Raw genomic sequence first — 143132 nt, forward strand, 5'->3', positions numbered from 1 at the left:
GGGTCAGGGTGGCTCAGGGACATGCCTGGGTGTGGAGAAAGGACGGCAGCAGGCACGTGGGCTCTTCCCAGAGGGGAGACGAGCCACTTCCACGTGTGTCGGGGGAGTAGTGGGCGATGTCGTGGGGGTGGCACAGGGTGGTCACGGGAAAGCCCAGTCCTGTGGGCTGTTCTTCGGGCGCCTGGCGCTGGCCCCGCAGCATCTTTCTAAGGGATGGAGCTGAGTGCACCAGAGCGAACGGGGGCAGTGGGAGGGTGGTCTTAGCCAGAAAGCTGTCCAGTGGGGCTGTGTGTGGCCAAATCCACAATGAAATGTCCTCCCGAGGGCTGGGCTGGAAGGTCCTTCGCCTGCTGCAGCCCAGAGCTTCTCCCTGCTGCCAGCCCAGAGCTCACTGCTCCTCAGCCCAGGGAGCTGCTTGTTGGCTGGGAATCCACACGGGCAGGGCGGCCCGGAAACTCCCACCGAGATCGGGCCGGTTCCCTGAGCTGTCCCGAATTGTCCCCCCGTGCCACCCAGGTCTGCAGACCGACTCCCTCTTGTCCCGCATCTCATGGCGCACCCTCTGCCCCGCCCTTTACCTTTGAGATGAGGGTTTTGCTGAGAGTCCACGTCCCTGCTTCAGGGACAGAAAACAGATGTGGAGGTGGGTGGTGTTCCGTGGAACGTGTGCGAAGGCGGATTCCTTTTTAAAGGGGGAGGGAGCACAGGGGCAGGAAGACCGTGGTCGGTGTCAGTAGTAAACGGCCAAGGCCGCCTGTCCTGAGTAATGAGGGCGCGGTGTGCAGCGTGCTCTCCTGGACGAGGTCTGCTCCAGTTCCTCTGAGCAGGGACGTGTTCAGACAACTGTGTCCCACTGTCACCGCTCACACCTGCTTCCTACTGTGCCTTCACTTCCCACTGTTGGGAGCTGGAGGGGGAAGGGCCTCACCCAGTCTGCAGTCCCAGGACCCATCTAACAGGACAGCAGCTATGGAAGTTTCTGGAAACCCCTACCGCCAGGCCCACTTTGCCCCATTCCGTGGCCCTCCTCTAACGCTCTGCAGCCATTGCTGGCTGTGCAATGACAGAGCTCCTGAGGGTGGCCATCAGTCTGAGCACTGGGGCCGAGTGGCAGGACCTGGCCCGTGTTAAGTGTTCACTGTTGGTTCCGACACACATGTGCATGCCGGGCGGTGTGTTGAAGGGTTAGATCAGGGTTCCTGTGCCTTCTTGTGGAGAGACAGTACTCCAGTGTTTCTGTGTTGTTGTGCAAGCCCGGACAGAAAGGGGGTGATTGGTACTGAGGAAGAGGAAGACTGAGGAGCAGCTGGGCCCTAATATGTTAGACACAGCCTGTTCTCAGAGGCCCTTTGGTGCCTAGAACTTACCTCAGAGATGTAAGTTCCAAGGTCACTCCCGCTAGTGGGTCTGCCTAGGGTCGTTGCCCCCAGAGCAGACTTCTGCCCAGGGCCATGCCTCTGAGGCTGGCAGGGTCGGTGCCGGGGAATCCTTAGGGAGGCTCTCAGGGTCAGCGCTGGCTGGGGCTGTTGCTTCTCGCAGACAGTGGTCAGGGAGCCTTGGTGAACGGGGAGCAAGCTCTCCAGTGGAATAATTCCCAACTGGAGGTCAGAGCGTGACAATGACCTGAGGACATTTGCCACCTCCCCAGTTTGCCCATCCAAATGGCCCTCCCTGGTGAGACTCCCTGCCCTGGTTCTCCAGTAGCTGAAGGGGCCCAGAGTGCCTCAGTGCTGTGTGCTGGTTCCCCTCCTCCATTCCCCCTTTCCTTTGTCTCAACAGCATCTGCAGCGTGGGGAGCGGATGTGAGCCTGAAGCCCGGTGCCTCCATGACTCCTTTCATGGCCCAGCCCTGTCCCCCGCCCTCTTCTGGCCCCGCACACCGGCCCCCTGGGGAGCAGCACCTGCCGCCCCCCAGGACCCCGTCCTTCCCCCCTGGCCGCCCCCTGGTGCTGCCGGCTTGGCCCAGGACACCTCTGGTGGCAGGAGATGCTGGTCAAGGCCCCGTTGGGACTGGGGCTGACAACATCATGGACCAGGTCAGGTCAGAAGGGAGAGGACCACAGCCTTCCCAGACTCAGACCATTGTCCTGACTCAGGCCCCCCTCTACGGGAGTGCTCCAGGTGCCGCCTGTGGGGGTGCTGTGTGTCCTGCACCCCTCTTCTTGGAAGCCACTGCAGTGGAGACAGTTATGCCCGCCTTGGCTTTTGGGGGCTCCCAGGCCGGCAATGGAGGCTGGTGTCCCGGCCTTCCTCCTCAAGCTCCACCGCCAGCTGCCCAGCTGGCCCCCATCGTCCCCCGAGTGGACCCTGGAACACGGCCACACGGGGCTTCCAGGGAGGGTGGCCTGGCCGCCTCCCAGTCCAGGGCCTCTCTGGAGGACGCCTCTAACCCCAAGAGTGTGTCCGAGGACTTCCGTCGTTGGCAGCGCTTCAAGGCCCTGGCCCGGGGGCACCTTCCCCAGAGTCCTGATGCGGCAGCTCTTTGCTGCTTCCTCATGTGAGTGCACTGGGCAGGGCAGGGGGCGCCCGGAGCTCTCCCATCACAGAGGAGGTGGGAGGGCCTGCAGGCTGGCTGATCCTGGGGCGCTGGCGGGAAGGCCTGAGGGTGGGGTCCCAGCTATGGGTGCGAGTGCGGGGTCACCTCCAGTCCTGGTTCCCGGGCTGGTGTGGATGTGAGGCCGTGACAGCAGCAGCTGGAAGGCGTGTCTTTGCACACAGACGCCTCCTCCCTCACCTGTGGGCGCTCAGTCCTGCCGGGTGGGGGTGGGACTGACTCCACTGAGCTGGGGTGGCCAGGCGGGTGGAGGCCAGGCTGGACCGTGACTGACCCTGAGGCATTACAGGCCAGCGCTCCGGCCCCTGTCCCGCCTGAAGCCCACCATGACGCTGGAGGAGGGAATAGGGCGGGCCATGCAGGAATGGCAGCGCAAGAGCACCTGTGACCGGAGGGTCTATTTCGAGATGGCAGAAAAGTGAGTCAGGGTCCTGGGTCCCCACACCTGGGGGGGGGGGGCTGCCTGCGGGGCAGGGTCCAGCTGTGAGGGCTCATCAGAGAGGAGGGGGGTGGGAGGGTGTCAGCACGGGGTCCCCGCAGCCCAGAGGCACTTTGTCCTGGGGGAGTCTCTCCCTCAGCTTCAGAGCGTGGGTGCTCCTGTCCCACCTCCCCGGGAGCTCCCCCTGCTCTGACGCTGACCCGTCCTGGGCGGGACATGAAGGCTCAGGACAGGCTGGGGAGGAGGTGCCCGCCCAGTGGGCCAGACTCCAGCCAGAGGGGCTGTGCAGCAACGTGCTCAGCCAGCCTCCTGCCTCCCCGGTGTCCGGGCCCTGGCAGCCCCAAGGCCCTTGCTCTCCATCCTCCATCCGCTGCTGCCTTTGCGGGGCTCCGGGCGGCCTCCTTCTCAGCACAGCCTGTGCCCTCACCCCCAGGTTCATGGCGTTTGAGGCGGAGGAGCAGATGCAGGTTCAGAAGTTGCAGTTGAAGAAGGGGGCGCAGACCCAGCCTCCTCCTGCCCCACCGAGACCTGATCCTCGGGGGCCCCCAGCCCCAGTGGTGGGCAGGCAGCCAGGTAAACCAGCAAGTTTCCAGGGGAGCCCATGGCCAAAGGCAACAGGGCCTAGCGCCAGCCACTGTCCCCCCCACATCGGCCTTCTCCTCAGGGGGCTTTGGTCTTTCAAGGGAAACAGCCCTGAGAGCCGGGCCTCCGCGGGCCAGTGTCCCCATGGGGTCTGGACCGGATCCACCCTCTCATTCCCTCGCCCCGCTCCCTGTCAAGGCCCCACATGAAGTCTGCTGAGAAGCGGGCTGGCTGCGGGGCCCCTTGGAGAGTCGGTGGCTCCACACGTCCTCACAGCTGACTCTCTTGGGTGCCCCCCTCTGGCCTCCCCTCACACACTCACAAGGCTTCAGTGGCCCCAACCCAGCCGCACCCCTATTAATGCCCCAACACTGCCTTCAGCATCGCATGCCCTGGAGGTGGGAGCTTTATCCCCTCACGCTCCCTCCTCTTCCCTCTCTGCCCAGCACCCACCCCCAGGAAGGCTGTACCCAGCGCCCAGTGCGCCCACACACCCCAGCCGCCCTGGGAGACCGAGTCTCGGGATGGGATCCCCCCTGCGGCCGAGCAAGAGGACATGGACATCACGGATGAGCTGCCCATGGGGGCGCCCGGTGGAGGATGGGAAGATGAAGTGAAGGAGTGGCTGCAGGATGAGGGTCTCCTGAGCTACCTGGACCAGCTGTGCTCCCAGGAAGACTTTGTCACCCAGGTGGGCTGGCTCACAGCTCGGGGCCCACAAGGTCCCAGAGGGTGGCGCTGCTGCACCCAGACCCGGGTTCCCCCAGGCTGATGGGATTGGGCTCTGCTCTTTGCTGCTGAGCTGGGCGCGTGAGAGTGTGTGTCTGTGTGCGCATGTGTGCGCTTTGTGTGTGTGTGTGCGTGTGTGCATGTATGTGTTTCTGTGTGTGTGTGTGTGTGTGTGTGTGTGTGTGTGTGTGTACCTGATGACCGTGATGGAGTGAAACACCCACCTGTGCAGGAGGACGGGGTGGGTCTTGGCTTTCCCACTTGTCCTCCAGGCCCCGCTGACTCCCAGTTCACTCCCTGCCAAGGGGCTCACGGCCGCTCCTTTCTGTCCCAGGTGGAGGAGGTCATTGACCCCCAGTTCCTGAAGCAAATGAATTCCCCAGACGCACAGCAGGACCCCTTGGCCCTGGCTGAGGAGTTGGAGCAGGAAGAAGGGCTCACTGCTGCCCAGGTGAGCCAGGGGAGGGTGGGACCTTAGGGAGATGGGAGATGGCTCCAAGTGAGCCATAGGACCAGGGACCCCAGGGGAGTTAGAGGAGGGACAGGCCCTAGTGAGTCAGGGAGGGAGGGATCCAGGTAGGTCAGGGGGGCTGGGGAGGAGGGGCCTCAGGGAGCCAGGGGAGGGAGCACCCAGGTAAACCAGGGCAGGGAGCAACCTGGAACAGGGCGCACATGCCTGTGTCCACGCCACCCCTGCCTTCAGGCAGCGCATGCCGAGGGGCCAGCTCTGGGTGGGAGCAGCCGGGACAAGAAGGAGAGGACAACAGAGAGGAGGAGGGGTGGGAGCCCAGAAGGGCAGGGCACAAAGCTGGGAATATGGCACAGGGGACGGAGCAGAGCCACATGACTGTCGTGGATTCGAGTCACGGTGTCCCCTCCTCCGCTCCTCCCCCCAGTGCCACTGTCCCATCACCCAGCTCCTCCTCCTCTCACACGTGTGCAGCGCCAGTCACTGTCCCCTTCTTCCTCCAGCTGGCAGAGGAGCGACTCCTGGCCTCCGAGGAGGGGGGCGTGCAGGCACCCCCGAGTCACGGTGCTCCCCGGTGGGACTCCAGTCCTTCTGAGTCTGCGAGCAGCCCAGATGCCCGGAGGCGTGAGCCCGGCCCCCAGCTGGGGGTCAGTGACACAGCCTGCCCGCCAGAGACTGGCTTCCAGGACCGGCAGAGGCGCGGCCCCGCACACGCCCCCCGCTCCAGGCCCCCGGCTGCTGCTGTCTCTTCGGGGCGTGAGGAGCACCCACCGCTCCGGGCTCGGTGCCCCCCCGCTGCTCCCCAGGGCCACGGGCCTGCTGACTGTGCACGGGGACCCAGGGGCGCCTGCGTCCCCGGAGAGGCCTCTCTGGCCAGGGAGCCGCTCGGGCCAGCGGACAGGCCCCGTGGGGACGAGGAGGACCTCGCCAGCCTGGCCTTCCTCTGGGCCTCTCCCGGCCGCCTGCTGCCCTGCGCGCTCTCTCTGAGTCCTGTCCCTGCCTCGGGCCTGGCCCGCACTGGAGGTCGGGGGCCCCGGGGCGCTGCCCGATCCCGGTCCCTGCAGAGACCAGGCCTCAGCCGCGCTCCCCCTGCAGCTGGCCAGTCTGGGAAGCGCTCTCTGGGGGGAGGCCCCGCCCATGCGGAGAAGACCCCCCGCCCATGGGCCGAGCTCGGGGTCTGGGGGAGGCCAGCACTGGCTCCGGGGCTGGTTCCCTCCTCACAGCCTCACAAGAGAAAGTGTGACCCCTCTGACCCAGGGAGCTGGAGGAAGCGGCACTGCAGCCAGTATGGAGCGGAGGGGGGTGCCCCCCACTGCCAGCGCCCCGAGGGGCCCAGACTCCATGGGACCTGGCTGTCCCCCAGAGGAGCCAAGGGCTCCTTGTCATCGCAGGGCTGATCCTGCTGTTCCACTGACACGGGAGGTTGGGAGGCAGGGAGGGAGGGCAGGACCCTTGGGGTGGGGGTGGGCCTGGTGTGGGGTAGGAGGGAGGGCAGGACCCTTAGGGTGGGGGTGGGCCTGGTGTGGGGTAGGAGGGAGGGCACGACCCTTAGGGTGGGGGTGGGCCTGGTGTGGGGAAGGACGGAGGGCAGGACCCTTAGGGAGGGGGTGGGCCTGGGGTGGGGGTAGGAGCGTGAGCAAGACTGTTATGGAGGGTTCGGTTAGGGTGGGGGTAGGACTAGCACCTTTGGGGCATTGTGGGTCAGTTATGAATAAAGATAATTTTGTTTGAAAATGCTCTGGGGCTGCTGTGTCCATACTCGGGTCTGCGCTGCTCCTTGGAGAGGGGACCTCAGAGGAAGGGAGGAGCGGGAGGTCCTGGGCCCTCTGCATCCACAGGGGACCCTCAGTCCCTCCTTCCCGACTGACAGGGACCTCTTCCCACTGCTCCTGGGAGCACACAGCTCTCTAACCCCCAGGGACCCCTCCCATCATTCTGCTCCCAAGGCCAGACTCTGGCCTGACCCGAGAGGGAAAGGCTGGGCCTCAGGGGCAGGCTGTCCCCTCTGGGCCTCCTGCAGGAGGAGCATCCTCTGTCTCAGTGGGTGACTGACAGTGGAGGGGGGTGGGGAAGAGGCTGGGACAAGGGGGTGACAGGGAGTAATGGCGACACGCCTGTTAAAGGTGGGTACACGGGGAATGACTGTGGGTCGGGAGGATAAGTCCCTTGTGGGATTTCTGTGTGGGACAATCTTGTCCAGCTGGGGGAGCAGGACCCAGCTGCTGTGGCTGGGGGACTGGGCTCAGGGACAACAGGGTTTCAAGGACACCCACGACTGCTGTGCCTTCCCTCCTGCCATGGCTGGTCTCTTGTGTGACAGATGCTGACGCAGATTTACATCCGTGTGGAAACAGGTCCTCCTCACACCTGTGGGGCCCTTTCACCTGCACCACCAGCAGGGGCGGCAGGGGCCCAGGTGTGTGTGGCCCCAGGGCTGGTGGGAGCTGAGATCCAGGCTGAGGGAGGGGCCCCAGTCACCTGCTGTGGGGCACTGCTACAGACCCCACAGACAAAGCGGGGACGCGAACCCCGGATGTAAGAGTGAGATGGGGCAGCAGTGAGGGAAGGAGCAGAGCCAGGAGGAGACCCCTGTCTGCAGAACTGCCTGTGTAGTGGTATTTCTCTCTTTTCTGCGTCATCACGGAAAAGGTACTGGTCCGGTTGCTGAGTGGAGGAGCTGGGGATTAAGAAATTAAAGAAAGAAAGAGACCAAGAGGCAGAAATAGATTCATGAAGCTGGGGCTGGGTGGGACGCCATCTTTCCTCTCTGATGGAGAGGCTGCAAGGAGGACCCAAGCCACACAGCGCTGCGTTTATTTTAAAGGCCTAGATTTACATTTCTAGTCCCGCCCCTGCCTAGACCTGGGCTGCTATGAAGTCAGAACTGATTAACATGTCCAGCCTCATTGAGGAAGCATGTTCCCAGGGCATGACTCGGCCTACGCCCTGAGTTCAGCTGACGATAATTAAGGAAAATTGCCCATGTGTCTTCCCAGGCGGCCCTCTACAGCCTGTCCCAGCTCTGCCCCCACGTGGCCATGCCCTGGCCCTCACCCCCTGCCTCCGGCCAATGCCTCTTCCCCATGTTCAAGTTCTGATTCCTTCCCGGCTCAGGTTGGGTGGGAAGGCTGAGGCTCCCGAGCAGGGCCCCAGCCCACCCAGCATGCAGAGCTGTGGCCCGGGCGGTGGCCCCGCAGCAGCGATGGGAGGGCTGAGGCCGGGCAGTTCCAAAGGAGGCCTGGCCCTCTGCTGCCCCCACACAGAGCTCGGGCGGGAATGGACTCATGTCAGGGCCTCCCCCTCCCACAAAATCGCAGGTCAGCCCTCAGGTCCTCCTCCGCTGCCTTCCCTTGTCCCGTGCGGCGGGCAGCACCCACTCTCCCGGCCCCCTGGGCACTTTGTGAAGGAGACTTCTCACCTGGGCCCGTCTTTCCCGGCCGCTGCCCCCTCCCTGCCCAGCTGGGCCTCAACACAGAGAAACGGGCTCGGCGGTTGTGCCAGACTCTGTGTGTGTCGTGGGCTGGTCCAGAAGCTGCCAGCCCTCCCGGGTCAGCATCCTCCCCATGTGCTCCCGATGTGCTGGGGTGGCCGGCCCTGGATGCCAATGTGTGGCTGAGGGACAGAGCCTGGACCCTCGTTCACTGGTGCGAATTAGTCCTGTGACTTCTCTGCTTTCAGGGTCTCGGTGGTGAAACAGGTTAACCACCGCCCCCCCCAACCCCCACCAGGTTGTCAGGAACACTGAGTGTGTTTGAAGGGAACTTACTTATTGCACTTTTCATCTGAATATCTCTCTACTGAGATTCCTGATTTGTTGAATCTTTGTCATATTATTTTCCTGTAATTCTCTAAACACACTTTGCTAATATTCTTTTAAAAACATTTTTTCATTGAGGTATAATTCACATAACACAAAATTAACCATTTTAAAGTGAATAACTCAGTGGTATTTACTACACTCAAAGTCGTGTAACCACCACTTCTATCTAACTCTAAAAGATTTTCATCAGCACAAAAGGAAACCAACCCTGTACCCATTAAGCAATTGCTCCCCACTCCCCTCTGCCCCCAGTACTTGGGAACCACCAAGCTGCTTTCTGTCTACGTGGATTTACCTATTCTGGATCTGTCACATAAGCGGTGCTAATGATCTGAATGTCACCAGGCAGGTGAAAGAGTTGTATCTTGAGAACTACAGCACACTGCTGAAAGAAACTATAGAAGACACAAACAAATGGAAACACAACCCATGCTCACGAATGGGAAGACAATATTGTTAAAATGACCTATTGTTAAAGTCATCTACAGACTTGGTGCCAACTTCCTTTTATTGTTTTGGATTCTTATTATAAACTGAAGGGTTTTCTTAATTTCCTTTTCAGATTATTCATTGCTGGTGTTTCTTTGCATGCTTGATACTTTTTTGTTGAAACTTAGACATTTTATAATGTGGTAACATTGTAAATTACACTATTGTAATGTGGAAACATTGGAAATCTGATTCCTCACCCTCTTTCAGATTTTGTTTTTTGTTGCTTGCTTTAGGTTGTAGCTGCTTGTTTAATGGCTTTTCTAAACTGTTTTGGTGAAGTCTATATTTTCCATCATATGCCATCTCTGAAGTCTTTGTTCCTTTAGCTTCTGTTCAGCTAGTGTTTGAATAGATCTCCTTGAACATGAGGAGATGGAGAAACAGAAATAGATATAGAACAGTGGTCCTCAACCTTTTTAATGCCGCGACCCTCTAATACAGTTCCTCATGTTGTGGTGACCCCCAACCATAAAATAATTTTCATTGCTACTTCATAACTGTAATTTTGCTACTGTTAATGAATCGTAATGTAAATATCTGTGTTTTCCGATGGTCTTAGGCTCTACAGCAGCGGTTCTCAACCTGTGGGTCGCGTCCCACAGGTTGAGAACCTCTAGCAGGGTCGCCTAAGATAAGGTGACCAGATCGTCCCGCTTTTGGCAGGACAGTCCCGATTTTTAACAATTTGCCCCGCGTCCCACGGCGTTTTAAAAAAGTCCCTATTGGGAATAAAATAGAGACTTTTTTAAAACGCCGTGGGACGCGGGACAAATTGTTAAAAATCGGGACTGTCCCGCCAAAAGCGGGACGATCTGGTCACCTTAGCCTAAGACCATCGGAAAACACAGATATTTACATTACGATTCATTAACAGTAGCAAAATTACGGCTATGAAGTAGCAACAAAAATAATTTTATGGTTGGGGGTCACCACAACATGAGGAACTGTATTAAAGGGTCGCGGCATTAAAAAGGTTGAGAACCACTGATATAGATATATAGATGAGAGAAGGAGAGGGAGGGGGAGGGGATGGGGAGAACGGAGAGGGGAGAGAGGGAGAGAGAGGGAGATGGAACCTCCCAGTCTTTGCAGGTTGACTCTGGGGTGTATCTCCCCTTCAACACGTAGCCAGGCTATTTACTACTCTGCTTTAGTATCTACTTCCTGCTTCATTGAGCCAAGAGGTCAGCTAGAGGTGAAAACCTAGGGTCTTCTCAGGCCTTTTCCTGAGCATGCATCGTGCCCAGGCACACACAGCCGCTTTCTACATTCCCTAGAATACACTGGCACTTGTGAATGTCATGTTTTCCCAAAGAAGCTCTCGCCCCAGATTTTCCTCTCGGGCTTTCAGCACTCTCTTTTTGCCTCAACTGTGCCCCAGGCAGCTGCAGGCTGAGTGTTTGCCTCACAGTGTTGTCAAGGATTGCTCATGCCTTGCCCACCTAAGAGAGCTCCAGGTTAGGCAAAACCAAGACAAGTGCCTTGCATCAGCCCCTCAGGTGGCTCCAGGCAGATTAGATTAGACCAGCGATTTCCAACCTTTTCACCTCATGGTACACATAAACCAATTACTAACGTTCTGCAGCACACCCCAAAAATATATTTTTTGCTGATCTGACAAAAAATAAATATAATTTTGATTCATTCACACCAGGAGGCTGTTGTTGTGTTGGCTGTTGTCATTTTTTAATTTGACAGTCGAAGGGAGAAGTGGTCAGTGCCCCTGGCTAAACAGTCAGGTGTTGCAAGTTTTAAAAAGTCTTGCGGCGCACCCCGTGGAAACTGCTGGATTTGACAGACACAATTCCCTGAGAATACGGTCTACTCTGCTCCCTTCACTGGCAAAGGTCAGGCAGGGTCCCTCCCCGGGAACGTGGTCTTCACAGCTGCCACCAGGCCAGGGAGCGGGGAGCAAGGGCAGGTTAGGATGCGCCAAAGCTTTCCTACCATTTTGAAGTTGCCTTTTTCTTGACTTGGCATTTTTGTTTCGTTTTGTTTGACAAAGTTCTGATAAAGTTGATTCTGACAAATTTTTCTTGGTATTTCAGTGTTTTCACAGAGGGACAGGCCCTCGGAGCGACCTACTCCGCCAGTTTTACTAGCATCCCTTTAATTCTTTGAACATGTTGTAATAGCTGTTTTGAAGTCATGGTTTGCTAAATTCAACACCTGGACCCACGTGGTGTCATTTCTCTTGACTTGCATCTGGGTCACAGTTTCTTGTATCTTTTCATGTTCTGTAATGTTTCGGTTGGAAGCTGGGCATTTTAGGTAACATTTTGTAGTGCTTCTGTGTTCACATTGTAGCTCTGCTCTCCAAATTCATTCTTCATTGTGTGATCTGTAAAAACAGATGGGGGCCTTTTAAATAGTTTTCCTTTGCCATTTGGCATGATGTTTAAACTTCGTCAGTAGAGGGCGCCAGGGACACATCGCAGAAGAAAGGGGTTTTCTTTCCAGGTTCCAGAGCTGGCAGGTTACCAGCACGCGGCTCCTGGCTCCTCTGGCGCCCACTCCTGCAGCGGGTGCATCTTAGGGAGCAGACACCGGCAGCCGGCGTGGCTTCTCCAGCCTCCAGCTCCTGCAGGGTACCGTGGCAGCACCCCTAGAGGCCAGCAGCTTCTCCCGTCACCCCTTCAGGCTGATTTATGCTCAGTGCCTCTCCATAAAGAGCTCCCCCCACTCTTTAATCGGCATATTTTCAGAGAGTTCCAGAGGGTAGGTTTTTTTTTTCTCAGCAGGTTCCATTGGTGTGGCACCGTTATGACTTCTGTCATTCGTGGAGTTGTAACTATGCTCTCCAAGTTCTGGATTTCTGCCTGGGGACTCGGGGAGAGAGGTGTTCATTGGACACTCTGTTTCGGTCCCAAGGGTAGTGGCTGCTTCTTATAGTCCTGCTGATTGTTTTTAGCGTCCTCTTTACTTTGTATTAGCTAATACCTTGTTACCAATCACTTCACTGGTCTTTGAGTTTAGAGAGAGTAAGAGAGAGAGAGAGAGAGAGAGAGAGAGAGAGATCAGTTGTCTCATGCACATGCCTGACCTAGGATCAAACCCTCAACCTTTGGTGTGTGGGACAATGCTCCAACTGACTGAGCCACACAGGCCAGGGCTCCAATCACTTCTTATAGTTAATCATTCTTTATAATAATTTTTTTCTGATCAAATTACTGTGTGGTTTTTCTCTCCTGACCAGATCCTGACTGATACATCCATTCTGGAAAAATGATAGTTCTTTCTGACTGCACTGGAAAGTGGTAAGGAGAACAGCCCCAAACCAGAAAACTTCAGATTCCCACTGTTCTCACCTGAATTTCTAGCACTTTCTCATGAATAAAGACTCCCGGCTTGTTGTTTTCCTTTGATCAGTTAAGTTGGACAATTTTGCCCACTGTGTTTGCTGGCAGAACTCACGCACCTCTTCACACTGGCATAGCCTGAAGTCTCTCCCATCTTTAAAATTAATTTTAAGGATGTATTTTATTGTATTAAAGCTGATTTAATGCAGCACCATCAAACTTGTATAGGCTTATATGTTATAACTAGAGGCCTGGTGCATGAAATTCATGCACAGAAGGGGGTTTCCTCAGCCTGGCCTGCACCCTCTCCAATCTGGGACGACTCGGGGATGTCTGACTGACATCCCAGGGATCGGGCCTAAACCGGCAGTCAGACATCCCTCTTGCAATCCAGGACCACTGGTTCCTAGCTGCTCACCTGCCTGCCTGCCTGATTGCTCCTAACCCCTCTGCCTGCCAGCCTGATAGCCCCTACCTTGTCCCCCTGCTGGCCTGGTTGCCCCTACCTTTCTCCCCTGCCAGCCTGATTGCCCCTATTTTGCCCCCCTACTGGCCTGATTGCCCTTACCTTACCCCCCCTGCTGACCTGATCACCCCTACCTTGCCCCCGTGCCAGCCTGATTGCCCTTACCTTGCCCCTCTGCCAGCCTGATCAACCTTAACTTGCCCCCCTGCCAGCCTGATCGCCCCTAACTGCCTCTGCCTCGGCCCCCAGTCTGGCCTCCCTCTGCGGGAGGCTACTTGGCAGTTAAGGGGAAGGCACCGCCCCCATTACCCCGCTGCTGCTGCTGTCACTGCCAGCCTGAGACTTAGCCCTTTGCAGCCACCCACGGCTACCTGTGGCTTTGTCTGGAAGGATGTCTGGAAGATGTCCACTCTAGCACATTACCCTTTTATTAGTATAGATTAATTTAAAAAATGTAGAAGTTATAAATATTACCTTAAAAAACAGGCAAACTTGCCCTGACCGGTTTGACTCATTGGATAGAGTGTCGGCCTGTGGACTGAAGGGTCCCAGGTTCGATCCCGGTCAAGGGCATGTACCTTGGTTGCGGGCACATCCCCAGTAGGGAGTGTGCAGGAGGCAGCCGTATTGATGTTTCTCTTTCATCGATGTTTCTAATTCTCTGTCCCTCTCCTTTCTTCTCTGTAAAAAAATCAATAAAATATATTTAAAAACAAACAAACAAACAGGCAAACTTGTAGAATGGACATTGAAATCCAAGATAATTAACACAAAAATTAGTTGAAACAATAAGACAATTCAGCATGAGAAAATGTTAATGTATTGAAATAAGCAGTTCTCTTACATGCAAATAAGAACTGTTTTAAAATTCTACTGATAACAATAAGAATCAAATTGAATAGAATAAACCTAACAATAAATGTTTTCTACATGTGCATTTATATGTGGAACATGGGTAACATGTATGGAGAGATTTAATGAAGACTTGAATAAGTAGAGACAGCATACACTGAGTGGCCAGATTATTATGATCTCTGAACGCATAATAATCTGGCCACTCAGTGTATATCCTATATAACAAAAGGCTAATATGCAAATTGTCCCCTCAATCAAGAGTTTGACCAGCAGGCAGGCCGGTGAACCTCCCATGTCCCCTCCCCCTGGCCAGGCTGACCGGCCCCCATCCATGCACGAATTCATGCACCGGGCTTCTAATATCCTATCTAATAAAAGAGCAATACGCAAATTGATTGTCACACCAACACACAAGGAAGCCGCCCCATGTGGTCAAAGATGGATGCCCCCTGTGGACACAAGATGGCCGCCACAAGATGGCCAGCAGGGGAGGGCAGTTGGGAGAGACCAGGCCTGCAGGGGAGAGCAGTTAGGGGCAACCAGGCCAGCAGGGGAGGGCAGTTAGGGGCAACCAGGCCTGCAGGGGAGGGCAGTTAGGGGCAATCTGGCTGGCAGGGGAGCATTTAGCCATCGACCAGGCTGGCAGGGAGTGTTTAGGGGGTGATCAGGCTGGCAGGCAGAAGCGGTTAGGGGCAATCAGGCAGGCAGGCAGGCGAGCGGTTGGGAGCTAGCAGTCCTAGATTGTGAGAGGGTTGTCCAACTGCCCGTTTAGGCCCGATCCCACCAGGATCGGGCTTAAACGGGCAGTCAAACATCCCTCGAGGGTCCCAGATTGGAAAGAATACAGGCTGGGCTGAGGGACCCCCGCCACTCCCCTCGTGCACGAATTTCGTGCACCGGGCCTCTAGTATGTGTGTGTGTGTGTGTGTGTGTGTGTGTGTGTGTGTGTGTGTGTGTATAATGAGTAGCCAGATTATTATGCATTCAGAGATCATAATAATCTGGCCACTCAGTGTATAGTCTTAGAAAGATGTCATTACTTTTATGATGTCATTTCTCACCAATTAATTAATATTAATTTCATAGAATGATAATCAGAATCTAAACACAATTACTTTGTACCCTAAAAACTTATTCTAAAGCTTATCTTTATTAATCACATATGAGAATATAACCAGGAAAAATCCCCAAAATAAAGAAATGGTGCAATGATGGACAGATCAAGGGAACAGATTACAGAGTCCACAAATAGATCCAAGTTCATATGGACTTTGATATATAATAAAAATGGTTTCCAATGAATAAAATAATAATTATGGATTATAAAATTATGACACACTCTGTATTAACATTAATTTTGGAGGAAAAAATACCAGCATTACTCTTTCAATTCTTATTCCAAAATGATTTAAGTGCATCCAAAGATTTAAAGAAAACACATAAAATATCAGAAAAAATAGTAGGTGAAAATGTATACATCTTGAGTTTGGATGTCCTTTCAATGCATGGCAATAGTGAAAATGAAAAAAGACTCACTATGTAAAAACTTAACACTTTTACTTGGTCAATAACAACCACAATAAGAAGTTATAAGTAATGTCCCAAGACAGATGCCAAAGATACTGTGCAGAGCAACTGCAATACAATAAGGAAGAGCTCATTTGTAGAGAGAAAAGTGATGCAAACCCAACAAAAATATGAATATACAACATAAACAGTGAATTCATTGAGCTCTTGAAGGCTAGCCAGTGTTGGAAGGGTGTGGGGAAACAACATAAACTAGCACTTTTTTTTTTTTTTTTTAATTCTCACCCGAGGATATTTTTCCATTGATTTTTAGAGAGAGTGGAAGAGAGAGGGAAAAACAGAGAAACATCAATGTGAGTGAAACACATGGATTGGTTGCCTCCTGCAGAAGCCCCGCCTAGTGCTGGGGCTGTGGAGGAGCCTGCAACCGAGTATGTGCCCTTTGGTCCACAGGCTGACACTCTATCCACTGAGCCAAACTGGCTAGGACAGCACATTCTTTTTGAAGATGATTTGTTAACATTTTTCAAATTTTTACATGTACACACATTTCAATGGAAAAAAACTTATGTTTTTGGCATTTGTACCACAGAAATCACATAAATATGCAAAGATATATGGATAGAGATATTCACTGCACATTATTTATGATGATAATTGGAAAGGAATTAAGAATCCATCAAAAAGGGATTAATTAAATAAATATGCTACACCCCTACATGGAATAATATGCAGCAAGGAAAAAAATGTCCTACAAAGCATGACCAGACAACTGGGACACAAAACATTGTAAGTGAGAAAACAATAAGTGCACACAGTGCTTTTTGAAAAATGTGTGTTTATTTGTGTCTGCACTGAATGAAGCCTAGTTAACATTGGTTATGTTTGGGAAGAGGGATGGAGAGTGGGAGGGAGCTCCCATGATCCCATTGTGCACTGAAGAAAGCATCTACCTAATAAAGGAGTAACATGCTAATTGACCGTACCTTCACGACACCCACCAGCCAATCAGGAGTGGGTATGCAAATTAACCCAACAAGATGGCAGGTTAATTTGCATATGCAGGCGCTGAGCGGCTGGGGACGGGGCAGGATGCTTGCGTTGTCGCCATGGAGACGACGCAGGTGTTCCGCACCAACACAGCCGCTCAGGGCCTCCCGGCAGCGTGGGAAGGTGGAAAGGTAGCTCCGGCCAGAGGGAAGGCAGTGCCGGCAGCCAGGGGAACGAAGGCCCATTCTTGCACGAATCTTCATTCGTGCATCGGGCCACTAGTGTTTTATAATTCAGAAGTAAATGTTTAAATGTATTTATATGAAATAAGGAAAATGGGAAACATTTATGAAGTGTTTAAGGAGTAACAAGGCTCACTAACAGACTTGTTCAGCATAGAATTTCAAGGGGGATGAAAAGAGCCAAGTTGCAAAACTTACTCTTGATTTTCTGAGCCTACATAAAAATGAAAAGCATCTTGTTTACATAAAACGAATACACGTGGCAGGGTTGAAGGTTTATTAAGCTGCCACCACTGTCAGTTACATTTACCTTTTGCATTTGGTCCATATTTGCAAAAAATAAAAAATTCAATCCTTATTAAGAGGGCAAATCCATGACCTTCAGGGATCCACAGACACAGAGGACTGTTCCCAGCTAGGGGAGACTGAGACTTCGTTCACTGTGGTCTGGGAAGCGGCCTCGGGGTCACCCCCACCCACTTGGGACACTTTCAGCTGTGCTCGGGACTCACCCAATCCCGATGCAGCCATGCAGCACCACGCAGGCTGTTTCTGTTTTTATTGTTTGTTTATCTATATTTATTTTATGATGCTCTTACATTTATTTGGTCACTGCATGCTTTCTTTTTTTAAAAAAATATTTTTTATTGTCAACAGTATTACAGATGTCTCTCATTCCCCTTTACTCCTCTCTGCCCAGCCCCTACCCACCCTCCCAGGTCTTCATCACCATATTGTCCGTGTCCATGGGCTGAGAATATAAATTCTTTGGTTTATCTCTCCTTGTCCCCTTCTCTCCCCGTCCCCTCACCTCCACATCAAGGCATGCCAGTATATTCCATGTCTCCATGCTTCTAATTTTATTTTGTTGGTCAATTCATTTTGTTCATTAGATTCCACAAATAAGTGAGATCATGTGATATTATGTTTCTCAGATTGGCTTATTTCACTTAGCATAATAGTCTCCAGGCCCATCCATGCTGTCCCAAAGGGTAAGAGATCCCTCTTCTTTACAACTGCATAGTATTCCATTGTGTGTCCCACAGCTTTTTTATCCATTCATCTACTGATGAGCACTTGGGCTGTTTCCAAATCTTAGCTATTGTAACTAACTCTGCTATGAACATAGGGGTGCATATATTATTTCTGATTGGTGTTTCAGGATTTTTAGTATATATTCCCAGAAGTAGGATCACTGGGTCCCACTGGGCAGTTCCATTTTTTTTTTTTTAAGCCTACAGCACCCTGTATTCCCAGGCGGTCTCCCATCCAAGTACTAACCAGGCCCGACCCAGCTTAGCTTCCGATATCAGACGAGATCGGGCGCGTTCAGGGTGGTATGGCCGTAGACTGGGCAGTTCCATTTTTAATTTTTAAAGGAAACTCCATACTGTTTTGCATAGTGGCTGCACCAGTCTGCATTCCCACCAGCGGTGCATTAGGGTTCCCTTTCCCCCACATCTTCTCCAGCACCTATTGTTTGTTGATTTATTGATGATAGCCATTCTGACAGGTGTGAGGTGATATCTCATTGAAGTTTTAATTTGCATTTCTCTGATGATTAGTGACTTTGAGCATTTTGTCATGTCTCTTGGCCATTTGTATGCCCTCTTTGGAGAAATGTCTATTCAGGTCCTCTGTCCATTTTTTAATTGGATTGTCTTCCTTTTGTTGAGTTGTATGAGTACTTTATATATTTAGGAGATTAACCCCTTATCAGTGTATCATTGGCAAATATGTTCTCCCATATAGTGGGTTCCCTTTTCATTTTGATGGTGGTTTCTTTTGCTGTTCAGAACCTTTTTATTTTGATGTAGTCCCATTTGTTTGTTTTTCTCCTTTGTTTCTCTTGCCCTAGGAGATGTATTGGTAAAAATTCTGCTACGTGAGATGTCTGAGATTTTACTGCCTATGTTTTCTTCTAGGATTTTTATGTTTCATAACTTACATTTACGTCTTTTATCTATTTTGAGTTTATACTTGTGTATGTTGTAAGTTTGTGGTCTTATTTTATCTTTTTGCATGTGTCTGTCCAGTTTTCCCAACACCATTTGTGGAAGAGACTGTCTTACTGTATTATATGTTCTTGCCTCCTTTGTTAAATAGTAATTGACTATAATGGTGTGGGTCAATTATTCTGTTCCATTGATCTATATGCCTTTTCTTGTGCTAGTACCAGGCTGTTTTGATTATAATGGCTTTGTAGTATAGTTTGATATCTGGTATTGTGATCCCTCCAACTTTGTTCTTTCTTCTCAGGATTGCTGCGGCTATTTGGGGTCTTTTAGGATTCCATATAAATTTTTGGAATGTTTTTTCTAGTTCTGGGAAGTTTGCCATTGTTATCTTAATAGGGATTACGTTGAAACTATAGATTGCTTTGGGTAATACGAACATTTTAATGTTGTTAAGTCTTCCAATCCATGAACATGGTATACTCTTCCATTTGTTGTATCTTCCTCTACTTCTTTTCTCAATGTCCTATAGTTTTCCAAGTACAAGTCTTTTACCTCCTTAATTAAGTTAATTCCTCAGTATCTTATTTTTTGTTGTTGCAATGATAAATACAAATTTTTTCTAATTGAATTTTTTCTTTATTGATTCAGGTATTACATATGTGTCCTTATAACTCTTTGCTCCCTCACCCCTCCCACTCATGCCCTCACCCCCCTGGTGTCTGTGTCCATTGATTTTGCTTATATGCATGCATACAAGTCCTTTAGTTTCTCTTTCTGATAGTTCATTATTGGTATATAAAAATGCCATCAATTTCTGGATGATGATTGTGTATCCTACTACTTTGCCAAATTCATTTATTATGTCTAGTAGTTTCCTGGTGGAGTCTTTAGGGTTTTCTATGTACAATATCATGTTGAATAATGACAGTTTTACTTCTTCCTTCCCAATTTGGATGCCTTTTATCTCTTCTTCTTGTCTAATTGATATGGCTAGAATTTCCAGTACTATTTTGAATACGAGTGGTAACAGCAGAAATCCTTGTCTTGTTCCTTTTCTTAAAGGAAAGGCTTTTAGTTTTTGCCCTTTGAATAGGTTGTTGGCTGTAGGTTTGTCATATATGGCCTTTATTATGTTGAGATATGATCCCTCTATTCCCACTTTGCTGAGAGTGTTTATCAAAAAAGAGTGCTGGATTTTGTTGATTGCTATTTCTGCATATATTGATATGATCATGTGATTTTTATCTTTTATTGTGTTTATGTGATGTATCACTTCATTGATTTGTGAATAATGTACAAGCCTTGCATCGCCCGAAAAAACCCCACTTGATCATGATGTATATTTACATATATATATATATATTTAAATATATTTTTATTGATTTCAAAGAGGAAGACAGAGAGAGATAGAAACATCAATGATGAGAGAGAATCGTTGATTGGCCTCCTCCTGCATGCTCCTTACTGGGAATCAAGCCCACAACCCGGCATATGCGCTGACCGGGAATTGAACCCATGATCTTTTGGTGCATAAGTCGATGCTCAACCACTGAGCTAAGCTGGCTGGGATGATATTTTAAATATACTGCTGGATCTGACTTGCTAATATTTTGTCGAGGATTTTAGCATCTGTGTTCATCAGGGATGTTGGCCTGTAATTCTCTTTCTTTGTAGTGTCTTTATCTGGTTTTGGAATTAGGATAATGCTGGCTTTATAAAAAGAGCTTGGAAGTGTTCCTTCCTCTTGAATTTTTTTTTAGAATAATTTGAGGAGGATAGGTGTTAGCTCTTCTTGAATTTTTGGTAAAATTACCCTATAAGTTCATCTATTCTGGGACTTTTGTTTGCTGGGAGTTTCTAAATTACTGCTTCAATTTCATTGGTTGTTATTGGCCTATTCAGGTTTTCTGATTCTTTCTGATTTAGTTTTGGAAGATTGTTTCTAGGAATTTGTCAATTTCACCCAGGTTGTCCTGTTTGTTGGCATATAATTATTCATAGTATTTTCTTATAATCCTTTGTATTTCTGTGATGTCCATTGTTATATTGCCTCTTTCATTTCTGACTTTATTTATTTGGGTCCTCTTTCTATGTTTCTTTATTAGTCTGGTTAAAGTTCATCAATCTTGTTTATCTTTTCAAAGAACCAGTTCTTGGACTCATTGATCTTTTGTACTGTTTTTTGTTTGTTTTATTTTGTTGTGTTTTGTTTTGTTTTGTTTTGTCTCTATGTCATTTATTTTCACTCTGATCTTTATTATTTCCTTCCTTCTACTTCCTCTGGGCTTTTCTTGCTATTGTCTTTCCAATTCATTTAGTTGTAGGGTTAAATAGTGGCTTATTTTACTTAGCATAATACTCTCCAGGTCCCTCAGTTCTGCCTCAAAGTGTAAGAGATCCTTCTTTTTTACTGCTGCACAGTATTCCATGTTGTAAATGTACCACAGCTTTTTAATCCACTGGTCTACTGATGGGCACTTAGGCTGTTTGCAAATTTTAGCTATTGTAAATAGTGCCACTATGAACATAGGGGTGCACACATTTCTTCTGATGGTGTTTCGAGATTCTTAGCATCTATACCCAGAATTGAGATTGCTGGGTCAAAAGGCAGTTCCATTTTTTATTTTGTAAGGAAACTCCATACTGTTTTCCACAGCGACTGCACCAGTCTGCATTCCCACCAGCAGTGAATAGGGTTCTCTTTCCCCCACATCTTCTCTGGCACCTGTTGTTTGTTGATTTATTGATGGTAGCCATCTGGCAGGTGTGAGGTGATGCCTCATTGTAGTTTTAATTTGCATCTCTCTGATGATTAGTGACCATGAGCATTTTTTCATATGTCTATTGGCCATCTATATATCATCTTTGTATTACAGGCACTAAACACCTGGAAAGGAGTTACTGGACAGCCTCTTGAAGGGGAGGGAGAGGCCTCACCTCAATTCTTGTCATGCTCATAGCAATGAATTCAAATGAGTGATGGGCAGCATTGTGATAAAGCTAATTTATTCAGAAAGTACTGCATGCGGATTTATTAAAGGAGCAAGGCAAGCAAATCTATCATGCAACATAATGCTTAGATGGGCTCTTTTTCTAATCTGAAGAACGGATCGGGTGGGGGGTTCTGCCTTATGTACTTTTCTGTCTATAGATTTTAAATTCCTCTGCCGGATATCTTGGTACAGGTTAATGTTCAAGGTCCCCCTTTTACTTTGTTTCAGCTTTCCCAGGATTTGTGAGGTGCACCTGGCAATTTCATCTTGCCAAGCCCAGAGTCAGCTGGCTTCTCTGTTTAGGGAGTGAAAAATAAACTGTCCTTTTCCCCTCTCCCTTTCCCCCTCCCTCCCTGCATTCTCTCCTAGGGAGGCTTTTAACCATTTGCTCTCAAGGGTCCTCGCTTTGGGGAAGATAATGGCTTGTTATTTACAAGCCAGCTGCAAGCTGTCCAAACTGCTTGGCCTTGTTGAATTTTCTTGTCTCAGTTTCCCTATCCTCCTGCCTTGGAATTTTTCTAGCTTCTTGCTATCCTGTAACATTTGAAGAAGTGTCTATTCTGGTCCTTTGCCCATTTTTTAAACTGGATTGTTTGTCTTCCTGGTGTTGAGCTGTATAAGTTCTTTATGTATTTTGGAGATTAATCCCGTATCAGGTGACTCTTTGTCGAATATGTTCTCCATAAACTGGGTTCCCTTTTCATTTTGCTGGTGGTTTCTTTGGCTCTGAAGAAGCTTTTTAGTTTCATGTAGTCCCATTTGTTTCTTTTTCCTATGTTTCCCTTGCGCTCAGAAACATATTGGCCCAAATATTGCTCCGAGAAGTATCTGACATTTTACTGCCTATGTTTTCTTCTAGGATTTTCATGGTTTTGCAACTTACATTTAAGTCTTTTATCCATTTTGAGTTAATTCTTGTATGTGGTGTAAGGAGGAATAAAATAATTTTTGCAGAAAAACATTTCTATAGAACTTTACTGGAAAGACGTATCATGGTCGAGATTCTGTCCAGAAAAAAATCTTGAATTTTTACAAATTTCAAAATGGGTTTTCATAACCACCCACAGGCTCCCATCCTGAAGATGTATCCAGTGAGCACCTAGAAAAGATTAATTCTTTGTTGGAGGTAGCTGCATTCAATGACCAACTTGCTGTACTAAGGTGTAGGTACCAGGAGAAGCAGGAGGAAAGTTGGGTCCATTAATCAGTCTGTTGTTTGCAAACTGTAACTAATCTGGAAAACCAAAACCTGTGTAATCATCAATAGCAGTGAGCCAGCCCCCAGGGGGTAGGTCAAGAGTCCATTTAGCCAGGAGTGGGCACAGAGTTCACAATCCCTGTTGTGTGTGTCCTGAATCTGCAGTGACATCGCAGCCTGAGTTCTGTGTGCTTTCTTTCAGCAGTTTGCACTGAGGCTGAAATAGCCTGCAGCAGGTAGAATCAGGTTTCAGTTTGGAGTCAGGTACGGGCAATTCATATCTGTAAATTAGAATTCCAAGAAAAACCGCTGCACAGCCAGGAGCAGTGTTCAAAGTCCAAGTGACCAGCAAGGCTTTCCTAAATTCTCTTAATCTTATTAGGATCAGTTGATCCGTTCAAAAAGAGCAGAGGCCGGCGTGGCTCAGTGGTGCTCCATCCCCAGTGTGGGGCGTGCTGGAGGCAGTCGATCAATGATTCTCTCTCATCATTGATGTTTCTATCTCACTCACACTCTCCCTTCCTGTCTGAAATCAATAAAAATATATTTAAAAAAAAGAGCGTAGGCCAGAAAATTATCAGCCTCTATCAGATGTCTGATTTTACAAGATCTCATTAACAACTAAAAACTGCTTTTTAAAACTCCAAAAGTAGAAATGACCTCTCTTTTCATGCTGTCTCCCTTGTTTTCAGAGGCTCCAATAGGCAGAATTATAGCAAAAATCATCAACTATGAAAATTTTTATTGTTTTTCGTACTCAAGTCAATTGTAAACATTGCAGTGGTGAGAAGGCTAACCCCTATTTTGTAAAACTACTGTTTGAAATCCTCTGCTATTTAGACAGCCCCTTATTCTGAAAAATAACTTTGCTTTCTAGCCTGCTTGAATAATAAGGAAGATAAACTTAGCTGTCTGACCTTGTAGGCCAGGGACTGGATACTCCCATGCTCTCATGCCAGATATATTTTTCAACTGAATAGAACTGTGTTGTTCTCAAGGCCACAAGCTTCCAGCGAGATAACTACTAAGCACACGTAGGGCTGGCTCTTTAATAAAAAGAAAACCTCTGCTTGTTGCTTTGCTCAGAATTTGAAAGACATTTTTTTCTCTGAGCCCACTGGCATAATAATAATAAAGTGTAACTCCATTTCTCTAAGTGTTGCTTGGTTTTTCTTCGGTCTTTTGTAACAATGGACTCACCAGCAACAAAAAGGAAAGAGGTGTGCAACATTTGAGAGGTTTTGGGTTTTTATTTTTTAGCTTTACTGACCAGGAAATTATTTATGAAATGTAATTTCATAAATAATTTCCTGGTCAGTAAAGCTAAAAAGCATAAAATATTTTTAATATATTTTATTGATTTTTTTTTTTTTTTTTTACAGAAAGGAAAGGAGAGGGATAGAGAGTTAGAAACATCGATGAGAGAGAAACATCGATCAGCTGCCTCCTGCACACTCCCCACTGGGGATGTGCCCGCAACCAAGGTACATGCCCTTTACCAGAATCGAACCTGGGACCCTTCAGTCCGCAGGCCGATGCTCTATCCACTGAGCCAAACTGGTTAGGGCAGCATAAAATATTTTATATTAGTTTTTATCATATATCCAGATGCAATAGCCATAAAATACAAAACACAAAGCCATTTTAAAAAATCTCCTTTTATCCTCATTGTAAATTTACTTAAATCTCCAGAGGCAAATTTAGCATTTACAGGGTTAACAATTTCAGCTGCTGGGTAATGCCTAGGAATTGGGGGTGGGGTGGGGAGGTATTTAAGCAGGATCTGAAGTGGGATTTCTCCCTGCCCCCTTTTGGATTTCTCCCTCCCCCGCCCCCTTTTTTTCCCCCCTGGTTTACCTAAGCTTTGTTTCAGCCCTGGAACCTGATTTAATTTTGAACCCTGTCCAGCACCACCAGGGGTATACCTGAGGAAGGATTAAAGAAAACAGACTAAGAGAATACAGTTGGGGCCCGGTGGATCACCGCCTGGATGAGGAAACAGTGACCCTTGTCTATAAGCAGGATCTTTATTTTATAGTCAGATCACACAAAGCAAAACAAGGGGAGTGGTCAACATGTTTACAATGTTCTTGCGAGTTTCAAATCTATTTCGTTACTCAAGCCTTGTTTTGGCAGCACTTGCTGCACCTCCCACAGCCCATTAGCTACCTAGGAACAAGGGAGGACTATAAGGTCAAGCTTAATTTTGCTAGGAGGGCTCTGCCCTCCAAGCTGGGACTTGTATGTGGCTCTGCCACAGGTCAGTCCGAGGCTTGACCCTATAGCCGCTTCCTACAATTTTTTTTTATAGGAGAAAGCAACACAAACTTCTAACAGTTTTGGCCCACTCAGAGCTCAACTTTGGGAATGTTTGGGCCCTTCTCCTCCCACCTGGAGGAGAGAATAAAAAAACAAAGACAACACCAGGGCTATATTTTTTATTTGTTTTGTTTTGTTTTTTAGGCCTGCTGAAAGTTTTACCAATGTATCCTTGTACCAGCAGTACTTGAGAGAAATCAACCTTTTAGGCAAGCATTCCTTAAGAGGTTGTAGACAATACTGTGTGGACAGGAGCTTTTGACTCTACACTGTGTAGTATTTTATATATTTTTAAACTATGGTAAAATATATATAACATAAAATTTGCCATTTAAAACCTTTATAAGTGCATATAATTTAGTGTCACTAATTACATTCACAAGGTTGGGCAGACATCACCACTATTTTCAAAACTTTTTCATCATCCTAAATAGAAACTCTGTATCCAATAGGCAATAAGTCCCTATTCTTTCTCGCCCTCAGTCTATGATAACCTCTGTTCTACTACGTTCTATCTCTGTGATGTATCCATTCTAGATATTTCATAGAAATAGGATTGTTGGCAGTGAGAATGACACCAGGTTTTAGACAGGTGGAGTCAGACCAGACTTTGGTTCAGCAACCTTGGTACTTGAGTTCTGGCTAAGAATAATTCAGAGCCAAGACTCAAACCATAAGAGAAAGTTTATTTAGAAAGTCACAGAGGTAGAAGAAGTGAGCTGTAGAAGAAATGGGCTCAGGAAACAAGTTACAGAGACAAGAGAAGGGCCCTTGGACCTTAATGAAGAGAGAGCAAGGAAAATGCGCCCGGGGGAAGGAGGTTGGGAAAGTCGCAGGCATACTCCCTGAAGAGCCAACTGGGTCCTCTGTGTTGAGGGTATTTATCTGGGGGTCTCAGGGGAGGATCCCAATAGACTATTCATCAGCTTTCCAGATGTGTCTCCACAGCATCCTGATCTCTACTGATTGGTTGGCACCAGGGCAGGACGTCATTTGTTAACGAGGCTGGTCCTGCTGTCAGTCATGGCATCACTTGTTTGGTTTTGCTGCTTTTCTAGGCCTGGAGTTGAAACACAACTGAGACCTAGATGTTATCCCTAGGGGTTAATGCTTAAGGGAGTGGTCCTGCAAGCCACGAGGCCACTCTTTGGCCCCTTGTTCCTCCTCCAAGGGAGTCTATCACAGTACTAGTGACATGCCAGGGGAGGAAAAGTTTGAACCACATCACAAGCAATATGCACCGTCAAGAGGTCTAAGTCGCACGACCAGGGATGCTAGGGGAGTAAAGGTTACCCTGGGGGTGAGGTCCTTGTTTTCCCAGCTTTGGCCATTCCACCCTGGTGACCTTCTGCACCTGACCCATCGTCGTTGCTCTGCTCATGTCTGTCTAACTGCCTACCACAGAAACATAAAGCATGTGACCTTTTGTGTCTGGTTTAGCATAATGTTTTCAGGTTCACCCATGTTATAGGCCTTTTTAAGTGTGAAAAATAGTCCATTGTCTATATATATCACACATTTTGTTCGTCCATTCCTCCGTTGCTGGACACTCAGGTTGTTTCCACATTTTGTCTGTTGTGAATAATGGTACAATGAGCATTTCTATATAAATATTTGAGTTACTGTTTTCCCTTCTTGGGGTATATAACTAAGAGTGTAATTCCTGGGTCTCCAACACTGTTCTCAGGTGCAAATGATTCCCTAGAAAGACTCCCAGGACCCAGAAGTTATTATACCCATGTTTATTCTTTATTAAAGCAAAATAATACAGATGAAAATTAGTAAAGGGGAAAGGCACATGGCAGGGAGGGGGGTGTAGGGGGAGGGTGGGGAGGAAGAATCCAGCCACAAGCTTCCAAAAGTTGTCTAAGTGGAATTGCACAGGACATGCTCAATGCCTCCTGCACTGATGTGTGACAACACTGATACGTTGCCAACCAGGGAAGCTCATTAAGATTCAGTGTGTGCTATGGACTGAAAGTGTGTGTTCCCCCACCCCCAAATCCATATGTAGGAACTCTAATCCCCAGTATGATGGTTTTTGGAGATGGGGCCTTTGTGAGGTAAATAGATCTAGATGGGATTAGTGCCCATATAAGAAAAGACTTGAAAGAACTTGCTTCCACTCTCTGCTCTCTCCCACATTGGGATACAATGGGCAGACGGCCACCTCCACACAAGAGGCAGGAGCACACCAGACCCCACATCAGCTGGCTCCCTGATCTTGGCCTCCCCAGTCTCCAGAACTGTGAGAAATAGTGCTTGCTGTTAAAGCGACCCAATCTTTGTGGCTTTAGTTTGTGATAGCAATCCAAAATCACTAAGACGGTGCCCAAGATTTTTACTGGGGGCTGGTCACATAGGCACCCTCTGCCTAACATGTACCAAAATTCCAGACTCCCAAAAGGAAAGCAGGTAGGTGTTGAACATAGATCATAGATTTCACAAACAGCGTAGGCACACTAAACCACCCTTATTAATTAGGGAAATGGTGGGAACCCTTAACAATCTCTTTGCAGATGGTAGCCATCGGACAATCTTGCAAGCAGACCTTTCTCAATATGGCTAGCTCAGGCTTGCTATGTTAACTCTTTTTTTACACTGTCACCCTCCTAATAACATCCAGTGAATACTTACAGTAGAACTAAATAGCTTTTCATGGAATACATAGGTACAGGAGAACTCTGTCAAGAAAAATACTTGGATGTTATACACACACACACACACACACACACACACACACACACACACAGTGAGGGAAATAAGCATAAAAATATTTTAGAAATTCATTCAGGTAATTTTGAGAGTACATTTGTTAAAGCTGGGGTCAGTGAAACAAGGAAGGGCTTAGAACTAAAGAAACAACAGGAGAGAGCCTGGGTGGGGCAGCTTTGGCTCCCAGGAAAGTCAGAGGAAAGGGGGCCTTGGAGACAGGTTCAGGGGGTTCGCCCAGGTGAGCTGCTTCTGCCCGTTGCTCTTGGGGTTGTAAGTCTCATGGGGGTCCCTTAGACGTCAGGAGATGCACATCTGAGATGGAGGAAGAAGGGAAAGGAAAGGGCATGCTCCCAGGAAGCTCATTCATTTTGAGGGGTTTTAAAGGATGGAAATAAAGGGGAGGTCTTAGAGAAGGATCGCAATAGAAAGTTTATCAGCTTTTTCAGGTGTCTCCTTTCAGGGTAGTGATCCTCACTGATTGGTCGGTGCCAGGGCAGGGGATCATTAGTCACCAAAGTTGGTCCTGGCATTGCCCACCTAGTTTTGCTGCATTTCTGGGCCTGAAGCTGAAATACAATTGAGTCCTAGATGTTCTCTGTAGGGAGGAAAGGTCAGGGGGTCTAAGTCACCTGACCAATGACATGAAAGGTCAGAGATCTAAACTGCATGATATGCTAGGGGAGGAAAGGCCACCCAGGGGTGAGGTCTGGCACCAGTTTTACCCCTTGCTAGGCATCTGGGGCTTTCCACCAGTTTGTTCTGCCGGCTGGAAATACAACTAAATTGGAGAACATTCTTCTGGAATTTCCAACTATGGTCTAGTTGAGGAGGTGACTTATAACCAGGAAGAATAGAAGGCACCTGGAGACGGGTAGGAAGGGCGAGATACTGAGGGAGGATTGCCCAGAGCATACACACCCACCTGGGGTCCGCAGTGACTGACCTGCGGTGCTTCCGGACCTGCGGCAGCCTGACCCACATCCTGCGGCAGCCTGACCCACATATCATCCAAGCAGCTATAAAAGGTCGCAAGACTGTCTAGACCCAGCAGACCAGAGCCAGTGGGGAAGAAAACTGCATTTTTTTATTCTCTTTTTAAAATGTTTTATCTCTAAACCCAGAGCACAGGAGTTTTCATTTGCAACTATACACCCAAGGCATTGGTGCAGGAGGGAGGTGCGGATTTGAGGTGCCTGAGGTCAGGTGGGGGAGAGGAAGCAGTAGCCAGAAGTCCTGCATTGGATCCCTCAAATGCTTCCAAACCAAACGGCCATTTTCCCTGAGAGGAACTACCTCCTCCAAACACCCAGAGGGCAGGTGAAGGGAAAAAACCCTGCCCTAGGGGATACAGCCTGCCACACCCTGAATTTTGAGTTTACTGAGGGAACGAAGGCAGAGGCAAAGCTTACAGTCTGAACAGTCTCAAGGAGCCCTCAGTGACCGGAGTGGAGGCGTGGCCATCTGCTCCACTATTCTTGGAACCTCCAGGGTTCCAGCTGACAAATGATGCTGGGAGAATGGGATATCCACATGCGAAAGAATGACACTGAACTTTTACCTTACACCATACGCAAATATTAACACAAAATGGACCAAAGACCAAACATAACAGCTAAAACTATAAAACTTTAGATGAAAACAAAAGAATAGTCTCATGATATTGACGTTAGTAACAAGTTTTTGGTTACTAACTTCAATAATAACCAAAGAAAAAAAATATAAATCAAACTTCATCAAAATTAAAAACTTTTGTGTATCAAAGGATGCTGTCAATTTAATGAAATACAATTCACAGGATTTGAAAAAATGTTTGCAAATCATATCAGGTTAGAACCCTCCATGTATAATTCTGGAAAATGTAAAATGTTGCAGCTACGGTGGAAAACAGAAAAAAAATAAGCATAGAATTACCATACCCAGTAAATCCACTTTGGCTATATTCCCTAAGAAATGAAACCAGGAACTGAAATACTTATACAACTATGTGGACAGCTGCATTATATAAAATAGGCAAATGAGTGAATAACCCAATTTGTCCATCTAGGGATGACTGAAGAAACAAAAGGTGGTACAATCACACAGTGGAATATTACTCACCTTTCAAAAATGACACATGCTACAACATGGATGAACCTTGAAGATATTGTTATGTGAAACTAGAGGCCCGGTGCATGAAATTCGTGCATGAAGAGGTGTGTCCCTCAGCCCAGCCTGCACCCTCTCCAATCTGGGACCCCTAGAGGAATGTCCACACAACTTCCCATAGGACATCCCTCTCACAATCCAGGACTGCTGGCTCCCAACCGATAGCCTGCCTGCCTTCCTGATTGCCCCTAACCGCTTCTGCCTGCCAGCCTGATCACCCCCTAACCACTCCCCTGCCAGCCTGATTGATGCCTAACTGCTCCCCTGCCAGCCTGATTGCCCCTAAATGCCCTCTCCTGCTGGCCTGGTCACCCCTAACTGCCCTCCCCTGCAGGCCTGGTCCCCCCCCAATTGCTCTCCCCTGCAGGCCTGGGTTCCCCCCCAAATGCCCTTCCCTGCAGGCCCGGTCACCCCCTACTTCCCTCCTCTGCTGGCCTGTTCACCCCTAACTGCCCTCCCCTGCTGGCCTGATTGCCCACAACTGCCCTCCCTTGCAGGCCTGGTCCCTCCCAACTGCCCTCCCCTGGTGGCCATCTTGTGTCCACTGGGGGCAGCCATCTTTGACCACATGGGGGCAGCCATCTTGTGTGTTGTAGTGATGGTCAATTTGCATGTTACTCTTTTATTAGATAGGATAACCAGGCACAAAAGGACAGACATCACGTGATTCCACTTATGTGAGTTGGCTAGATAGTCAAATTCACAGATAGAGAAGATAGAATAGCCATTTCCAGGGACTTGAGGGAGGGAGAAATGCAGTTATTGTGTACTAGGTACCAAGTGTCAGTCTGGGAAGAATGAAAAATTTCTGAACGTGGATGGTGGTGATGGTTGCACAACAATGACAACAATGTGAATGGACTTAATGCCACTAACTGTACACTTAAAAATTGTTAAAAAGACACGTTTTTGTTATATACATATCACCACAGTAAAAATAAAAAGCACACAAAAAATACTATTCATCTGATAGTGCTTCTGGAAGGTTTATTAATTAGTCCTAAATAGGAATTTGTTTACAAGTCCACATAAACCTGGCACCATTTTTATCAAAAGATTTCAAAATATGCGTAGAAAATGGTGAAGTGGGAAGGGAAATGAGGTACTGATAATATTTTTTCTAGAAAATATATTCAGCAATGAATATTTTTTGTAATAAAATGAACAAACATATATTTCTGGTTTGTGTTCCTTAAAGTCTTAATGATATACATTAATATTTAACATGTAAATATATTTTCCCAAACTGTCATTTAAATCCTGACATTAAATGCAAATTAAAAATCATTGTCTGGCAGGGGGACTCAGTGGTTGAGCTTCCACTTATGAACCAGGAGGTCACGTTTCTATTCCAGGTCAGGGCACATGCCAGGGTTGCAGGCTCATCCCCAGTAGGGGTCATACAGGAGGCAGCCAATCAATGATTCTCTCTCATCATTGATGTTTCTATCTCTCTCTTTCTCCAAGATCAATAAAAATATATATATTTTTAAAAAATCATTGAAGTAAATGTCACTAAAGTAAATTTCTTAAATTAAACCTCAAGAAAAGCTCGCTGAGGAAGACATAACAATCCATAATGCAGAGAGAGGGGAGGTAAAAGCAGTTTCTATTTTCCTCCTTTATTAAACCACATTTTTCGGTAAACAACTCCTTTCTGTGGATTTTGAGAGAAGCCTGTGACGGAGAAAATCCCTGCTCGGGGACGACAGGACAGGAGCACTAGGAGACCCTGGAGACCCTCCCAGTCCGTCCCCTTTCCTCCCAAGGACATGGGCCTTGACCACCGTGTCTGCGTTTTGGGCATTGCCATTCCGCTCCAGATTCTCCCCAGACCCAGCTGCGCCCATCGGTAAACAGTGAGCACACATCTGTCTGTGGGCTCCGCCTCCCAGCAGCCCGCCCCACGGTTTGCTGCGGGATAAGCAGGAACCACTGGGCTACATGTTACTGCTCCCAGCGCTCCCGAGAGTTTAACCAAGACTAGGACCAAAGGGCACTGGGGCTACACTGAAGTCCACTCGGGGCATCCCATATCTTTTTTTCGTAAACCACCCTCTGCGCACATAAATTCGGGGTATTTAGTTGATCCAGGTCCCCCGGGAGGCGCGGGACCCTCCTCATAGTTGTCCGGAGGCCTCCAGCTCGCCTCCCCCAGAGTCCACTGAGGCCTACGCTCTCGGTCCTGGGACAAGCTGGGACCTAGCGTCCTCCCGAGTCAAGACCCAGCACCCGAAGTCCCGCCCACAGCCGGTTCAGCCAATCCCGGTGCGATCTGGCGGTGGGGGCGGGGCGGGGAAGGGGCGGGTCCCCGGGACCTTAAATGGGCGGCCCAGAGGCCCCAGCCTAGCCCCGCAGATTCCTGGACCTGCTCGTGCTGACTGCTGTTTGCACAGCTGCTCCCTCCGCAGGTGAGCACCTCCTCTCCCCCTACACCTACCCCCTTCAAGTTTGGACGTGGAGCGGCAGGGCCACCCCGAGAACTAGGGCCGCCTCCAGCCAGCCTTGGGGGTCGAGGGTTTGGGGGTCCCAGGCGTCGAGGTCCCCAGGTCTGACCGAGCGGACCGCTGGGTTGTGGGGCCCGCTGCTCCCTGCACCAAGTCAGCATCCTCTGGCAGCGGTGGTTGTGTGCGGAGGGCTGGGAGCCGGCAGCATGCCTCTTGCAGGGTTGGTCTGCAGCACCTGTGTACCTGACCCTGAGCTGGTTCCCTGACCCCTGGGAGCCTTACCCTCTCTAGGAGTGCGAATGGGGGTCTCCGGGCTGTTTTTCTCCACCCACATCCTTAGCCTTCCTCCACAGTCCTTGTGTGCTTACTCGGGAGGGTCAATTAAATGTTTTACTCCCGGTGGCTGTAAGGTCTCAGGGGAAGGATTGGTCTAATCAGAGACTCATTTCTTTTCCCTTCCTAGGTTTTTGAAACATGAATCCTTCACTCCTCCTGACTGCCCTTTGCTTGGGAATAGCCTCAGCTGCTCCAGAACCTGATCCCAGAGTAGACGCACAGTGGAACCAGTGGAAGGCAACGCACGGGAAACTCTATAATGAGGTTGCTAACATCTGAAACGGTCCAGGGGGACCACCCAGAACATGGTTCTTGCTGTTGGGAGTTTATAGCGGAGAGTAGCTTCTCGAGACTGGCCCTTTACAGGCCATAACTTCATGGCCCCCATTACTGACACCAGGGGGCACGCATCCCTGCTGCCAGGGTGCTGGAGAACAGCTCCCGGGGTGTAAAGCCTCCCCTGACAGTGGTTTGTGTTCTTCTGTCTGCAAATCCACTTGGTGAAGGTGAGTTGGGTTTTCAGTAGAAACGAAGACGACGTGGTCTGTGCTTGCCTCTAGAATGAAGAGGGATGGAGGAGAGCGGTGTGGGAGAAGAATGTGAAAGTGATCGAACTGCACAACCAGGAACACAGCCAAGGGAGACGTAACTTCACCATGGCAATGAATGCCTTTGGCGACATGGTGAGTGCGGCATCAGAGGCTTCGCTTTTTGTGCTTCCTCTCCTCGGCACTTTACCAAAATAATCTCTTCCTTTATAACATTCTGTGTCTTTTTCCTTGAAGACCAGTGAGGAATTCAGGCAGGCGATGAATGGTTTTCAAAACCAGAAGCACAAGAAGGGGGAAATGTTCCAAGAACCTGCCTTAGCTGAGATCCCCCCATCTGTGGATTGGAGAGAGAACGGCTGGGTAACTCCTGTGAAGGACCAGGTATGACCGTGTCCAGCAGATCATCTGCTCTCCAAGAGTACAGCCGTAAAGGCATTGCTCTCCACGACGTGGGAGACCGTGGAACAATGTGCAGTTTGCTATTTTTAAAAACAATTTCCAGATAGGTCGTCTGTTGTCAAAGTCTTGCTATTTGTTTGGTAGCTGAGAGCTTTTGAATTTTGTTTTCAGGGTCAGTGTGGTTCTTGTTGGGCTTTTAGTGCAACTGGTGCCCTCGAAGGACAGATGTTCCGGAAAACTGGCAAACTTGTCTCGCTGAGTGAGCAGAACCTGGTGGACTGCTCTCACGCTCAGGGCAATAACGGCTGCAATGGTGGCCTAATGGATAAAGCCTTCCAGTATGTCAAGGACAACCAAGGCCTGGACACAGAGGAATCCTATCCATATTATGGAACGGTAAAACACGGGCCTTATCGTTCTAGCTCTGCTTTTGAGTGTTGAGCGCTTCAGAGAAAACACTTACGATATTTAGAATTCACATTTTAGGCTGGAGAATCTGTATCTACAAACTGTCAGAGCTGCACAGTTCTCTGTTTAGATGGTCACTGTATAGCTGTTCCTGCTTCTGTGTTATATGAGATTTACATACCATTCTATATATAGGAAAAGTTTCTCATGGCCAGGGAGACCGAGAATATCTCATTGAATATACATACCAGCTAGTTCTTCAATTTCAAAGCAACCAATAGCACTTCACATCCTGGGATGCTTTATAACAAACTTGACTTAGAAATCATTAAACTGCAACTTGTCTTGAACTCATGTTCCATGGGAGGTATGATATAATCACGTCTCTTCCCTTTTACCTTTAAAAGGATGACACTTGCAAATACAAGCCTGAGTTTTCTGCTGCCAATGACACTGGTTTCGTGGACATCCATAAAAACGAGCGGTCCCTTATGAAAGCAGTGGCAAGTGTGGGGCCCATTTCTGTTGCTGTAGATGCAGGCCTTGCGTCCTTCCAGTTCTATGAAAAAGGTGAGGATTTGTCTTTACATAAATTCAGGCAGAAATGTTATAAAACCACCCGGACATACAGCAAGACCGACTCTTTGGCATGTAGAATTCAGTGTAGACTTCCTGGATGTGTGGATTTAACATAGTTGTGCATTCTATACATGAAATATTTGTGCCAGATGTTGTCCATCTGACATGACCTAAACCATATCCCCATGATTTTAAGTGCCTCATAAATAGATCAAATGCCTATATAATTTGGCTGATATAGCTTCATTTACTTTACTTTTAAAAAATTGTTAGACCTTTAAAATATTCCAAGAATTTTACTACTGAAATGAAAACTGGGGAAAAAAAAAACCTTGGCTCAAGTAATTTTATGTTTTGTTTGTTTTCTTAGGTTGACATCCTAAAAGTAGAATATTTTCAACCAGTGGTCTTTTATGCCTCTTGACAAGTTGTTTCTAAAAGTGCTAGTGGCAATTTGTATTTCTCTTAGTATTGCAGGAGGGCCTAACTCCCACCCTAGATTTTTAAAATCTTACTTTTAAATCTTACCTGGATTTGTGTAATCTAACTGAATTTTGAGATGCCTCTCTTACTGTGGTTGGTAGGCAAACTACTGTCAGTTCTTACCTGGAGATCTTCACCCCAGCACTGACTTCTATTTTCCTAGGCATTTATTATGATCCAGACTGCAGCAGCAAGGACCTGGATCATGGTGTTCTGGTGGTTGGCTATGGCTTTGAAGGAGTAGAATCAGATAACAATAAATATTGGATTGTCAAGAACAGGTATAAAATGCCAGAAATACTTATATTTTATTTTGGAAAGGGAATCCTTTTCAAAATCAGTATTTGGATACATGTCCTCAAAACTTGGAGCACAATTCCGAAACCCCAGAAGTCTTTATCCTACTTAGGGTGAACCTAGACATGAATGTTTGATTATAACATTAAGATACTGTCCCAAGCTTGCTAGGGCATTGATACCGTTTTGGTACCAATGCATTTCTAAATTTGAAAATGTTCTTAATTCTGAAACACACCTGGCCCCAAGAGTTCTCTTTTTCAATCTCTGAGTTTGCAGTTCTGTGAAAGGTTTGGGGATAGAATCGTGTGCAGGTTTGGAACCCAGCCATGAGCAAGCGCAGCGGTCTCTCCTGCTTCTTTCTGAATCTGTCTGGGCCTCAGGTGCACTGTTTTAAGCATCTGGTGTTATTGTCGATAAACATAAATGTGTTTGGTCACTTGTATGAAATGGAAACCCTCTCTTCTTTCAGCTGGGGTACAAAGTGGGGCATGGATGGCTACATAAAGATGGCCAAGGACCTGGATAACCACTGTGGGATCGCCTCCATGGCCAGCTATCCTACTGTGTGAGATGGTGGTGATTTGAGATGTGATTAAGAACAGAATAACCAGAGGATGAATATTATCTTAAAACTCATCAGAACCCTGGCCGATGTGGGTCAGTGGTTAGAGTGTCAGCCCAAGCACGCAAGGGTCTCGGGTTCAATTTCCAGTCAAGGGCATATACTTGGATTGCAGGTTTGATCCAGACCCCAGTGAGGGCCTGTGTGGGAGGCAACCCATCGATGTGTCGCTCTCACATCAATGTTTCTTTCTTTCTCTATTCTCTCTCTCTCTCTCTACCTCTCTCCTGTCCATTCTCTCTCTATAAATAAATAAATAAATAAATAAATAAATAAATAAATAAATAAATGGAAAAAATCCTCAGGTGGGAATTATTAACAACAACAACAAAACAAACAAACAAAAAACCAAAACCCTGCTCAGACCTGTGGGATAAAACAGTTGAGTCATTGAATAGCTAAGCTGTGATTTGAATTCTGCAACATTTTACACTGGTAAAATGTTCCACTTCTTTAATTATTGTGTTAACAGTTTGTATGATTGACTTGCCTAATAACTTTTGCATTTTTATGTTTTAAAATGATGTACACATTTTTATCTTTTAAAATAAAACTTAATTTCAAAATAGAGGTGGAGCTTCTATTTGTTTTTAAATCATAAACGTTTTGTATAGTGAAAAATGCGATTGGGCTCTAGAGGCGTAACTGAATGTGCTGGTGGCCCATTAGGAGAAGGGCCGGGGCCTTCTGGCTGTTCTACTTATAACCAGGCAGATCTGATGTTCATTGTCCATTGGCTGTGTCTGACTCAACCCTTAAATGGAGCACAATTTAACAAACAATCCATAAAGGACAAAAGTAAGTTATTTTAATAAATAAAAAATTCACATATTAAATAAGAGATTACACATACATAGGATTTCCAGACTGGAAAGGTGCTTGAGCGGTCATGGCCATTTGCTCAAGATGGTTACAGTCCAGCTGAGTGACAGGACAAATGTCACAGGGCCAGTTTCTGAAGCATCATCTCCAACTGTTCGTAAGCCCATGTGGCTACTCTGCAGTTGAGAAAGGACACAACATAGAGGATTGCCAAGAATGTTTGTCTTTGGGGCCACCAGGGGTGAAGGATGGGCTCCTGGATTTGAGGCTGGGCTTCAGAATGAGTGCTGTGGCCTCAGAGGTGGGCGATAGGTGAGAGGGTCAAAAGTGATAGGCCTCATTTATACCTAGCTACCTTATCTCTGAATTTATTTCAAAACAAAACAAAACCAGCAACCTAATTCTACATTCTGCAGGCTAAAGAAGCACATAGTTCCATTTGTTGTCTGTTTCCACTCAAGGAAATATAAAGAGCAGGCGGAAGTATTTAGTTAATAGACCCCGCAATTACTTATGAAGACATGAAGTGTAGGACAACTGGGGACTCCGCCCCAAGGCCTCCTGCAGCCTCTGTTCAAGTCCATCTGTCCTGGATCATGTGCCCTGCGGGACCCTCAGTGTGGCCTTCCCTTGCAGTCTTTAAGTTTACAACTCTGTGACCTAAAATGACAAATGTGTTTAGAGTGAAACCCTGTGGGTTCTGTGATCAGACTAACAAGTGTGTTCACAGGAAGATTTGGGAGGCTCCCAAACTGGACCCCTTTTGCTGCTTGGTACCTATATTGAAACATCTGGAATCGATGTGCCCCCACTGTGCCCCAGTCATCACCTGTGGGAGTGCCAAGCGGGAGCTGGTGCTTTAGGGAGAGGGAGGCCTGGGAACACCAGGAGGAGGAGGAACCTGACAGGAACCCAGGGGAGCCAGGCAATGAGACAGGATAAAGGTGGTGTCTGAGCAGAGACTGGTGGTCAGCATCCCTGAGAAAAGAGAAACCACGTTTAGGGAAAGTGGGGAGAGAGTGAGCTGAGGTGTGGGAGATGAGGCCGGGTCCACACGTGGGTTTTATAGACACAGGGACCACTGGGAGTGCGGTGAAAAGACTGTTCTGTAAAAATGTACCCCAAACATCGCAGCTTAACAGTAACCATGTTTCCCATTTCCCGTCTGGCTTAGCTGGGGGTTACCACTGGAAGTCTCTCCTGCGCTTCTGAATTGTCTGTAGGTCTGGCGGGGCTCACAGCCAAGCGGACTCACGTGACTGTCCCGGATGCTGCTGACCAGAGCACGTGCACCGGCCGCAGCATGGCGTGGGCTCCCACAGCACAGACTGCCTCTGAGAGGGCTGTCCCTGGAGGCAGGTGCCAGGCGCCCAGCGGGGACCTGCCAGGCTACTCAGGACCTTGTCTAGTCCTCAGTGGTGTCTCTGCTGCTGTATTGTATTGGAGGATGTCACAGAGAGCCCGGTTCCAGGAGGGGGCTGGGCGAGGTCACTAGCAGAAGAGCATGTGACATGGAAGCTATGGTGGTGGACATCTTTGGAAAATGCTAACTTGCACATTTCGTCTTGAAAATCCACTGGAAAGGATGTCTTTGGGAATGTCATCTTGCTTCACCATAACAGGCCAGCTTTTGCCTCCTTACATATCCTCTCCCTGGAATTCCAGAAGTTCAGACCAAGATTCTGAGAAATGGCACAGGTGCTGAAAGGAATGAAAGAGTGGGATCTCTCAGATGTCCAAATGATTAAACACATATATAAGGTTTTGTCATTTTTAAAGACATACATATTTAAACTTGGGGAAAGTTTCGAACTGAATGATGTCTAAATGATTAAACAGATATCAGAAGTTTCTGAAACTTTCAAAGACATATTAACTTGCACATAGCTATCATATTTTTAAAATAGGTCAATGAACATAGATTAAATAATGCGGAAAACAAATTTCAATTACACAAAAGTCTTGTCTGAAACAGGAACTTACTATCAGAAGCTGGAAGAGGCAACAGAACTTTCAGCTTCTGCAACCTCTGAGGGAGTATTGCCCCACAGACACTCTCGGTTGGAATTCTAGCCTCAAGATGGTGAGCATCAAGCCTGCAAGTGTATGATCAATGGAATGTCAGCTGGGCACTGACGCTCCTGTGCACAGCCGGACTCGTGTTCTCCTCAGCAGCCCAGGGGCACAGTTGGCCTCAGCTGGTCAGGACAGGCAGGACAAGTTAGACTTGCTGACCATCCAGGCAGGACAAGTAAAAAATCTATCCACTCTACATGGTTCTTAGCCATGCATTACGTGTATTAAGACCGAGTTTTATTTTCACAAGTTTTCATCTAGTGTCTTAGGATTCCGCTGAGCTCAAACAATCTTACCGTCCACAGGGGAATCAAGTAAGACAGGAGACATTTAAGAAACCCAACACGATGTAGCATGGGTATCACGGGTAGCAGTGAATTTTAGGACCTGCCACACAGAAAAAAAGGCACAAGAAGGTTTGGGAATCTTTTGTCTCCTCACATATCCTCTCTCATCTAAATCTAGCACAGGCTGGGTTCCATGCCGGAGACCATGGATACCTTATCAAACAGCATTCTCACTCATTAAAATGCACGTAAGACACATGTTGCCTCTTTACTCTCTGGTCCAGCTTTCACTGGATGACATCAAATGTTTTCTGCTTTTTTTGGTGAGAGAGAAAAGATCATGAGAAATATATGAAAGACACATGGGCAATGATGGAAATAGAACTTAATATTAGATATGCTCCTCAAAAAGTAGTGGTGACCCAAGGTGGCCTACCTCAGCATGGGGACTATAGCTGGTCTTTTTGGCACTGAAGTCCTGACTTTGACAGGAAGACTTCTTCTGAGACCACGGCTTCCGGGGTTTTGTGCTCTGCCCCTTGAGCAGCTCTGGGGTTTTGGGAGCTCAACGGCATGGAGGTAGGACTCCTGGTTGGCACTTCTGAGCTTACCACCATTATTCTCCCCCAAGTCTTGGGAGCCTTTGTCACATGATTACCATGCTGTCCTGGGTGTCAGTCTCCCTTCCAAGAAGAAGACAGGTTCCTGGGGATGAGCTGCATTTCCCAACAGAAAGCCCAGAAAACACAGCCTCCAGTAGAGTTAACCATTTCCCTGCTGGGAACCTTCATTTATCTTCTTCCCACGCATCTTCCCAGCTATCAGATGTGGTTCAGGCCATTCCGAGAGGTGGTGAGATACCAGCAGGGAAGAAGGATGCCTAAAAAACTCGAATACAGTATTCTGTAATGTTTTGAAATATTTTTTACTTTAATTGTCTTTGTTTGTGTTTTCTGTGCCCTTCCCTAAAGGCTTTCCCCCTGGTGTGTACCACGCTCCTCCCTTCCATCTGAAAGTGGCTGAACTGTCGCCCTCCTCATGAAGCCTGTCACTGCCCAGAACTAAAATTAGAATAACCTTCCCTAGCATTGCTCTTCTCTTCCCTGATTTATTTTCCCCACAGTATTCATACCACCTGACACACACTTTCATTTTATTGATTGCTTTTGTTTATTGTGTCTCTGCACACATTAGCATTGAGTCTATATAGAGATCAAGGAGTTTTGTTCACCTCTCCATTCTCAGCACTAAGGACAGGACCTGGCACACAGTAGGCACACAAGAAAATCTGCTGCCAGGAGGAAATGACCTGCCTGATTTATGTACGAGCACATTGTCAGGGTTTTAAAAGTCAAGCAGTGAAGTAAAACTAAGTCCCCTTTTGGTACTCTGTCCTCCAACACACATCCCTCTTCCTCAGGGAATAGCCACAATTATTAATTCACTGATAGTAAGAGTCCTTTTTTCTTGGTCTTTACCCAAAAATACATGCAGTTTTGTTGTGTGCTTTTTAAAATTTTTACAAAAATGGCATTCTGTCATATCTATTTGCAAAATGCCCTTTTCACCTACCATTTATAGCTTAGTCATATGCCCTTGTTTGTATTTCAGACTGAGATGGTTAATTTTTTTAAATCCTCACTCAAGGATATGTTTATTGATTTTTTTTAGGGAGAGAGGAAGGTAGAGGGGAAGAGAGAAACATTCACCAGTTGCCTCTTGTACACACCCTGACCGGGGATCAAACCCGCAGCCTAGGTATGCACCCTGACCTGGAATCAAACCCAAAACGTTTTGGTGTATGGGATGACCCTCCAACCACCTGAGCCACCAGGTCAGGACACTGAAATGTTAATTTTAAGTGTCAACTTGGCTAGAAAATGGTGCCCAGTTCTTTGGTCAAACTGTGAAGTTACTGTGTAGAAGTGATTAATATTTACAATCAGTTGAATTTAAGTAAAGAAGGGAACTGGACACCCAATGCAAAAGAATGAAACTCCACCACTATCTTACACCATACACAAAAATTAACTCAAATGGATTAAAGAGGCCTTTTCAGATGTTTATTGACTATTTGTGTTTACTCTCCTGAAAATTGCAGTTCTATATCTTTAGTTTATTTATTTATAGTTTATATTTTTCCTCTTAATATATATTATTCTTGATACTCATTTTTGTTATATGTTACAAATATTTTCTCTTAAGCTATCAGTTGTCGTTTTTTTTTTTTTTAAGAGAATTGTATTTATTTTATTTTTTATTATTTTATACTAGAGGCCCAGTGCACAAAATTTGTGCATGGCGGCGGAGGGGGGGGGGTTGTCCCTCAGCCTGGCCTGCACCCTCTCTAATTTGGGACCCCTCGGGGGATGTCCAACTGCCGATTTAGGCCAGAGAGATCTGGGACCACTGGCTCCTAACTGCTCACCTGCCTGCCTGCCTGCCTGATTGCCCCTAACCGCTTCTGCTTGCCAGCCTGATCACCTCCTAACTGCTCCCCTGCTGGCCTGATCGCCTCCTAACTGCCCTCCCCTGTCGGCCCGATCACCCACAACTGCCCTCCCCTGCTGCTACCCGTCTCCTCTGCTGGGACCTGCCTCCTCCACACAAGACGGTGGAGACGCCAGGATCAGCCTCCTCCGTGCCACACGGAGCTGCAGGACCCCCAGGCCTCACCGCGTGGAGTGGCTGCCTGCCCTACCTCTGCTGTGTGTAAGGCCATCTTGTGGTGGCTGTCTTGTGGTGGCCATATTGTGACAACGTTGCGTGCAAGGGCGTGAGGACCACCTAGGCTTTTATTAGTATAGATATTTTTATTGATTTTAGAGAGAAAGGGTGAGGGAGGGAGAGATAGAAACATCAATGAGAGAGAATCATTGATCGGCTGCCTCCTTCACACCCCCTACTGGGGATCGAGCCTGCAACCTGGTCATGTGCCCTTAATCAGAATTGAACCTGGGACCCTTCAGTCTGCAGGTCGACACTCTATCTACTGAGCCAAACCGGCCAGGGCTATCAGTTGTCTTTTAACTTTGCGGTGTGTTGATTTTATTTTGATGTAATCAAATCTCTCTTTCCTTTATATCTTTTGCTTTGTGTCTTTTGGTCCCATTTAAGGTCATAAATATAGCACCATTGTCTTTTTGCAATACCTTTATATTTTTATTTTTTATATTTAATTCTGGAATTCATCTGCAATATGTTTTGGGGATCTATTTTACATTTTTTTCTCAAATGACTAGCTAATTATTCAAACACCAGTCATTCCCGCCCCCCACTAATTTGAAAAAGTATGTTTTCTTATTATTTTTAAAAAGCATCTATTAAAATGATGATATGACTTTTCTCCTTTCAATGTGTTAATTGGTGTGCCTCCAGTTGCTGAAGCCTGTCTCCCCAAAGTATAATGGAAACCAGTGAATGATCCCACCTTTCCCAAGTGGGGAATGCACACCTGTACAGTCCATTTTGAGAAATGCTTGAAAATGGAAAGAAAAGTGGGTTTCTCCCTGAGACAGACACAAACATCTACAATGGGAAGCCAATCAAGAGGAAATGAGAAACCAAGGGGGAAAGGGTTCTCAGCTCACTTGGGCCAGAGAGCCCCATCAGTGGTCTTCCTGGACCTCGGCTATGGAAGCACCAGTCGCCCAGGCACCATTGCCCCATTGTCCTGGCATCTTGGATATGTAGCCTCTAAGAATGGAATGAGAGTCCCATACTCTTCCCTCCCACCTCTCTTGGGCTTGATGGGAAGAAGAATGCATATGACTGGTGAATGGACCTTCCCCTGAGCCACAACTGCCATTCATCAAAGCAACGTACACTATGATTGAAAATGCATTCTCTCAGCTTTGTTTCCAAGAAAACCTTCTCTTCTTGGCTCTGTAGTCTTTACACTACATGCTGTAAACTCAGCAAGTCAAGGTATCCATGAGATTTTGAAATGAAGATTTCAGTGAAAGTTTGAGTTGTACACCCAGCCTCCCCAAAGGTCTAGATCTTTCTCAACAGGTTAAAAAATTAACCATTTGAGATATACATTTCAAATAGAGTGTCTAATAAATTATTCATAGCCCACTGATTAGAATCAGGATTTTTTTGAAGAAAAGAAATTCTTTGTTCCTTTATAGAAAGATGAACATTTTTTAATTTATGTATTAAAATTTGGCTGCCTCTATTACTGCAGCCAAGCCACAGTGGACTGAAGAACAAGGTTGAGTCCTGAATTAGAGTCAAATGGAAATCTTCCTTTGGATTGAATGAACCACCCTGACCCAAGGAGAGCCTTGCTTCTTCCCATGGCTTCTCCTGGCCCCCATCTCCCCACCGCCACCTTTTGCCTTAACCTAATGCATCCATCACTTCAGGGGATTTTCTAATGTGAATCGTTCTTGATTTTCTGAGTTAAGCCCGACTGCAACCTGGTGCATCTTTGCTTTAAATACTTCTGGATTTGATTTGTCCACATTTCATTAAGGATTCTTGGCACCCAACTTCATACACATAAATAGCAGTTCTTGTTAAAACCAGCTCAAATTTCTGATGCACATGCCACCCATCCCAATGTTGACGTAATTGGACAAATGGAGAGTCATTTAACCAGTGCACTCTGGGGAAGCCCTGGGATTGATTACAATATTTCCTCCAAAAAACAAAAATGCAAAGTCAAGGGGTTGAGAAAAGTAGGTGTTAATTTTTAAATATTAGCTCCATTTAGTATGTTGCTTTTGCAATAGGTGACCTTATTTTTCCATTCATATTGTTACTAGTCATCCAACTTATTGCTTCCCAAAAAGGATCAATCTGATATTTTAGAATTTAATAACCATGAGTTTTCTAACTCAAAACTTATCCAAATAAGACAAAAAGTAAATCAGCCATTATATATATATAATGGGGGCCCAGTGCATGAATTCATGCACTTTGAAAGGAACTGTGGGCCACGAGGCTGCGGTAGGTACAGGGGTGGGTCTCTGTGCTACCGCCCAGCCCCTCCCACCACGGCCCCCTGTCCCCTGTCTGTGAGCAGCTGGTCCCCTGTCTGCCAGCAGCCCTGTTCCCGCCGCAGCCGCTCCCATGCACTGACAGCCGCTGGTCATGCTCGCACCCACTGAAGGCACAGAGTGATTGGGGCGGTTGCCAGCACCAGGCGGGACCAGGCGTGCAGGAGCAAAGAATTTTCAGTAACCACCAGAGGCTCGCCCCGATGACAGCGACTGGTGCCCCGCCTTGGTCTGGCGCCCCGGCTCACCTGCTCCACCATCCCGCTGCGGCCAATGCCCGCCATGTTCCACACACGCCCTCTGGTGGTCAGTGCACGTCATAGTGACCGGTTGTTCGGTTGTTCCAGTTGTTCTGCCATTCGGTCTATTTGCATATTAGCCTTTTATTATATAGGATATACATTTAAATATATATCTATATAATATGTATATATTCAATATATATTTTTATTTCATGAGAAATAAAATGAATCACTACAGGATAAGACACTAGGTTCAAATATTAAGCCAACCAAGGTAAATCTTAACTGATCTCTGTACTTTTTGCCCCAGGCAGATAGCTACTGATTACTTGAGCTGACAGACTTAGAATTACAATCCTTTTTTGCCACCGTTCATGACAAAAGACAAATCAAAGTTGTTCTTTTCACATGTGGATCTTTATTCTTAGCCATATGCACTGAGGACAGAGTCTCCTCTGGCCTCTAGACCTGTCCTGAGCAGTTTGATGCTGCTCTTCTGTTTGTGGTTGGGTGGACTGGCCTGTTGTGACTCATCACCACTGTTTCTGCCTATCAGTCATTTAGGGTTCTTAATACAGAGGACAAGACTAAAAGAAGAGGGCTTGCAGGGTCAAACTCACTACTTGCCTGCCTGGTTTCTCTGTACACAGGTGAGATATTCCTGCACATCATCCGGGGACCCCAGAATAAGGGGGACTCGTTGGTGAATGGCCTCGGGCTTCACGTCCAATACCGGCTGGGTGCCTGTGGTCGCCAAGCCCCCCGCCTGCTCAATGATGAAGGCCACAGGATTGCACTCGTACAGGAGCCGGAGCTGCACAGAAAGGGTCAGGCAAGTTGCAAGTTGCCCCAAATCTCAAGCCCTGCCCCTGAAGCTGGACGCAGAATTCCTACCGCTGGACTTCCGCCTGGTCAGTGCAGTGGGCTCAAGCCCCTCCACAGAGCGGGCTTCCCGAGATCTAGCGCCTCGGGAAGGCAGCTGGGTACATCAGCTGCTGAGCAGGGCATGGGCCTTTGCAGGCACCTCTGCTCAGCAGCTACCTGACTTGTGACCTAGGAGAGACCTGCCTCTTCACTCGGGCAGAGGAGATCTCGGTGCCCCTTTCTTGCCAGGTTCCTAAGGAGGGAAACTGAAGCTGCGGCCTGGTTAGAGGCTCTGTCGGTGAGAAATGAGGCTTGGGTGGGGTTGGAAGGTCACCTCAGAGTGCTGGGTGCTCTCCCAGGATAACCACAGTGTCCCGGGGAGTGGCAAGGAACTCCACTTCTCAAGTGTCCACTCGGCTGAACAGTGTGCTGGTAATTAAATTGCCTTTTCTGTCCCTTAAACTAAATTAACTCCCGTTGCTTACAGTACACAGCATCCTGCATGTCCCTCTCATAGGCTGGCAGCGAGGTTTGCTTGCCACCTGCCTCTCCTATGTCACCATCCTGAGGGCAGGCACAGCATCTATCTGGGTCACTGTGGCATCTCCAGGCCCTGTGCTGCCGGACACAAAGAAAGTGTCCAAACAAGGCTACCGCAGACCTTGCCCAAGGGCTCCCAGCAGATGGCAAAAATGGGGGCGCGGGTAAAAGTGGCCCATGCCCTGTTTGCCAAGCTGTACCCATGGACCCAGGGCTGAGACTTTTCCGAACAAGGAATAACTTTTGTAAAAGGCTTGATGGAAATTAGCAGGTGACCTCCCGTGTCAATAATTCATGATGAGTTGAACTGAAATGGGCTGGAATGAATGTCCTTTTTGGGTCTATTTATGTAATTATGTTGTGACTCCCTTCCCAGACTACCCCCCATCAGACAGACACACACACACACACACACACACACACACACACACACACACACACACCATTAGATTCAAGGTGACATTCTAGCTAATTTTTCTGACTTGGTACCATTCTATCTTCTCCTTCCTTCCCCCATAGATGCAAAATCTATAACTTTTTAAGTCCCTTTTCTATAATCAGCTTAGGAAGTGGTTGACCCAGCACTATGCAGCCTTTTCCTTTCTTTCCTTCACATCCATTTTGAAGACATGTTGAAACTACTTGGAGAAACAGCCATATCTGGTGCCAATTTTGTTTTGTTTTGTTTTATTATTGCATGGAGAGGAATAAAGTGTGTCTGGTCTGGGTTGGACAGCCAGGCACTCAGGAGAGAGTATGTTAAGACTCGGGGCATTTACTTGCCATCTTGGTAAAACAGAGTACGACGCCCTCACCTAGACCTCCTGCCCTTAGAGTCATGGGCAGCCTGGCGGGGCCCAGCAGAGCCCCAGAGCATGTGGACACCTTGAGTCGCTAGTTTTGTCCCTGATCATCCACAGGAGGACACTGGAGGTCATGCTGTCCTGGACAGGGCACCAGGGAGACTCTGGCTGGCAATTTGCAGAGCTTGGCTCTTTCCTCCCCTCTCCCTGGCCCTAGGGGTGAGGGCAGGGCTTTTAGGTGTCAGACACGAAAGTCCCAGGTTGTAACCAACTGACCTTTGTTTGTACCTTGTTGATTCAGACACTTCAAAATCAAACAAACAAAGCACAGCATTCTCACATAGTTTGTTCTGGAGCCAAGGTTTGCTCTGACCTTAAGATCCCAGGGGTGTCATAAACTCTTCTGAAACAGTGCCCAGGGCTTCATGGTGCCTGGGCCTGTGGCCCTTACAATCTATTTTTTTCCCTGCAGTTAAAATCTACACGGCTCTACAGAGGCAAGCAAACAGAGGAGAGTTATCATCCTCCCCCGACATACACACACACAGATGCGGCCACAGAGTCCATGAGAGCCAAAACATGGACGTCAGGAGCCAATGGTACTCTAAATATGGGTGGTGGCTCTGGTGCTGTGCACATCAGTCTATGTAGGGAATTATGGCAATCCTACCTAATAAAATGGTAATATGTAAATTACCATCACTCCGCTACACCCACGATTGGGCCAGAGGGAGGCGCAGGGGGCGGGACTTGGGGTGGCCGGGGTAGCCGATTGGGCCGGCAGGACCCTGAGCTCGCGTCGCCAGTGGCAGCGCGAGCTCAGCATCTGCGCCATGGCTGTGCTGCGGAACAGAAGGGGCCTCTGGGGCAGCGAGCTCACGTCCAGCCGCAGACCATCAAAAGCGGGAGAGCTGGGTGCCTGTCTGCTCCGGCACCAGCGGACAGGCACCCAGCTCCACCGTGATAGAAAGCAAAACTGTGTAGGGGACCCTACACGTGCATGATTCAATCATGCACTGGGCCTCTAGTGTTTATATAATTATATATGTGCATTTTTTACAAATTTGAAATCATTTTAATAATTAATAATAATTAGTCTTAATGTTCTCCCTATTGGAACTGAGTAGGTGGCAAGAATGGTTGTATTTAAGAGTTTCCTCATCTTTTTGTTTGATCTCCTTTAATTCTCCGTAACACTTCTTTGTGCCCGCACCTCTCACACAGACTTTTCTGTGATTCCTAGTACAACAGGTTCATATACATGAGCTCAACACTCACATGAGGAGAAATGCCCGATACACCAATATGCATATTCAAAATCTCCTCCCTGGTTTCATGTGCTGTTAGATTTCTGGTCATGGCTTTGAACCTGCCATTCCAATCACTCAAATCGCCCATCCCGGGAGACGTGTATATGTGTGGCCAGTTGTTCGTGTGTCTGAGAATACGGCAGTTCTTTGTTTTGATTTGCCTACTTAGCTATGATTTCTGAGACTGGCTAAACATCAGACACCTTTCCACGAAAGGGTTTATTCAGGATCGATGCCTTTGGATCATAGGATTCCTACTCGATAATGCCAGCATTTTCAGTTTTGTGTCATAAACGTGCTTAAGATCTTCCAGGTGCTACCTTTCCAGAAATACTGAATGAGGTCAGAGCAGAAATTCTTATTTTGGAGTTTGGAAACTTTCTGGGGGATTGTGGATGAACTTCAAGTCACCTGTGAATCCCCTGAACACGTATGTAAAGTGCATGTTTACATGCATTTCTTTCTAGGAAGTGGGACCATAAGTTTATTAGATTGTCAAAGCGGTCTATGATCCAAAATGACTTGGTGGTGCAGCTAAAAGTCAGACAGAACATGTGAAAAGTGGGAGATAAGCACACTGACTGGTGGTGAGTGAAGGGCGGGAGGCCAGAGGAAGGGAAGGCCAGAAAAATCACCACTCGCAGCTTCAGCCTTCTCCTCCAGACCCACAACACCCCCAATTCACTCACACACCTCATTGATTTTCTACCTGCCCACTCACAGGCAGCATGCCCAGGTCAGGCAGCAGCCGAAAAGCAGGTGTGAAGAGAAAGGGAACTCCATTGGCTCCCTGACGGGGTCCAGCCCGTGGACAAGGGAGAATTACCTTGCCCTTGGGATTTTTCTGGTTCGCTGGGTATAGGAAGATCCCTCCATAGACCAGGGTGCGGTGCACATCGGCCACCATGGAGCCCACATACCTGGCCCCATAGGGAGGCCCGCTGTCCTAGAAAGCAGAGAGGGAAGAGACAAGATGCCATGAGTTCAGCAATTGGCTACACCCGCTCCCGGTCACACGTCCAGTTGGTATGGCCTCTGCATTCCAGGTTCTTCATCCTGCACCCAGGAGCGGAGGAATTGGAAAACATTATATAATTAAGCATTTCATTCATTAGGAGCCCCCATAGCTTGACCAGTGATTGAACTCATTAAATGAGGACTACTTAAATTAAGACACTATACCCTGAAACAACCTTAAGAGAACAGCTATTTTTTAAAAAGGAAGTATATATTGCAGAAAAGCAGATATGCCACCCCAAAATATGTCACATGGGCATATGGACTATTTTCAATTAAAGTCCATTGAGGCATAGCCCTGACCTGCTTTGTCCCCCGAAAGCAGGAAATAACTCTCCCTGCGAAAGGTACCCTCCTTGTCCCAGGAGGGAGAGCCATCCTTACAGAGGCAGGGAATACTCAGCAGAGTGTTTAGGGCTGAGAAGGCTGTATCGACAAGGCTGGTTACGTCCTCACTAATTTACTACCCTACACCCCCCTTCTCTGTCCTCTCAATTCTTCACACATTTATTGTTTCCTTGTCTAAAAGAAGCTTTGGTCGTTTCACTCGAGTTTCACATGTCCATGGGGCTCCCATAAGAGCAAAATTAAATTAGTTTTCTCCTGTTAATCTGTCTTATGTCAATTTAATTGTGAGACCAGCCGGAGAACCTAGAAGGGAAGGAGAGAAAGGTTTTCCTCCCTTGTGACTCACACAGTTGCTTGGCAGCCCCTTGAAACTCCCTGGCGCGCCACGCCTCAGAGCTCTCTTTACTTCCCGAGAGCCAGGACCCTTGAACAATGACAACGTTTGCACTTACTCCAAGCAAGCTTACCACTGGCAAACTTCTAAGCAGCTTTAGAAACCATTTCTCACTTAAAATAGTGCATCGAAATGTTATCATTTCAATGTGTGACCCGAAGAGAACAGAACCCAATCGGTATTTTACATTCCCCTCTTCCACTAAGTGTTCCAAGTCCGGCGTGTGTGTCTCACAGCACCTCTCCCATCAGGCTCGGCACAGGTCTAGTGTTCCATAGCCTCACGTGGCTGCTGTGCTGTTAGTGCAGATTTCATTACAACCTTTTTCTTCTCATATCTCAAAAATGGTTAAAATGCAGAATATTCTGTATGTCCTTTTTGGAGGGGGGGTATTTTTATTTTTTAAATTGAATTTATTGGGAAGCAATCAATCGATGCATCTCTCTCACATCAATGTTTTCCTCCCCCCGCCCCCACCCTTCCTTTCTCTCTAAAAATCAACTGAAAAAATATCCTTGGGAGAGGATTAAAAAAAAAAAAAAAAACAGGCACAAGAGAGAGAGAGAGGGGGGTTGAACTCTTCAAAGCTTCAATTTAAGGTTGAGGCAGCAAAGTCAGGTCCCAGCATCCTGTTGACCGAGTGCTTCCTGGTCCCATGGCATCCCACGAGGAGCTTCCAGGTCGGCTTCCCACACCAATGCTTTCCCACTGTGTGAAAAGGGGCCTCTCTCACCGCCCCCCCCCAGGATTTAGTGAAAAAGGGTCCCACTTGTAAACAAGCTTTTGTTTGACTCCCAATTTAGGCCAGACTTTACACTTGACCATGAAATTCTTTAGCTATGTGTCCATTTCTGCCTTAGAAGCTCTCCCCGGATGGCGGGCACGCTTAATGGATGGCTTGGGCTGTATGAACAGCCACATAAAGTCTGGAACCGGGTGATCACATTGAGAGTCAAAGGGCTCCCTAAAGCGTGGCATAAACACAAGGCCCAATATCAGAGCATATGAATGGGACTTTCAAATATAACTCTTCCATCTAAAAGCAAATATAACTGAGTGCCAGAATCTATGAAGCCCAGAAAACATATGACTAGAGAGAGGTTCTGGCCTGAAATGCTGAGTTTCAAAAATATGGGCTCATTAAAAACAATTGCTCCTGGAAAAACTCAACTGGGGAGTGGTGTCATCTTTAGTAAGCAAACTTTAGCTGTAGAAGGTACTGATTGCTTATGAAGGCAGTTTGCCACTCCATACTGATCAGAGCCATGCACCAAACCTACTCTGGCCAGGCCCTCAGAGCCACCATTGAAACAGGAACCCACTGAGATGGCATTCTGACTTAGGCTTTCTTCACTCACCTCAGGAAATTTCTTTTTCTGCACATATTCCGTGGTGGCAGCATCAAAATACTTGGCGTAGCCCTCATTGAGGCTGTAAATATTTCCTTTCTTTTTGATTTTGACCTCTTTTTCTACCAGAACAAATTCACCAAGAGCCTAGAAAGTTGAAGAAAAATACCAGTCAGAAGAGAGATACCCGGAACCAGAAGCCAGCAGCACACGTCCCGACAATCCCAGAACATGAGAAGATGTGGGGCTCCTGTAAGGGACCAGGGGGTTGCCAAGTCCTTCAGCAGCCTGCCCAGTGATATTTGCATGAGCTCTATAAAGAACAGTGACAATATTGAGTCTGCACAGGAAGCATAAGCAGCAATATAACATAATTCAAGAAAAGAGGGAAAGTTTCCTTTGTAACGTTCATGGTCAGCTAGACTACTCATTACAAGGACCCTAGCTGTGTTTATCCCCCAACTTACCACCCTCAGCTAATTCCTAATGTTTCAGGAAGGCGTGAGCCATTACCAGTGAGAGGAACAAGTTACACAAACGGGGATTTGTCATAAAGGTGGGGAAGGCAGTTCTACCACTAATTTGTGGTCCAGTTATTTTATTTTAATAATTCAGTCTTGGAAACCATTAAAAGCTCCTGGTATCCCAGTTCTTGTATGGGGTAAAGGAGAAATCCCTTCAATCAGAAACTGTATGCACTTGGCATAAGGAATAGCTGATAAAAATTAAAGAAATCCTCAGAATTATTAATAACATTGTGCCCAGCCCCCCATGGTCACTATCTGTAGGACACCCTCAGGTACCCTGGTACTGAGTGCGGTGACATCAGTCCCTGTGGATATGATTAGCCAGCTGCACATTTCACCTTGAAAGGCTGGATGTCTCCCTAAGTCACGGGAAGGGAAGTCAGGGCCTGGAAATCCAATCAGTTCTGATAAACCCTAAGATGACAACTCACAATGGGCAGCTAGACTAGGAGGTTCCTGATGAACATAAACGACATTTCCAGAATATAAAGAGACATGGCCATGCCTACTATGTAAGAAATAAGACAGTGACAAGGATACTCAGCTCCTGTGGAATGTGAGTGATGACTGCTTCCCTCCTAGTGATTCCCTGTCCTCACTTTAATTTTCCCACCTCCTAGAGAAAAATTACTGAGATATATGATCATTAAGTGTACCCACTTCTTGACAACAGCCAATCTAGAACGGACTTTTTTCAAATCCTCCTTAGAATCATCAAGCAAAATACGTGTTATCATAGCCCGTCCCATGGTTCCTCTATCGTGCATTCTCTGTTGCTCAGTAAACCTAACTTATTTTTACTATAGGTATGTTCTTGATGGTCTCTGGTTCATGAGCTTTTTTAAATTTATTTTTTAAAATATATTTTACAGAGAGGAATAGAGAAGGGAGAGGGATAGAGAGTTAGAAACATCAATGAGAGAGAAACATCGATCAGCTGCCTCTTGCACACTCCCTACTGGGGATGTGCCCGCAACCATGGTACATGCCCTTGACCAGAATCAAACCTGGGACCATTCAGTCCGCAGGCCGACGCTCTATCCACTGAGCCAAACCAGTTAGGGCTGGTTCATGAGCTTTAATATCCTATGTGCACATTTGTTGCTTTGGAGCAGCCTAGCACAGAGTTCTACTTCCTAAAAGCACCTTAACTCCCTTTGGTGAGTGATCTCTTCCCATTGGATGCCAGTCTAGGAAGACACTAAGCTGGGCCTCCCCTAGCACAAGGTCAGGCACTTGACTTAGCGTGGCAAATTAGATACTCCCCCTACCATCTGGATGAGAGACAGAACCCGCAGTGGCGTCCAAACCAGACTTGTGGTGCTGCCAGTCCATTCCTGTGCGTCTTATTGCCTGGTCCTCTAGACCCGCCCATTTCTAGCCTGGGTCTCCAGCTTTCCCTTGAATGCCGTAGCATCCTTTACTTAATTGCGCCAGAATCCCTTTCTCTCCTGCTTAACAGTACGAGTGAGACATACACAACTGTTGTCTAACTAATGTCATTCACTTGTTTATCCATCCCTGGGCCTGGGATGGAGGTACTCAGGCCCCTAGAAGGCTGTTCCCTATTGTGGGAAGGAGACAGCTGTGGAGCCTTACCCTAACCTGGAAAATATGTTCCTTTGTTTTGGCTCTGTGATCACTAACAACCACTGATTATTAAAAAGCTTCCCATGGCTTTGAGAAGGTACCTCATTATTAGGCACCATATCTTTGTCATTCAGAAACTCCTCTGCCATTTGTAAATGGATGCCTTGACATTGTGGTTTATAGCACATTTGAGTTTGGTTAACACGAGGTGGTCCCTCTGTGACTGCACACGAAGTGTTCTCTGACAAAATCAAATGATCAGCCCTGCAAACTCAGAAGTCAGACAGGCTCTGGTTGACCATTTCACCTTGAAAGCCTCTGGCCTATGAGTCCCTGCCTAAGTAATCTGCTGGCCACCTCCATGATTTCTCTATCTGTGACCTGGACAATGGCCATAAGCTACTTCAACTTGAAGTCAACCTCCCAAACAAGCCCTAAACTTCCCACACTGGGTCTTTGCTGAAATGTCATTTTGAGTAGGTGATGTGATCCAAGGCGATTTCAGGCTAGTGAAGAAGGATCAGCAGAGATCATACAGTGTGTCTCTTTTTTCTGATGTGCAATCAAGCTCTCAGCTACCTATGTCCAGACTGAGCCCTCTGTCATGACTGAAGATGGGAAACATGGGCTGTGTTTCTAGAACCTTTAAGTTGGACCCCTAAACCAAATGCACCTACTTATTGCCTTTACAACCATTTCCGAATGTTCTTGGAAATATTTTGCTTGCAATCAAGAGCAGTTTACTCAAAATTGATATAATAGTTAAGCACAAGACTGCCTGTAAATAGGTGTCTGGGACCAATTCGTGTGTGTGTGTGTGTGTGTGTGTGTGTGTGTGTGTGTGTGTGTTTCGGGCACACCATCAGGGTGGCTGAGAATTCGAGTTCATTCAACTGAACTCTGACACTATCTCCCTGGAGATAGCATGAGATTCCAAGGCCCTCCACTTCAGATACCAGACCCAAGCCCAGGTTGTTACCTACGGTTCTGACCAACTGGCTATAAACCAGAGGGTTTGTTTTTGTTTTTGTTTTTAAATATATTTTTATTGATTTCAGAGAGGAAGGAAGAGGGGAAGAGAGAGAGAGAGAGAGAGAGAGAGATCAGTGATGAGAGAGAATCATTGATTGGCTGCCTCCTGCATGTCCCCCACTGGGGATCCAGCCCAAAACCCAGGCATGTGCCCTTAACTGGAATGGAAGCCGGGACCCTTCCGTCCGCAGGCCGACACTCTATCCACTGAGCCAAATCAGCTATGGCTAAACCAGAGTTTTATAGAAGACTCATTACCTCCTCCTCAGATTAATTTGCTAGAGTGGCTCAGAACTCAGACAAATATTTTATTTATAGATTACCAATTTATTAGAAAAGAATATAACTCAGGAATAGCCAGATGGACGAGACATGTAGGGTAAGGTATGGGCAAACGGCTCAGAGCTCCCATGCCTTCTGTAGGCATGCTACTCGCCCCAATCTCCATGGGTTCACCAACCAGAAAGGTTGGGGGGTTTACGGAGGCTTCATTACATAGGCCTGATTGATTAAACCACTGGCATTTGTTGACTGAGTCAACCGCCAGCCCCTCTCCTCTCCGTGGAGATCAGAGGGTGGGATGGAAGGCTCTGACCCTTTGGTCGTATAGTTGCTCCATTGGTAACAAGCCCCCATCTTTAGGTGCTTTCTGAAAATCACCTTAATAACATAAGGTACCTTTATCATTCCCAACACCTAGGAAATTTCAAGAGTTTTGGGAACTGTGAGCCAGGAACTGTGCGTGAAGATCAAATGTATATGAGAAATACATTTTGGTCCTCTGAATGACCTAATATATATTTTTCTTATAAATCACAATATTGAAGCCTGAGTGTGACGCCTGGCTCCAGGTCACTAGCATGACCTTGAGCAAGTTACTTACCTTCTCTGTGCCTCACTTTCCTCATTTGAAAATGGGAATAATAGTAGGACCTACCTCAGAGGACTGCTATGAGTTTTTAACGCATTCATACATGTAAATTGCTTGGAACAGAGATCTATCCCCACTTAACAGGCACTGTATAACTGTTAGCTATTATTCCAGAACAATTTTAGAAAGGTCGTTTTATGGTCTGAGAGTAATATTTGTGAACTACAGAATTTCTCCAGTTTTGCCTGCTTCTTTGAACATAAGGAGAATTTACAGTATCAGCAAACTGAGACATCAGTGGGTTTTTATCTAATGAGTTTATATGTGAAAAGTCTATATTTAAAGAGATACTGGGTTTCCCTACGATAAAGGTTGTTTTAACTGTTTTGAAAATTTGTAGCCTCCTCCCCTCCACACACGCACCAACACGTGAACTCCACCAGGGCTGGATTGTCTGTCTGCTTGATCAGTACTATGTCTCCACCTAGAACGCTGCTTTGGGACATACTAGATGCTCAATAAACATTTGTAAAGTCAAATGCAATTGAACTACTGAACAAGTGCTTTCGACTTACTGAATACTAGAAACTTTGAAATGACCTTCGGTCTAAATTCTTTTAATGGTCACAAGACCTGACCATATTTGGCAAAGTAGTTCACAAATGATAGGCAACGCATCCAGATTTTAAAGAGAAATTCTGTAAGTTACAAATATTTCCCAAAATTTCTGCTGAACATTTTCAATGTACACTTGCCATGAAAGCCCAGCCTTCCTTTTTGAACTCTTGCGTCTTTATCTAATTATTTCTTCCTTTAGTCAGCATCAGGCTATCAGGTTTTCAGCTACCCTGAGGCTGTGCATGTTCTCAGTGGGAGAAATAGGAGCATAACACAGAACCTGATAAAGCAGTTTCCACCATCGCGCCTCCTATGGGGAAGGACATGTAGATTAGGGGAAGTCCTCCAAACCCAGGCTGTCCAATCAGGTAGCCAGCAGCCAAAGGTGGCTGTTTAAGTTAATGAAAATGAAGTAACGTTTTCAAACCCGGCTCCTCGGTCACACTGGCCTCATTGCAGGTGTTCACCAGGCACATGAGGCTACTGGCTCCCGTGTTAGACAGCACGCATCACAAAGCATACCAACACCAAGGACGTGCCAGTGCGTGGTACTGCGCCAAAGAACTCATGTTTCTGTCTGGAACTCGGCAGCCCTGGGATTCTTAAACCACTGTATTCCCGTAAACCAAAGAGGAATGCATTCTTTAAGGGACTGGCCTGAGTTGAGAGGACTGAACCTGCAGAACCCCTCACATTCCCTCACTTGGACAGAGGTCCTTAAAATTTTGTGATGACACTGTTGGTGCCCCAAACTAGACTCTGGCTCCAGAAGCAAGTATTAATAATGACCAGGGCCCCGACTGGGTGGCTCGGTTGATTAGAGAGTCATCCCAATACCCTAAAGTTGTGGGTTCCATCCCCAGTCAGGGCACATACCAATGAATGCATAAATAAGTGGAACAACAAATCTCCTTCTCTCTCAAATAAATAAATAAATAAATACATTAATTAATTAAATAAGTAAAATAAAATAAAATAAATTATTTCAGAATGACCAGGAAATTATGCCAGGCGACTAGAATGGAAGTATAGAACCCCATGGAGTCCCAAGTGCTGATGCTGCCATATTGGTACTTACTGGGTCAAGCATGAAGAGGTCCACGCCTTGCCCGGTGGAAAGAGCCACCAGGGTGGCACTGCCGTAGAGGGCATAGCCCGCGGCCACGATATTGCGGCCTGGCTGCAGGGCATCCTTTTCCGAAGGCTCCTCCTCTGAGGTCTGAAGAAGAGAGGAAGAAACAGTGCATTGTCTCTGGAGAGAGCCTTTGCCAAGGTGTGAGCTTCTTAACTCTCCTGAGGAATAACTTTTAAGAGTAAAATAAAAAAGTTGTATTGATAGGAAACTCTGTATCTTTCAAAATGATTTCACAGTATGTTTTTGTGAAACAGTGGAGAGGCTCTACAACCGTTGTTTGGAAGAGAAGGGTCCGAGGTCAGAAAGGTACTCACATAACCTCTTGAAACAGTGATCGACAAGGCTGGGGCTGGACCCATGTCTCCCATAGCTAAGCCAGCATCATTCTAAACAACTAACAAAATATGGGGCCAGTTGGCCCTCTGCTAGTAACAGCCTAACAACTTTATTTTAAAAGCAAGTCTCATCTTCTTTAAGGGTTTCTTTAAAATGTCACTTTCCCTTTAATATTTCTCTATGGCTACAAGTTAATTTAATTAAAAATGGCACATTCCTCTTAGTATTTTTCCTTACTTTTACAATCTTGCATTCTTTCTAACACATATTTTACAAACAATTAGGTCTTCATTTGACTTGTGTGTATGTGCTTAATAACTTGGCCTTATTTACAGATTCCCAGGCCACACCCAGATTCTGAGAAGCAGGCCCCAGAGCCGTGGAAGCAGCATGAGCATCACTTGGGATCTCGTTGGACATGCATGTCCCCGGCCTCCAGAGTCAGAAATGCCGGGCCCTCAGCATCAGCCCTCCAGGTGATTCCAGAACCACGGCTCCAGAGCGTGGTCTCCTCAGAGACGTAGATGGCAAAGGTGGTATTAGGTTTTTAAATTCAAAATCTTTAGTCATCCCCATTGGAGCTTTTGAAATACCTTTGCTCATCCATCAAAAGGATCACATTTTCTTCATATGAAACCAGAGTTCTCCCAGAGCGGAGATTTTCCTTTCTCTGAACTGTGAGCCCGCGGCCTACGCAGGGCATCACACTCTCTCCTTGATCCTTGGAAGCTTGCACTGTGGCTTACAGAAAATCCCTCCTCTCCAACTGGCTCCACTGGCCTTCAATTACTTGTAGAATCCCTGGCCTTGAAAAAAATAACAAGAAATTCTTTCTAGATCACAAGACTTCCCTCCTATTGCCTGTCTCTGTCTTCATCTATATCCTGGAGACCAGGATGTCTGTCTACACTGCCTTCCTTCTCCTGTCCCCACAGCAGGCTGGCCCTACCTACTAAATCTGATGCATATTTTCCAGTCTTCCTCTTACCTGACCTCTAGGCAGGGTTGGATCCGTTGGCTGCTGCCTCCTTCTTGAGATGCATCTCTCCAGAGCTTCTGTCCATTTCCCTCTTGTCTGGCTTTCTTTCTAACTCTCTAGATGTGTCTTCTCATTTGCTTTTTCCAACTCCTCTTCTTAAATGTTGGTCTTCCTTCTGGTTCCTCCCCATTGTCTACCCAGTGCAAAATGGACCTCACCCTATTCAGAATGGGGATTCTCAGCTGCTATATTTGTGCTATGAGTCCCAAACCCTCCCCACAAGTTTAATGGGGTCTGGGATGGATTCCTGCCCCAAACTGGCCCAATCAGAGTTTCTGCTCCAAAAATGTGTATCTGGGGCTAGAACATTCTGGTTGATGGCAACTTAGGAGCATTGGGGTGACGATCTTTCTTCTGTCATTGGCCAAAGAATTTGAAAAAACTGGTCCGCACAGAGAGGAAAGAGTACAGTGGCCATGGAAAGATGAGAGACTTTGACCCTTCTGTGGCCCAGGCCCTGACTGAGGCTGGCCATATTTCTGTCTTGGGGTTTCCTGATTCATTCCTGCCATTTACACCAGAGTCCTGACTAATAAAGCTCTCTTCTCTTCTTTGTCTACACACTTCTCGGCCACCTCACCCACAACCAAAGTTCCAAGCCCTACATAGGTGTCCGCACCTCCCAGACCTCCATCTTCATCTCTCCTGATGGCCCAACTCTTGGAGCCACCTGCCCAACAGACATTCTTACTCAGGTCCCACAGATGTCTCAAGCTCAACATGTCAAATATGGAATTCATTCACCCTGTCTCACTCCCCCAAATTTCCGCTCTTCTTCCATTGCTCCCCTTCTGAGCAAAGAGCACCATCATCTGACCAGTAGAAACCTGGAAATCACCCTTCCCTTCCTTTCACTAAGTCCAGTCAGTTCTACAACCCACTCGTCACAGGTCCTGCCCTCCTGCCTATCTTCACCACTACCCCTTGGTCCAAGTGACCATCACCCCCTGCCTGGTCCTCCCACTCCATTCTTGCCCCACTCCGATCCGTGGCACTTCTCTATTTAAAACACTTCATTGATTTCCCATGGCCTTGATGTCCAATGTTCTTCAAATATAAAAAGAACTCATAACTCAATAGCAAAACCACAAACTATATGATTTAAAAAATGGGCAGAGGAATTGCTAGACATTTTCCAAAGAAGATATACAAAGGACTAACAGGTACATGAAAAGATGGTCAAAACCACCAATTATTAGGGAAATACAATTTAACATCACAATAAAATATCACCTCGTACCTGTTAGAATGGATATGATAAAAAGATAAGAGATAAGTGTTGGTGAGGATGTGGAGAAAAGAAAACCCTTGTGCACTGTTGATGGGAATATAAGTTGGTGCAGCCATTATGGAAACAGTACAGAGGTTCTTCAAAATTAAAAGCAGAACTATCATATGATCTAGCAATTCCACTTTTGGTTATATGTCTAAAGGAAATGAAATCACTATCTTGAAGGTATATCTGCACCTCCATGTTCATTGCAGCATTATTCACAAAAGCCAATACATGGAAATAACTAGGTGTCCATCAATGATGAATTGACAAAGAAAAATGTGATATATATATATATACATATACATATATATAATGGAATGTTGGCCATAAAAAAATAGAAAAGAAGAAAATCCTGCCACTTGCAGCAACATGGATGAAACTTGAAGGCATTGTGCTAAGTGAAAAAATTCAGAAAGAGAAAGACAAATACTATATGAGCTCACTTATATGTAAACTCTATAAAAAATAAATTCATGGAAACAGAGAATAGATTACTGGTTGCCAGGGACAAGGGGTGGAGGATTGGGGAGAAATGGGTGAAGGTGGTCAAAAGGTATAAGCTTCCAGTAATAAGATAAATAAGTTCTTTGAATGTAATAGATAGCATGGTAACTACAGTTAATAATGCTATATTATACATTTGAACGTTGCTGAGAGAGTACGCCATAAAAATTCTCATCACAGGAAAAAACATTGCAACTATGTAAGGTGATAGATGTTAAATAAGCTTATCATGTTGATCATTTCACAATATATACATATACCAAATCATTATGTTGTACACCTAAAACTAATACAACGTTTCATGTCAATTATATTCCCAATAGGGGCCTGGTGCACAAAGATTCGTGCACTGGGTGTGGGTCCCTCAGCCCGACCTGCACCCTCTCCAATCTGGGAGCCCTCAGGGGAGCCCTCTCCAATCCGGGAGTTTCTGTCTGTCTTTGCAATCATATGAGCAAATTGTCTGAGACCCTAACCCAGTTTGGTTTGGTACCTGCAGAATAATAGAGGTCTTTTTTTTTTTTTCCTTTGCTCCATTGGTGGAGATTTCCTAGAAGTTGCAGGATATCTTCCCTTTAATTTTTCCTCGACACTCTGACTTTACTTATGTCTCTCACCTTTGCTTTCCCTCCATCCCCCACCCACAACAGTAACTTGCTCCAGGCTCACTTTGCTCTAGTGTCTAGGAGATCCTGCAACCAGAACTACGATTCCCAGCATTCCTGGTGCTCCCCGCACTCTTGGTTTCCGCTTCCAGTCAGGGGGCTGCACAAACCAAAAGGACTGCAAACTCCAGCTGCCCCCAGGTCAGGCTGACAGGACTGGACACTCCAGTGGTGTCCCTGGGATCCCGGCTGCTTGGCACCAGTGCACACACACACTGGCCACAGGCTCAAAGCGGGCGGGGTCCCAGGGACGCCCGCCACATCACCCCGACTATGCGGAGGCCAGGTGGGCGTCCCACCCCACCCCTAGCCGCTTGGTACGTACGCACTGCCCACAGGCCCGCCATCTTTGTTGTGTTAATTTGTGTACTCACTCCTGATTGGCTGCAGGCATCACGGAGGTATGGTCAATTTACATACTTGTCTATTCTTGATGCAGATAACACTGGGGGAGGAGCTATTAAGAGCTGTGATGGTGAAGTTAGGATGCCTGTTTGAATCCCTGTCCTGACTGGTGATGTTAATTGAGTTACTTACCTCCTCTGTACTTCAATTTGTTCACCAGTTTTTAAAAACTGGCAGAAGTATGTGTGCCTCCCCCGGGGCTGAGGTGCGGACTGACCCGGAGCCCTGTGCTGCAGGAGGGAGAGCAGAGGCTGACTCCTGCTCTTTTTCAGAATCTCATAAATATCACACCAGCGATCTCTATTTTTATCTGTAAGCTGTACCTCCAAGGGGGAAACGAAGCTCCTTCACTCACCTAACTCGTTTCTGCTTAAACTTGAAACAGCATCTTAGTCTTTAACTTTCTCAGATACCAGAGAAGGGTCCTGAGTCCTTCTCTCCTCCCTCATGAAAGCCTCCTTGTCTCTCGTCAATGCAAAAGGAGACACTCGGACCCCGCGGAGGTGTCCTCTCGCCCACGCAGGCGTGGCTTCCATTCTGTTCTCCCAGGCAGGAGGCAGAGGCCACTGGTCTGCGCCTTGCTTTTCTTCTCAGAGAGAAAGGTTAGGCTAATTCATATATTCTGCCAAGGTTAGTTTTCTGCTAAGCTTTTGCCCTGAAAATCAAATTTTTGCCCCTTTTTTGGGACAACCATCAGCCAAGCATCACCCATGTGTGCAGACAGCACTTTGACTGGCCCTGCATTGGTTTGATCGTAGGGAGTTGAGAGGAAAGAGTGTTATCGTGCAGCCAGAGAGCGGGGCCTCAGAAACCAGTCCAAGGGCAAAGTTACCCAACTGAACAGCCTTGAGACCCTCGAGTGCCTCCTTCTGCCCCGAAGCCATCCTGATTGGAGCAAGGATCGACTCTCAGGTCGAGGAGGCGTGTGGAGTATGTGGTTGTCATGCAGTTTCTGGTGGCCACAGACTAAGGCAGCTGATCTCACTGTTGTTAGGTATGTGGAGCAGATGGAACGGCCGCCAAGATATCCTGCTTCCCAGAGCCTGGGACTCTGTTGTGTTACAAAAGGGACCTTGCAGATGGAATCCGTTTTACCCATTTAAACAGCAGTTTACCCGGGACTAGCCGGTGAACCCAAATCTGATCAGATGAACTGTTGAAAGCAAAGACATGTCTGTGGCTGGGGGCAGGGCAATGGGGCAAAGTGAAGGTGTCACAGAGACCAGAGGAGTGAGAAAGGCTGGTCCCGGCTTGGCTGGCTCTGCGGACAAAGGAGCCACAAGCCAGGCAGTGCAGGAAGCCTCCAGAAACAGAAGGAGCCCCTGCACCGCCCAGCCAAGGCGCCAGGACCTCCCACAACGCCCAGGAGCCCCGAAGCGCCGCTGCCCACACAGCCCCGCCCCTCGACCCGGTCCGAAGCCAGGCTGGCACCGGTTCGGCCTGGGGAGACGCTGAGCAGAGAACCCAGCCACACCTGCCAGGCTTCGGACCGCGGAACCAGGAGATCGCCGGGGCGGGTTTGAGCGCTCACGTGGGGAGCTGTCCGGGCAGCGGTAGAAGGGATGCGGTCCGATTGGAGACCTAAAGGAGAGGCCTGCCCCCGGGAGCCCGCTCCGCGCCTGACGCCTGTGTCCCTTTCGGGTTTTGAACAAGGCCTGTCGGTGCCCTCCCGCTGCCGGCCGCGAACGCAGCGCCCAGGACGGGGGGGGGGGGGGGGGGGGGGGGGCGGGGGGGGGTCACGGTCGCTCGGTCGCTCCGGTTCCCCCAGCGGCGACGGGGCGGAGCGGGCTTCCTGACGCGCCCACGGGCCTCTCTGCTTCGTGGGGGGACAGATCAGACCTGCAGACCCGGGGCTCCCAGGCCAGGAACCTCCCGGAAACCTCCCGGGGAAAGGCACTAAGGCCAGGCGGGCTACTCACCTTCCTGTAGATGGCGAATATGGTCCCGATGGAGGCCAGGCAGTCGATGTTGGAGGAGCCATCCAGGGGGTCAAAGCAGACCACATACTTCCCCTAAACGCACAGAGGGAAGAGCCACCTCCGGTCAGCGCCGGCTGTGCGGTGGCTGCGCGGGGCAGGTAACGCGGCTCACAAAATGTGAGCCTTGCCCTGGCCCAGTGATTGCCAGCAAAGGGGTATTTTATCAAAAAATGCAGTTACTTAAGAAAGCAGAGTGTACCTGCGCATGTGAACTGTGCCGCTCAGCGCCTGCCTGCCCACCACAGAGCATTAAGGCCACACAGAGCCATGGAGGTCCCTCCACCTCCAAAAAGCGTCCCCCCCACTCCCACCGCCTCCGGGCCCCCCTCCTGGGCCCCGGGACTTGGAGCTGCTGAGGCCGGGAGAGGAAGGTCTGAGATGGGCATCTTGAGGGAAGAGGCGGGGAAGCTGAAGATGAGCTTGGACTCACTCCACCCACATCCACAGTAGGGCCAGTGAGAGGGTTGTTGTTTGTTTGTTAGTTATACATTTATTGATAATGCTTTCTGACTCTGTCCCCAGATTTTTTCTTCTTCTTCATTTTGGAGCACTTTTGCCAAAAATAAAAAATCAGAAAGTCTCAGAGCAATGCCCAGGCCCTGTGGGTCTTATTACGATAGCTGGTATGCATAGATACCTCAGAGGAATAAAAACACTCCTCTGGCCCTAACTGGTTTGGCTCAGTGGATAAAGCATTGGCCTTCGGACTGAAAGGTTCCAGGTCAAGGGCATATACCTTGGTTGCGGGCACATCCCCAGTAGGAGGTATGTAGGAGGCAGCTGATCGATGTTTCTCTCTCATCAATGTTTCTAACTCTCTACCCCTCTCCCTTCCTCTCTGTAAAAAAATCAATAAAATATATATTTTAAAAAAACAACACTCCTCTGCATCCAGCCCCTGCGGATGTGAAGGCCAGAAGACAGAGCGGGGGTGGGGGGGGGGTGGGGGGAGGAAGGTGTCTATGATACCATGCTCCTCACGCCCACCCACACTGCTCTTGCAAGCAGTCCCGCCAGCATTGCACGAGGAGAAGTCACCAGATACTTCTTACAGGCCTCCTTTGTGCAGGGCCTATGCAAGCCTGAGAGAGGAGGACTGGAGTCTCCTGGCTGATTAAACACGGTAATAAAATGTGAGCCTTGCCCTGGCCCAGTGGTCGACAAACTCATTAGTCAACAGAGCCAAATATTAACAGTACAACGGTTGAAATTTCTTTTGAGAGCCGAAAACCAACTTCTGCACATGGGCCACGAAGTTTCAATCGCATTGTACGTGCGCCCGTACGTGGTATTTTTTGGAAGAGCCACACTCAAGGGGCCAAAGAGCCACATGTGGCTCGCGAGCCGCTGTTTGCCAACCACTGCCCTGGCCGGTTTGCTCAGTGGACCAAAGTGATGAGGGTTCAATTCCAGGTCAATGGCACATATCTCAGTTGGGAGTTCAATCTCTAGCCCTGTCAGGGCACGTGAGGGAAAGCAACTAATTGATGTGTCTCTCACGTGAATGTTTCTCTCTTTCTCTCTACCCTCCTTCTACCTCTCTTCCACTCTGACTGAAAATCAATGGAGGAAATATCTTCAGGTGAGGAGTAAAAAACCCAAAACCCACAAAACTTGAGCCCTGGCTGGGCAGCTCAGTTGGTTATAGTATCATCCTGATACGCCAGGATATGGGTATCATCCCTGGTCAGGGCACATACAAGAACCAATGAATGCACAATAAGTGGGACAACAAATCCATGTTGCTCTCTCTCCCCACCCCCACCCCTTTACTCTCTCTCTCTCTCTCTCTCTCTCTCTCTCTCAAATCAACAAATAAAATAAAAATAATATGCATTCATTTAAAAAAAACTTGAAGTAAAATGGGAATCATTTCTACTGTCACTAAAATTACTTTCCCATGACTTTCCAATGGGTAATGCCTTACCTTAAGTTGAGCTTTATTTCCTTTTTGCTCCCTTGTTCAACAGGGGGAAAGGGCACAACAAAATGGAGTAATTCATAAACTTGGAAATTTCCCATTCTCCCTGAGAATAATCCAGCTTAGCCCATTTATTCATTCATGGATTCAATCAATATTTGTTGGGCATCTATCATCTGTTGGAAAGTATTTAAGGAACTTATATGGAAAGCGGCATGGAGTATTCAAGAACTAGCATGAAGACATGTGTAACTCAGGCCAGCTGGGAAAGAAAACAGTAGATCAGACTGGAGAGAGAATTGAGTGTCACATCAGTGGAAATTGAAAGTTGAAAATTATATGACAAGAAGAGTAAAGTGTTTTTCATAGTCCCTGGCACACAGTAGGCACTTAATAAATTTGGATTTACCTTTTCCGTCCTACCAGCTAATCATAAAGAAATGGCACGTTGTCCCTAACACCCAACGTATAAATCAAGGGCCAATAGTCCCAGCATGTATTTTGTATTTCTGTATCACAGCTGAACATAGTTGAATTTTTTGGCCACCAGCAAACCTCTCTCTTTAGTAAACTGTCCATGAAACCAGAGTGAAAATGGACCCTCCCAGCCATGCCCTGCACTAACCAAGTTGACCATTATATTAATGCAAGAGCAAGAGAGCCACCTCTTTACGACTTCTGTATTAGTCTGACAGTGTGTCAGGAATGAAGAAACCTCTATTGAAATCATAACCCCCTTGAGGAAGTGGGGGGCGGGGGGGGGGGGGAGAAAGGGGTACAGAAATGGGGAGGGAAAATGTAAGAAGCTGTATAGTAAGGCTCTTCCCAGGAACTCTACTCTTTACTGAACTTGATGATTTTCAATTCCCCCCAAAATGCCAGTACTAGTCACCGATGGGTACGTTAAATGAAAATCCATGAACCCCACTGCACAGATGCTGTATGTCTCCAGCAGTAAGGGCGTCTGGGAAATGCTGGGCCCTCTGTTTAACTCTCTCTGACTGTTCAACTCTCTGCAGCCTCAGGTTTGGCTGACTACCCAGAAAGCCGGAATGCCGCCCCGAGATAAACGCCAGGCCCAGGAAGGAGGTTTATGAATGTGTCGAGTGTGGATAACTGCCTGATGTTACCTGCTAGCTCAGCAATGCCTGTTCTTTCTGCTGGTCTATGTGACTACCCACCACACGGTTTTACTATTAACTCCGTGAGAAAGAGACCCTATCCTGGGAGGGTGTCTTTGGAGTCAGATGGGATCAGGCAGTTTAGGGCAAGCGCCGTGGGGAGGGAAGATGGTAGTTAAGGAGGGAACGAGCCAGATGGTCAGGATGTGAGCAAGATAGGCGAATGTACCAGTCAACCATAGAGGGGCCCTCCCTCCGGAACCCAAGAGTGGGAAATGAGGGCAAAAAGAGATTGGCTGGTGTTTTTTTGAAAGAGCCAATAGAGGGCAAGAGAGGAAAATATAAACCTCAAGACTAGTGAGCTTCCTCGGGAACCCTTTTCGGGACCCCTCCCCCATGCTGAGAGCTTTGTTACTTTTGCTGTAATAAACTTTGTTTCCCTTTGCCTACCCCTCCCTTGGCTGTGAATTCTTTCATCAGCTTCTGGAGACAACAAACCCAACAGCTCAGACTCGAGTCCCACAACCACTGGGAACAGCTGCTTTGCTCTTGTGTGTGAGTTTCTCCTATGAAAGCTCTTATGAACGTGGATGAGGTTATGTGTCAGTTCTTCAGAATCGATCCTGAATTTAGGATTTTGGGGCTTTCCCCTGACATGCACCCCTTGAGGAATCTCGGTAAACCACTCTGATTTATATTCTGAATGAGTCACTGTCCTGCTATGGAGTTTTGTTTGTTTGTTTGTTTTTGCAAGATAGCATAAGACTTCCAACTAAAGAAGTATGCAGTAGTTTAGGGAAAACAAAGTAAGCTAAGCAATAGAGGAAAATCCCAGAAACAAGAAATGCAAGGCAACAATCTTCTCAACTCAGTATCACCACCTAGTGGTGATGAGCAGAACTGCACCCCCCCCCTTTCCGCACGCACCCTCTTGTCCTTGGCGGTGATTATCGCCTCTTTATTCTCTTCTGAGACCAGTACACAGGTGCTGTAGGAGGACTGGAGCATGTTGATCACCAGGGAGTTGGACAACACATCCAGTTTCTTCACCTCATCCCCTGTCACGTTCACACTTCCCGCAATCCCATACCTAAGAAGACAAAAAAAAAAAAAAAAAGTTGATTGACATCACTGAAGGATCCTGAACTCCAACAAACAAGTCCAGACACCAACACACCACCAGTCTGTCTATCTTTCCCTTCATGGCTCCAGGGTCTCCAAATGATAAACACAGCCCCAACATGTCATGTCCTCCAACACGGATTCTCAGCTTGCTTCCTGTATACCTCCAGGGCATATTGTCCTGGTCCCCTGTTCTCCCGACATGCTAACCAGAATTCAGTGTTACTAACTTACAACCCTGCCCTGGGCTCCAGCTGCTGCAGAGTTAGAGCTCTAAAGTCAGACAGCCCTCTAATTAATGATCCAAAAAGTAAAGAACCGTGACTTTCCAGCCCTGGAGTTTCAATATTTGTTATTTATCTCAAATAGTGGCCTGCTGGGCTGAATTAAAAATCACCCTGCTATCGAATGGTTTTACTTGAATAAGAAGGAAATTTGGAGACAGACTTAACTAGTTTAATATGGTTTTTCACTATCTCTTTTCAAACAATATCAGAAAAAGCACGACTACATACTCCTCTCTAGGGTTTTTGTGTTTTAGAGTATTAATATGCAAAGGTCTCAGACCTTCCACCCTTCTGGGAGGGATCCTTCTAATATTTGAGTCAGATCACTGGTCCACCCAGAGTTCCCAAGTCCCCACCAGGGAAGGGGAACCCATCAGGACCCACCGGCAAGGCCTGTTCCCACACTGACACTGTCCTGTGCCTCTCAGCCGCATGTGGCCAGTCTCAGCCTCCAGACCACTGGACTCACACCTGCCTTATGACCAAACCTAGGTTTGCTGCCCCGCCCCCATGCTCTTCCCTCCAAGAGCCACAGGGCTACCACCCCACTCACGCCTTTTGCATTCCAGCAGCTGCACAGGTCCTGTGGCCCCCAGTGCCCGGCAAGCTTTCCTCTCATTCTCACCTTCACTCACGGCACCCCCCCCCCCCCAACAGGCAGCGTTCCCTACCCACCTCCTGACCTGCTCTGGAAGCTTCCCAGGCCCCCTTCATGTTCCCACCACACGCCAGGCACACCCCTGCCATCCCGTCCACAGCGGCTCACCATCTACTCATGGGAATGTCTTTCCCGCTAGGTCACCTGCCCACTGAAACTCTGTGTTTACTTCCTCCGTATTCAGAGTCATAGGAGATGCTCGATACCTACTCACTGAATGGTGAATAAAGGATGCAGAACAGTAATTTCTCTTCCTCTCCCTTTTAAACACCATTTATTTGTTGAAAAAAATCCCCAGGTGGATTAACAGGTAGCCTGGGTTAAGAAACTTGGATTTAGCCACAGTGGGGACAAGTCCTTCCCCACCCTCTTCCCTGACGGATAGATCCCCCTCCCCCGCAGCCCTCCCCCATCATTCGCTGTCTGCTGTGATGTCAGGTGCTGAGCCACTGCCTTGGAAAACAATACCGATAGCCGGGTTCAAAATAAAAGCAAATAAACAAATAACAGCAATAGCGAAGCTGGGTTATTGTGCATCGGAGTTTAATGTGGATTCTTGAGGCGGATGCTGCGGGGGAATGAAGAGCGGGGGTTCCCCAGGTCTCTGGTGGGCAGAGATGAACAACAGGTTCTCTGCCCTGTGCTTGCAAGCCCTCTCCCCAACACCCCACAGAACACACCCTTACCCACCCCTCAACAGGCCCCTCCCCCCCACCCCCCACCCCGGCACTGGGCGCCCTGCACCCACACCCCAGCTTCCAGAGGGATGGAGGCTCGTGCACAATGAGGACTAACTGCCCAACAACCCCTCCGAGTGAGAGCCTGGTGAGGGGGTGCTTCATCGCCCCCAGGACACTCTAACCACTGAGCAGCCCTAAAACTTCCCTGACCATGTTTAAGTGGGATGTGCCATCATTTGACAAGGAAAGCCATGGAGAGGTTTTCAGGGGAGGCCTTCTAGCATTCCCTTCTTCCTACGGCAAGGAGTGGAGAAGAAAGAAGGAAAAAGAGAATGTCTGACCACTTTTAAGTTGTATGCATGGAGCCTGTGCCTAGAAAAGTCTTCCCAAAAAGAGGAAGCGAGGATGAGGGGCTGGAGGCCCCTGAACGAAGTGGCAGGAGCCTGTGGAGAGTCCCCTCTCCTGAGCAGAATTCCTCTGGGACAGAGTGCAACCCGTTCGCTCTCTGAGAAGCAATCCCAGGGGCCTCTTCAAATCATCTCAGCATCTTGCTAGAAAGAAGGAATTTCCAGCCAATGGGCTGCTCCCACTGCACTCTGGGTGCTTTCACAGAGGAGAGGGGAAGGCTGCCGTCTGCATGGGCAGAAAGTGGAGTCCTCGCGCCAGACCGAGGAAAACGCAGCCCCCTAGCAAATGTGGGAGCCTGACGTCTCGTTTCCACGGGCTGCGCCTGCCACCTAGTGGTCAGTCTGCAGCATCGACCAACCCGTTGGCAAATTTCCCCAGGTCTGGGCTGTGAACTATGGTAATAAAGAGCATTTACTGAGCATTGAGGGTTGGCACTGTCGACATCATCATCACATGGACTTACCCTTACAACAGCCCCACAAGTTAGGGGCTATCAATATCCTCTCCATTTTACAAACGGGGAAACTGAGGTCCCAGTGAGAATATGGAAGGAAAAGCCAGGTCAGATGAGCACCTTAATTATCCAATTCCTGAGTCCACTTCATCTGGACATTCAACGGCCAGAGAGTCAGTTCTGCAGCCGATTGATCCGACCCTACCACAGCAGCCGCTGCCCAGCGCGCGTCCTGCCAGAGCAGGGGCCCAGTGGACTTGGGTGAATAACCCTTAGATGCCAGCGGGAGAGGGCACCAAGCAAAGCCGGGCCCACATACAGGGCGAGGCAAGTCACTGCCTCGTGTCACTCAGCAGGCCCCCTCACCTGGCAGGCGCAGGGCAGAGGCAAATGGCTGCACTCACATTCGTGAGGGTCCTTGAGTGTAGAGCTTAGCATTATCTCCAAATGACAGCAATGCAGAGTGGGGAAAAGCTGACCGACCATAAGGCGTCTTTACCTGGATCCCGTTAATGGGTCATAAAACCTTGTGTAAGTAATTACGTAATTATCTTGTGGTAATTATATCTTGTCATATAATGCTATCACATTTTTGTGTTAAAAGCACTACATTGTCTTGCTTTTTATTTTCTGTTTTGTTTTGTTAATCCTCATCCGAGGATATTTTTCTCCCCATTGATTTTTAGAGAGAGTGGAAGGGAGGGGGAGTGACTGAGAGAGAAACATCGATGTGAGATAGACACATTGAATGGTTGCCTCCCACATGCTCCCTGACTGGGGCTAGGGATTGAACCTGCAACCGAGGTACGTGCCCTTGAGCAGAATCAAACCCCTGACCTGACCCTTCAGTCCACAGGCCGACACTGTAACCACTGAGCATACCGGCCAGGGCTATTTTATTTTTCTCATTTAGTTTATCGTTATTGTTGAAAGTATTACAGATGTCCCTTAAAAAAATAAATTGTTGCCCTGACCGGTTTGGCTCAGTGGATAGAGCGTCGGCCTGCGGACTGAAGGGTCCCAGGTTCGATTCCGGTCAAGGGCATGTACCTTGGTTGCAGGCACATCCCCAGTGGGGAGTGTGCAGGAGGCAGCTGATCGATGTTTCTCTCTCATCGATGTTTCTAACTCTCTATCCCTCTCTCTCTTCCTCTCTGTAAAAAATCAATAAAATATATTTTTTTTAAAAAAAATAAAAAATAAATAAATTGTTAATAATAAAATTTTAAATATGGGACTTGGTTATTTCTTCGTTTTAGAGTAATAATAATCCTATATAATAAAAGGGTAATATGCAATTCAACCGAACAGTGGAACGACCGGTCGCTATGATGTGCACTGACCACCTGGGGGCAGATGCTCAATGCAGAAGCTGCTCCCTGGTGGTCAGTGCGCTCCCACAGGGGGAGTGCCACTTAGTCAGAAGCTGGGCTCACAGCTGGTGAGCGCAGTGGCGGTGGAGGGAGCCTCTTCCTTCTCCACAGCAGCACTAAGGATGTCCGACTGATGGCTTAGGCCCACTGGCCAGCTCCTCCCCGCCCCCCTCCCCCACCCCGCACCATCAGTCGGACATCCCCTGAGGGTTCCTGGACTGCAAAAGGGCACAGGCCTGGCTGAGAGATCCCCCCTCCCCCAAGTGCACGAATGTCATGCACCGGGCCTCTAGTAATAAATAATAGGCCCCTTCAGCTCTAGGAGGACCTCACTGGAATGACTACAGTGAAAAGGGAAGTCCAAAGAAGACTGCTTCTTTTTATCACAAACTTACACTGAACACTGGCTGTGTTGGTCAGTGCCCGTGGCCTGAACTTGGCCTCATTCTGTGCTTGAATAAAGCACCAACGAGAACAACGTGTAGAATGCTGTACCCTAAAAAGTTGTTTTAAAGACCAAAGGCTCCTTTCGGTGTAAGAAAGGAGATGTAGCTGGGGCCTGAGAAGTTATTTTGTAAATGATTCCTAGCTCCTGATGAACTGGCCAAGGTCAGGACAATAAAACGTTCCCATCTGCAAAGGGCATAGTCTCCTGGCTGTTTCTTTGTGCCAGTGAGAATGCAAAGACAAAAGTCACAACAATTCAACATGTTTTAATGTAACAGGTCACTGAGCTTGCTATCATTATAACGGCAACTGGAAAAATTATATACATATATATTTTTTTCTCCATAGCATGTCTCCAAGTATTTTGTTCCCTTCTTGAAAAAAGGCTAAGTCCCCTTTGATAAAGGGGACAGAAATTTTAAGGCAACTTCCATGCAGGGCTCATAGGCAAAGCGCTTTGGCCAGATTTCCTGCCAAGTGCCTGCCGCTTGCCCACACCCCACCTGGGCCCTGTCCCCAGTCCGTGGCTCTGCGCACCCGCACCTGCTCCCGGACTCACAGGTTGGCCAGGCCGGCCTTGCGCACGGCCGAGGAGATGGCCTTGATGGCCGTCAGCATGGAGTTCAGCAGCTGCGTGAGCTCCCCTGTCCCTTTCGCCTGGCGCCCCTTTTCCATCACATAGCGGGTGAGGGTGAGCATGTCCGTTTCGAAGGGGCTTCTGTCCGTCATTGTGGCTGGTCCTTTTCCAAATCCCCCTCTTCTTCCTGCAGAAACCCTTGCTAGTCTCTAAGAGCTGTTGCTCCGTGGTAGCAGAGCTGGCCAGGACCTTTAAGGAACAGTGTCCCAGCCCACGTGGTTGAGATCACTGGGCAAGCCCTCCAGGATCTCTCTCCGGCGTGGCTACCCTGCAGGCTGCCAAGGCCCACAGCAAGCTGGAAATAGAACCGGGAACCCGGAGACACAGACCTACTTTCTCTTGTGAGCTGCTCTCTTTAAAGACCCAAGAAGCACCATTTAGTAATAGGTGGGAGATGAGAAATCCAGCCACTAACCAGATCCACAGAGCCCCTTTATTTGAGGACAGCTCAGTCTGATGCAGAGCCCAGGTCCCCCTGGTTACAGAGGGCACATGGGCAGATATCTCACCTGGGGTCCAGGTGACATAATAACGTGATGGCAATCCTGGGACCTCTTAGCCAGGGTTCTTTCCTGTAAGTTTGAAGGATGCTTTTTATTTCCAAAAAAACATGTATGACTGGACAGATAGCCCTAAGAGATATCGAAATTGGGAAGACATAGATTATATTCCTAGCACAGTGCCTAGCACCAGAGTTCTTTTATCAATTTCTCTAGATTTGTACTTTTATAACAAAAACGAGAGGCCTGGTGCACAGATTAGTGCACTGGTGGGGTCCCTCGGCCTGGCCTGTGGGGATCGGGCAGAAACTGGCTCTCCAACATCCCCCGAGGGGTCCCGGATTGTGAGAGGGCAGTTCATGGGTGATGTACCCCGGAATCGGGTTCCCTCCTCTCTGGTTCTGGGCACGTCACCAGAGAACCGCCGCTGCCAAGTGACCACAGCTCGGCAGCTCCTGCATTGAGCGTCTGCCCCCTGGTGGTCAGTGCATGTCATAGCTACTGGCCGGTAGGCCGGTAGGCCAGTCAGTGGGTTGGCCGGTCGGCTGGTTGGCTGGTTGCTAAGGCTTTTATATATATAGATACTTCCTTATTGAAAAGGAAACACTGCAGAAATATATAAAGAAAACGTCCTCACCACCAGCCCATCTCCCAACCCACTCCCTAGACATAACTGCCATGACAGCTGGTGGGAGTCTGTAACTGGTAACAGGCCCGGGAGGGTCTGCATAGGGAGGGCCAGGCACTTTCCCTATGGATGGACAGACCTGGATCTGAGTCCCCCCTAGTGTTGTGCTAGTTGTATAGAACCTCAGTTTCCCCACTTGTAAATCTGCTCATAGAGTGGTTTGAGGATTAAAGTGGTAAGATGTGCCTGGCACACAATAGGTGCTCAATACTTGTTAGCTGTCGTTACCCTTCCAGTTTTTTTATGTATATACTAGAGGCCCGGTGCACGAAATTCATGCACAGAGGGGGGTTGTCCCTCAGCCCAGCCTGTACCCTCTCCAATCTGGGACCCCTCAAGGGATGTCTGACTGCCCGTTTAGGCCCGATCCCCTGGGGATCGGGCCTAAACGGGCAGTCAGACATCCCTCTCACAATTCAGGACTGCTGGCTCCCAACTGCTTGCCTGCCTGCCTTCCTGATTGCCCCTAACTGCTTCTGCCTGCCAACCTGATCACCCCCTAACCATTCCCCTGCCAGCCTGTTTGCCCCCAACTTCCCTCCTCTGCCGGCCTGGTCACCCCTAACTGCCCTCTCCTGCAGGGTTGATCACCTCCAACTGCCCTCCCTTGCAGGCCTGGTCCTTCTCAACTGCCCTCCCTTGCAGGCCGGGTGCCTCCCAACTGCCCTCTCCTGCTGGCCATCTTGTGGTGGCCATCTTGTGTCCACATGGGGGCAGGATCTTTGACCACATGGGGGCAGCTATATTGTGTGTTGCAGTGATGATCAATCTGCATATTACTCTTTTATTAGATAGGATAGAGGCCTGGTACAGGGGTGGGGGCCAGCTGGTTTGCCCTGAAGGGTGTCCTGGATCAGGTGGGGGTTCCCTTGGGGCGTGGGGCGGCCTGAGCGAGGGGCCTGTGGTGGATTGCAGGCCGGCCATGCCCCCTGGCAACCCAGGTGGAGGCCCTGGTATCTGGAATTTATTTTCCTTCTACAATTGAAACTTTGTAGCCTGGAGTGGAGCCAAGCCTGGGGCTCCCTCCGCGTCGGCAGCCATTTGTGTTGGGGTTATAATTGAAACTTTGTTGCCTTAAGCAGGTGGGCCCGGCCAGGGTGTGCGGAAAGCTTTGCTTCCCCTGTTGCCGGCGGCAACCCTGGCCTGCTCTCTCAAGCTCCATTCTGCCACCATTTGTTTGAATTTGTTTACCTTCTATAATTGAAACTTTGTAGCTTGAGTGGAGGCTTAGGCCTGGCAAGGGCAGGCAGAAAGCTTGGCTTCCTCTGTTACCTAGGAAACCTTGCTCTCTGTGGCTGTAGCCATCTTGGTTTGGGTTAATTTGCATGCTCGCTCTGATTGGATGGTGGACGTGGCTTGTGGGTGTGTCGGAGGTATGGTCAATTTGCATATTTGTCTATTAGGTAGGATAGCTATTATTTATGTATATAAAATTTAATTTTACAAATGAGAATATGCACATTGCTCTGCAATTTGATTGTTTTCCTTTGAGAGTTATTTCCATCGGAATGTGTGTAGCTACAAGTAATGGAAAACTCAGAGATTTAAATATGTGGGGGTTATTTTCCTCCTATTTTCTCACGTGCACTCAGAGGTGGCTGCTGGCCTTCCTTCAGCCGTTCAGGTTCCATTAGGGACCTCTGTCTCTTCTCTGTGATCCTTGGTGCTGGCTTTTGCCCCAGGTTTGTCACTTCAGGGGCACGAAATGGCCACCACAGCTCTGAACATGGAGCCCGTCGGGAGGGGAGAAAGGGCAGCTCCAGCTACACCAGTTCCCTTTTATTGGAAAAGAGAATTTCCCCAGAACACACCCTCGCCCCCACCCCAGTAGACTCCCACTTACCCAGGATTGCCTGGGTGCGTGTCCCATGGCGATCCCTTGCTGCAAGGGTTGCGTCAACATCACGTGCCTCTGCCCACCATGGGCCAGAGCCGCGCTGCAGCCAGCTTCCTCCTCTGTGGGCCTGGACTGTGCAAGGGCTTCCCTCTGTCCCGCTCTGGAAGAGGGACCGCTCTGTCAGAACATGTTCATGTTGACATCACCAGGACCTAAACCAGAAAACGCTCTCTCCCTGCAGCTTCTGGAAATGGTGAGGACTGTAGAATGGAATGTTCTGTGGTCCCGATGAGTCCTGTTACCACTAACAAATAACTAACGTTTGTCCTATGATTCTTCAGACATAATCATAGAACGAGCTGGCTCATACCAGTGAATGGCTGCCAGGGGAAGAGAGAGGCCGGGCTCACAGTGTCCAGGTTTCCTTTGAACTCTCACCTTGTCATCTGACGAAGGATTTCCCACATGATTGGTGCAAAGCAGTCACGCAGGGTGGACGTCACATCTTCCTTATGGAAATGAAGATGTAGGTTCACACAAAAACCCATCCACACATATTTATAGCAGTTCTATTTATAATTGTCAGAAACTGCAAGCACACAAATGCTCTCCGAGGGTGAATGGAAAACCTATAGTAGATGGAGACAATGGAATAGTATTCAGCAACAAAAGGGAACAAGTTGTTGTTACATGCAGCACTGATTAAACCACAAAGGCAGTGTGCTGGTGAAAGAAGCCAGTCTCAAAAGACTCTCTGCTCTATGATTCCATTTGTGCCATATTCTTAACCAGACAAAATCACAGGGTTAGAGAACAAGTCTGTGGCTGCCAGGGGCTGAGAGGGAGAGGAAGAGGCAGAAAACAGGAGTGTTTTGCCTGATGGGACTGTCTATACCCTGATGGGGGTGGTGACAACTTGAATCTCTGTGTTACAATTCCTGCAGCTGTACATTTTTTAAAAAATCACTTTACTGCAAAACAAAATACAAGTGGATCATGGACAGTGTGCAAACTGCACTGGTCCGTGAGCAGGTAGGTAGGAAAGTTGAGAGTATTTATAGCCCTTTTCAAATGTTATGCTTGTTCTGTTCATATTTATTAAAATGTAATTTAAATTCAACAATAAAATGTAATTTAATTTTAAATGAAATTGCCACCTAACACTAAACAATCAGAGCCTATATTTTATAACCATTTTTAAATTTCACTATTTCCAGTAATTTGTTTCCATTTTAACTATTTTTTAAGTGTGTAATTCATTGGCATTAAGTTCACTCGCATTATTTTGCAACCACCATTCATCTCCAGAACTTTTTCATCTTCTCAGTAAAACTCTGTGCCCAGTAAACAGTAATTCCCACTCAGTCCCCAGGCCCTGGTGATCCCCATGCTACGTTCTGTCTCTATGAATTCAACTATTCTAGGTACTTCATATAAGTGGAATCACGCACTATTTGTCCTTTTGTGACTGCCTTATTCACTCAGCATAATGTCCGTCCATATTGTAGCATTTGTCTGAGTTTCCCTCCTTTTTAATTAAGTCTGAGCACTAGTCCATCGTCTGGATACACCACGTTTTGTTCATCCATCCATTTGCCAGTGGACACTTGCTTTGCTCCTACCTTTTGGCTGTTGTGAATAATGCTGCCATGAATGTGGGTATCTCTTTGAGTCCCTGCTTTCAGTTTTTTAGGATGCGTACCCAGAAGTAGAATTGCTAGCTCATAGGTTAATTCTATATGGGAAACTACCATAACTCTTTCCACACGGCGATACCATTTTACATTCCCACCAGCGGTGCACAAGGGTTCCAGTACCTCCACATCCTTGCCATCTATTGCTCTTTTTGGTTGTGTGGTTGTGTGTGTGTGTGTGTGGTTTTGTGTGTTTTTTTTTTTTTAATTTTATAATAGCCATTCTGATGAGTTCAGTGAAATATCTAATTTGTGGCTTTGGCTGGCATTTCCCTAATAATCGGTGATGTTGAACATCTTTTCATGTGTTTATTGACCTTTCCAGTAACTCTTTTTATTATGCTTTATAAAGTCTTTTTCACATGAGATTGGAAGTGAAACAAACCAACCCCTGCTTTAAAATATGGGAGAAGCAGGGGTGCCCGGCAGCTGTGGATGTGCAGAGTGAGGGAAAGACCGGGTTCGCAGAGGTCGGGGTCGGGAGGGAGAGGTATTGGTGAGTGTCCTTTATCAGCCTCAACTACTTTCCCATAAAAGGACCCGCGGGAGGCTCTGCTGTCTCCGGCTACCACCTAGCCCGGCTGACAGCTGAGTGCAGCAATCACAGTCCCTGCAGCTGCGCTTCAGTGTTAGACGTCCGAGTTACCCAAGGATCTAAAATTGCAGCCGATGACCTTTCAGCAAATGCCAAAGTTCTCTCGGGGCACACAGGGCAGAAACCACAGAGCAGCTGCGGCGGAAAGCCCGGAAGGGAGCGGCGCTCCCAGCTCACATTTCTCCCCGTTCCAGGGCTGCTCTGGCTGCGAGGAGCTGTCTGCAGCCTCCCTCAACTCAGTGCTCAGTGGATGAGCTCGAGCTCGCAGGCCTGCCTCTATGTCCTGAGGACAAGCAGGCCCTCCCGACAGAGGAGGCAATCTGGCACGTGGGCCATCTTTGTTAGCAATTCTGCTCATAGGCTTTGGTACACTCTCTCATGCTTTTTAAGAAAAGTTTTCAATCAGAAAAGGTTTTATTGTAAGAAACAATGCCATCTGGTAAAAAATGCAAAAAAAGTTACATAATTATATCAAAATTTTAAAAAAATCTGCACATTGGCCCCATTGGACTACAGACTTACTACCTACTCGAGGGGTGACACTGCCGTTTTACTCTGCTGCCCAAGGGGAATCTGGTTCCTGGCAGATTGCACCCACTTTTTCTCAGGCACCAATGAAATCCGCTTGATGCTTAAGCATCGACTTTGTAGGATAACAGGAAAGAAAGCTAGTTACACCAAGTCCAGTTTTCAATGGGTAAACATTATATAAGAAAGTGCTGCAACCATTCTTCAAATGCAAAACAAAGTTAAAGTGGGACTGGCATATGTTAAGCCTGTGTCTTAATTTTGTAGTACCCATTGTGTCTTCTACTTATATTCTCATCATACTCTGCTTTTTTCTTTTTTAAAGACAAATTTTAAAATAGCATTTTAGGTTTACAACAAAATTGAAAGGAGGTATAGAGACTTCCCATTTTTTCTGCACCCACACATGCATATCCCCCCACTATCAACATCACCCACCAGAATGAATAGATTTACCAAGGATGAACCTACATTAAAACATTATCTGCCCCAGCCGGTTTGGCTCATTGGATAGAGGGGCGGACTGTGGACGGAAGGGTCCCCGGTTCAATTCTGGTCAGAAACTTGCTGGAGCTGACTGGCAGACCCTGAGAGATGGATGAATTATTACTCTGACACATGTTTCTATGAAAGAGAGGGCTAAGGGGCTGCTTGGCTGTAGAGACCAAACAGCCTCGTTCATCTGCCTCCTTAGGCTTTTATTGTGACAACAGCTTGGACTAAAATTGACTGTTTGATACTATCAGCAGGGTAAGCATCCTTGAGAAGACACATGTGTCTGTAGTGTCTTTTAAGCAAGGACGTTTTGAAGTCTAACTATAAAGATTTCAGTAAAACACCCGGGGGCTCAGACTTGGTTGGAAAAGTCAAGGCAGGAGCTGCTGCCTTTGGCAAGCTCCTCCCAGGAGACCCCCGACCTTTCAGAGAACCCTCCTTACAGACTTTCCAACCAAGTCCCATGCTTACCCACAGAGACTTATTATTTTATTGATCTTTTTAAAGAACCAGCTTTGGTTTTATTGATTTTCTTTGTTGATTTTTTTGTTTTCAGTTTCATTGATTTCAGCTCTAATTCTTATTATTTCTCATCCTATGCTTACTTTGGTCTTAATTTGCTCTCTTTTTTTCCTAGTTTCTTACAATGGTTAACCTCAATGGTTAATTTTTTTCTAATATATACATTCTATGCTATAAATTTCCCTTTAAGCACTGTTTTCACTGCATCCCACAAAGTTTGACACGTTGTGTTTTTATTTTTTAATTAGCTCAAAATATTTTTAAATTATTCTTGAGATTCTTCTTTCATCCACATGTTATTTAGAAGTATGTTGTTGACTCTCCATGTATTTTGGTGTGTTCCAGTTAGTTTTCTGTTATTCGTTTCTAATTTATTTCCATTGTGGTCTGAGTGCAGATATTGTATGATTTCTAATCTCATAAATTTGTTAAGGTATGTTTTATGGTTACAAATGAGGTATATCTGGGTGTGTGTCTGCTGTTGTTGAATGAAGTAGTCCACCGATGCTGCTTATATCTTTTTTCATTTAATAAAGTTTTATTTTTCAAAATGTACAGCTGGTGGTATCTGTTGCTCATGCATCTTCCCAGCAGCTGGGGCCTCGCATCTTGGGTGTTTCTGGTGTAAATTACTTGAGCTCCATGCTTTGGAACTAGCTTAATAGATCCTTTACTAAGGAGCTCCTGAAGGGCTGCCCTGGCCAAGGAGCCTTGGATCTCCAGTCTCTGAGACAATAGCTGGGTTATAAGCTGACGGTAGGGAACTTCCTTACAGAGTTTGTCATAGGTCGCTTTGTCAGACAAGACTAGGTTATTGAGCTTGTCTGAAATTTGCCTTCGCATGACTTCTTCTTTTTGGGCTTGCCCCACAATTTGTTTACTGGGTCTTTGTCTTTCTTGGCTATCTTTCTGGCACCTTCTTCTTGTTGTCCTTGGGTGGCATAGTGAACTCAAAGAGCAGCTGCTACCACTGCAACATCAATCAGATGTCGGACCAACGAAAGCCCAGTTTTATCTTATTGATTGACTAGTGGCCCGGTGCATGAAATTTGTGCACGGAGGGGCAGGGGGAGAACCTCAGCCAAGCCTGAACCCTCTCCAATTGGGAACCCCTTGGGGGATGTCCGACTGCTGGTTTAGGCCCAATCCCACTCACAATCTGGGACTGCTGGCTCCTAACCGCTCACCTGCCTGCCTGCCTGATCACCCCTAACTGCCTCTGCCTGCCTGTCTGATCACCCCTAACTGCCCTCCCCTGCTGGCCAATTTGGTTCTGATTGGTCAGTTTCTATACCAGTCACTGTCAAAAGCTTCACCTCCTAGGCAGCCACTGGCTCCTCACACTTCACTCAGATTTGGTTCTGATTGGTCAGTTTCTATGCCAGTCAGCATCTCTGGGCCTATCAACGGGGCCTGATCAGAAAGGCGGAGCTGATCAGCAGCCCCGGTGGAGGCCTGGAAAGAAATGGAGGCCTGGCTGCTGGCCAGACTGGGAGAGAAAGAGAGAAGCGAGTGCTGATCAAAAGCTGCCACAGAGGCAACAGATCAGTCCCTGCTTCTCTCTTCAGGCCTCTCTCTGGCCCTGATTCACAGCCCCCTCAGCAGTCAGTGCTGGGGCACCGAGCCTGCAGCGGAAGCAGTCAGCGTTGGGTTGCAGGACTGACTTCTGATTGGTCAAACCTCGGTGGTTACTGGTCATTACAACCCAGGGTTTTTATATATTAGGATGGTATTAAGTTCAACTATGTCCTCACTGATTTCCGGCCTGCTGTATCTGTCCATTTCTCCAACTATTACAATGGTTTCATCTATTTCTTCTTGCAATTCCATCAGTTTGGACTAAAGTAGTTTGACTCTCTGTTGTTAAGAGCATACATGTTAAGGATTTTTATATCTTCGTGGAGATACAGTCATAGGCAGACATAACCAAATACAGTTTGCTATTATTACTTTGAACAAACTGTTATACACTAGCACAGTGATTCTCAACCTTTTTAATGCCGCAACCCTTTAATACAGTTCCTCAGGTTGTGGTGACCCCCCAACCATAAAATTATTTTCGTTGCTACTTCATAACTGTAATTTTGCTACTGTTAATGAATCATAATGTAAATATCTGTGTTTTCCAATGGTCTTAGGCGACCCTGCTAGCGGTTCTCAACCTGTGGGTCATAACTGCTGAGGGGGCTGCGAATCAGGGCCAGAGAGAGGCCTGAAGAGAGAAGCAGGGACTGATCTGTTGCCTCTGTGGCAACTTTTGATCAGCACTCGCTTCTCTCTTTCTCTCCCACGGGTTGAGAACCGCTAGCAGGGTCACCTAAGACCATTGGAAAACACAGATATTTACATTACGATTCATTAACAGTAGCAAAATTACAGTTATGAAGTAGCAACGAAAATAATTTTATGGTTGGGGGGTCACCACAACCTGAGGAACTGTATTAAAGGGTCGTGACATTAAAAAGGTTGAGAACCACTGCGCTAGCAGCTCTTAAGAGTAAGAAAAGTAAAAGTTTTTATTTTACCTTCAGTGTTTTCCCTTTTTCTATGTAGATCCAAGTTTCTGGTCTATATTATTTTTCTTCTCTCTAAATAACCTCTTTTAACATTTCTTGAAAGGTCGGTCTAATTTTTTTGGTCTGAGAATGTCTTTATTTCTTCTTCACTCTTTTCCTATGTTTATTCCCTCTGGCTTCTTTCAGGATTATTTAATTTATCTTTGTGGAGGTTTATGTTCATTTGTTTTTGTAGTTTGAAGATGTAGGGTTTTTTTGCATTTGTTTTGCTTGGTGTTCCCTGAGCTTCCTGGATTTGTAGTGTGGTATCTGACATTAATTGGAGGGATATTCTCAGTCATTATTGATTCAAATATTTTTTTGTTCCTTTGTCTCTTTTTTTTCTGGTATTCCCATTTCACATATGGTATATCTTTTGTAGTTGTCCTACAGTCCTTGGATATTCTGGCTTTGTTTTCTCAGTTTTTGTTTTAAAATTTCAGGGATTCTATTGATATATTCCCTGGCCCAGAGCCATGTCCACCCCATCAAAGGCATTCTTCATTTCTGTAACAGTAGTTTTTAATCTCCAGTATTTCTTTTCTTTCTCTCTCTCTCCCTTTTCTTTCTTTCCTTCCTTCCCTTCCTTCCTTCCTTCCTTCCTTCCTTCCTTCCTTCCTTCCTTCCTTCCTTCCTTCCTTCCTCTTTTACTTTTTTTAGGATATCCATCTCTCTGCTTACATTGTCCATCTGTTCTTGAATGTTGTCTAAATTATCCATTAGAGCCCTTAGCATATTAATCATGATTGTTTTAAATTCCTGGTTTGATAATTCCAACGTCCCTGCCTTGTCTTGCTCTGGTGCTTGCTCTGCCACTTCACAATGTGTGTCTTGCCTTTGGTAGGCCTTGCAACTCTGTTGATAGGTGTGCTGATGTACTGGGTAAAAGGAACTACTGTAAATGGCTTTTTGTAATGTGATGGTGAGAGGGAGGGAAGTGTTCTACAGTCCTGTGATTAGGTCTCAGTCTTTTAGTGAGCTTATGCCTCTGGACTGTGAACTTCACAGTGTTTCTCAGTTTGCCCACCCCTCCTTAGGTGAGTGGGCTGGAATTAGGCATTTCCCCTCCCCAGGTCCATTAGGCTCTGGTAAGACCAGGGGAGGCACTGGCTAACTCGTTTTCCCTGAGGGCTGGCCTTGTGAAGAGCAGTGTTCAGCTGTTTTTCAAACGGTCCCTTTTCCCTTCCACCCTGCCAGAAGCCCCAGGGCATTTTCCTCGGATATTTTCTATGGCAATAGGGCCAGGCTTCAGAGGCAAACCTCACCACGGTGTGCCTCCCCCCACCATGACTGGAATGTTTAACTCACAGACCCGCCCACACTGAGCCTACAGCAACTTGTCAATTACAGTTCGGTTCTCTTAACGCGCAGGTCCCCCTGGTGGTTTCCCCTTGCGAGTCTCTCCTCTGGAAACCCAGGATCCCTGTGTTCACCTCTTGGTCTCTAATCTCAGGGGCAGCGGTTTGCCCTGTGTCCTCCCGTAGCATCGGGATCCGAGAGGAATTGTTGTTCTTCAGTCTGTCAGGCGTTTTGTTTGTTAGGATGGAGTGTCATCATGGCGGTACTGTTGGATAAACCTAGTCGGGAATAACAGGAAAGGAGCAGAGGGAAGGCCAGATGACACAGGCGCGCCATTTGCGCAGCTTTGCCAGGAAGCTGCAGTGGAACACTCTCCAGAAAGCCACCGGGTGTCCCAGCGGGACTGGGCAGGGAGAATAGACACATTCTCATGCAGTGAGGACTGGATGACATGGGAAGGTACTTTCCTGTCAGTCACACCTGGGAACAGGTCATTGGCCAGAGCAGGCGTGGCCCCTGCAAGTGCGGGAAGATTTGAGATACTCACTCCCCTGAACGGAGGAGTTCACGCTCTTGGTTCTCCGACACGCTTGGCACTTGTGTTTTGGGGGCTCCTGGGACTCTTGTTGCAGGGGGTGTGCTCTCTTGGCTCCCCTGCATTTGCCCACAGGACTCACAGCTGCGTGGACTTCACACACAACGGGCTGTAACTGGTGTGGGGCCGTGCCAGACCCAATGCCACCAGGGAAAGAAAAATGTGGATACCGGCTTTGCTTCTAGCTCGACTGAATCCCCAGTTGTACATCTTCTAGGACCGGATTAAGGGAAGCAGGGCTTTGGAAACCCAAGGATGTAATTGCACAAAAATAAAGCTTTCTACCACATCTCATCTTCCCATGGGGGCCTCTGGAATGCTTATTCCAGCAGTACCCCAGGAACCCCACTCCCACTAGCAATGGAGAAAGACCATCCACTCATTCCACTGAAAACAATGGCACTGATGTGGGGGCGTATCATTTCCATCCGGCTCCCAGACCGATACATCTCCCTCGGTGCTTGGAGAACCAGAAGGTATAAGAACTGACAAATTGGTTAAAAACCAAAAGGTGCTTTGTGAGTCAGAGGACTTTTCTGCAAGACCGGTCTCAGTGGGAGGGGGAAGGTACTGGCGTTGGGTCCTGTCAGCGCATAAAAGCAGGTCCAATGCTTAAGATCAAACTAAGTTTCCTGTTGGAAATCCGTGGAATTGATGAGGTGTATTTAAAGGAAAAGGAGCAGGACCCTGGCCAGTGTTGCTTGTGGTTAGAGCATCAGCCTGCGTACTGAAGGGTCATGGGTTCGATTCCTGGTCAAGGGCATGTACCTGGGTTTCAGCTTTAACCCCAGGCCCTGGTCTAGTGTGTGTGTGTGAGGCAACCAATCAATGTGTCTCTCTCACATTGATGTTTTTTTCAGCTTTGATCCCAGGCCCCAGTCTGATGTGTGTGGGAGGCAACCAATTGATGTGTCTTTTTGACATTGATGTTTCTCTTTCTCTCTTCCTCCTCCTCCCTCTCTCAAAAAAATATCAATGGAAAAAATATTCTTGGGTGAGGATTAACAACAAAAAAAGAAGCAGGATTTACACAAAATACTTTTTCAAGTTCACAAGTAAAAATACATCTATACGTACAAAGAGGTAATATGCTAATTTGTCCATTACGGTGTCCCAGTCACAACCAGTCTGTGGGCGGGGACGGGGGCGGGGACTTCCACCCCCAGCGCTAACATCACGCTGCCTGTGTGCGTCCTCGCCCAGTGCTGAGGTGAAGCTGCCTGCCTGCATCCCCGGCTAGGGACGTGACACTGCCTGTGTGCGTCCCCGTTCAGCACTGACGTGACGCTGCGGGGGCGGGGGGGGGGACCTCAGGTCACGCCCCCTGCCCCAGCTCCGGGCTGGAAGACCTGAGGCTGCGCCCCCTGCCCAGAGGGGCTTTACCGGGGTGGGGCCGACTGGGTCTGGGTCTCACCCAATGGGGGTGGGGCCAGCCGGGTCTGGGTCTCCTGCGTTTTCAAAGTGCGTGTGGGTGGTGGGCGGGGACTTGACTCTAGGTCCCGCCGCATGCCCCAGACTCTGACAGGAGGGAGATTTTATATACATTTTACTAATTTTCTTTCATCTCTGACACTTCTATTATAGAGAAAGGGCAAATAGCTATATTAAAATACTAGAGGCCCGGTGCACAAAATTCATGCACGGGGGGGGGGGTGTCCCTCAGCCCAGCCTGCACCCTCTCCAATCTGGGACATCCCTCTCACAATCCAGGACTGCTGGCTCCCAAATGCTCACCTGCGTGCCTTCCTGATTGCCCCTAACCGCTTCTACCTGCCAGCCTGATCACCCCCTAACCACTCCCCTGCCAGCCTGATTGATGCCTAACTGCTCCCCTGCCAGCCTCTTTGCCCCTAACTGCCATCCCCTGCAGGCTTGGTCACCCCTAACTGCCCTCCCCTGCTGGCCTGGTCCCCCCCAACTGCTCTCCACTGAAGGCCTGGGTCCCCCCCATCTGCCCTTCCCTGCATGCCCGGTCACCCCCAACTTCCCTCCTCTGCTGGCCTGGTCCCTCCCAACTGCCCTCCCCTGCTGGCCATCTTGTGTCCACATGGGGGCAGAATCTTTGACCCCATGGGGGCAGCAATCTTGTGTGTTGGAGTGATGGTCAATCTGCATATTACTCTTTTATTAGATAGGATAGAGGCCTGGTGCATGGGTGGGAGCCAGCTGATTTGCCCTGAAGGGTATCCCGGATCAGGGTGGGTGTTCCCTTGGGGCGTGGGATGGCCTGAGCGAGGGGCCTGTGGTGGTTTGTAGGCCTGCCACGCCCCCTGGCAACCCAAGTGGAGGCCCTGTTATTTGGACTTTATTTACCTTCTACAATTGAAACGTTGTAGCCTTGAGCGGAGCCAAGCCTCCTGCTCGCTCCGTGGCTGGCAGCCATTTCTGTTGGGGTTTGTGTATATTCTATAATTGAAACTTTGTAGCCTTAAGCGGAGGCCTGGGCCGTCAGGGTGTGCAGAAAGCTTTGCTTCTTCCATTGCCGGGGGCAACCCTAGCCTCCCACTCTTCCAGCTCTGTGGCTGCTGCCATTTCTGTTTGGATTTGTTTACCTTCTAAAATTGAAACTTTGTAGCCTTGAGTGGAGGCTTAGGCCAGCAAGGGCAGGCGGAAAGCTTGGCTTCCTCCATTGCCTGGGAAACCCAAGCCTCCCTCCTGCTCTCTGTGGCTGTATCCATCTTGGTTGGGTTTATTTGCATACTCGCTCTGATTGGCTGGTGGGCGTGGCTGGTGGGCGTGACTGGTGGGTGTAGCGGAGTGATGGTTAATTTGCATATTGCTCTTTTATTAGGTAGGATTTCTTCTAATTAATTCCCTAATTAATTCCCTTTTAATGTGCACAAATTTCGTGCACCAGGCCACTAGTAATTTTTATAAAATCAAGAGCTTAACTTTGTAAAGTTGCTGTACACCTGAAACAAATACAAAAAAAAATATTAAATGTAAACTGTAATTGAAACATTTTTAAAAATAAGAGAAACTAGAACTCAACAAAACCCACCAATGATTCTTAAAACCTGGTATAATTTGCCATGATCTTGGCAATTCTAGTCCAGAAAGAACCAGGGTAGGCTAAGGGAGTAAATATTTATACAGAGTCTAGTAAGAAATTCACTTGCTTGCAACAATATTATTATTTCCATAAATTTTGCTTTTAATGATGAGTCTTCTTCCTTATGGTAATTAGATCTTTAAAAGTCACCAGGAGTAATAATATAAACCTTCATTTATGACTTAATTATGTGCATGTATGGGAGGCCAAGAGGTTGTAGACGGGCACCATCACGAACTTACCACCTCTCCAGGCCCCTGGAGGTATAAACAGCCTTGCTCAGGCTAGGTCTGCATATCCAGACCTGCACAGACAATACGTTAGGAGAAGCAATAGGCTGACTCCGAGTTTAGTGGCCAGACTGCCTAGGTTCATCTGAACTCTGTGGCTCGCTGGCTGGAGACCTGGGGCAGATGACCTCACCTCTCTGTCCTCCATATGATGTCATGGTAAAATGAGTTATTCATAGAACCTAATTCATTAGGTTGCTGTGAAGATTAAATGAGTTACCTAACGTTATATGCATTGACTGTTACTATTACTTTTACTATTATTTCACACAAAGCAATGAAGACTTTTTAGGAAAAGGAAAAATATGTTTATTTCTCCTCTATCTATTCAAAATATATCTTGATCATCAGTAGCATTATATAGATAGCATTTTGGTTAGGCAGCACCAGGCATTACACAGCACTTGATGGTGAAGATACCTGTGCTTTCTATTTCTGCTGCCTAGGAATGTATAATGCAGTCAGAATGGGGTGGCGCTGTGTGAGATAAAAGTCCAGATAAAAGGCCTTTTTTTGTGTGTGTGTTTTTTTTTTTTTTTGGTGTGGGCAAGGTCAGCTCTTCATTTGGCAGCATGCTTCTTATATATCTCCAAGAACTCAGTCACGTCTTCAGGGGACCCCAAGATGACTGGCGCCCTCTGGTGGATGTCAGTGGGAACGATGTCCAGTATAGCTTCCTTCCCAGTGGTAGCCAATCCTCCGGCCTTCTCGATGACGTAGGCCATTGGGTTACATTCGTATAGTAGTCTCAACTGGAAAACAAGAGCCCAGAGCTGCGTCTTCCCACCAGAAAGTATTTCATAGAAAGAGGATTTATTCCACAGCAAAACAGCGCAGGGCTGGTGGAAGTTTCCAAGGTAACTGAGACTCTCCCTTTCCTTCTAGGAGGTTGTAAACCTCCCCCCCGCACGCCCCCACCCACACACACCTCAAGGCTGCATATAAGACCAAATGGTTAATTTAGCCATTTGGTTAATTAAGCCATTCATCAAGCCAGAGGCAGGAATAGACTGCTCGATGCGAATATGAGACAGAGCACCTGGACTCGGGGCTGAATGACACATTGGCAGAACTGGTGGTTCCCTGTTCTTCACGGCACGGCGACTGGACCTAATGAGTGATTCTGTGTGTTTTGGATGGAGCGCTGCCTATTCTAAAAGCACAGAAAGAATTCATGGTTGTGTCTGGCTGCAGACATCTGGAAAGCAGACCGGCTCCTCCAAACAGTATGATATTGTTTGCAACTCTATACACATTCCTTTTATAATTCTCCCAAGGCCTGCGGGCTGGGACTTACTATATTATAAGGCTTGGCATTTATTTTTAAATATTAACTTTTTTATTGTATGTGTTTTCATGCAGTCGCCTACGGAGCAGACAGCTCTTTGCAGGTGTTTCCTGACTCTATTTCCATACAGGTGTCATGGCCAGATTTGCAAAACCGAAAAAAAAAAGAAGGAACCTCAGTATTTCTGTTAAAAAACAATTTTGGGGGCATTAGGGAAAAGCGCTATTAAGCAGCTAATCACATAGGCGGGGCAGGGTGCCTGAGGTGGCTGTGGCAGGAGTGGTGTTTTCCGTGAACACAATGTCTTCAGTGAAGCGGACACCATGTGCTGTAAACAGAGATCTGAATACAGATTTCTATCTTAAAGGGGTTATTGTCCCTATTCCTTCTCTCATATTTAAAAAAAAAAAAAAAAGAGTGTCTATTGGGAAGAAACAAAACGACGGTACTTGGGAAGGCAGCTCTGTCCCTCTGTGCAGAAGGACGTGTGGCCACCAGCCAGCCGGGCCGCACAGCCCCCCAGCCTGCGCACCCGCCGCGGGCAGGAACTGGGGCAGTCGTGTAACGGCTCACCCACAAGCCCTAGGTTTCCCCGGAGGTGCTTTCCTTCCCTAGAAAGGTACCATTTTCCAAGCAGCAAATGGCCGCTCATTAGTTATTGCTATTTGATGCCTTTTTGAAAGCAATCAAAGAAAACCTCTCTTTGGAACACGGATTTGATTTGCTGCCTTGGTGATGGGGCCGGGCTGTTTCATTTCTCTCTATGAATGGAATTTATTTTGCTCAAGCCACACCGCGTGCCCACGGGAAGAGCTGAGACTTTTAGCCCCTCCTGACCAGACCACCATTACTGCTCGTTAGCAATGGAAGGGCTCTGCAGAGACTGCCTGACTTTAACCAGAACAACCTTCATCCAGATCAGAATATGCCACAGACATGGTTAGCATCCCACGGCAGAATCGAACAGCGATCACAACCTTTTCTTCTTCCTAAGTCAACCCCTGGGCTGCAGATAAAAACCCCTGCTCCTCAGGGAGTCTGTTTACCTTTCCTTTGGGGCTCTTCTTGTTAGCCGGGTACAGGAAGATCCCTCCATAGACCAGGGTGCGGTGGACATCAGCCACCATGGAGCCCACGTACCTGGAGCCGTAGGGGGCTGAGTTATCCTGCAAGGTTAAGACCAGCAATAATTAGGGCTGCAGAAAAGGAAGGCAGGGAGCCCTCTGTGTCCTCTACCCTTATTTGACTCAGCAATTGTTTAGTGAGCGCCTATATGGTGCGTGTTTAGGGAATGGGATGAAAATCCTGTTCCCCAGGAGCAGAAAGTGGAGCAATGGAGATAGCCTCTCATCCACTTCACAGCAGGTCCAGTTACCCTCAGAAACCCCAAGGAAGCTGCTGTTGATTTTAGCTATGGGGTTGGGGCAGGCATCACACCAATGGTACCACTTAGCAGAACCTTGCAGGTTAAGAAGGATTTTGCCAAGCTAAGGAGCTGGGCAAGGGCGGGGTTTTCATCTTGTGGGAAGGGACGTACACAAGCTAACCAGGTAGAGAAGCAAATGCTGTCCACGGGGTGGGGGCAGGGAGGGGGCAGGAGAGGAATCCAAGGCGGGATGGAAGGAGAGATGATGGAGGGGGAGAGAGAGCCCGGGCCAGTTCCGAGGGCCCCGGATGCCATGCTGACCACCTGTCGGCTTCCTCTTCAGGACACAGCAGGCACCAATGGCATGTGACAAGAGTGTGACAAAGCTGGACATCCCCACACAGAACCAGCTCAGCAGCCAGCTGTTTCTTTCTTCGTGCTCAGTGATTTGTAACTGAGAGACACCGAGAAGGGCACCCTGAACTTGGGATGACTGACAGACCCCGGTCAGATGCCGTGGGGCAGGTCCTGGGTGCTAGAGCCACGTTTTGTGCCATTGGGGATCGGGAACCCCAGAAGTGAAACATGCTTTACCGCCATGAGCTCCTGCAGCCAGCGGGCCCAATTATCCTGATTGTATTCTGCCAGGAGGAAGCGGAAAGGCTAAACCAGACCTCCCGGTTCTGACGTCCCAGGGCAGGGGTCCCGGTCCCCGGTACCTGGGTGGGAACTTCATCACGGGGTCAGTGCACAGGGGAAGCCAAGCTGCTCTAGTCCCTGCCCCCGTTCTCCTCCAGGTAAGTCAGGAGCCAGCACATTTCTGCCTCGCTCAGGGGCCTCCCCCGCGCCCTCACTTACCGGGGGGAACTTTTTCTTCTGAACATACTCGGTGACCGCAGGGTCGAAGTCCTTGGCGTAGCCCTCATTGAGGCTGTAGATGTTCCCTTTCTTTTTGATCTTCACATCCTTGTCCACCAAGATGAACTCTCCAATGGCCTGTGAAACAGGAGGGAAGTGGGAGAGGTGATGAGCCCTCCCCCCGGCCTGTGTGAGGGTGCGGCAGGCTGGCTCGGTGGGGGCGGGGCGCAGGGCCTGCGGTCACACCCATGCACCAGCACCAGGAGCTTGGCTTTTGTTTCACAGGTTTTTCTTCCTGAGGGATAACTGACATAACATGGCGCTAGTTTCAGGGGCACAACACAGGATTCCATATCTGTACACGTCGGGGGATGGTCGCCAGCACGGGGAGCTCGTGGCCCTGGGACACCCCTGCCTTAAGATGTGCATGCCTTCTGGGAAAACATTTAATTTAGATAAAGGTGGTGCAGACAGGAGGTGGGCCTCAGAAGGGACAGACAGCCGAGTGACACCAGCACTCAGGGGCTCAGGGCCGCTCTCAGCTTCCCGGCCCCACCTCGACGGCGTTTCCCTCTCGTGTGTTGCTATAGGAAAGAGCAGAGCCGAGTTTTGACTCACAGCACGTGTGACGTCAGCTGCCTTTGCTCAGGGACGCTCAGTGCTTCTCAGAACGCCCTCCCACAAAGGCCCAGGGCTAAGCTGGCGCCCTCGGAGCTTGGGTTCTGCTGAAGACTTTGCAATGGGGAGGGCAAGTGCCACACAACCCCTGTGGCTCTACACTGAGGCTTTCTGGGGCTCCTGCGTGTCACTGAGGTGGTGATTGGGGTGCTGCTTGTCTGGGGGGGGGGGGGGGGACGCGTTGCTCCCAGGAGGCAAGAGTTAGAAGCAGGGAGGCCCCATCAACACCTCTCTCCCTGCCATTTATTCCCACAGTAAGGACTGGTTCCTACCAGTATGGAGCACGTGAGACTAGAGAGAGGGAGGAGGGGAGGGCGGAAGGGTGAGGGAGAGGAGAGAAAAGAGACTAGCATTAACTAACAGTGTCACTGGAAGGTGTCATTGTGAGTGATTCTTTTTTCTTTTATGCTTTTTGGTATTTCTAGCTATTTTGACCACAAATATGTAGAAATATTTTTATGGTCAGAAAACTAAGTAAATAAATATATTTTAAAAAAGATGAAAAAGTCTGGAAAATGAAGCCATTGCATAGCAGGCACCACAGAGCTCACACAGCCATGCTTTGCCGACATCCCTCCCGCAGAGCAGGTGTGGAGGGAGGCCTCCTGCATGCCAGACAAGAGTCGGAAAAGCTTTTTGAAGGTCAAATTCCTGATGAGCTGAAAATGCAAACATAGCTTTTCAGCAGAAACCCTCAGCCTGTGCGTGCAGCAAGCCAAAATGAAAAGGAAAGGCTAAACCGGTCCGAGGCTCAGCCCACAGGCGTCAGCCAGCAGAGGGCTGGCCAGATCCCAGATCCCGGAGGCAGCCCGCAGGGGGACAGGGCAGTCCTTCCAAACACCGCGTGGCCAGTGGGTGTGAGGGGGGAAAAGGGCCATCAAATACACAGACGCTTACTCCCAGAGACACCGGTCTGCAATCTGGAAACAAGAAGAGATTTACTTTTTCGACGCGCCCATCAGCAAAGGTAGCAGAGACGTCCCCGGGAGGATGTGAGGAAGCAGGAAGTGTCTGGGAGCTGGCACATCAGTGATTTCAGAAACGGTGCCCCAGCCCCGGCTCCCAGTGACCTGTGCTCTGGTTCTGCCACTGTTTTCCCTGAGGTCACCTCGCTGGAGACGTAATCTAGTGCTGATTCCCCCGCCCCTGTTTATTTATTAAGCGCCAGTACCTCCGAGGACAAAGTGCAGTTGTGCAAGAGTGCAGGGGGCAAAGGCGCCTGCACCCCGGTTTATCTGCCTTGCCGCAAACCAACCCCAGGGCCTCTCCAGGAGCAACCCGTCGCTCCCAGGATCCCAGCCAGCTGCTCGTCCTTGTGTTCAGTTTGTCAGCAAAAAGCACCAAATAAACAACATGCTTCACTGATGTCATCCAAGGACATTTATAAGAGTGAAAGGTGTTGATAAACCCAATTCTTTTCCCCTTGGGACACGGGGCCAATCACATAATGAACATGCCAACCTAGTAAAGACTGTTGTATGGCGTCTGTACTCAGTGCTGGATTTCCTGGCACCAGATATTTGAAAAGATTTCTTTCCCTAACTTATCTGCTCTGTTGAAACTGTCACCTAACTCAATAGGTAAATAACCCCCATTCATACACATGTAGGACTTATCCACAAATTAAAAATTCCCGGGAGTACTTTTTCATGGCACCCTGGGTTCCTCTCCATAAGGTAGCTGTTCTCTGTAAGGTGGGCCAAATGATCTCCCTTTCCTTCTCTCTATGAGGTAGCTGTTCTCTATAGGGTGGGCCAAATGATCTCCCTTTCCTTCTCTCCATGAGGTAGCTGTTCTCTGTAAGGTGGGCCAAATGATCTCCCTTTCCTTCTCTCTATGAGGTAGCTGTTCTCTGTAAGGTGGGCCAAATGATCTCCCTTTCCTTCTCTCCATGAGGTAGCTGTTCTCTGTAAGGTGGGCCAAATGATCTCCCTTTCCTTCTCTCTATGAGGTAGCTGTTCTCTGTAAGGTGGGCCAAATGATCTCCCTTTCCTTCTCTCCATGAGGTAGCTGTTCTCTGTAAGGTGGGCCAAATGATCTCCCTTTCCTTCTCTCCATGAGGTAGCTGTTCTCTGTAAGGTGGGCCAAATGATCTCCCTTTCCTTCTCTCCATGAGGTAGCTGTTCTCTATAGGGTGGGCCAAATGATCTCCCTTTCCTTCTCTCCATGAGGTAGCTGTTCTCTGTAAGGTGGGCCAAATGATCTCCCTTTCCTTCTTTCCTTTCACGCCCTTGAGGTCATCAGAGCCTTGTCAGAACTGCGGAGGTTGACCCAAGGTGCGCCTGCGAGTGCACAGCAAATACATTCAGGTGGGCTACCCGTCCACTGAGGAAATTAGTGATGAATACAGTGGGGGGTCAACAGGCCATCCACATGCCCCATCTGGTCCATAGATGCGTTTTAGTTGCTAGCATGGTGTTTTACAAATCCAGAACCATCACATTACAAACACACACCACAGTGCTTCCAAACACTGACACCTGTCCAGCTCACCACCGTCCCACCACCCCCCGGCCTGGCTTCACAGCACGCTCTACTCACTCACATGGCTTGCCTGGCCCAGATGAGCACTGGAGTCAGTTGAATAATGTCTGTTCCAAAGATTTTATCTTGGAACAAAGGCCCTCTTTTATGCTCTGGACAGACATTAATCCTCACCTCAATAATATTCTCCTGACGTACATGTGGTCTTCCACTTTGCACCCCCAACCTCTGTCCCTCCAGACCACATCTCCCACCTCTATGTACCCCAGTCCATGCCCCACAAACGTAACTGACACAGCCATCGGCCAGGCACCTACCCCGCCACCCCACACCCCCAGGCTCTCTCACCGGGTCCAGCATGAAGCAGTTGACCCCACAGGCCATGGCCAGCACCAGCATGGTGGCACTGCCATAGAGGGCATAGCCAGCTGCCACCAGGTTCCGGCCGGGCTGCAGGGCGTCCTTCTCAGAAGGCTCGTCGGTAGAGTTCTAGGACAAGAAAAAACAAAACACATTTTTGTTCTGCTTTGCTGTTCTTTTTTTTTTCCAGTTCAACCATTAGCAAGATGCATTGTCAAGATGCTTTCTTAATGAAAGGGCATTTTCTTGGAGGGACCCTCCTTCACTAACAGCAATGTCCTGATTATATTCCCATGGCAGCCTTCCCACAAGCCCCAGATTTCCTGCAGCTGGGTCCTTCTTTCCAATTACCGCCCTCCTCCAATTTTACTAATTTGATATTCCCTCATTTCTCTATTTTCACTTTCAAAAAAGAGCATGCCTTCTTGCCAGCTCCCACTAATTTAATCCTATTATGGGCATCGATGTCTTTCACCTGCCTACTCCATCTTTCCTTAAACCAATTAAGACTGGGCTGCAGGGCCTCGATTCTGGTGAGGACATCAATTCCACGAGTTCTTGCCAGTTGCAGCCCATCCCCCAGGGAGCAATGTGGTCCACATCACTCACCCACCAAAGAGATTCTCAGGAATATGGGAACTTAGAAAATCCCTCGAGAGCCAGGACCAAGCAGGGCAGATGCTTCCCGGTTTTTTGAGCATGACTCACGGTAAGAAACACTAGTTCCATCACGAACCAGTATCAACACACACTCACATGCACACACAGCTACAGGAATGAGATGGAACAATCTTACACTTAGAACATGACATGCACTCTAATCTTTTCTTTTTTTCATGAAGAACACAGCCCACTGGGTCATGTGGCCCACAGTTTGCCTAAGATTGAGGAATGAAACACCTGAAGGAGACGGCTCCTAATGAATGGATTGCTAATCGATGATTACCATCTCATCAACACTTGATTGGCTTCTTCGTTCCTCAAAGAAGCCCAAACAAATCTTTCAGCTTGAATAGTCTCTACTTGAATTTAAACAGAAATGAAAATGGGCAATTTCTGCCAATTTTATTTATTCCTTTCTCAGCCAGAGATGCCAGCAGCTGAGGGTAAGAACTACTAATGTACAAGGAAGAACTGCTAAAACCACTTCTTTCCATTTTTCCCTTCATCCCCACAACTCATGTTTTTTGTTTGTTTTTCTTGGTGTTTTTTGTTTTGTTTTGTTTTGTTTTGTTTTCAGAGAGGAAGGGACAGAGAGAGATAGAAACATCAATGATGGGAGAGAATCATTGATCCTGGGGATCGAGCTGGAAACCCAGGTATGTGTCCTGATCAGAATCTAACCATGACCTTCTGTGGTTCATTGGTCAAAGCTCAACCACTAAGCCACACCGGCTGGGCCCTGAGCCCCTGAGTGCTGGTGTCACTCGATAGTCAAGGTGGTTGGTTGGCTGGGTTGTGTCAACACAGACTAAACACAGTAGAGAAAATTGGAGTTTTCCCTAACTCCTAATGTTGCCAGTGCATGACCCTGAAAAAGGAACCAGCTTCCTTCGAAGCCAGTGACAGAGGGGGCGGACTCAGGCCTCTAACTACCCTCTAACTCAGCCACTTAAGCCTACCCGCCAGTGCAGCGGGAAATCAGACAACGGGAATATGGGAACAAATGGGCTGACTGGGAGCTGCTGGAGGCTTGCAGGAATCAGTTCTCCACCAGTAAAAGTTCCCCAGAGATCCCACCTTGCCCAACACCGTCCACCTCTGCCTATGGGGAAGGTGCAAGAGGAAACAGAATTTCCCTAAAGTACTGTCGCCAAACAACCTTACCCTGTGACGTCTTTGCATGAAGTAAGAAATGGCAACACTATCTACGATCCACATACTCACAAGAAACAGAAAATAAAGCCATCGAATCGTGGACTCGGAGGAATTCTTTCCTAGCCTGCCCCCTTTCCAATGCACGAGTTCCCGCCTGCAAACCCCCAGCAGAGAGTCACCACATTCCCATGCGGATGCGCAGGGCCATGTGCATAAAGAACCTGGCAAAATTAGAAAGCCTCTGGACCCCGCCTTTCTCTGTGCCGCCCAGGCCATCACCTGCTGTGGATATTGGTTTGTTTTATTCCATGCCACCCCATAAGGCGTAGAGGAAAAGACACCAGGATTCTGGAGATTCAAGGTGGTAGACGAGAAAGTCGAGTCGGGCAGGAGTGTGCTGTGGCTGTCATGTCACCAGATAGCCGTCCTCAGGGGGCAGCCAAACCCTCCTTAGAAAGTCTCACAGGGCATTTGGCAGAGTCCCCCGTAACGTAGCCAACATCGTTTACCTACGATTGCAGCAGGAAACCTAGCAGGCAAAAAATGTGTAAGATGACGTCCCCGCCTCCAGGAGTTTGTAATCTGTACTGCAGATGGGTTGGTTTTGCCTGGCCAGCACCCATCACCATCCCGCTGACAACTTCCTCTTAATCTTCCTTCAGATGCTGCCTCCCTCCCTCTCAGCTCCAGGGGTGGGCACATTCAGGCAAACATTCTAACCGTGATGGTGTCCAACACCTCAGGAGAATTATACTCCTCTGGGTGTCCCCAGCCAGAAGCTGGGTGACCCCTCCGGAGGCGCAGCAGCAGGCACTGCCTGGGACACTACACCACCAGCCCTTCGAGGTCCCTGTGGAGCCTGCTTCCTGGCATTGGTGGGCCAGGCCTGATGCTGCTGCGCCTCCAGAGGGGTCACCCAGCTTCTGGCTGGGGACACCCAGAGGAGTATAATTCTCCTGAGGTGTTGGACACCATCACGGTTAGCCATCTGTGCAGAAAGCAGGAGAGGTCACCTTTGAAGCATCGGGCACATCCATGTTTATGCCCCAGAGGCCCTCAAATGGCTTTAAATAATCCATAAGGCTTTGGAAAACTGAAATGACAGAGGCAGCATCCCACTCATATTTTTTTCAGTCTTTTAAGAGTCACACCAGGTTTATTGAGAAGAGTGTGGAGATTCATTGTTGAGTTGTAGCATCCTTCATTCATGCTGCTGTTGCAAGCTGGTTTGATTTTTTTAGTTGACAGTCAGTGTCTCCGTTTTCTAGTTTTCTCTGGTTTCCTTCAAGGTGTCTTTATTTGGGGGTTGAGGTGGAGACTGGAGCTGGCAAACATTCGCGCTGCTTTAGTTTTGGTTGAGTCACTAACCAGCAGTCTTGCTTCAAATGAAGACTCTTGCTACAAACCTCTCTTGCTAGACAATAGCCCTGATAGTTTGCAGATAAGATGGTCTGCCTCCCTGTCTATAACAGGAATGGTATATGTCAAGGTTGACTTGGAAAATAGATAAATTCTTGCCTTGACCTTCCTGGTATGAGCATTAGAACCTGTTACTCAAATCGATTAGCTGTATAAGATGATGTCTCTGCCTCAAGGAGTTCGTAATCTGTACAAATGCAGAAGGGGTATTTTGTCCCTCTCAGCTGAGACAAAAGCAAAAACACTCAATGACCAAAGAGAACTGTCCTGTGGTGTCCTGATTTCCACACGTTTGAAAGGAAATTATATGCAATACTAGGCAACAAGTCACTTTGAACAATAAAGTGCAAATGGGTCTCACTACTTAAATTATGGCCTCCGTATGCTAAAATATGAGTGTGGGGAGAAGCCTCACCAGCCACCTGACCATTAAGATAAAGTGATTCAGACTCAAGGGCATCTGTGAGGTTTTATTTCTAAATTAAACAATACGGGCTGAGTTATGGGGACTAGATTATTTAAAGGACATTGCAAATTATAAACATGAAAACATATTTCAGATTTCATGTTTTATGATGGGCCCACAGGTATTCATTCTATTTTAGTTATATATTTGAGTGCTCTTCCACCACCATGGCATGTACACACACACACACACACACACACACACACACACACACACACACGGCACTGAAGAAAAAGAAGGAAAGAGAGGCTCTGGAGGTAGAGTTACCTGCCCAGATACACAGGTAGAAGACCCAGGCAGGAGTCCAGGTCCCATGCCTCAGCAGTGTGCAGCAAACTCTGTCCATAAGTGGACAGGCAGTAAGCACTGTAGGTTTTATGTCATTAAGTATCACAACCACTGAGCCCTGCCAGGGCATCATGGAACCCGCCAAAAGCATCATGTAAACGTATGAGTTGACCACATGCCATTAAAACTTTATTTAGGGACAGTGACAATGAAATTCATACAAATATTATGGGCTATGAAATATTATTTAGTTTTTTCAGACTATTTTTTAAAAATGAAGAAGGCTTATTCTTGCTCAGAGGCCATACAAATCAGGCGATTGGCTGAATTTGGCTCTAGGGAGAGTCAAAGTTTGCAAAGCCCTGATGTAGAAGATTTCAGGGTCAATTCTGACATATAGACTCTCATTGTTGTCACACTCTCACAATTCTCAGCTCACACAGTATCACCACTGTAACTACCCTCTACTGTCCCTTTATTTTTAATTTCATTTTCTATCCTATCTAATAAAGAGGGAATATGCTAATTGACCCTCATGCTGTCGCAAAGATGGCGGTGCCCACAGCCAATAAGGAGGGAATATGCTAATTGACTGTCCACACTCAAAGATGGCGGCACCCATAGCCAATAAGGAGGGAACATGCTGACTGCCCCTCCCTCAAAGATGGCAGTGCCCACAGCCAATAAGGAGGGAATATGCTTATTGACTGCCACGCCCTCAAAGATGGCAGCGCCCACAGCCACAAGATGGTGGCGCCCATGCCCCTCAGCCCCGCTGGGGTGGCAGGGGCCTCCGGAGTCCCTCACTCCCCTCAGCCACCCAGCCACCCAGGGCCGGCCCGAGGCACAGGCAAGCCTCGGATGGCGGCTGCCCAGCCACACAGGGCTGCCCGAGGCTCAGGTAACCAGGGCCGGCCGAGGCTTGCTCTGCCGACAGTGGCAGCAGCAGAGGTGTGATGGGGGCGTCGCCTTCCCCTGATCACTAGGTCGCCTCCCACCCCTGAGGGCTCCCAGAATGTGAGAGGGGGCAGGCCAGGCTGAGGAACCCACGCTCCAGTGCATGAATTTTCATGCACTGGGCCTCTAGTTATAAATAAAGCATGATACGGCTATGAGTAAACTATTTTTCTCTTCCTACCCACACTGTACTACATTTTCTAACTAAACTTAATGGATCTTCACTATGTAGCAAATGCTGAAAAAGTCAGAACTCAAGACATAAACCTTTGTTAAGTTTCATGATATACACTCTGGTTGCTCCACCAATAGTGAAACAGGACTGGACGCTAGACCTTAACTTTCCTCTGGGTCCCAAACCAGGTGTTTATACATTACATTTTACCTTTCTGTAGATGCCAAAAATGGTTCCAATGGACACAAGGCAATCGATGTTGGAGGATCCATCAAGGGGATCAAAACAGACCACATATTTACCCTGGACAACAAAAAACAGAAATAAAACTTTACTTTAAAAATAAACACAGTATAACAAAATAGAAAGTATACACTAAGGGGATAAAAAAAAAATGGGAATCTAGGGGAAAGTTCAAGAAATGTGAGTCTTATTTATACTGTCATGGAAGCTATGAGTGGCATGCAAAATGAAAACAACAGCAATGAATATACATAATCATATGACTGTTATTGTACCAAAACATCATTAGGCAGAGAAAACACAACTTAAAATGGGAGGCGCAGATGAAGGTAATGGGATATAGGTAAGTAAGTCTTAATTTCCTACATCATTGATATAGCTGAATCATAATTTTGGTTTGAGTTTCCTGGCAGCCAAAAGAAGAAGAGAAACAAGGTTAGTCATTTATTTCTTTTTATTCATTGGGGATATATACATAATTCCTTAAGTGACGCTAAAGGAATTAGCTTCATTCAAGTCTTTAAGAACCTTCTCGTGCAGGTCTTACAGATGACACTTGGGTTCAGTGCACAGAGTTCTCAAGGATATCCCAACTGCAATTCTGTTGGAGAGGGACTACCAAAGGGTCGGTCTTTGAATGGGGCTGTCCGTGGTATGCTGGAGCTGGCTGGTTTCTGGTCTCAAGAGTGAGTTGTGCACATCTCTTTCCAACTCTGCCTTCAGGGATGTCACGTTGGTAGTTTGAAATCAACTATGGGGGAGTTTTTACGAAGGTGGTATTGGCTATTACTACAAATCAGACACTTTTTCAAAACAGAACCAGTTTATCAGCACACCATAGGAGATTTTCCATATCCAGATTAGCTACTTTAAGATGTGGTTTCTAAGTTCCGCATCAAATTAAGACAAGTCTCTGATTCCCGGACCACTTGCTCTTAAATCACCCTGGCTGATGCAGGAGAAACTGTTATCTGGAAAACGGGAACATGCCTATTAGAAAAGCACATTGTAGTCAGAGAAGTTGGGCCGACTGGTAGAGAACATTGAACAACAAATTTCAATTCACATGCCTGAAACTGCCAAGTACCTTGAGAAGCCCAACAGAGAACATGAACTTTGAATCCGACATGTAATATATTTTAGGGATAATGTAAAACAAATTAATTGGATTAGCTCCATACACTCTTTAAAATGTCAAGACCTGGTATCAGGTAGCCTCTTTAAATTCATCTTCTGATTGCTTTTTTCTAACTTTACTCCTTCATGTTCCTGATTCATCTCAAACAGGGAAAGACAGCAATCCCACAGAACTACACTTCTCATTTCAAGTTTTTTTTTTTAAATTATCATATAATTGTTTTGTTCTATAAAAGCTGGATATACTCTTTCCATTCCCTTTTGCAACAATAATTTAGTATTGAACCCCTACAATGGGCCAGGCGTTATGCTAGATGCTGGGATACAGAGAATATAATTCATTCTCCTCCCTCAAGAAACAATTAGATTAATAGGATTCCCAATCATAAATCAGTGACAGGAATTGGGAGCATTTTACATTGGCAGAAGAATTGGAGTGTGAGGGTAGGAATTTGGTGGATGAAGATGAAGCAAAAGAAGTTGTTAACCGTAGCCAGACTTCGAAGAGCCTTGAACATGACAATGAAAAGTTAGGAGTGGAGATGAGTATGAGTATATATGCGTCTCTCCCATGTATGAGTCCACTGGAGGATAGATAATGGCATGGACTATGGTGGTAGAGGGGACACGTGGGGACAGTTTGAGAGATGGTAGTGAGGATGAATCTGTGAAATGATGACTCATGGTTCAGGAGGAATCTAGGGTGGTTCCTAGGAATCCAGCGTGGCTGAGCAATTGGAGTCATTTATGAAGCTAGGTAGAAAAGTGGTTACATTAAAACCCTGGATGGTGGAAGTTCAGACCCACCCTTTTCTCAGGTTCTATAATGATGGCTTGTTTATCTTCCTCTGACACCAGGACGCAGGTGGCAAAGGATGCCCGCAACACGTTGATGACCATGTCATTGGAGAGGACGTCCAGCTTCTTCACTTGATCACCCGTCACGTTGGTAGAGCCAGCAATTCCATAGCTAGAGGGAAGAAAAACCACAAAAATACAAGCCATGACCACCAGAACATGTAAATGCATGTAAACCACTGAACGTGGCATGTAGGAGGATTTAGAAGAAAGGAAAGAAGGCGCCTGGTTTAGAAGAACAAGAAGCATGATCGTCCCTGTACATGGGCTCCTGGAGGGGAGGAAATATCGTCACTCACCTGTCCAGTACCTGTCATGGTACCCGGCACACCTTGAGTGAAACCTGTGTTTCTCAAGCCTACCCCCTCCCCCGCCCCATTATGGCCTCTAAAGAAGCTTTTTAGGTTCTTTTCTCTAATCACACTCTCCCATGAAATACTAATTTTAATACTAAAGACATGGTACATATCTGTTTATGCACTGTCTGCATAGCTGTGTTTTATACACAAAAAGATTGATTTTTCACCTCCCCCAAGACTGGTTTTCACCCCTGAATGTATGGCCGATGCTTAATGACAGCAAGCAGGGAAACCTTCTGGGTGGGAGGGGTCCTGAGATGTGAGTGAAGCCCAGGGAGTCCATGGTTTTATAGCTGAAAACATCCTAAAAGAAAAGATACTGACTGGTCCCACCTCATTTCCTAGAGTCAGGCGGAAGCCACCCGAGACAGCAGAGGGCTTGTCCAAGGGGAGCAGCAGAGCAGAGGTGGCAAGCCCATGGGGACCCCCAGGCCAGGCTCTCTCAGTGGCATCCCACTGCCACTGGCAGGAATCCTAAGGGTTGGGGGGGAGAGCAAGGAGGGAGGCTGGAAAGTCTGCAGTTTCTACCTTATTTTCAAGGTACCTGCAGTCAGTAATTGTGGAATTCCCAGAATCCCAGTGGCTTGTCCAAAATGCAGTCTCATTTGCTAGGAGAGACTGGAGGGTGTTCCTAGCCTGGGATTGGATGGGAACACTGAAAGGAGGAGAATGAAGGAAGGGTGCACAGAACAAGATAAGAGGCTGGATGTGGGACAGGAAGAGGAGGGGCGTGGGGCGTACCTCTAATGAGCTGGGAGCAGGGGCTCAGGGCCCAGCTGCACCTTGGTCAGCATTCTAGGAGCACTCACTTGGGAACAGACTGTCCCGGCACCCGCCGCTTCAGCTCCCAAAAAGCATTTGTCTAAGCATAACTCGCATGTCTCCGGCTGGACAAATCTGAACCAACACCAGACATCATCCAAACCCTAGCGTCTCATCCGGCCTGACTCTCCGGGAGGTAACTCCAGGGATCTCATCACCCCACTGCCCGTGTTTCTTAGAGACACAGGCTATAGCTGCAAGTCATGGGTCCTTTGGTCTTTAACCCACGAAATGAGATGGGATGAAAAGAGAAGAAGCAGGAGGAGGGATGACGGGTGAGATGCTGTTTTTCCAGGTGGGCAAGGGAATGATGCCGTGCCCCTGAGCTTTTTGTTCTCATGCCACAGACACTCTTTCTCACCCCAACTGTACGCCAACGCTGGTGGAGAAAGAAGGCAGCCAAATTCTGGGTGGAGCTGGAGGGCGTGGCAGGGCCCACCCACTGAAATACATCTCCCTCACTGGCCCACTGGCACCAAGCAGCTCTCCTTCCTCACCAGAGGTTTCCACGGTTACAGTCTCCGCTGATTCCGAAGGCTAGCGGGCTGATGGAAAGAACATGGGCATCATGACAGAGACCTGGCTGCCCCGGCTCTGGAGCCCTGGCCTCGCTGAGCGTCCTGTTTGCTTTGCCCATGGAAGCCATGCTCCCTCCGGGCGGTGTTAGAGGACCGCAGGGGGTAACATACAAGAGGCGCCTAATGTTCATCCCGAGCTTGCTCCCTACCGGGGGCTCTCATTAGGGCTGTAAATGCTGGGAGAGGAATGGGGTCTCGCGATGCTGGATGCCCGGGGCTTCATCCACATACTGCAGCCAGGGCTGCTTATCCTTTCCTTCCAGAAGGATGAGGACAGAGGGCATGTTTCTTCCCAATGTCCCAGCTTCCAGTGTATAGTAGGCCCTCCATAAATACTTACTGGCCCTGGCCGGGTGGCTCAGTTGATGAGAGTGTTGCCCCATACATCAAAAAAAGGTTGTGGGTTCAATTCCCTCTCAGGGTGCATGCAGGAGACAACCAATCAATGCTTCTCTCTCACATCGATTTCTTTCTCTCTCTCTCTCTCTCTCTCTCTCTCTCTCTCTCTCTCTCTCCCCCCCCCCCCCCCCCCGCGCTTCCTCTCTCTCTAAAATCAATAAAAACATATCCCTGGGTGAAGATTATAAAATAATAAATAAATAATAATAAGTAATACATTTATACTTGCTGATGTATGAATGGCATTCACTGAGGAGAAGAGAAATTGCCTGAAGGAATGAGTGCAAGAGTGACCAACTTCTAAACTAAGGCCATCCACTCTCAGCAGTGCCAGGGGAAGCCACCTGCAGCGTCCCAGGAACAGGCGCACTGGGTCAGCTCCAGGGAGGCCTGGGAGGCTGGGGCAGAGGGACAGCAGGCATGGGAAGGACTGTTCACACTGGCCCATGCTCTGCCAGCTCAGGGATCTCGCTCAGCAAGATGGGCGAAGGCCAGTCAGCTCCTAGAGTAGCTGTGTGAGTGTTCATTGACTCCACAAGTATTTATTGGATACCTAGTGTGCCCCAGAAACTGTCCTGAGTGCAGAACAAGACGGATGATATCACTGGCCTCATGAAGCTTATATTCCACTGAGACAAACAAGAAACAAGTAAGTAATTTTGTGTAGGGAGCGGCTCTAGGGTCAAGCCTCAGGCTGACCTGTGGCAGGGCCACAAACAAGTCCCAGCCTGGAGGGCAGAGCTCTCCTAGCATAATTAAGCCTGACCTTGTAGCCCTCCCTAATTCCTTCCTAAGTAGCCAATGGGCTGTGGGAGGTGCAGCAAGTGTTGCCAAAACAAGAACATTTGTATATATGCTAATCTACACTTGTTTTTAATCAGAATATAAAATAAAGCATCGGCTTGCAGGCTGGGTCTTTTGTGTCCTCATCCAGGCACGGGAGATCCACCGAGCCCCAGCTGTATTCTCTTGTCTGTCTTTTCTTCAATCCTGCACCGCCCCTCCTCAGGTTCACCCTTGGCCGTGCTGACGCTGGCGCGGCGCAATTTTGAATGAATGAGATAATGTTGGATGGTGACCAGTGCTCTAATAAAATGAAACAAGATGCCTGGGGGGCAGGGGGTGGATTGGCCAGTCAAGGAAGGTCTCACTGCAAAGGGGCCACTTGAGCTAAATGATACCAGGCACCAAATGACCCATCACAGACAACTGGCCAGTCCTCGGGCTCCACCTCCCTGAAGGTTATGTAGTCGCCCCACCCTTCCTTCTCTTTCCCTTCCCCCAGAATTGAGGGTCCTCCCTTCGTTTTAGCCAGAAGGACCCTTCTTCAATTATCCTCCAGTTGCTTGTAAAGAATAACATTAAAAAACTATGGAGGTTGATTATTCTGGGCCCCTCCGACTTAAAATCCAGGCACTTTATAATTTTTCTAGGACATCTCATGGGAAGGGTCCCTGGTAAAGCGTGGTGTTGGAGGAGTCTTCGAGAAAGCACAGGCAAGCGATTCTAAGGTAGAAAAGAGTTCAGGAACATGAGCTCCCAGACTGCCGTGTCGGCAGCAAGACCATCTGAGTTCACACACATCGCCAGGTGGTCTTCCGTCCGGATCTCAGCTCACAGGGGTGGCTGTGGCTGGCGCCTCACACACAGCCCTGCACTGCTGCTCAGGCACGAGGCGCGCCCTGGGCTCTCCCCACCCGCCTCAAGGGGCCCTCAGGGGGCAGCAAGCTGTTTCCACGGGTCAGTGAAAGGTCAGAAACAGTCACGGTTCCGATGACTTTGACAATGGAAAAGGCCCTCAAAAATATCCTCACAGAACTAAGCCGCTGAAGAACATACGGAATTTATTTTCTACACAAGTTTTCAGAACCCCCTTTGGAAACATTAAATGCCTGCATTCTGATCAACCATCATTCCTCAAAGGACCGATGAACAAGAACCTTCACCATACAGCGCAACTGCCACTCGGAGGAGCAGTGTGACCACCTACAGAATCGAGAGCAGACCTGGGCCTCCGCTCCTGGCGACACAGCCCTCTCCTTTGCTGGGCCGCTAACCAGGGCTTAGAAAATGAATCGGCTGACTTCTAGGCAGACTCAAGGAGAGCCCAGCGGGCCAGGAAGGCCGGCCTGGTTGGGAAGGAGCTTCCCTCCGCCACTGTGAACTGGAGAGCGTGGCACCACGGAGCCTCAACGGGACTTGAGCCTCAATGGGACTTGAGCAATGCCTTTCACACACCGCCTGGCTCATTCTTAGATCAGTCCCCAATGTGCTGCTCCCTGGGGTCAGAATCAGTCAGCAAATGAGGCTGCAAATCATCACACAACCCTTTCAAAAAAGCTGTCCAGGGGCCAGCTCCGCCTTACCATCAATAGAGAATGAGAAACAACTCAAAAGCTTGGAGAAAAGGGTTGACCCAGCAAGCTGCAAAGCTCTAGGCTTAGCTCCCGCCCCCTCATGCAGAAAAGGAGTCAGGAGTAGTTGGGTGTTGAGCAAGCAGGGACAGGGACCTTAGTTATGACTGAGCCAGGGACTTGATCTGCTGAGGAAGCTTTTCCAAAATGCAAGTCATCATGAAGAGGACGGCACCATCACGGGCTTTTTCCCATGGGCTGGGACTCAGACCACTGGGGTCCAAATCCCAGCCCTGCCCACCACAAGCTAAGCAACCCTGGCCAAGTCACCTTTGTCTCTTCATCTGTAACATGGGAGTTCAGTCCATCTACAACCTAGTGTGCAGAGAGAGGCCTTAAATGCGCTGATCTAGGTAAAGGGCTAGAACTGAGCCTGGCAAGTGAGCAAGAGGTGTTCTGGTCCCATGCCCATCCCTAACTCCCCGGGCAGGCACAACCACCCAAGGCGGGTCCTAATCCGGCCTTTCCCTCTTGCTGATTGCAGATCGGGGTGGCTCAGCTTCCTGGTGGATTGTTGGCTTCCAGACTTTGTAAGAATGAGGGCTGAAGTGCGTGATGCACCTGGTTCACAGCAGCCCAATGGCAGCCACCATTGTCCTTAATGGAGCCCCCAGGCATCTACTAAGTAAATGCTGATGGAGGAGGGGAGCGGAAACCAAGAAACCGAGGCCTCTAAACCAGTTTCACAGGCAGCTCCTGGGAACTGTGTCACAGGTAACTGGCAACAAAACAAAGTGCTCCAAGTTCAACATTTCACTCCCATTTCATTCAAATTAGTTGGCTCTGCAGCCAATCCACTGGGTTGGGGGGGTGGGGGGGGTGCGGGGTCGTCCTGACAGGGTTTAAGCCCTTGTGGTGGTTCCTTTTTAAACCCCCAGAGGCACAAAAGTTCTCTTTCTGGAGGTTGAGGAGCAAATGCTGATTGGAAAATTTGTCTAATATATACCTCTTTTCTTGCAAACCTCACTGAAAATCTAAAAAACTGTGAGTCATTTTAATTCATATGGTGGGGAACTCCTTAGAAGAATAGATTAATCTGGCCAGTATTTAATATCCTTAGAATTATGTAAGTATTAACATTGTTTTAAATTGGCATGTGGTTTCTGGAAGGGACCGAGCCATTGCGCAGCCATAGTCTGTGATTCGGGATATCGGAAGCAGAAGGACAGGAGCAGGGCCACACTTAGGGAAGAAGGCTCAGAAACTCCCTGATTTGCTAGCTCCAGACCATTTCCCCCTGACATCCACCTGACAGCCAGGGCAGCAGGAAGCACTCTCCATAGCACACAAAGGACCAGTGGGAAAGCTCATTCTCAGAACACCCCACGGAAGAAAACCGGAGGCAGATGCTTATTCAATCCTTATCACTCAAGTCCAAGGTGACACTGACTTGTTATTAATTGATTTCAAGGTAAATGACCAACTGTTCACCCAGCTGGGAACGTCCAAGGGTCAGACCAGAAACACGTTGAAGGAGAGACATCAACCAGAGCAATTTTTAAAGGTCACAGTCCCCAGGCTTGGCCAGAGTTCATGGGGCCAAAATGGGCAAATAGGGTGGAGGGTGGCTGTGCTTCTGGTGTGAAAAGGAAGTCACAATTCCGTCGAGAAGCTAACTCAAGAAGCATAACATAAATCTGAGAAAGTCTGCAAGGGTTTCATTTCACAAGCTCTGCAAATTTGAAGATAAACGGAAGCATGTATTGCTGACCTGTAATTCCAAAATTAAAACTGAAGTTATTAATCATTTTCTTCCACTGATACTGAGAGGACCCCACATACAAAAGCAACGGATCTGGACACCACCTGACCATGATGGCAGGAGGCTTCCTGTAACAAATCTGAGGGCACAACATTGTTTTAATAGATGATGAATGGTCCAGCCTGCAGTATATGCCTGCTGACTGCATGTGGGCAGCTAGTACAGAATGAAAAGCAAAATAAAAAGATCCCCGTTTATAAAAATAATAATAACCTTCAGCCTAGAAAAACAATGATGACACAGTACCTGTTTAATGAACTCAGTTCATCCTCACACAACTCTCTGAGATTGAAAAAGAGAGTTGTCTCCACCTTACAAGTGGGGAAAATGAGTCTCAGGGATGTTACATCAGTTGCCCAAATCCTCCCAAAAACTAAATGGCAGAGCCAGGAATTTGAGCCCAGCTCCATCTCTCTCCGAAATTTGTTCTTAAGCCCTGCGTGCTCCTTTCTGCTCCATCCCGTCCAGATTTTCTCCTCCTCCTCTCTGCCTCAGGGCAGAATGGGCCAAAATCCAGTGGCCAAATCTTTAGTCGGAGCTTCACGACCAAATTCCAGCCTGGCCCGTCCAGCATCTCAAACTGGATAGCCCTCTCACACCTCAAGATCAATGTTTCCCAAATGTTGGAATCATCTTCTCGCCCTTCCCCAGCCCCAAGCAATCAGCTCTGCCTTTGGAATTCTGGTTTGGTTTGGTTTTCGTTTTGTTGGCAGGCCCTGCTGCCACTTGCTAAGACCTACTCTCTGAGAAGCTGCCCTTCTCACCCGATCCACATCCACACTCAGCCTCCTCCCAGGCCCCCCTGCATCCTGCTAATGCTCTAGCTCTGGGTGCTGTTCTATTGCCCCTCCTCTTTAACTGCTTCCCCCGCCCCCGCCCCCATCTTAGCTTTCCCTCTCCCAAAGCGATACTTCCAGCCATTTCTTCCCCAGCTTAGTCTCTAATCATGGCACTGCCCTGCTCAAAACCCTTTACTCCCTCTCCTTTGCATACCTGCAAAATACAAAGAATTCACCCTTGCCATGTGATGCTCCCCAATGCACCCACAATGCAACACCAACAAACACCCCACCATGTGTACAGCATACTTCAGTCAAACTGAGTGAGCAACTTTTCCAGAAATGTCTTCTCACCTGGTACCTTTCCTCACACGAGGAAATGCGCTCCAGCCCTCAGGCCTTGTGACCATCTATCTGTTCCTGCCCACGGGAGATGCCCATCTTGATGCTCCACCATCCTTTGCATCTGCATTGTCTTTTTGGCACCTCTGTGAAAGCATCTTTCAGAATCTCTATTGTGTCTTCTAATTAATACTATACTTGTACTTCCCCTACAGCGTAAGCTCTGTGTCATTCTCCTCTCTCAGGCTCTTTAGAACTTCGTATATTGTGCGTGTTCAATAACACTTTGTTGAGTTGAATAGAACCAGTGAATTCTTCAAACAGTGATTTGGAAGCATGTACAAAGGGAAGTCACCTGAACATGCCAGAAGCAAAAGCAAGACCCTGGAGGACCATTTTCTCCCAAAGGAATGGAAACAGCAGCGGGGAACGCTGGCATTTGGACCACGAACTCATCAGACCCACCTGCAGGCTGCTGCTGGGTCTCATGAGAGAACATTCGCCCCCATCTCTGCTGGCAGCGGGTGGAGGAGCCGGCACACAGAGAACAGGCCTCAAGAACAGGTTGGCTCTGAGGCAATGGCTTCTTGTGCTACAAATCTTAATTCACATCAAAAATGCAATTCATAGATGAGCTTTAGAGTTGGGTCAGCTTTAACTGATTTCTAAAAAAATAAAGGAAGAGCTGTGTGGTTTGACAAAGAGAGCCCAACCTGGGCTTTAAGAGCTGTGTGGTTTGACAAAGAGAGCCCAACCTGGGCTTTTCATCTGTACAAAGAGGGGTGGGGCCAGGTGGCTGCTGAGGCTTTTAGCTTAAAACTTAATGATTCTATGACTGTCTTACTGAGATCAAGAAAAGTGGCTAAAGAGCAACTATTGGTTGAGAGAGAGAGAGAGAGAGAAAGAGAGAGAGAGAGAGAGAGAGAGAGAGAGAGAGAGAGAGAGAACTCCAGCCGGGGCGCTTGGCTGAAACTCCTGAAGTCTCCTAATGAGACATCATGCTGAGCTCCTGAAACTGGTTCCTGAGAGGTTCCTGCGAATCAGCAATCCTCTTGTCATTCTGGGTACATGCCCTTTGCCCTTGAGTGCCAAAGACTTCCAGGGTAAGTCTTCAGCACTAACAAGCTATTTGCCTGCACACCGGCTTTTTCATCCCGGACATCAAAGCCAATAATGAATGTAATCTGGAACCCTGATTTGAGATCTTGTCACATTGCTGCCTCCCTGACCACGTCACACTGAGACAGCAAACTCTTATTTTCCCACAGGAGTGCTTAAGTGTTTATTCTGCACCTCCCAGTCAACCGCCCACATGATGAGGCGTCGATTCCTCTTCCAGGAATACAATGCTGTTTGAAATAATCGAAGACCAGTGAAATGTGCTAACATAGGGCAAGAGTAGTGATATATTTGTGCAATGGAATACTAGGCAACAGTTAAAATGAAGGAGGTGGGTTTATATGTCCTGCCATTGAAGAATGATCTTCATATATTGTTGAATGATGAAAGTAAACTGTAAAAGAATATGTTAACTGTAATCCCATTTTGTTAGCTATTTACATATGGATACATGTAAATATATATCCATGTATAAACGTATATGAGTATAAATACGCATCAGAGAAAATAACCAGTAAATTATAAATGGAGAACGCCCCAGAGAATGCACAGAGGTGGGTTTCACCTTTCTCTTTGCGTTCTGTTGCATGGTTTAAATTTTTGTCAATGAGTGCATCTTATTAAGTAGTTTATAATGATAACAACAACAATCTTTTTTAAACCTGGCATTCACCACTATTTAGTCTAAACAAATACACGTATTTCACACAGCCAACATAAGTATCCTTTGTCCAGGTCCCAGCATCTGAGGTTTCTTTTTTTTTTTTAATATATATTTTTTTATTGATTTCAGAGATGAAAGGAGAGGGAGAGAAAGAAATATCAATGATGAGAGAGAATCATTGATCGGCTGCCTCCAGCATGTGCCCTTGACAGGAATCAAACCCGGGACCTTTCAGTCCTCAGGCTGACGCTCTATCCACTGAGCCAAACCGGCTAGGGCTGAGGTTTCTTAAAAGGTGGGAAATATACACCTCAAAGCAGATCTTGCATTTTCAAGTTCCTTTGGACAGACACACTTTTAAAATAATACAGGAAATGACTTCTTTTTTTAAGAAGGCCCCTCACCCTCAAAGACAAGTAAAGCTATGAGGCCACCTCTATGTATTGTAAATTAAATCTGAAGCAAGATTTTAATTGAATGTGTTTCCTAAAGCAAAGACTCCTTAAAAATGTATTATTAAGAGAAGCCATAGGTGAAACAGTGGTGGAGTCACACCCTTCCTAACATACTTGTCCCAGTCCCTCTCCTGGCCAGGCCATCCCTGCTTGACTCCTGAAAATACGGGTGATCATACACTCCTTTCTTTTCTTTTCTTTTCTTTTCTTTTCTTTTCTTTTCTTTTCTTTGATTCCTTTTTTTAAATTTCTTTATTGATTGAAGTATCACATATTTGTCCTCATCCCCCCATTCCCATCCCAAACCCCTCCCCACCCATGCCCCCACCCCCCTGTTGTCTGTGACCACTGGTTAGGCTTATATGCATGCATACAAGTCCTTTGGTTGATCTCTCCCCCTTACCCCCACCCTCCCCTACCTTCCTACACTCCTTAAGAGTCAGCAATCTATGCCGTGGGACCAGAGCCAAATAGTTGCAGGGGCTACGCTCTCTCAGGTCAGCTAAGAACATCATGCACAATGTTTATAGTGTCCCTGAACGAGTGGAATATTAGGAAGAGTGGGGGCAATCTGAAAACCCAGGTACCCTTCAGCTACGGAGGACCAGCTGAATACAGAATACTTGTGTACACCAGAGTAAACCAAAGAGTGTGTTACTTGCAAAAGCCTCACAAGAAGGTGCCCTTTGAACCCCATGTCCTGTGATTCCTTTGCTACACACAGGTGATGTGCAGAACAGCAGCATGGGCACCACTGAAGAACTTCTTAAAATGCAGCGTCTCAGGCCTCACCCGGCCTACTGCCCCCCTGCACACAGCACTGCTGCCCCCGAGAGCTCTGGGCTGCAGGCTTCCTGCCTGGGCTTCCCTGGCTCCTAACAGGACCTGTTCAGGCTCAAGGAGATACTTGAGCCTAAACCCAACTTGAGATCCCAAATCCATAGGGCACGAAGGAGGTCAAAGAAGAGAAAGGGAAAAGAAGGTACGGTGCCCGCACTTTCCTGTATGAGGCTGCGATGTGTATAGCCAGCAGGCCAGGTGCCCACCGGCCAGCCACTTCCACCAGGAGGAAGCTGACAGGGGTGCCAAGCAAGGCAGGCTGCTCAGCCCCGTGAGAGGGCTGCAGGATGGCGGCAGGTGTGGCTGGGTTGACAGCCCCCCCCCCCTTCACCCCCCTAACCCCCGGTGGGCACCTCCAAGCTCAAGAGAAGGGGGAACCAGGCCTTGAGTGCCAACCTCAAGAGAGGGAGCGGGAGAGGGAGGAAAGGAGGCAGAGAACGCGGCCAGGGCAGCCTCCCAGCAGAAGGCTGCCAGCAGAAGGGCTAGACTAGGACCAGACACCAGACGGACAGCACATTCCCAGCTGGACAGACAGACAGACCGCCGGATGCGGCCTGGCGGCGGGAGGCCTGACTCACAGGTGCGCGATGCCCGCCTTGCGCACCGCCGTGGAGATGGCTTTGACCGCGGTGCAGAGCGCGTTGAGCAGCTGGGTCATCTCGCCGGTGCCGCGGGCCTTCCTGCCCTCCTCCATGACGAAGCGGGTCAGGGTGACGATGTTCGTGTCGAAGGCCGACTGGTCCGTCATGCTGGGGCCGGCTCTGCGTGCTGGTGGCGAGGACAAGCAGGACGGCGCCGGGACGCGCGGAGGGGCGGACCTCGGTGGCTGAGCGCTGGGAGCCTAACTGGCCTAGGGCAGCTCCCGCCGTGAGTGCGGCTGCCCAGGGCCCGGGGACACCTATAGGTGCCCGGTCCCGTCCCGCCCAGGGCACACCTCCGCCGCCCCGCCCCGCCCCGGCTGGGGCCGCGCCAGCTCCAGCCCCCTGAGGCCCTGCTCCTCCTCGCACTCCCTTCCCCCTCTGCTTCTCGCGCCCACCTGCGCCCGCCCGCGGCCACCTCCGCTTCCTCCTCTGCGCCCCCCGCCCCCGCCACTCCCCGCCCTCTGAGGACAGCCACTGAGCCACCAGCAGTGTCGCTTCAGGCCCTGCAAGGACCTGCCACAGGGGTGCAGTCATGATCCCCAACATGAAACGGAAGTTCAGAAGGTTACACAACGCAAGGCGCTTAGCGCCGCAGGTCACTGCGAGGCCGGGCCGGCGAGCTCCCGCCCCTGGCGCCGCCCGCCCCCTGCTCCCGCGCCCCACCCCCCGCTCCCGGTCCACCCCACTGCGCCAGCCTCGGAAGAGGATTCCCCCCTTCAGCCGTGTGATGGCCCATGTTTGGATCCTTAATTCAGCCCACAATGCTGCTGTCCTAAGCGAGTTCATACACTGATTCGTGGGACAACACTGAGCACCTACTACCCATCAGTGCCTGGCACTGGGGATAGAACCTGAACAAAACCCACAAAACAAACCTTGTTTGTTTGTTTCTTTGTTTGTTTGTTAATCCTCACCGGAGGATACTTTCCCGTTGATTTTTAGGGAGCATAGAAAAGAGAAGGAAAGACAGAAACATCCATGTGAGAGAAACACATGGACTGGTTGCCTACTGCAGGAGGCCAGACCAGGGCCTGGCCAGGGAGGAGCCTGCAACCCAGGTACTTGCCTTTGCTAGAAATCGAACCCAGGACCCTTTGGTCCACAGGCCTATGCTCTATCCACTGAGCCAAACCGGCTAGGGAGACCTTACATTTTAACAGAGAGACAGAAATTAAGTGATAGATGAGGAAGTTAGATGAACCATGGGTGCTATGGAGAAAAGGAAAATAGGGAATGTGGGGAGGGGTGTTCACTAGAGGGGTCAGGACACAGGTCACTGAGAAAGTGACATTTGAGCCAAGAGCTAAAGGGAGTGAGTGAGGCAGGAGCAGTGGAGAGAGGAGGAGTGTTCTTCTCCATGGAGAGAAAAGCCAGAGGAGCTGGGCGGGGGTGGGGGGGGGTGGGGGGGTGGAGTGTGTGTGGCCTGAGGAATGGCCTGGAGACCGGTGGAGCTGGAGCAGAGCTAGCCAGGGGGAAACAGAGGAGATAGGTCCCTGGGGGGTGGGGGGTGGGGAGTAGGGGCGAGGCTAGGAGGGCCCAGTGAGGTTTGAGTTCCACTGGGAGGAAACCACTGGAGAGCTTGCAATAGAGGAGAGGCATCATCTGCCCCCGTCTTCATACTCTGGCGGCTGTTAAATTAGACAGAGAGCAGGCGGGTGCTCTTGAGGCTGCTGAGAGATGGTGATCCAGGGAGGCGGCAGGGGGAATGGGGAGAATTGGCTGGATTCTGGCCTGAAGGTACCGCTGACAGGTTAATTGGCACCTGAGCACCTGGAAAGGTGGGGTGGCCCTCAACTAGGAAGACCAGGAGGGGAGTGTGTTATGGGGAGGGTGGAAGGTGAGGGATTCATTATGGGACACACTACGTTTGAAATGCCTATTAGACATCCAAGGGAATGTCAAGTCGATGGTCTGGTTTGTGAGTCCGGAATTCAGAGAAGTCCACACTGGAGACAGACGTTGGAGACCCTCGCTGATGAATGGTGGTTGGAGCATGAAACTAGAAGGGATAAATTGCCAAGGAAGGGAGGGGTCAGCTGAAAGCCAGGAGGTGTGGCTTTCAGGAGCCAAGGAAAGAACAAGAGTCAGGGAGCCAGGCTGACCCCTGTGCGTAGTGCCACAGACGAGGCCAGCGAGACAGACCTGAACACGGACCTCTGGCTCCATGGTGGGGACCTGCTTGGTGTGCTGATGCCGGATTGGGGTGTCAGATGGGAACCCTGGATGAGGTTGCATGGTGATGCCACCAGGATAGATGGTTCCTGTCTCTTTGTAGCCCAAGAGGGGGTTGATCCACCAGAGAGAGAGCAGATACTTTAAAGTCCACTTACTCTTTGCTCCTTGGGCAGCTTTTCAGGGGTGGGGCAGCCTGGGAAGAGAAATATTTCCTTAAACATAAAAGCTGAAGTGTGATGACTAATATGTTCGGCCTAGCCACTAGTTATAGCAGCTCTGTTGACGAGTTTGCCCCTTTATGTGTCAGATGTTTAGTCCCTTGGGATCTTAGCTTAGCCAGGACCATCACAGTTAACTAGTCCAGCCCAGCCCTCCTGAAGTTAATCCCTTGGAAACCACCCCTGGTAAGAAGTGAAGCGCTCAGGATCGGTGTGGGCAGTCCTGCTGGATTCCCAGCTCCAGCCTTCCCAGCCCGGAGGCCTCGGCCATTATGCAGCCTCTTTAATCTCAATTCGTTCATCTGTAAAGTGGGGTGACTGCTCTAGGCGGCAGGGATGGCAGGAGCATGACATGAGAGATGCTGGCAGGGCGCTCAGCTCTGAGTGGATACAGAGAACACACTAAACACCTGGAAGAGACGTCTGTCTAGCTCAGCGGTTGATGTCTGCCACCCACAGGGGTGGGGAGCCCACCACCCCCCGAGGCAAACCATCCCCTTAGGAAGAGGCCAAGACGCATGGTGGCCAAGTGTGCAGAGCTGGAAGGCCTGGGTCAGAGCCTGTCCCTGCCCCTCACTAGCCGTGTAAATGTGTGCTCGTTACCAACCTCGTGAGCAACAGTTCACTCACCTGTGGATTTGTGCTAAAGATTGTAGCTGCCTCATGGGATTACACAAGCAATGCGGGTGACATGTTTAGGAAGCGTGCCCAGCCTGAGGTAAACCCATGCTATGTACGTGTTCCCTTCTTTACATGGATAGTGTCCACTGTTTTCATCTGAACAGAAGTAAACAAGTTCCCTTGGCATCGAAGAGGGGCTGAAGGGACATGGGAATGGCTAGCCTCCGCCGCACTTACCTGTGCAGTTATGGCCCCGCATCGTGAGGGAGACTGCGATTAGCTCTTCTCGAGGGCAAGAGGCCTAACCCGTCACCTGGGCATTAAGCAGAGACTGAGGAAGGTGCTGGACCAGAGGAAGGCGGGCACCTCCACACATGGGATCTCTCCCTCCCGCCCCGCCCACCCCCATTGCCCAGCTGCTCCTTGCTGGCTTCCATGACATCTCCCCCTCTCTCATCACAAACACACTCCAGTTCACACAGCAGTGCAGGTCTGAGCAGTGTGTGCGATGTTACCAATTTTATCACAGCTCTATGTCCTGTGGAGAAACAGTGGGGATCACCCACTTCCTCACCGGCCCCAACCCCACAGGTCAGCTCTGGTGTGTGCCAGAAGCAGGAAGTTGAGAAGTAACAGTCGGAATGACCACTCACCGCCCCCACGCCCACTCCCTGTACCCAGGGCACTTCTGCTTATTTCCCCAGGAGGGCAGTTAGTGAGCGAGACAGGGAGGAAACGCCGAGAGAGGGATTGTAGCCGCCCTGCCCTAGGTTGGTGGCCTGAGTGCCTCATGCTGGTAGTGGAGACAGGACCTGTGATCGCTGCAGCAGCAGGAACTGAACCACCGAGCTGCAGGGCTAACACCTATTTGGCCCTTGTTACATGCCCAGCACTTGCTTTAACCAACCCAGGACCCCGGGTGTGGCTCGCACTCCTGCTGTTTACAGACGAGGGGGCTGGGGTTTCTGAGGGTTGAAGGACTTGTCCAAGGCCTGTGGCCAGCCAGGAAGCAGCAGAGCCAAGACTCACACCCTGGACTGTCTGATTCCAAACCCACGTTCCCACGGGCCTGCCGGTTCTCTGCTAAGTGGCAGTGCCCAGGGCGCTGGCTCTGAACAGACCCAGGGACGCCCCTTCTTCCAACCTCTGACCACCCTCCTGTCTTTTCCGTCACCACCTTCGGAACCTCCTCAGCCTCCGAGACCAGCCAACACCATTTTGTGGTTTGTTTTTACTTAACTTCTTATTGCTAAGATTCTTCAGAATTCTTCCACTGAGGTGGAAGCTGCCGTCAGCCGTCTGGCAGCCTGCCTCTGCAGCCCCCACACCTACCCTCTCTGGGTTCTATTTCCACAGTGAGGATGTGGCTCTCCAGGGCGTGGTCCACTTCTTCCGCGAGTTGGCGGAGAAGCAGAAGTGAGAGGGCGCTGAGCATCTCTTAGAGATGCAAAACCAGCGCGGTGGCCGCATTCTCTTCCAAGATGTGCTGCTGCCTCCCCAAGAGGAGTGGGCAAAACGCAGAATTACAGAGAAGCTACCTTGGCCTTGGAGAGGAACCTGAACCAGGCCCTTTGGACTTGCAGGCCCTGGGCTCTACCTGCAGACCCTCAGCTCGGTGACTTCCTGAGAATCACTTCCTGGAGGAGGAGGTGAAACGCATCAAGAAGATGGGCAACCATCTGACTCACCTCCATAGGCTGGCCAGCCCCCAGGTTGGGCTGGGCAAGTATCTCTTCAAAAAGTTCACCCTCAAGCAGGACTAGGAGCCTTTGGAGCTCAGAGGCTTTTGAGGGGCCCCATCTGCATTCCCCTGGTGTCTGGTTTTTGCCTGAGTCTCTCCCCAAAGCCATTAGCCATTCTTTAAACCACCCTGAGCCCTCTCCCATGCATTGGACCAAATGGAAAAAATAGAACTTTTTGAAAAAAGAAAAAAAAAGTCTGCTCTATGAATTGTCCACCCATTAGCTCTAGAGGTACTTCTTAAGCTTGTGCTCATTTGTTCTTTCACTCAACAAATAGTTAGTGAGTACCTGCTATGTGCCAAAACCATATCACATGCTGAGGTTATGGTGGTGAATGGGACAGACACATCTCTGTCCATATGAGGCTTACATTCTTTGTGAAATCGATAATCGGGAAACAGAATCACATAATAAACAAAGATACAAAATCATTTCAGGGAGCAAAGAATGCTACAAAGAACACAAAGCAGCATTGAGGTACAAGCTAATCAGTGGAAGAGTTCTTAGGACATGACTTTGATTTAAGACTGGACATCAGCCCAGCTGGCGTGGCTCAGTGGTTGAACATCGACCTATAAACCAGGAGGTCACAGTTCGATTCCCAGTCAGGGAAAATGCCTGGGTTGTGGGCTTAATCCCCAGTGTGGGGCGTGCAGGAGGCAGCCAATCAATATTCTCTCTCATTATTGATGTTTCTATCTCCCTCTCCCTCTTCCTTCCACTCTGAAATCAATAATATATATAAAGACCGGACATCAGAAGGAGTGGGGCAAAGGAAGAGCTCATAAAAGAACTTATAGAAGAAAAAGCAAAGAAAGCAGCAGGTGCAAAGGCCCTGAGGTACATTTGGGCTGGCATATTCAAGGAACAGCAAGAAGATAGCCAGTGTGACCAGAAGGGTGGGAGATGGAAGAGCCACAGGAGATGGGCTTGGGAAGGAAGGCAAGGGCCAGATTATGAAGGACCTCGCAGGTCATAGCAAGACACTTGGGTTCTCTTCATAGTGTGGTGAGAAGTCACTGGAGGGTGTTTGACTGGAGAGTGATATGACCTGATCTAAATATGTGAAAATGGACTGTAGGGGGTCAAGGCAGAAAAGGGAGACCCAGCAGAATGAATTTAATCCATCTTCTACTTGATTGCCTGTGAAATATGTGAGGGCTGCTGTCATATTCCTCATAAATCTTTACTTCTCCACTAATTATCTTCAGTTCCTTCCATTATTCTTCATATGGCAAGGTTTTGAAGTTCTTCCCCTCCTGCTTTGGACCCACTGACTTCTTACAGCTCCTTCCCACACCCTGTTCCATTTCTGTGATTCCCTCCTCTTCCCCATGTGCTCCAGCCTTTGTCACAGGAATGGTCCATTCTCCTCTCTAAAGAATTAGCTTTCTTTTCTTATCCCTGCTGATAACCTAGGAACAGGCTGATTTTTGCAGCAGCAGGATGGGGCAGAGGGGGATGTTGCAGTGGCAACAAAGGGCTCAGCCAGTCCTGCCAGGACCTGCAAAGCTGGGATAAGAGTTGTCTTGAGTCGGAGTAAAGGGGCCAGGACCTATATCCCCATGCCAACCTGCCATTGGTTACAGACTGCTTTGGGCAGGGGCATGGCATGGGAGAGGTGGCTCTCTTCTGCAAGGAGCTGGAGAACAAGTTCTTTGTTTACAGTGAGGAACTGGGTGGCATGTCAGAGTAAACACTCAACTAAGCAAAGACTAGAACTGGGCAAGGAGCAGAAGTCTGCCTCTGCATCTGTCAGCTTTCCTTTTCTCTGTGTCATCACTCAGACATCTCTCCCCTGAAGGAGCATGCATGGCCACGGGCATTTCTGGATCTGTGTTCTACCAGCTCAGCTTTCCCCCCTGGTTCCAGCCAAAATCCAGTGTTGGACTCTTACTGGCTCAGATAGGGGACTATTCCTTAGCCAATGATTATTGTAGGGGTAACACTAGAGCTGCTGTAGTTTATAAAAGATGTAAATAATTACAAACAGTAGCACTTTACCTATTACACCTTCTGTTCTACCATTCAAAGAAATCGTGAATAAAAGTTCAATGCCTGGAATTAGATGTTCAATCTAGAACTGCTGCTGCTGCTGCTATCATTGTTAGGCTTTAGATAGGTATGGAGGCTTGGTAGCCAGAATGAAACACGACAAAGCTGAAAGTGAGTTTGAGAGACAGTGAGTAAAGCACAGGAAGGCAACATGGAGAGTTTCAATGTGAGAATAGTCAGCAAGTCTGGAGACTGCAGAGGGATTGAGCATGAGAGTAAGGAGTTTGGCTGTTGTTCTGTAGACCTACAGCAGGTGAGGTCTGGCCTGCAGTATTTGTATCCGCCAACGATAAATACAGAAATTGAGAGTAAAAGTTATAGCAATTTGACTGAATAATAATTTTTTTTAATCTAATAATAAAAAATTGGGACCTGTATGTCTTTCTTATTTCATTTTCCTAGAATTTCCTTTTTATTGTATTTTATAAAAACGATGACCAGGATGAATTAGAAATATTTTTATTTATTTATTTTTAAATATTTTTGTTGATAATTTAGAGATAGAGGAAGGGAGAGGGAGAGAGAGAGAGAAACAATCAATGTAAGAGTGGAACACCAATCAACTGCTTCCTGCACTTCCCGGGGAATGTGTCCTGACCTGGAATCGAACCAGAGACCTTTCAGTGCAACCAACTGAGTCAACCAGCCAGAACTAGAAATCTTTTTAAAAAACTGTTCCTTCTCCAGAGAGAGTTTGAGAAGCATCACTGAGGCAGGGGAACAAATGACACATTATGGGATTCTGTGTTTTCCAGAGGAAATACTGAGGGCAGATTGAAGAAGAGAGAAAATGGAGGAAGTGAAACCAAGTAGGAGGCTCCCATGACTCTCTGGGTGGGAGTCAATAAAGACCAGTGGAAGCTGAGATCTTGAAAGAAAGGAATCAGGGAAGGGGCTTCTGTTCTACCATGGTCTTCCCCTAAAATTGACTTTTAGAGAGAGGGAGGAAGGGAGGGAGGGAGAGAGAGGGAGATTTGTTATTCCACTTGTTTATGCATTCATTGGTTTATTCCTACATGTGCCCTGACTGGGGACCAAACCTGAAACCTTGATGTATCAGAATGATGCTCTAACCAACTGAGCTACCAGGGTCTTGACTTCATAAAGGCTTCAATGTGGAAGGAGAATTATAATGATTGAATACATAGGTACTCTGATCTCCTCAGAGGCCCCTACACTTCAGGCACCATATAGAATAAATCTGGAACTCTGAGGACAGTATTTGGGCAAGATGGCATCGCCACCTGTCTGATCACACAGACCCCAAATCTCAGAGTAGTCTTGGCCCTGCTACATGCCATTGTCCCACATCCAATCAGGCACCTTTGTTCTGCTTCTGAAGCAGCTCTCCCGTCTCTTCCCTTCTCACCAGCCTTGCTCCCTCCGTCTTCTATCTCTGCCCTCAGTGCTTCTCTTGAAGGCAGCCAGATCTTGTCACTTTCTCATTACAAAACTTCTCGTGACTCCCCGTTTTCCAGGGAAAAAATAACCCAACTCTTGGGCAGAAGATTTAAGGCCACTACCACATGTCACCAAACCCCACATTTCGGCTGAAACTCCTCTGTCCCCTCTTCCATGCTGCCCTGCTTGGTTCAAAACAGCTGCCTGCACTTCTGCTTGCCTTTCCTCCCATGGTGCAAGTAAATAAACCCAACTTGTTGCTATTATTATTACTATTATTCTTATTATTGTATTTCAGTATGGCTCTGATGGCTTTGTTTTATTCTTTGACAGCACATGGTAGGTTCAATAAATATTTGTTGAGTGTCATAAATACAAATAACTTTTGTATCAGATGACAGATGATCCATACCTGGATACCTTAGGAACCAGGAGGAAGGCAGAATCAAGTATCCCCAAGATAATTGTGGAAGTGTTCATAGACAAAGTAAGGAGTGAACTCAGGGTTGCTAGTCATTCTTTACCTTTTCCTAATCCAATACTCTCTTTGTTCCAGCCCTTCAGCATTGGTCCCATAAGGCTTCATTTCAATGACATTCTAGGCAAGTCACACCAACCAAATATATGGGGCTCACTATCAGTTCATAAAGCCATACTTTGCCCTTGACTCTGTTGGACATTTCTCCAATTGATTCACTCACCTACGCTCAAACCTCCAGCCCCACACATCCACCTTCACTGATTAAAACTTCAGGCAGGAGCTTTTCAACTTTTCTTGCTTTAGCTAGCAATCTCACAATATCTGTCCCCATCTGATCCTCCCTCCCTCCTCCTAACACCAATCCTGCATCTAAACTTTGGAGCAACCCACTTACCTTCTCAGCAAACCTGTCCCACTGTTTACCTGTTTACTCCTATTCAACTACCTCCTCTCAAATAGATCTATCTTATTACCAGTTAAATATGTTCTAATCCCTCACATCTTAAAAGAACAAACAAATTTTCCCTTGACCCCTTTATCTCTCCAGCTACCACAGTCAAATCTCTTGAGAAAATGAAAAAAAGGGCCAATGAGTATAAAAATCCCTTTCATTTCCTCAGAAGAACTCTTTCCAGGGTCACTGATGACTTTCACTTTGCTAAACGCAACAGACATTTTTCAGTTCTCCTCTTGACTTCTCAGGAACATTAGACATTGTTGACTGCTCCCTTTTCTTGCAACACTCTCTTTGTTTCTTTGTCACACACCCTCTGGCTTTGCCTTGTACCTCTCTGGAGTTCTTTATAGCCCCTGTCAGTAAGTGGTCTCCCAAGGCCATTCAATAGCTTTAGTTGCTATCTATTTTCTAATGGTTACTAAACTCCAATCTCCATCTCAGTTTGCCCCTTGGAGCTCCAGACTCCTATATCCAATTGCTTCATTTTTATAAAGACTTTTTAAGAGCAGCTTTAGATCCACAACAAAAATTGAGAGGAAGATATAGAGATTTCCCATATACCCTCTACCCCACACATGCATAGCCTATCCCATTATCAACTTCACTCACCAGACTGGTACACTTGTTACTGAGGATGAACCCATATTGACATATTATTACTCAAAGTCCATAGATTACATTATGGTACACTCTTGTGTTGTATAGTCTAGGGTTTGGACCAAACATATAATGACCTATGTTCATCATTATAATATTATACAAAACATTCTCACTGCTTTAAAAATTGTCTGTGCTCTACCTATTCATCCCTCCCATTACCCCTCTGATCCTTTTATTGTCTCCATAGTTTTGCCTTTTCCAGCATGCCATGTAGTTGGAGTCCTGCACAAATTTCAGATTGGCTTCCTTCACTTAGTAATATGCATTGAGTTTCCTCCATGTCTTTTCATGGCTTGATAATACTTTTTAGTGCTGAATAATATTCCATAGTCTCGAAGTACCACATTTTATTTAACCATTCACCTACTGAAAGACATCTTGGTTGCTTCCAAGTTTTAGAAGCTGCTATAAACATCCTTCTGCAGGTTTATGTGGATATAAGTTTTCAACTCCTTTGAGTAAATACCAAGGAGGGTGAATGATGGATTGTATGGTAAGACTATGTTTTGTTTTGTAATGAACCACCAAGCTGCCTTCCAGAGTGGTTGTACCATTTTGCATTCCCGCCAGCATGAGAGTTCCTGTTGCTTCACATCCTCACCAACATTTGGTGTCGTCAGTTCCAGCTGCTTCTTGATTTCTTCATCTAGATGTCTCAAAAGGCATGCCAAACTCAAGACTGTACTTATGGTCTTCTCACCCCCTCCACACCAAACCAAATCTTTATCAATATTTCATCTCTTGGATGATGACATGACCAATCAGACAGAAACGTAGGATTTTTCTTTGATACTTCCTTTCCTCGTCCCCTATATGTAACCAACCACCAAATTGCTTGTTCATTTTGTCTTCTTAATGTCTTTTAGATTGGTCCAGTTCTTTTCAGTTCCTCTGGTACCCCTCCAGTCCAGGCTCACCTTTCACCCAGACTATGGCAAAAGCCTCCTAACTGCTCTTCTCATATCTATCTTATTCTCTTTGTTGCAGCTAAAGTAATTTTTTCAAACTTTGAAATGATCGTGAAACACCCATGTTTAAAATATCCCAATAGCGTTGTTTGTTTCTATGTTTGTTTTAAGTAAATACCACAATGTTGACCTTGGACTACAGAGTCTGGGTCGTCTGGCCCCTGCTCATCTCTCCCGTATTCCACCACCAGCCCCTCCTTCCCTCTTTCTAGTCCATAAGAATGGTGCCCCTTCCCTCCACAGGGTCTTTGCACATGGGTTTTTTTCTGAGTGTAATATTCATCTCTACCTGCCTTTTGCTTGGCTCAGTCCTACTCATCCGTTTACCATGGCCAATATCATGTCATTAGCAAAAAACCTGGGTTCAGGTCAGGTTTTGTAGTTTACAGAAACAACTTTTCTTCCTTAAGAACCTTGTATCAGTTTGTAAAACATAGTCACTGATGTAATTATGATCAGTGCCTCTTTCCTCCCACTAGACTGTTCTCGCTTTAAGATCAGAGGTATCTCTGTTTGAATTAACCGTTTTATCTCCAAGTGTTATTAACATAGGACCCAGATCACTGTAGGCTCTCAATAAATATTTGCCAAGTGATTGAATGTGGGGGGGAAAAAGAGAGAAATGAAGCTGCTGGTTGTGAGTTCTCTGAAGAAGTAGGCTGTGATGAATTTGCTAATGCACCACTGTAACCTGGGAAATGGCTGATTCCATGACTTGCCCTTGGTGGGGACCTAATAAATATTGGTAGGACTGAATTGAATTCATTTGAATTGATGCACAATATCTGCTCCACTCTGAAATAGATCTTGAGCTATAATTTACTGAGCACATAAATATGTGTTCATTATTATGCTGAGTGCTTTTTATGCGTTATCCTGTTTAATCCTGAAGTTATCATAAGATGGGCATTATCTTGTAATTTTTATAAATGAAGGAGCTGCATCAGTTAAGGTATCCATGGGAAACCGATGGCACACTCAAAATAGGAAGTTTCAGAATTGCTTAAAGGGTCTGTTGATAAGGCCACGGGCAGAGGCAAAGATATGAGAGAGGGTCCAATACACCAGAGTGACTAGGGACTGGGAGAACTCCATTAATACCCCTAGGCCTGAAGGTTACAAAACCCACACCTAGAGGGAAGGGTGGAGGGGGCTCCCAGTCAGGAGCTGAGAACATGGGTTGAGGTATGTGGCCTGTCTATGGTGACCCTGAAGTGACATGAATAAAATGCACTGACTTCACTTTAATCTATCTTTCAGAGGTTCTGCATTGGCCACACCCAACTAGAAACCAGAGGTCACCCTCCCAGGGCCTACAGCAGTTGGAGAAGGATGGAGAATGCAAACTAAAGACACACAGCACAAGTCCCAAGAGCACAACCATCAGAGCCAGAAATTTGCTCTCCCAGGTCCAGGCTACCACCTCTATAGCCCTCAGAAAACACAGACTGGCTGTACATGTACCACTTCCCTGGAACAGACATCAGAGAAGATTTAGTTCTTCTGCCAGCCAACTATTGATGAGTAAATGTTCTGAAACTAGGGAGTGGTCCAGGGGACACAGGAAGTACAGAGAGGACATGTCAACCCAGCAACTTCCCTTGTCTCTGCCTTGGAGAATCTAGAGCAAGGGGGTGGGGGAGAGAGAGTCTGTCCTGACCTTATTAGTCCACAGGCTGCAGGTAATATGAAATCTGGCCACCTCAACGACTCATGCTATTGACCTAATCCTTTCCTTACAACAGATTGTCTGAAAATAGACTAGTTCATCTGCGGTCCATTTCATGCTGAATTAAATCTGATGGTGGTGGCTCTGATGACACATCCTATGTCCTAGACTTCCTCAGTGGCTCAATCTCTAAAATTAGGATCAGCGAACATGGGGACATCTCAATAGTTGCATAATTTTAATGAGTATCTGTAAAGGAACTAAAATGAGCCACTATTGTCTATGAGGAACATTCTTTCTAACAACTTTCTCTTTCTACCCTCTACTGTATCTTTTTAGACTAGCAGACATCTGCCAGCTGAAGAAGAAATCCAAAAGTCACTAATTCAGGGACACCAATTCTAATAAACTTGGCTCAGTGGTGACAGTCACTCCTCCAACTGTCTTAATTAAAACCAACTCCTTGTTAGCCAAATTTTTGTTGTTGTTATGGTGCCACAGTCTGCTTGAAATTGTTATATTTTGTCTAGATGGCATCCACTTGTCATCAATAAGTTTTTGTCTTATATATACACTGAGTGCCCAGATTATTATGATCTCTGAATGCATAATAATCTGGCCACTCAGTGTGTGTGTGTGTGTGTGTGTGTGTGTGTGTGTGTGCAAGTTCAGCAAGTAATCAAAGAACAATACAGTTGTTCTTGTAATAAAGCCCCCAAGTTTGCATAAAGCCCGGTGCATGAATTTGTGCATGGGCGGAGTCCGGCCAGCGTGGCCGGGGGAGGGGACATGGGCGGTTGGCTGGCCTGCCTGCTGGTCGAACTGGTCGAGGGGACAATTTGCATATTAGCCTTTTATTATATACTAGAGGCCCGGTGCACAAAACTTTGTGCACTTGGGAGGGGGGTCCTTCAGCCCAGCCTGTGCCCTCTCGCAGTCCGGGACCCCTTGGGGGATGTCCGACTGATGGCTTAGGCCTGTTCTCTGGGGGATCGGGCCTAAACCGGCAGTCGACATCCCTCTGGCAGCCTGGGAGCACTGCCGTGGAGGCATGAGCTGGCTTCTGGCTGAGCGGCGCTCCCCCTGTGGAAGTGCACTGACCACCAGTGGGCAGCTCCTGCATTGAGCATCTGCCCCCTGGTGGTCAGTGTGTGTCATAGCGACCAGTCGTTCCACCATTACAGTCATTTTGCATATTACCCTTTTATTATATAGGACTAGAGGCCCAGTGCATGATTGAATCATGCACGTGTAGGGTCCCCTACACGCTTTCGCTTTCGATCGCGGGGGAGCTGGGTGCCTGTCCACTGGTACACCAGGCCTTTCGGAAGCCTCCGGCTCGGCGGAGGCTTCCGAAAGGCCTGGTACCGGAGCAGACAGGCACCCAGCTCCCCCGCTTTTGATGGTCTGCAGCGGGACGTGAGCTCGCTGCCCCAGAGGCCCCTTCTGTTCCGCAGCACAGCCATGGCTCAGCGTCCCGCTGGCCCAATCGGCTACCCCGGCCACCCCAAGTCCCGCCCCCTGTGCCTCCCGCTGGCCCAATCATGGGCATAGCGGAGTGATGGTAATTTACATATTACCATTTTATTAGGTAGGATGATATACACTGAGTGACCAGATTATTATGCGTTCAGAGATCATAATAATCTGGCCACTCAGTGTATATTCCCTACTCTCACAGTGGCAAATTATTGAGTGCATTTTTATATGGAAGTATCAAAAATATATATTCTCAGATAACATTAGAATGTCATATTTGGTCTTAGCTCTTCTTAAAGATTTTTTAATTTTTATTTTTAGAGAGAGAGAATAGAGAGAGGGTGAGGGAGAAAAACATCCAAGTGAGAGTGAAACATCGATTGGCTGCCTCCTGCTCATCCCCTACTGGGAATGGAGCCCACAACCAAGGCATGTGCCCTAATTGGGAATCAAACTGACTATGCCCAACCAGCTGAGCCACACTAGGTAGGGCTGATCATAGTTTTTATACTACTCAATATACAAGTCAAACTGATTTAAGTTCAGACCAAATGTTGACATGCAGAACAAAATGTTAGGGCAATTATGCTAAAGTGAATTGTAGTGGGTTGAATGGTGGCCCCCCTCCCAAAGATATGTTCACCCAGAACTTCTAAATGTGGCCTTATTTGGAAAAAAGGTCTTAGCAGATGTAATTAAGGATGTTGAGATGAGCTCATCCATGATTACCCAGGTGGCCCCTATAAGAGAAAGGCAGAGAGATTTGGATCACACAGAGGAGAAGCAGGGGCTGGAGTGATGCAGCCGGGAAGTGGGGGAACTCGTGGAGCCACCAGACGCTGGAAGAGGCAGAGAAGATGCTCCCCTAGAGCCTTGGAAGGAAGCACAGCCCTGTCAACACCTTGGCCGTCAGAAATGTGAGAGAATACATTTCTGTTGTTTCAAGTCACCCAGTCTGTGGTACCTTAGTATGGCAGCTTCAGGAAACTAATGCAGGGACTATTCAAATGCCCTGATTGAATTCCTTCATTTTTCAGATTAGGAAATAATAGTTCTAACGAGTATAAAATGTTTCACATAACTGACCACATCCACATTCAATCTTCATAGCAACTCTAAGAGGTAGCCAGCCACTCCTGGAACCACCAGAAGCTCAAGATGGGAGGAAATGAAACCCAAAGTAGTTCAATGACTTGCCTGAGAATAAGTAGCTGAGCACAGTAGCAGCAGGTAGATCCTTCTTGCAAAGCTCATACTTTGCCCACTGAATCTTTCTGTCCATGGCTCAGAGAGGTCCAGCAGCTTGTCCATATCACACAGCTGATGAGAAAAAGTCTAGAATGCAGATGTTTTTCCTCTCCTTTTCTGCTCCAGGAGTCTGCCCGGGTACAAGGGGTTGCATCTCAAGGTCAAAACTGTTTAACAAGGGATCAATTTAATAGCATGACCTCCAAGTTCATAACCTAGATCCTGGGATTAAAAAAAAATTGATGTCTTCAAACACAGGGGTAGTAAGCTGCTAATTATTTAAATGGGTGGCACAGACTACTCATTTGTTCATGAAGTATCCTTTAAGATTCTCCAAACACTCAGAAAGTTAAAATAATCAACAACTCCCTTGGGCCAAGCTGGTTGGTCTCTCTTGTAAAATTCTTTATTTATGTTTCAAGGGGCATCACATCAAAGTCCAACGGTGTAATGATAATGAGCTAATAATCCAGTTGAGCAAGTAATCAAAGAACAATGCAGTTGTTCTTGTGATAAAGCCCCCAAGTTTGCAATTACTTAGCAGTTTAAATTCACTTCATTTGGAAAATTTTGCCTCTGAGGCAGGCTGAGGCTCTCATTCAGAGGCCTACTGATCACATTAGGAGTGACACATTAGCCAGGGAGACTTAATTCATTTGGGGTTATTTGTAGCTTTAATTATGGTCCAGACACAGCCAGAGCCATCCTTTGGAACATTTTCTGCCTTCAGCTGGTGCTGAAGGGGACTGGGTCCTGGAAGATGCTCCCAGTGGTGTGTGTGGCCAGCCAAGGGCCCAGCCTGCTTTGTCGCCACATTCTGCTCTAGACCCATTCTCTCAGCTGCTAGGGAAGAGTTACAGGAAGTTAAGAATCCTAACAAGATCTTCCTTTTTTTTAAGGAAAGCTTTATATTAAGATACTAGAGGCCCGGTGCAGGAAATTCATGCATGGGAGGGGTCCCTCAGCCCGGCCTGCACCCTCTCGCAATCCGGGACCCCTCAGGGGATGTCTGACTGACAGTTTAAGCCCGATCCCACAGGGATCCCTGTGGGATTGGGCCTGAACCGGCAGTCAGACATCCCTCTTGCAATCTGGGACCACTGGCTCCTCATCACCCTAACCACTCGCCTACCTGCTTCATTGCCCCTAACCACTAGCTTGCCTGCCTGATCGCCCCTAACCCCTATGCCTGTCTGCCTGATCACCCCAACCACTCTGCTTATCAGCCTGATCACCCCAACCACTCTGCATGCCTGCCTGATCACCCCTAACTGCTCTCTTGCCTGCCTGATTTCCCCTAACCGCCTCTGCCTCAGCCCCCGCCGCCACGGCTTTGTCCAGAATGATGTCCAGAAGGTCATTCAGCTGTCCAATCTAATTAGCATATTATACTTTTATTATTATAGATAATTAACAGACAATAAACTGTATGCATTTAAAATATGCAATGTGATAAGTTTTGGCATATGTATGAACTACCCTCACAATCAAAATAATCAACATATCCAATGCTCCTCCAAACGTCCTCATGCCCCTTTAGAATCACTCCCTCTTCTACCTCACACAAACTCAGGCAACCATTGGTCTGTTTTTGTCACTGTTGATTAGTTTGTGTATCCTAGGATTCCACATAATGGAACCATACAGTATGTACTCTTGTTTTGCTCTTTCACACAGTATAATTACTTGTATGCATAATATGTTGTTTCTAGCTTGGAGCTGCCACAAGCTCTATTTACATATGCTTTCATTTCTTTTGGGAAGCTATGTAGGAGTGGAATGGCTGGGTCATGTGGTAGGTGTGTGGCTAACCTTTTCAGAAACCACCAGACTACTTTCCAAAGTCATTGTACCATTTTAGGTCCCAGCAGCCGTGCATGGAAGGAAGTTCCTGTTGCTCTGCATCTCAGCCAGCACTTGAAATGGTTAATCATTTTAATTTTGGCCATTCTTTTAGTTGTATGGTGGTATCTCCTTGCAATTTTTTAACTCGCATTTCCATAATGACAATGATGTTGAGCATCTTTTCATATGCCTATTTGCCAACCATACATCTTCCTTGGTTAACTGTTCAAATCTCGTGCCCGTTTTTTTTAAATTGGATTGATTGTTTTCTTACTGAGTTTTGTAAGTTCTTAACATATTATGTGTACAAGTCTTTTATTAAATATACTAGAGGCCCAGTGCACAAAATTTGTGCAGGGGAGAGGGGGGTTCCCTCAGCCCGGCCTGCGCCCTCTCTCAGTCCAGGACCCCTCGCTCCTTACCACCTCCCTGCTCACTGCTCCTTACCACTCAACTCACTGCTCCTTAGCGCTGCCACGGAGGCGGAAGAGGCTCCTGCCACCCCCACTGCTCTTGCCAGCCATGAACCCAGCTTCTGGCTGAGAGGCGCTCACCCGTGGGAGTACACTGACCACCAGGGGGCAGCTTCTGCGTTGAGCGTCTTCCCCCTGGTGGTCAGTGCGCATCATAGTGACCAATCATTCTGGTTGTTCCGCCATAACGGTCGCTTAGGCTTTTATTATATAGATGATTTGCAAATATTTTCTCCAAAAGTGTGGTGTGTCTTTTTATTCTCTTAAATGTGTCTTTTGAAGAGCTGGAGTTCTTAATTTTGATGAAGTCCTATTGACTTTTTTTTTTTTAATAGATTGTGTTTTGGAGTGATATAGGAAAAAATTTTTTTGCCTAGCCCAGTTCACAAAATTTTCTCCTATGTTTTCTTCTAGAAGGCTTATAGTTTTAGGTTTTCCTTTAGGTCTCTGACATATTTTGAGTTAATTTTTATATATGATATAAGGTATAAGTTCAATTTTTTGTGTATGGAAATTGTTCAGCACCTTCCTTTCTCCACTAAATTCCTTTTACACCTTTCTCAAAAATCAGTTGTCCGTGTATGTATGCATCTCATTTCTAGACTCCAAATTCTGTTCCATTGACCAGTTTGTTTATCTTACACCAAAATCATGTCTTGATTATTGTAGCTCTAAAGTAGGTCTTGAAATCAGGTAGTGTTAGTCCTCCAACTTTGTTCTTCTTCTTTTTCTAAAATATTTTTATTGATTTTTAGAGACAGAGGAAGGGAGAGGCAGAGAGAGAGAAAGAGAGAGACATTGATGGATAAGCTGCCTCCTGCATGCCCCCTACTGGTGATCAAGCCTGCAACCCAGGCATGTGACCTGACCAGGAATCAAACTGGCAACCTTATTGTGCATGGGATGACACACAACTGAGTCACACTGTCCAGAGCTGTTCTTCTTTTTAGAAGTTGTTATGGCTTTGCTAGATTCTTGCATTTCCATATGAATTCTAGAGTCAGCTTATCAGTTCCTACAAAATCCTACAATAATTTTAACATTTTGACCCATAAACACAGTATAACTGTCAATTTATTTAGAGGTTCTTTAATTTCTCTCTGCAATGTTTTGTATTTTTCAAATGTACCTGTATTGTTCATCTATGTCAGATTTACTCCTCAGTATTTCATAATTTTTGATGCTATAATAAATACCATTGTGGGTTTTTTTTTAAATTTCAACTTTTGGTGGTTCATAGCTGGCATACAGAGAAAACCTGGGGTTTTATATTGACCTTGTATCCTGCCATCTTGATATTTTGTACAGTTTTTCCAGGTGTTTCAAGTGGGAGGGTAAACCCAGTCCCTGTTACTCCTTTTTGTTTTGGAAGTCCCAAGACTGTCTTTGAAAATTCCTAATTAGAATTAGGGGTCCTTTCTTCTCCTGCATAACTGTATCCCTTTCCATTTCTAGAATCTAATTGTCTTTTTGTTATACCATTTGTTATTATTACTAGAGGCTTGGTGCACAAAATTCATGCACAGGGAGAGGGGTGGTCCTTCAGCCCTACTTGCACCCTCTAACAATCCGGGACCACTGGCTCCTAACCGCTTGCCTGCTAGCCTGCTTGATTGCCCCTAACCACTCTGGTTGCCCGCCTCATCGCCTCTAACCGCTCGCCTGCTTGCCTCATCGCCCCTAACCACTCTGCCTGCCTAATCACCCCTAACCACCTCTGCCTGCCTGCCTGATCGCCCCTAACCACTCTGCCTGCCTGATCACCCCTAACTGCCTCTGCCTGCCTGCCTGATTGCCCCTCATATTACACTTTTATTATAGATAGTTGCCTTGCTCCAAGTTGTAAGGACCTGTTTGTCATAGAGATAGAAAAGTTTTAATTTTTACTCTTGATTATGGCAATTAACTAACACAGATGGCTACCAAAAAGGTGACTTACCAAAGGGTGTATAGCAAACGGTGCTATTAAGTCCTCTTCTGTGAAAATGTGCATGTTGTGCATTGTATCTGCCTGGGTACATGAAAGAGTGAAGTTTCTGTTTGTCTTTGCAATCATATGAGTGAATTGTGTGAGACCCCAGCCCAGTCTGGTTTGGTGCTCACAGAATAATAGAGGTCTTTTTTTTTTTTCTTTGCTCCATTGGTGTAGATTTCCTAGAGGTTGCAGGATATCTTCCTTTTAATTTTTCCTCCATACTCTGACTTATGTCTCTCACCTTTGCTTTCCCTCCATCCCCCACCCGCAACAGTAACTTGGTCCAGGCTCACTTCCCTCGAGTGTCTAAGAGATCAAGCAACATGTCCGCCACCAGAATCATGATTCCCAGCATTCCTGGTGCTCCCTGTGCTCTCGGCTTCTGCTTCTGGCCTGAGGCCCCTCCCCTCCCCTCCCTCCACGCAGACAGGGTGCAGACACTGGGCTCACATTGCCGGGGCGACGCCACTAGCATCCCGCCCCAGCCACTATGGGAGCCGCCATCTTTGTCACGGAGTGACAGTTAATTTACATATTACTCTTTTATTAGATAGGATTGCCATTATCATTATTAAGCTTTAAAATGTTTTCTAACTTCTCATTCTCAGCAATTATCCTCCAGAGCCAGGGCAGATGGCAGGCAGCTGAGAAGGAATTTTCTGACCAGGAATGAGGCTTGGTTTTCTATTGTTTTCATTCTCCTCTTACTGAAAATGCCTGTAGGGTTTTTCTCAAATTCTGGTGCATGTCATAATCATCAGAGGATATTTTAGAAATACAGATTCCCAACACACCATCTCTAGACCCCAAAGAATCAGGAGCAGGAACCCTGTAGCATATGTTGAAGCCTCTACAGGAGATTCTGAGCTAAGTTTAGGAGCTTTCATTATGGAGAAGCCTTGTGGACCACCCAGTTCAGGCAGCTGGAATATTATTAAGTTCTAAAACGTCTCTCCTCGGTATTCCTTTTCTTCATTTTTCTCTACTTGGCTCTTAGGTTTCTCAGTTCTTTCTCTCCCTAGCAAAACAGACCTTCACAAATTATTTTCAAGTGTTGTTGTAGGGATATCAAATTGGCACGCTTTCTCATACTTCCTTCCAAGAGAAGTTACAGTCCACAACCCCTGCTGCCTAGGAGGCCGCTGGCCACAGTGCATCGGTTCAGCATGCCTTTAACAAAAGTCAGCCTTGGGCTGACTCCCGTACGCTGAGCAGAGGCTGTAGTATGGTTTGCTGCAAAAGCAGTGAATAAGCCAGGCCAGCGCGCATCCTGCTCTCTCTGTGAAGGGTCTGAGAGCAGTAAATCCATGGAGACACCGGTCAGAGTGGTGGTGCCTGGGCTGCAGGGAGAAGGGATGTTGTGTGACTGCTTAACGGTTCAGGGTTTCTTTCAGGGGAAGAAGCTTTTGTAAGCTTCTAGGGAAACCCAGGTCAACTTCCCTTCATCTCTCCACTGTCTTCTGAGTTTTACCTTAAAGCAGGTGTGATCTGGTCACTCTACCATTTTACTCTGGGTATAAAACCACAGGGCTGGCCCAGGCCTCAAGAGATGGTCTAGTCCAACCTGCAGACTTCCAGGCCGGTCCACACGTCAGTCCTCCGGGAGGGAAAATATAAATCACGTGTTGATGCTGACCCTGAGGACCAGCGACCGGTCTTCCCTGGTGCGAGGACAACACTCACTGCACTCTGATGAGAGATTTGAAAACAATTCAGGTCGTTCTAAAGGAAGTCAACAACAACAACAGGAAAGTAACACCTTGAGTGCCTTTGGATGCTCAGAACCTCGTCTTCCTAAACCTCCCCTCTGACTAGTCCAATCTACTACTCAACTTGCTCTTTAAAATGTGTCGATTCAACTCCAGTCCAGTCCAGAAATGTTGATGGAGCTCCCAATAGCGTGGCACTCTGCCAGACACAGGGGGGTTACTGACACCTCAGACAGCAGCCTAAAATGGAAGGTCCGGCCTCTTAAGTCGTGTAAAAGGGTACATATATGTGCGTGGAAACATGACTACTGCATGTGAAAATGGTAATGCCCTATCGGACACTCTTGTTTTAAAAGAAAGAAAAGGGGAAGGGGATAATCTTCAAGTTACAGGTGTAAATGAAAAAAGTAAGATGTACAACAATCTTCTCCAATTTGTGTTTTAAATAGTTTGTATAAATGACTAGAAAATCTTATCACAGGACATCTAGTTTAAATCATCTGCTGTCATTAAAAAGGCCACATAGTAAGGAGAGAGAGCAAAAAAGAAAACAAGGGAGCCTGTTTGTGGAGTGAGGGGGGGGAAAGAAAAAATATGCCGAGAGCCACATCATCCTGGCCTTCTGCCTTTCAAAGATCCTCCCTGTGGCTCTGCTGTCTCAGGCACATAGCGACAAATGCCAGTAATGGGGGGGCCACATCGGAGCAACCGTGCCCTGAGGAATCCGTCAGGCTTCTAATTGCGGCTCCATCATGGGATTACACGGCGCCTCCAAGTCTAATACTCAAGTACCGAGGACGGGGTGGTGACCCAGTGAGCTCGGGCAAAATGACAACGGAGACGGGTCGGGCGCCAGGGCAGCAGATAACGTTTTCCTTTTCCAAAGGAGTGCAAAGTCTTTTCAAAAGCAAACGGAATAAAGATGTGGGCAAGCAGCCCCGCTCTCTGTGATGAACAGATGGGGAGGAAGAATGCAGGAAGCAGGTGCATTGCCAAAGAAAAGGTAGTAGTGTGAAAACCACCAACATGTCAGAGGCAAGTATATACCACTCTTCAAGAAAGGAGGTCTGAGAAGCCAGAGACATACTAGTTCAGTGAAGATGAACAGACAATTCCCAGCGGCAAAGAAAGAGAAGCAAGTGTCCTGAGATGCTGGCAACCACCCCGATGGCAGGAAGGAGACACGACAGAATCTCGTTGACGTGCAAGCCCACGGAACAGGCGAGCGTCTCCAGGCCAAAAGCTGTCTGCAGCGTTTGCGGTTTTGAGTGCGCCAACAGCTCAGCAAGCCTTTAGCAGGCATTATCTGAGCTGTGAAAAATTACCCTCAGAAATCAAGGAAATTAATCAAGAAGTTAAACATTTATTACAAACAAGCTTAGAGATTATAGGGGGAAGGTCCAGGCTGAAGCGTCAGCAAAAGCTGAACGCCTGGTGTCTGGCTGCGGGGGGTTGTGTTTGACTTGGAGCACCAAGCCCTGATGCGGGACTTCCGGAGCCCACGCGAGGAATAGCAGTTTGCCTCCGCTGTTCTGGAGGAAGAGCTGATGGTGCCACCACTGAACCAGCTGGGGCCGCTGGCCCCTCCAGGACGTTTGCAGCCGGGAAGGGAAGCCAGCGTGTGTTTGCACCAGGTAACTGCTTGGCTTGGGGACTGGGCAACGCTGAAATGTAAACCCAGCCCCGAGTTTCTCAGCGCCACTTGCCAAGGCCTGGGATCGCATGCCCAGGTGAACAAAGTCCTTTGCTGTGGGCGGCAGAGTGTTCCCTCCTCCATCCCCGTTAGTCATAAATGTTGAGCAAACAGGAAAGATCACGTGAACAGACGAGGGAGACTTGGATGCACTTCTTAGCCCAGCACTGAAAGTGTGGATGTTTGAGGGCTGTGCACAGAGCTTGTTTGTGGGGTGCAGGTGAGGCAGAGGCTTTCCTGATGACTGTTAGGTGTTTACCATACACCCCTCTGTGCACCCCTCTGTGCGTCCTTTTCTCACCAGGAGCGAGACCCAGCAAATGTCAGATCCTTATAAGCCTTTGCCGAATGGTGATGGCACAGAACCCTCAGGTAGTCAAGAGGGAAAAACAAAAGGAGTATTTCCTGTCCTCCTAACTCGGTCTAATTTACCTTTTCATGAGTACACGTTACTGGCTCCTTCTCCTATAACTCCATGGATTATGACATATATAAAAATTTTACATGGCCAAATTTCATCAGGGAAAAAATAAGATTAAAAAAATATCCTTTTGTCATCCTTTAGTCACATCAGAATTCCCAGCAGACATGCTGCATGTCTTGAAGCCACATGAAACCCTAAATGCCCTATTCTCTCAGGTGGGTGCTGTATGGGGAGACAAAAGTGGAAGGGCTATGAGCTTCAGAGTCAAACAGACCTGGGTTCACATGACAGCTTTGTCAATTACTAATTGTGTGACCCTGAGCAAGATGCTTAATCTCACTGAATCTCAGCTTATCATTTGTAAAATGGAAATAATAACATCTACCTATGGGAATATTCAAGCCAACAATGCACATGAGATAAAATACACTCAGCATAGTGACTGGAGCACAGAAAAAGCATAATATATAGCAGCCATGTATATTATTAGTATTATTAAAATAAGCTAGAATTTTAAATAATTTTCTCTTTAAATGGTTAATTTCAAACCTTTGTAGGGGGCTTTCATATGGACCACCTTCCGGGCTGAATGTGCCATATGAATGAGTGCAAGCTATACTGTGACAAAGTAAGAAATTACTCAACACTGGAGATGCTGCATACAGATGTTAAAAAGAAAAATAAAACTTTCCTATCCACAGTAACTCTTGTTGAGTCAGGCTTGTGTGTTCTTTCAGCAAGAACCTCCCATTTTTAATTGAATGAAACCTCTGGCATTTTTTTCTGGTGCATAGAGTTTGGAGGTATGACAATATTTATATTCCAATATTTCACAATTCCAGAAAGTTTGGGTAATGACATAATGTAAATTCCAAAATAAGAGTACATCATGAAAAGCATTTATGTTTCAAATACTGTGCATGAGTATTCAGAGAGAGAATGAAAAAATGGCTCGTTGTAGAGCTCCTTCCTACTATAATTTATTCTAAATTTATGCCTCACAAGTAGAAGAGTGGAATGTATCAGTCATGGTTCAGCAGCAGAAAATGGAAGTGCCCTGAGCACTTTAGGCAGAAAGGGATTTACTGCTGAGTCATATGTTTACAAGATCATCAGAAGGCTTGGAGGAACAGCTTGCCACAAACTGCTGCATCATCATAGTCATCACCAGAAAGGTAGGGAATCAAGAAGCTGCCCAACAGGAAATCAGATGTAGAAAACCCTAAAGACCCCACCAAAAACCTATTAGAACTAATAAATGAATTCAGTAAAGTTGCAGGATACAGCATCAATATACAGAAATCTGTTGTGTCTTTATACACCAATAATAAATGATCACAAAGATAATTTTTTTAAAAATCCCATTTACAATGATATCAAAAAGCATAAAATACCTAGGAATAAATTTAACCAAGGAGGTGAAGGGCCTATACTCTGAAAACTTTAAGATACTGAAAAAGGAAATTGATAAAGATACAAATAAATGAAAGGATATCTCTTGTTCATGGATTAGAAGGATTAATATTGTTAAAATATCCTTACGACCTGAAGCAATACACAGATTCAATACAATTCCTATTAAAATACCAATGGCATTCTCCTCAGAACTAAAACAGCTCATCCTAAAATTTATATGGAACTACAAAAGATCCCAAATAGCCAAAGCAATCTTGAGAAAGAACAGATTAGGAGGTATCATGCTCCACGATACCAAACAATGCTAACCAAAACAGTATGGTATGGGCATAAAAACATATACAGAACAATGGAACAAAATAGAGAGCCTAGAAACCAATCCTCACTCATATGGTCAATTAGCATATGGCAAAAGGAGCAAGGATATCCAATGGGGTAAAGACAATATCTTCAATAAGAAAACTGTCCAGATATGTGAAAAAAAAAAGAAATTGGACCACTTTCTTACTCCACATACAAAAATAAATTAAAAATGGATTTAAAACTTAAGGCCTGAAATCATAAGACTCTTAGAAGAAAATATAGATAGTAAAACTCTTTGACAGCACTTTTAACAATATCTTTTTGGATATGTCTCCTCAGGCAAGGGCAAAAAAACAAAAAATAAACAATGGGGCTATATCAAAGAGTTTTTGCACAGCAAAGGAAACTATCAACAAAACATAAATACAATCTATTGAGTGGGAGAATATATTTGCAAATGATATATCCGATAAGAGGTTAGTATCCAAAATATAAAAGGAACTCATACAGCTTAACACCAAAAATACAAACAATCCAATTGAATAGTGGGCAGAGGACCTGAATAGACATTTCTCCAAAGAGGACATACAAATGGCCAACAGACAAATGAAAAGATGCTCAACATCACGAATCATCAGGGAAATGCTAATTAAAACCACAATAAGATGTCACCTCAGACTTGTAAGAATGGCTATATCAATAAGTCAACAAATAACAAGTGCTGGTGATAATGTGGAGAAAAGTGAACCCTCATGCACTGTTGGTATGATTCTAAATAGTACAGCCACTATGGAAAACTGTATGGTAATTCCTCAAAAAATAAAAATAAAGCTTCCATACGATCCAGCAATTTAATTTCTGGATGTGTATCTGAAAAAAACATAAATACTAATTCTAAATGATAGATGCACCCCTATGTTCATTGTAGCATTATTAGTAATAGCTAAGATATGGAAGCAATGTAGATGTCCATCAATAGATGAGTGGATAAAGAAGATGTGGTATCTATATAATGGAATATTGAGCAATAAAAAAAAGAACAAAATCTTGCTATTTGTGACAACATAAGTGGATTTGGAGAATATTATGCTAAGTAAAATAAGTCAGACAGAGAAGGACAAATACCATATGATTTCACTTATATATGGAGTCTAAAAAAATACAAATAAACAAACAAAACAAAGCAGAAACAGACTCCTAGATATAGAAAACAAGTTGATTGTTGCTAAAGGGGTGGGGATAAGGGATGGGAATTTAAAAACACTTTGAAATATGTCTGATTAAAGAAAAGTCAGTCTAGCTTAATTTCTTGGCAGAAATGAATACTCATTGTCATATATTCTTCTGTCCCAGAAATGCTCATTTTCCCCTGATAAATGCTACATAGATTAATGTGATTGTATATATATAAAAAGACTCAAAGGAAATTTGGACAAAATAAGTAAGTCATTATTGTCTTTAAAGAAAAAGATTGATAGATGTTATCCCATAAAACTTAAAATTTTCTAAGTCTTAAAAATTAGTATAAACTGAATGAAAAGATAAAAAGCAAGGTGTGATTTTTTTTTTGCAACAGATAATAAAGCGTTAATAACCTTAATATATAAAGAGCTCTTAGGGATTAACAAGAAAAACATCAAAACAATAGATAAATAGGAAAAAGACATTAATAAACAGTTCTCCAAAAGAGAAATACAGATTGTCAGTAAATCTTTTATTGTTCAATTAATGAGTAAATTTAAAACCTTAAAGTAAAGTACCATTCTAGACCTATCAACTAGCAAAAGGTTAATTTATTGCAGCAAGGATGGGATGAGATTAAAAAAAAAAATGAGAGCAACCAAATTGGAAAAAAAGAAGGAGGAGGAGGGGGAGAAAAGGGGCAGGGGAGAGGAGGGGAAGGGGAAGAGAAGTGGGAGGGGAAGGGAGGGGAGGGGAGGGAAGATAAAGGGGAGGAGAAGGAAGGAGAGGGAAGAGAAGAGGGAGGAAAGGAGAGGGAGGAGGGGGAGGTGAGAGAGGGATAGGAGAAGAAGCTGGCCAGCTATTGCCTCTGATGCACGGTTCAGGGGTCAGAAGGCCTCGTGGTTTCAGCTTTCCTTCCCTCAACTACATCTCCTGTCCTAGATCTGCACTGGCAAAAACGAGTGTCCTCCAGGCCTCTCAAACCCCAGGCAGCCGCGCTTCGGACCTCGGTCACCCAGTTTGCCAGCAGAAAGCAGACAGATGCCTTGTGCCGGCTTCCACCTTCAGCCATTGGGAGTGCATCTAATCCGAATCCCACAGAACACAACTGTGGGCGGGTCTGAGGAGCTCTTCCTCCCGCGGGAGGTACCGGAGAGCCTGCGAGAAGGAGCTGGAAATGGGTGCTGAGCACCGGCTCACCCTAGCATCACGTGGTGGGGCAGAGCTGGGCTTGGGAGCTGAAGAACCAAAGGTGAGCACTCTGCCCCCTCCAGTAGCTGCATGGTCGCAGGGAAAGCTCTGGGTGCCCTCATGCACACAGCCAGCAGGTTAGGGTTCAGCCTTTCTAAGGACTTGTCAGGTCCAGAAACAAAAATACGCTTCTGGAAAAAGCGTGAACCGCCCCGGGCACCCTCCTCCTGCCGCTTGCTCCCAAGTGTAGCGTTATTTCCTTTGGTGGCAGCTTATTTCGCCAAGAGTGGCCACTGGCTCCGCCGGTTTTTACTCACAGGATTCTTCTCGCTGCCCCCAGCCCGGCCCACCGTGGAACTCGGGCATAATTGGAATCGGCTGCAGTTAGAAGCAGGAATAGGAGAGGGAAAAAAATGTTGGTGGAGCTGAAGCTCTCTGATCCCACAACCACTTTTCTGAGTCCCCAGGTAGCCTACGCCGAGCGATACTCCCTGAGCCACTTCTGTGCACAGGGCTGAGCTGAGAACCTGTGTTAGGGCTGTAGGTGTTGCCCTGGGCTCCTGCACACCCTCAGATAATCCTGCTTCCTAAGGATCTCTTGGAACACTGCTTCTCAGACGCCAGTGTGCACGCGGCCCCCGGGGTCTTGTTAAAGCGCAGATCCTGACCTGGGTCTGGGGTGGGATCAGAGATTCCCCGTGTCTAACAGGACCATGCTGCCGCCAGGCTCCCACCCCACCTCCTCCCAAGTGGATTGGAAAAGATGGGCGGTATAATGTCATAGACGGAGGGTTCTGAGCTGAAAGATAAGGGGTTGAAGGATTTGTTTTTACAGTAAATATTATTTTTATTTATTTATTTATTTTTTAATCCTCCCCCCAGGATATTTTTTCATTGAGTTTTTGAGAGAGTGGAAGAGAGGGAAAGACAGAGAGAAATATCGATGTGAGAGAAATGCATCGATAGGTTGCCTCCTGCACAACCCAGACCAGGGGCCTGGGTCAGGGAGGAGCCTGCAACTGAGGTACATGCCCTTGCCCAGAACTGAACCCGGGACCCTTCGGTCCACAGGCCAATGCTCTATCCACTGAGCAAAACCGGCCAGGGCTACAGTAAATATATATATATATATATATTTTACAGTAAATATTAAGTGCAAGTCCTGGCATAAGTGCATCCAGTGTGTTGCTCAGAGACATACCCCAAGAGGTCTGTCTTCAGTTTCTCCCCTTCCAAACCATCCCTGTTCCCTTGCCCACTCTTCCTTCTGAACCAAACTCTGTGGATTTGGGACTCAGTTTCCTCATCTATTGTTAGAGAGTGGGAATCTTTGAGCATGCTTCCTCCTAGTTGACTTAGCCTTGAATCTCAGCTGCAATCCCTATCTTGCAAGATAGAACGCTGTCAGCTTTCTGAAGAACAGGATGACCCTGTAAATAACATGGTCATCAATGGCATGACCCTGACGTTGCTTGGGAAAAACTGTTTTATCTTGGGTTGCTTGTTCTGCAAAAAAAGGATATGGTAAATGTGCTTAAAAGTGGTCCTGCACAAAGGGTCGGGGCTGCTCTCTGGACTCCCTGCATGGAGAAAGGCAGAGCAGTCGTCAGCCAGCTAATAAAGGCTCCCTAAATTTTAATTTGGTCTGGACTCCAGTGGTCGTTCACTTGTGTTCACTCCACAACACTATAAACTGGATGGCCAGTATTTCTGGTCAGAGGACTAGGTGAGACACTGCCTGTTAAAAGCAGTTGGTACATTACTAGGAGCTTTGCAATGTTACTGTTGCCATCACTGCCTCAATCCTGCTTCACACGGGGCCTCCCTTCCGTCAGGGCTTAGACCAGATGCCACTCCCATTGCTTCCTCACGTCCGGAGCGTGGGAAATCTGCCCTTACTCTTGAAGTGTAAGGGGATAGGAATACTGAATGGTATGAGGTAGAGAATTTTAAAAGCTTGCAAATTTTCATACTAAAGTGGTATCATGTGTATTTAAAGAACTTCTTGCCATAGTAAGTTGTGGTAAAAAAAAAAACAAACAAACACAGAAAAAAAGTGACAAGAAGAAGAAGAAGAAGAAGAAGAAGAAGAAGAAGAAGAAGAAGAAGAAGGAGAAGAAGAAGGAGAAACTGAACAAATAACCAAAGAAGTAAGTATAAATTAAGAAGAGGATGTTCATGGCAGCCTTCTATATAATGACACAGGAATTGGAAACAAATGTACAGTGCATCTCTACACAGACTATTGGGTAGCCTTTCATGCTGTCTTTTAGCTTTTAGTGGCATGAAAAATGCTCATCATATGATGTTCATGGTAAAAAGAAAATCAGGCTACAAATAGGTGTACATCAAATGAAAACACAAGGAAAAAAGGCAGGAAGGAAACAAGCTGAGTGAAAACACTGGTTTGCATCTGAGGAACTGGCTTCTTCTGTTTCTGTGTACTTTTCTGGACTTGCTACTCTCAGTGGTAACTGATCATGAGCACAGACTGTGGGGCCAGCCTGCTGCCACGGCTGGGCTCTCCCCTCCTCTTTGCCACCGCTGGGCCGGTCCCCTCTCTGCGTCTCTATTACCCCCTGGCTAAAATGGAGACAGTAATGAAACCTAATGCTAGGAATTCTGTTAGGATGAAGTCAGTGAGCATGTATTAAGTGCCAGAGCAGTGCCTTGCACAAAATAAGTGCTTTGCAAGTGTTAGCTGTTGTTATTTTCATTGTTACTGCTCATACCATGCGAGGAAAAAAAGCCACATATTTAGAGGAATTCATTTTTAAACATGTTCAGATGTGATTTGTTTTAAATACACTTTTTATTCTGAATTAATTCTAGATTTATAAGAGTTGCAGAGTTCAGAGACCCCATACATACTTCACCCAATTTCCTCAATTATTAACATCTTAGATTCCCATAGGACATGTCAAAACTATGAGGTTAACATTGGTACATCACAATGAACTAAACCCCAGATTTTATTTAAAAATTTATTTTCCACTTATATACTTTTTCTGTTTCAGGAAGATGAGGTTTTTTTTAAGTATAATGCGGTTTTTGACTAATGTGATGTTTTTGTTTTACTTTTTAGAAGTTTATAAAACAAAAATGCACTGTTTAAAGGACACAAGAAAGAGAACATAGCCTTAGATTCTCATCTGTGTCCTTTTTATCACAGCTCCCCAGTCCTGAGTTAATCACTACTCTGACTTTTATGGCAAGCATACCCTTGCTACCATCCAGCTATGAATTCCCCAACATAGCAATTTTGCCTGTTATTTGAACTTTATATACAAGGACTAATACTGGGTATTCTTTTATTCAACATCCTTTTTTTATGTGTTATGCGTGCCTGTGGCTCATTTGTTTTCCTTGCTATCTGTGTTCCTTATTATTTCCTCCTGCTCCCACACTTCCCTGAGCAAACAGACCTGCCTCCATGCCCAAGGGATGGCAATGTGACAACAGAAAATC

General features: G+C 47.3%; 4 protein-coding genes and 1 pseudogene across 6 annotated transcripts; 2 read left to right on the forward strand and 3 right to left on the reverse strand.

Annotated features, from left to right (window-relative positions):
* Positions 1–1826: 1826 nt before the first annotated feature.
* Positions 1827–8920, forward strand: LOC307110523 (NUT family member 2G-like; the record flags this gene model as incomplete). The annotated part of the gene is made up of 7 exons (XM_079789629.1): positions 1827–2497; positions 2844–2972; positions 3427–3566; positions 4022–4266; positions 4639–4755; positions 5277–5420; positions 8846–8920. The coding sequence occupies 7 exons, from the start codon at positions 1827–1829 to the stop codon at positions 8918–8920; spliced, it is 1521 nt and encodes a 506-aa protein (XP_079645755.1).
* A 23229-nt stretch (positions 8921–32149) lies between these two features.
* Positions 32150–36271, forward strand: CTSV (cathepsin V). Of its 2 annotated transcripts, XM_079790766.1 has the most exons (8): positions 32150–32203; positions 32703–32839; positions 33136–33258; positions 33361–33507; positions 33697–33921; positions 34341–34503; positions 35159–35276; positions 35765–36271. In XM_079790766.1, the coding sequence occupies exons 2-8, from the start codon at positions 32714–32716 to the stop codon at positions 35862–35864; spliced, it is 1002 nt and encodes a 333-aa protein (XP_079646892.1). In that variant the 5' UTR covers positions 32150–32203; positions 32703–32713; the 3' UTR covers positions 35865–36271. The 2 variants fall into 2 exon arrangements, with proteins under 2 accessions (XP_079646892.1, XP_079646893.1); XM_079790767.1 differs by lacking the exon at positions 33697–33921.
* Positions 36272–44969: 8698 nt separating this feature from the next.
* Positions 44970–72152, reverse strand: FBP2 (fructose-bisphosphatase 2; the record flags this gene model as incomplete). The annotated part of the gene is made up of 7 exons (XM_079790954.1): positions 44970–45164; positions 48694–48813; positions 50985–51122; positions 56692–56832; positions 62893–62985; positions 66922–67084; positions 71983–72152. 7 exons carry the CDS (start codon positions 72150–72152, stop codon positions 44970–44972), a joined length of 1020 nt encoding a protein of 339 aa, XP_079647080.1.
* A 7305-nt stretch (positions 72153–79457) lies between these two features.
* Positions 79458–79862, reverse strand: LOC307110524 (small ribosomal subunit protein eS25-like; annotated as a pseudogene). The gene has a single exon. The product of its transcript is annotated as a small ribosomal subunit protein eS25-like (transcript).
* A 7202-nt stretch (positions 79863–87064) lies between these two features.
* FBP1 (fructose-bisphosphatase 1) lies at positions 87065–112640 on the reverse strand. Its single transcript, XM_079790987.1, has 7 exons — positions 112217–112640; positions 101055–101217; positions 99078–99170; positions 93733–93873; positions 90223–90360; positions 89045–89164; positions 87065–87462 (listed from the first exon to the last, which is right to left on the reverse strand). The coding sequence occupies exons 1-7, from the start codon at positions 112384–112386 to the stop codon at positions 87271–87273; spliced, it is 1017 nt and encodes a 338-aa protein (XP_079647113.1). The 5' UTR covers positions 112387–112640; the 3' UTR covers positions 87065–87270.
* Between the last annotated feature and the right edge of the window lie 30492 nt (positions 112641–143132).

This window comes from Cnephaeus nilssonii, assembly GCF_951640355.1.
Source record: "Cnephaeus nilssonii genome assembly, chromosome: 14".
Lineage (NCBI taxonomy): Eukaryota > Metazoa > Chordata > Mammalia > Chiroptera > Vespertilionidae > Cnephaeus > Cnephaeus nilssonii.

Excerpts from the sequence above, each read along its gene's own strand:
- FBP1 (XM_079790987.1), bottom strand. The coding sequence starts at position 112,386 with ATGACGGACCAGTCGGCCTTCGACACGAACATCGTCACCCTGACCCGC. Across the intron at positions 90,361-93,732 it reads ACTGCTTCATGCTGGACCCG|GCCATTGGAGAGTTCATCTT; the intron begins GTGAGAGAGCCT and ends CCTGTTTCACAG. Across the intron at positions 87,463-89,044 it reads AGAAGAGCCCCAAAGGAAAG|TTGAGACTACTATACGAATG; the intron begins GTAAACAGACTC and ends CTTGTTTTCCAG.
- CTSV (XM_079790766.1), top strand. The coding sequence starts at position 32,714 with ATGAATCCTTCACTCCTCCTGACTGCCCTTTGCTTGGGAATAGCCTCA. Across the intron at positions 33,259-33,360 it reads TGAATGCCTTTGGCGACATG|ACCAGTGAGGAATTCAGGCA; the intron begins GTGAGTGCGGCA and ends TTTTCCTTGAAG. Across the intron at positions 33,508-33,696 it reads TAACTCCTGTGAAGGACCAG|GGTCAGTGTGGTTCTTGTTG; the intron begins GTATGACCGTGT and ends TTTTGTTTTCAG.